Source organism: Dryas octopetala, chromosome 1 (genome assembly GCF_963921425.1).
Source record: "Dryas octopetala chromosome 1, drDryOcto1.1, whole genome shotgun sequence".
Classification (NCBI taxonomy): Eukaryota; Viridiplantae; Streptophyta; class Magnoliopsida; order Rosales; family Rosaceae; genus Dryas; species Dryas octopetala.
In genome coordinates, this window is record NC_141366.1 from 33,158,294 (window position 1) to 33,302,472 (window position 144,179).

General features: G+C 36.8%; 6 protein-coding genes, 1 long non-coding RNA gene and 3 pseudogenes across 14 annotated transcripts in view; 8 read left to right on the forward strand and 2 right to left on the reverse strand.

Annotated features, from left to right (window-relative positions):
* The first annotated feature begins 1,712 nt into the window (after positions 1–1,712).
* On the forward strand, positions 1,713–11,159 carry GTB1 (global transcription factor group B1). The gene is made up of 17 exons (XM_086239942.1): positions 1,713–1,975; positions 2,112–2,207; positions 2,679–2,808; positions 3,050–3,122; positions 3,257–3,404; positions 3,500–3,632; positions 3,741–3,987; positions 4,069–4,254; positions 4,340–4,465; positions 4,559–4,945; positions 5,041–5,151; positions 5,256–6,035; positions 6,595–6,736; positions 6,812–7,977; positions 8,583–8,792; positions 9,378–9,873; positions 10,349–11,159. Exons 1-17 carry the CDS (start codon positions 1,945–1,947, stop codon positions 10,855–10,857), a joined length of 4,971 nt encoding a protein of 1,656 aa, XP_086096068.1. The 5' UTR covers positions 1,713–1,944; the 3' UTR covers positions 10,858–11,159.
* Positions 11,160–15,799: 4,640 nt separating this feature from the next.
* On the forward strand, positions 15,800–18,378 carry LOC147299922 (nascent polypeptide-associated complex subunit alpha-like protein 1; annotated as a pseudogene).
* A 1,664-nt stretch (positions 18,379–20,042) lies between these two features.
* LOC147299923 (uncharacterized) lies at positions 20,043–21,669 on the forward strand. 2 transcript variants are annotated; one of them, XR_015119980.1, is made up of 4 exons: positions 20,043–20,383; positions 20,565–20,690; positions 20,832–21,048; positions 21,174–21,669. It is a non-coding gene; the product is annotated as an uncharacterized LOC147299923 (long non-coding RNA). The 2 variants fall into 2 exon arrangements; XR_015119979.1 differs by lacking the exon at positions 20,043–20,383 and having other exon boundaries at positions 20,417–20,690.
* Positions 21,670–23,881: 2,212 nt separating this feature from the next.
* Positions 23,882–46,540, forward strand: LOC147299924 (WW domain-containing protein). 4 transcript variants are annotated; one of them, XM_086256785.1, is made up of 14 exons: positions 23,882–23,964; positions 24,356–25,246; positions 25,368–25,402; positions 25,492–25,570; positions 25,677–25,755; positions 30,407–30,490; positions 30,622–30,779; positions 31,781–31,837; positions 33,295–33,454; positions 35,966–36,215; positions 44,585–44,698; positions 45,366–45,491; positions 45,588–45,639; positions 45,940–46,540. In XM_086256785.1, exons 2-14 carry the CDS (start codon positions 24,458–24,460, stop codon positions 46,090–46,092), a joined length of 2,136 nt encoding a protein of 711 aa, XP_086112911.1. In that variant the 5' UTR covers positions 23,882–23,964; positions 24,356–24,457; the 3' UTR covers positions 46,093–46,540. The 4 variants fall into 4 exon arrangements, 3 of the variants coding, with proteins under 3 accessions (XP_086112911.1, XP_086112927.1, XP_086112920.1); XM_086256801.1 differs by having other exon boundaries at positions 23,887–23,964; positions 24,362–25,246; XM_086256794.1 differs by having other exon boundaries at positions 23,906–24,040.
* A 10,993-nt stretch (positions 46,541–57,533) lies between these two features.
* SIP2;1 (small and basic intrinsic protein 2;1) lies at positions 57,534–60,499 on the reverse strand. The gene is made up of 3 exons (XM_086228827.1): positions 60,113–60,499; positions 58,071–58,331; positions 57,534–57,976 (listed from the first exon to the last, which is right to left on the reverse strand). Exons 1-3 carry the CDS (start codon positions 60,395–60,397, stop codon positions 57,812–57,814), a joined length of 711 nt encoding a protein of 236 aa, XP_086084953.1. The 5' UTR covers positions 60,398–60,499; the 3' UTR covers positions 57,534–57,811.
* A 17,021-nt stretch (positions 60,500–77,520) lies between these two features.
* On the forward strand, positions 77,521–79,007 carry LOC147299926 (uncharacterized; annotated as a pseudogene).
* Positions 79,008–81,308: 2,301 nt separating this feature from the next.
* Positions 81,309–88,267, reverse strand: LOC147299927 (putative protein S-acyltransferase 1). The gene is made up of 5 exons (XM_086254114.1): positions 88,142–88,267; positions 87,575–87,754; positions 87,173–87,478; positions 85,715–85,936; positions 81,309–81,782 (listed from the first exon to the last, which is right to left on the reverse strand). The coding sequence occupies exons 1-5, from the start codon at positions 88,265–88,267 to the stop codon at positions 81,309–81,311; spliced, it is 1,308 nt and encodes a 435-aa protein (XP_086110240.1).
* Positions 88,268–96,990: 8,723 nt separating this feature from the next.
* On the forward strand, positions 96,991–105,209 carry LOC147299928 (histone-lysine N-methyltransferase, H3 lysine-9 specific SUVH1-like). Of its 3 annotated transcripts, XM_086229326.1 has the most exons (5): positions 96,991–97,186; positions 97,992–100,528; positions 104,187–104,279; positions 104,431–104,785; positions 104,876–105,208. In XM_086229326.1, exon 2 carries the CDS (start codon positions 98,252–98,254, stop codon positions 100,475–100,477), a length of 2,226 nt encoding a protein of 741 aa, XP_086085452.1. In that variant the 5' UTR covers positions 96,991–97,186; positions 97,992–98,251; the 3' UTR covers positions 100,478–100,528; positions 104,187–104,279; positions 104,431–104,785; positions 104,876–105,208. The 3 variants fall into 3 exon arrangements, with proteins under 3 accessions (XP_086085452.1, XP_086085451.1, XP_086085450.1); XM_086229325.1 differs by having other exon boundaries at positions 104,431–105,209; XM_086229324.1 differs by lacking the exons at positions 104,431–104,785; positions 104,876–105,208 and having other exon boundaries at positions 104,187–104,412.
* An 18,516-nt stretch (positions 105,210–123,725) lies between these two features.
* LOC147299929 (ubiquitin-like modifier-activating enzyme 5) lies at positions 123,726–127,271 on the forward strand (annotated as a pseudogene). Its single transcript, XR_015119901.1, has 9 exons — positions 123,726–124,105; positions 124,282–124,496; positions 124,748–124,837; positions 125,049–125,201; positions 125,290–125,320; positions 125,765–125,850; positions 125,968–126,042; positions 126,392–126,466; positions 127,236–127,271. The product of XR_015119901.1 is annotated as a ubiquitin-like modifier-activating enzyme 5 (transcript).
* A 5,265-nt stretch (positions 127,272–132,536) lies between these two features.
* Positions 132,537–144,179, forward strand: part of ASD1 (alpha-L-arabinofuranosidase 1) — a 13,844-nt gene continuing 2,201 nt past the window's right edge. Inside the window, exons 1-16 of the mRNA XM_086236070.1 lie at positions 132,537–132,734; positions 133,301–133,500; positions 133,885–133,939; positions 136,732–136,943; positions 137,217–137,338; positions 137,443–137,596; positions 138,277–138,346; positions 139,596–139,741; positions 139,841–139,886; positions 139,980–140,032; positions 140,352–140,496; positions 141,629–141,747; positions 141,880–141,951; positions 142,036–142,139; positions 143,453–143,509; positions 143,616–143,814. Coding sequence (XP_086092196.1) covers positions 133,333–133,500; positions 133,885–133,939; positions 136,732–136,943; positions 137,217–137,338; positions 137,443–137,596; positions 138,277–138,346; positions 139,596–139,741; positions 139,841–139,886; positions 139,980–140,032; positions 140,352–140,496; positions 141,629–141,747; positions 141,880–141,951; positions 142,036–142,139; positions 143,453–143,509; positions 143,616–143,814 — 1,722 coding nt within the window. The 5' untranslated portion in view covers positions 132,537–132,734; positions 133,301–133,332. The remainder of the gene's footprint in view (positions 132,735–133,300; positions 133,501–133,884; positions 133,940–136,731; positions 136,944–137,216; positions 137,339–137,442; positions 137,597–138,276; positions 138,347–139,595; positions 139,742–139,840; positions 139,887–139,979; positions 140,033–140,351; positions 140,497–141,628; positions 141,748–141,879; positions 141,952–142,035; positions 142,140–143,452; positions 143,510–143,615; positions 143,815–144,179) is intronic.

A 144,179-nucleotide genomic window follows, 5' to 3' on the forward strand; every position in this document is an offset into this window, starting at 1 on the left:
GAGGTCGAGCCAAACACGTCGAGGCAATTGCAATCATCTCCTTAGTCGGACCCTGTAGGCGCCATTTAATTTTTGTAAAAATTCCTTGTACTAGGATAGCAGCTCTGATAACCACTCTACAAATTTTAAGTTGGGTTTCTGTGAGATTGTTGGGTCTGAGACCCTATTTGGTTGTGGTAGAGGTGGTTGCGGTATAGAAGTGCTTTTAACAGGTATTGAAATTTCTGGGTTAGTCCATTTTCAGGGGAGGTTCTGCCGAATTTTCGGTAGGATTTTCCTTGAATTTGGATTCCCGCAGGACCTCTTCGGGTTTCAGGGTGAAATCCGGGGGCGGTCCTATCAACATATGTCACTCTAACATAATATCACTATGGTTCTGAACAACAGTCACAGCTTAGATTTCCAGAAATTCAAACTTACATATGTCACTCTAACATAAAATCACTATGATTCTGAACAACAGTCACAGCTTAGATTTCCAGAAATTCAAACTTACATATGTCACTCTAACATAAAATCACTATGGTTCTGAACAACAGTCACAGCTTAGATTTCCAGAAATTCAAACTTACATATGTCACTCTAACATAAAATCACTATGGTTCTGAACAACAGTCACAGCTTAGATTTCCAGAAATTCAAACTTACATATGTCACTCTAACATAAAATCACTATGGTTCTGAACAACAGGTTCTGAACAACATCACAGCTTAGATTTCCAGAGATTCAAACTTAAAATAGACTACTAACTAATAAACAACCAAAATCATGTAAATAAATTACAAATTAAAAAAAAAACTTAGAGACGAACCATATTTTGGATCCAAATTATACATGAAAAACTAATTTACCAAAATAATGAAACAGAACTTCCAAAGTTTTTCAAACCCAAACTCACAACTATATTTTGGACTCAGATTCTTCATATTTTTGGGTATTTCTTTCTTGAATCCAAATGTAATAGCGTTAGAGTTTAGATTCAGAAACTCTAACTTCAAACATGAAAACTAAATAAATCAAAATAAAAAATAAAGAAATTCACCTCAGGTAGCTTCGTGTTGACTCAGGCGTGATGAATCAATAGCTTCGTTGAAAGAAATGTATGAAAGAATGAGCGACGAAAGTGAAGAACAATCTAGAGATTGAGTCGTGCGTGAGTGTTACTGAAAGTTCTAGAGTGAAAAGAGTTTTTGAGTGAGTGAAGTTTTGGCGTGTGTGTGACTGAGTAAAAGATGTGTGGGTTATGAGATTCTGTGGGCCTATCTATATTGGATTTTAGTGTATTATTGGGTTATGAGATTTTGTGGGCCCATCTGTATTGGATTTTAGTGTATTAATCAAAATGAAACAAACGTAATTTTTAATAGGGCAAATTCGTAAATAACATGAAAATTGAATGTATTTATGTATTCAAACTCTTTGAAAAGTCAACTGGTACCTAAATCAAAATCTAATTATATTTTGGTAGTTAAACTAAAACTTTATTAAACTTTAGTAGTTATAATGAAAGGACCTAAATATTTTATTAATTTAAATAATTTGCAATTTTTTGTTTTGATGATTGCTGAACCGGTAGGCAGTTTAATTCTATTTACTCTTAATTTTATTTTTTGCCACGTCATCCGATGTACCGGTACATCGATGCACAGAATTCCATTCCTTAAGTTTTTGATCTATATTTTCATTAAAAATTACTCGCACACAATAAAGAAGAAGATTTTGGGGAGGGAGGGCCTGACTGAGGTGAGGAGCAGCGAGCCACCATTGTGTTTAAACTTATCATCTCTCTACCATCGTGCACACGCACGATTACGGGACAAAAATATTTCGTTGTTGGTGCTGAGAATCCTTAGAAAGCTGTGAGACACTCACACTCACACTACGCTCGCAAAAAGCCCAGTCTTCTCCTCCTCCTTCGTTTCTCTCTTTCGGCAACACAAACCATGGGCAAAGCTGTCGTCTCTGACGAAGAAGGTAACCCAACTAGTTTTCGATTTCTGCTTCCTTTTTTTGTTCGCATAAAACAGACTATACCCTAACCCTAACCCTAACCCTAACCTTAACCCTAACGCCCTTGTTATTATGTGTGTTTTCCGTACAATCTGTTCAGATGATGTCGAGCTCGACGAGGACGAGAGGGAACCCCTTCACGGTGACGCTGTTGACGACCAGGATGGCGGCGACGATGATGAGGACGAGGAAGACGGTACCACCTTCTATTTTTTCATCTATTTCTTAAAATGCATCAACTTTTCTGGGGTTCAATTTTTGAGTTTTATGTTGTAGAATTTCTGGGTCTGGGTTAGGGTTTCGTTGCACGAACTAGGGCTTTCTTTGCATGCAAAAATTGGATTCAGATTTCTTTAAGGACTTTTGGGGAGGAAATGGGTTCTGTATGGATGCCAAGAAATGTGTAGGAATTGGCCATCTAGATTCTTCGTGACCATTTAATTTTCCAACGTACCGACTAATGTTTCTCCCTTCCTTTTTTTTTTTTTTTTTTTTTTTTTTTTTTTTTTTTTTTTTCTATCTATCTATTTTACTTCTGTCTATTATGTTAAGCATCATGTATCGGAAATTGGGAAATTTTCTTGACGTGTTTGTTTGTGTCTTTATTTCAATGCAATGCTTGATTTTTATTTTATTTTGTTTTCCTTGTTTGTTATTGATTTTGCAGAAGGGCCGGATGAATATGAAAAGGATGATTTTATAGTAGATGATGTTGATGAAGAAGAGGAGCCAGAGGAAGAAGAAGAGAGAGCAGACAGTGATGAGGAGAGGCAGAAGAAGAAGAAAAGAAAGAAAAAGTGAACGCTCTAGACCCTGAGCTGTTATCTTTCTAAAATTTGCAAAGCTTTTGATGATGAAATTCCATTTCTTTGGTTTGAGGCTTGTTTTCTTCTTCTCCCTTTTAGATGAAGACATTTGAATGCAATGTCAATGAAAATCTTCATCATCTTCTTCTTTTTCTCTTTAAAAACTTGTAGCAATTAAACAGAGGGTTAGTTCATTCTTTTTATAATTTTTTTCCTGTCTCTAATTTTCTAGAGAGGAGTATGTTCTTGATGAAGATGACTACGAGCTCCTAGAGGACAATAATGTAATTGCCCCCCGCAGGAAGGTTGTGAACATCATCCATATCTTTTTATAGTTTCTGTTGAGTTTGAAGTTTGATGCATTTATTCTTTCTAAATGTGCATAGTTCATGATTTAGATGTTTTTCTCTTCTTTCCTTTTTTGTCCAAACCTTTTCAGGGGAAATTTAAGCGGCTGAAAAAAGCTCAGAGGCATGCTGGAGGGGATCCCGGTGGATTATCTGATGAGGAGGAGTTTATTGGTACTGGTAAAAGTGGAAGAACTGCAGAGGAGAAGCTTAAGCGCTCCTTATTTGGTGATGATGAAGGTATATTTATCTATACATGTGGAAAACTTGACTTGTAGAATAACCAGAGTAGGATTTGGTTTATTCTTGATTGATCATACACTGTAACACTATAGGTCCTCCACTTGAGGACATTGCTGAAGAGGAGGAACCAGCAGAAGCGGAAGATGATGGAGAAGTTGGTGAAGAGGATGAAATGGCAGACTTTATAGTTGATGAAGAATTTGACGAGACTGGAGCTCCTGTGAGGTATTTCTTCAGTGTGCGCATGCCCTGCCTGTGTCTGTTTATGTTTTGAACTGAATTTCTTCATATTTGAATAATCAACTCATTGTGTTTTGTTAATTCCTTGTCTAGACAGAGGAAGCTTAAGAAAAAAAAATCTAGGCAGGCACCAGGAGTATCGTCATCTGCTTTGCAGGAAGCCCATGAAATATTTGGTGATGTTGATGAATTACTGCAGCTCCGTAAGCAGGGTTTGGATTCTGGTGAATGGAGGGAAAGGAGGCTTGAAGATGAATTTGAACCAATTGTTCTTTCTGAAAAGTATATGACAGAGAAGGATGACCAGATTCGGGAGCTTGATGTTCCGGAAAGAATGCAGGTCCTTTGTCTTGCCCTTGATAATACACTATAATAGTAGATTTTATGTGACATTAACTTTATTTGTTCTTTTATTTTGTAGATATATGAAGAAAGCACAGGTTCTCCTCCTTTGGATGGGATTAGTATAGATGATGAGAGTACCTGGATATATAATCAACTTACAAGTGGTACAGTACCTTTGTTTGGCAAGACAGGCTTGGTGAACTCTATAAGCAGGGATGACATCATCAGATTTTTGGACTTGCACCATGTGCAGAAGTTGGACGTTAGTAATTTTATTAATTTGGTGTAATTCTTTTAGTTTATCTGATATTTATTTTATTGTTCTGTCATTTTCTCCTTGTTTTCAGATTCCCTTTATTGCTATGTATCGGAAAGAGGAGTGCCTAAGCTTATTGAAAGATCCTGAGCACCTTGAATTGGATGATGAAAATCAGGATAAAAATGAGAAAACATCTGTGCTAAAGTGGCACAAGGTACCTGTCATGAGACTCTCATATATGTTAAGCTGACATAAGATTAAAGAATGAACAAACAATATGTTGAAATTACTTACCTTTTTTTCATAGGTACTTTGGGCCATCCAGGACCTGGACAAAAAATGGCTGCTGCTTCAGAAGCGAAAAAGCGCCTTACAATCTTACTACAATAAACGATTTGAGGAAGAATCTCGCCGTATATATGATGAGACAAGACTCACTTTAAATCAGCAGCTTTTTGAATCAATTATGAAGTCGCTCAAGGCTGCAGAATCAGAGAGGGAGGTTGATGATGTTGACACCAAGTTTAACTTGCATTTCCCTTCGGGTGAGGTAGGTGTGGATGAGGGACAATATAAGAGGCCCAAAAGGAAATCACTTTATAGTATCTGCAGTAAGGCTGGCCTGTGGGAGGTTGCAAGCAAGTTTGGTTACAGCTCTGAGCAGTTTGGACTGCAATTATCTCTAGAAAAAATGGTAAAGTTTGATTTATCTTGCACTTTCAGTTTCTTTTCTTCTTCTTTTTATGGGAAAACCAGAGACATGAGGTTCACACTTTAATTTAATTATAGAGAATGGATGAGCTGGAGGATGCTAAGGAGACACCGGAGGAGATGGCTTCAAACTTTACATGTGCAATGTTTGAGACACCTCAAGCTGTGCTCAAAGGAGCTAGGCATATGGTATGCATAGATAGTTTTGTATTTCATATTAATGTTTGTTCTATCATGCTTTGTCATAAAATCTGGTTGTAAGTTGTCTGAGATTCTTTTATGGCTTATTCCAGGCGGCTGTTGAGATAAGTTGTGAGCCATGTGTCAGGAAGTATGTCCGAAGCAACTACTTGGATATTGTTGAGGTATCAACAAGCCCAACACCTGATGGACATGTTGCAATAGATGCTTTTCATCAGTTCGCAGGGGTGAAGTGGTTGCAAAAAAAGCCATTGAATAGATTTGAGGATGCACAATGGCTGCTTATCCAGAAAGCTGAAGAGGAGAAGCTTCTTCAAGTTACTATTAAGCTGCCAGAAGACAGACTAAATAAGTTGATAAGCGACTTTAATGAGTACTATCTTAGTGATGGTGTTAGTAAATCCGCACAACTTTGGAATGAGCAGCGGAAGTTGATATTGCAGGATGCCCTTTTTAATTTTCTTCTACCTTCAATGGAGAAAGAAGCAAGATCCTTGTTGACCAGTAGATCAAAAAATTGGTTGCTTATGGAATATGGAACGGTTTTGTGGAACAAAATCTCCGTAGGACCATATCAACGAAAGGAAAATGATACTAGCTCAGATGATGAAGCTGCTCCCAGGGTCATGGCTTGTTGTTGGGGCCCTGGGAAGCCAGCAACCACTTTTGTGATGTTAGATTCATCTGGTGAAGTGCTAGATGTACTTTACACAGGATCCCTCACTTTACGTTCCCATAATGTTAATGATCAGCAACGCAAGAAAAATGATCAAGAACGTGTTTTGAAGTTCATGACTGATCATCAACCACATGTTGCTGTCCTAGGAGCTGTTAATTTATCTTGTACTCGCCTGAAAGAAGATATTTATGAGGTGAGTCTTACAATAGTCATCGAGATGGTTATTGGGTTCTTAGTTTTGCAATTATTTTATTGAGATGTAGTGTCATATAGTGTAGCTTTCTATTCTTATAGAGTTTTTTTTTTTTTTTTTTTGTAATTTCCTTTTTTGGGTATTGGGGGAGGTGGGAAGCGGTGTAAATGATCAAACAGTTTTGGAAACATGAGCTTAAACCTAATAATCCCTCAGTGCCTTGTTCATATTAGCAGTTAATAATCCAAAGGGAAGTCTTGTCCGTGGTCTTTGTAGATATTATTTCTTTTATTTTTAAAAAATAAAAGTTATGTTTCCTATAATCTACTAAAACATTATCTTCCCATAGGAAGAAATAGTTTATTAGCTGATATACTAATAATGTCTTAGTGCAAATAGTCTGATGAAATGAGCTGATGGGTTTTCTTATGTCATTTTTCATTTTTATCTCATTCTGTATGCATCTTCTTTTAGTGTGTATGGAGTGCATGCATCTCCTATTTCAAAAATCCATCTTTGGTACACTGATGCTTATTTATTTGACTCTTGCCATTATCAGATTATTTTTAAGATGGTGGAGGAAAATCCTAGAGATGTTGGGCATGATATGGATGGCCTAAGCATTGTTTATGGCGATGAATCTTTGGCTCGCCTATATGAAAATTCTCGGATTTCATCTGATCAGCTACCTGCGCAATCAGGTATAATTGTTTCCAACTCTCAAGTCTTGAGTTCATGAAGATGTCTGGTAGTTAATTTTGAAATTTTTGTGTTAGGCATTGTCAAGCGGGCTGTGGCTCTTGGGCGTTATCTTCAAAATCCATTGGCCATGGTTGCCACACTTTGTGGACCAGGACGAGAGATCTTGTCCTGGAAACTCAATCCTTTAGAGAACTTTCTCACCCCAGATGAGAAGTATGCAATGGCTGAACAGGTCATGGTAGATGTTACAAACCAGGTAGGCCTTGACATAAATTTGGCTATCAGCCATGAATGGTTATTTTCACCTTTGCAATTCATTTCTGGGCTTGGACCTAGAAAGGCAGCATCTTTGCAGAGGTCGTTGGTAAGATCTGGTGCAATATTTACTCGAAAGGACTTTGTGACAGCACATGGGCTTGGTAAAAAGGTGTTTGTGAATGCAGTTGGTTTCTTGCGTGTTCGGCGGAGTGGGTTGGCTGCTAGCAGCAGCCAATTTATTGATCTGTTGGATGATACAAGAATTCATCCAGAGTCCTATGTTCTTGCACAAGAATTGGCCAAAGATGTTTATGATGTGGACGGTGGAAATGATGACGAGGATGCTATGGAGATGGCTATAGAGCATGTTAGGGATCGACCTAGTTATCTAAAAAACCTTGATGTTGAAGCATATGCTAAAAGCAAAAAGCGTGAGAATAAGATACAAACGTTTTCTGATATAAGGAGAGAATTAATACAGGGTTTTCAGGATTGGCGTAAACAATATGAAGAACCAAGTCAGGATGAAGAGTTCTATATGATTTCAGGTGAAACTGAGGATACCCTTGCTGAAGGAAGAATTGTGCAGGCAACAGTTCGCAGGGTGCAAGCTCAAAGGGCAATTTGTGCTCTTGAATCTGGATTGACTGGTATGCTAATGAAAGAAGACTATTCGGATGATTGGAGGGATATTACTGAGTTATCTGACAGACTGCATGAGGGTGACATTCTCACCTGCAAGATCAAATCTATTGTAAAGAATAGGTATCAGGTGTTCCTAGTTTGTAGAGAGAATGAGATGAGAAACAACCGACATCAGAACATTCGGAACCTTGATAGCTATTACCATGAAGACCGAAGAAGTTTACAGACTGAGCAAGAAAAAGCTCGTAAAGAGAAGGAACTCGCAAAGAAGCATTTCAAGCCAAGAATGATTGTTCATCCTCGCTTCCAGAATATAACTGCAGATGAAGCAATGGAGGTATGTGTCAATAATGTTGTTAGTGATAACTGATGTTTCAGTTTATATGTTAGGTTGATTTGAATTATGAAATTTGTTGTTGGTAATCAGTCTTATTAATTGACACAAATTCATGTTATATTAAATTTTTGTATGTGCTTGTGTGTTATTGACTTATTGTATGCCTCACCATGTAAGCCTGTGGGAGTTAAAAGGAGGTTTGACCAAATTTTTACAGCACTGAATTCAATGCAAGTTATTGAGTATGTGATTAAATTGGTCTTCCATATAAAAAAACAAAGAACAGAAAAGAAAAACGAAGATTCTACTAAGACTGTGTTCTGTTTGGTTTTCTTACACATCTTCTACCATTAATGCTCCTGGAATTAAATTTTTATTTTTATTTTTATGCAGAATTGTTGGAGAAATTGTAAGTTTTTATTTTTATTTTTTTAATTATGAACTTTTGAAGTTTAAAATTAGTTTGAATCTGAATCTGAAGATCTTTATATTATATGGATCTTAACAGTACATTCAGTGCTTGAATTTTGTACATTTATTGACACACATATTATTCCGAAACCACGTTTCTTACGAAATGGTGTGTCATCTGTTATGTTTTACAGTTCTTGTCTGATAAGGATCCCGGGGAAAGTATTATTCGTCCTAGTTCTCGTGGGCCTTCATATTTAACCTTAACTCTCAAAGTTTATGATGGAGTTTATGCTCACAAAGACATAGTTGAAGGTGGTAAGGAACACAAGGACATCACAAGCTTACTCCGTATTGGGAAGACCCTGAAAATTGGGGAGGACACTTTTGAGGATTTGGATGAGGTAAGAATTTTATAAAGAATGTGTTCTCAGTGAGTTGGACTTTATTAGTTGTCTCTTTTTTTCTGTCAATTTATAGCTATTGAAGGCTAATTTCTCTTAATTCTAAATTTGTTTGACTTTTAACCAATGATCTTGGCCTATATACAATTTCATGATGCTTGAATCATGGATGGTTAAAATCAATGTCAAGCAAATGGTATCAAGTTCTCTATTTTGGATAAGAAAGTACAGGTTTAGTGGTAAAGGCTCTCTCTCTCTCTCTCTCTCTCTCTCTCTCTCTCTTGCCAGAGTTATAGTATCACTCATTGTTCTTTGGCCAGAAGATGTTTCGCGATGGATTATATTGTATTTTTTGTTGAACTTGTGCAAAAGAAGTTTAGATATTTTTCAAGTGCGGATTCTTAGAAGTAGGCATTGAATTTCTGTCTCTTTGGTTGCGGAGAAAAATATTTACATATGCTTCTTGTATTTAGATATAAAAAGGTGGCAGCTCTTGTCTTTGTTCCTCTTGATGTCAAGGGATTGAAATGTGATGGCACACTACTGAACTGAGTACTATGTGGCTGTTGATAACTTAAAATGCAGGTCATGGATCGTTATGTTGATCCCTTAGTGGCTCACTTGAAGACAATGCTAAATTATCGCAAGTTCAAGAGGGGCACAAAAGCAGAGGTTGACGAAGTTCTGAAGAGTGAGAAATTGGAGTACCCTATGAGGATAGTTTATTGCTTTGGTATATCACATGAACATCCAGGCACGTTCATTCTGACTTATATACGGAGTACAAATCCTCACCATGAGTATGTTGGTCTATATCCGAAGGGATTCAAGTTCAGGAAAAGGATGTTTGAGGACATTGATCGGCTTGTAGCATATTTTCAGCGGCATATTGATGACCCTCAGCATGAGTCAGCGCCATCAATTAGATCGGTCGCTGCCATGGTGCCAATGCGGAGCCCTGCAACTGGAGGTTCATCAGGGGCATCTGTGGGCAGTGGCTGGGGTGGTTCCACCAACGAGGGTGGTTGGAGAGGCCAGTCTTTTGACAGGGATCGGTCATCTACACCTAGTTCACGAACAGGTAAAATGAAACGTGGATTCGCGACTTATATGTTTGATGAACACCAACATTTGCATTGTTGCATGAGGGTAACTGTTTGTCTTTTCGTGCAACCGAAATGAATTGCAAACTAGGAATTACTTTATTTAGTTGGCCCTACTCATGGAATTTGGATTGCCCGTTACTGAAATTTTTTTCTGCACAATGTGGGATGGCCAGCTGGATGGAATGATCTTTCCTCTTTTCCTTTTGTGCTCATGTACTTAGTTTTAGGCCAGCAGGTTTGGTTTTAATTTGGTTACTGTTGTGCTTCCTTCTATGTAACTTTGATGTCTTCATTGGTTTAAATCTGTTGTATTGCTTTCCTTGATGTTAGTGCAGATAGGCATTCATGTTGGTCCTGCAAATACCTGCCCTCAATGTCATCAAACCCATAGTACTCCTTGCTTCCTTTGTCAAGACTTCGTGACTTGCTTTTTCATGTTTCATTTTACAGGCCGAAATGATTACAGAAATGGTAGCAGTCGCGATGGACATCCAAGTGGCCTACCTAGACCATATGGTGGGCGGGGCCGTGGTCGAGGAAGAGGAAATAGCACCAGCAATGAAAGGCAGGATTCTGGTTATGATGCTCCTACGTGGGGTTCAGATACCAAGGATGGGGATGATGGTTTGGGCAATTTTCCAGGTGCCAAGGCTCAAAACTCACCTGGCAGGGAAGCTTTCCCTGGTGGTTGGGGTGCTGGTGGAAGTGGCACTGGAGGCAGCAGTTGGGGTGGCGGAGCTGGTTCCAATGACAATGATGGCTGGGGCCAAGGAGGTGGTGGTGGCGCAGGAGGATGGGGTGGGGCTGGTGCTGATAATGGGACGTCAGGGTGGGGTTCTGACCCAAAAAAAAAGGGTTCTGATAATGGGTCTTCGGGATGGGGTTCTGAACCCAAAAGAAGTTCACAGTCCCAAGCTGGAAACAGATGGTCTGAGAACGGCAGCAGCGGTGGTTGGTGAAGAGGCATAACTCTGTCTTGTTCCACCTTTAACAGTCTTGCAACTACTACCCTGTGATGGATGGTTCGGAGGTTGCTGCTGCTATATATGGTTCGTGAAGACACTTGACTCTCATCTGACTTTTTTGACCTTGAAAGACTAGTCTACCTAGTTATGCGAACTGTATTTAGGAATTTGTGACGTGGCAAACAATTGTAACGGCATATACCTCTACTCTTGCCTTGTACGTATCTTTAGATTATTACAAGCACAATGAATTATTCCCTCTATATTATTACAAGCACTATGAAATATTCTCTCTAGATTATTACAAGGGTGGGTTTGGATCGATAACCGAACCGAAACCTCTAAACCGTAGACCGAACCGAACCCCTCCGGTAAGCTTCCATGACAATCGAGACCGAGACCGGCAAGTTGGTAAATCGATGTCTGGTCAACCGAAGAATCCGGTCGGCTCGGCTGGGTCATGGGTCTAGATCGAACACATGTTGGGCCATGTTTTGGGCCACATTTTGGGCCATTTTGGGTCTTGACTTCATTCACTAATTTAGTATAATATATTAATATTATAGTTTAAGATATTTTTAATTAGTTTATGTATATATGTATATATATATATTAAAAAACATATAAATTAAAATTATAGGGGTTTATAAATTTATATATGTTTTATATAAATTATAGAAATGTATTATATAAAATTATAAATTATTTATTAGAAATGTATTAGAAATGTATAAAAATGAATTATGTAAATGATTTGTTAAGTATATTTGGTTCTGTTCGGTTTACCGACGATTTAAGGATATGGGAACCGGGACCGAGTCCGAACCTCCCGGTTCGGTAGTCAAACCGAACTTTCGGTACGGTTTTGTTTCGGTACGATTTTTTTCGGTATCGTTTGGGCCGGTTTCAGGCTCAGCCTCGGTTTTTCGGTCAACCCGACCCCACCCTAATTACAAGTCCTATGAAATATTCTCTCCCTCTCCCTCTCCCTCTCCCTCTCTGCTAATTAGTAAAGCAATAGTGACCCTAACTCTTGCTTTCTTCCTCTACCCTGTTTTTTTCTTCTGCCACATGCACCTCATTTGCACATATTTCATTTTCTTACAAACGCAATCCCTTATACCACATCCACTAGTAATAAATGTATTAGAACTCTCGTCCATTTTAGAAACAGAACTCTTGTTCATTTTAAAAAGAGGAATTTTCTCCATCTACCTTCTACTATTTTCCTTCTGTTTGAGTTAAGTGTTTGAAAAAAATCAACTGGCCAGTACCCCACGAGGTGCTAAGTTTGTAACTAGCAGCAACAGAGTCTTCAAGAACTTCAACAACAAGTAGAAGAGCTATCATGGTATCATACCATTCAAATTAAGGGGATGCTTCCTCCAGCATGAGGGAACCCTGTTGGAAGGGATTCTTTATTTACTAAGAACCTTAGTACTAAGAAAAATCAGCAATATTTTTGTTTCTCTCGTACAACGATACTTTGGCGGCCAACTGTCAATATTGTAAAATTTTTCAAATCTGTCAATTTTTTTCAATCTTTTGCCAATATTTCACACAAATATCGCATTGATATTTGCATAACCACGAACAAGGGAGCTGAGAGAGAGAGAGAGAGAGAGAGAGAGATGGAGGGTTGCATGTCTTATCCGTCGGAGGTAAGGTGACGAGATGGAGGGGTTGTCATCAGGCTAAGGAAGGAGGTGGGGGTGGTGGTGGAGGGCTGGGCCAATACTAGTAGGGATAGAAATGGGTGTCTGATTTTTTTTTTTTTTGAGAAAAAATCTAAAAACACTATAGGGGTTTTTTTTTTTAAAAAAATACAATAAAAAGCCAGTCTACCTTAATGTGGGCTGACCTATCACTAATTTTTTAGAGAAATTATTGTATGTGACCGTAACATTGTCACTTGGTGTTATCTAATCCACATGTTATAATATGGGTGAGTGACGAATTTATCCTAAGGCTCGGAAAATCTTCTGACAAACTGCCACTGACTGACATACTGACCAAAAACAAACAGAAAACAACTGAGGTGGCGGAACATCGAACCAATCGGCGTCATTGACCGACATACCGACCCTTGTTAATGGTGGTGGTGGTCGGGGAATCTTAAACCGCCGGCCAACCGATACTAACCAACCCTTTGTCTTCTTCTTCTTCTTCTTCTTCTTAAAATGAGCTCAGGCTTGGCAGTGGCGAAGCTCCGGGGAGTAGGTGCAACGGTGGTGAGTCACACAGTGGTGAGTCGTGCACGGTGGTGAATTTGAGTGGTCGGACTTGCAGAGTTGGAGTTGCAGCAGGCCGGTGACTGTGACTGGAGGTGCTAGAGTTGGAGTTGGAGTTGTAGAGAGAAGAGGGTGAAGTCTCAGCCATCGCGACTGCGCCAAAATGATATCGACTGGTACTGACCTTGTCGGTATCGATGTCGGTGGCAAAGCTGGCCATACTGCCGGTGGTCGGTGATCAGTTGAGCCATTTCGGTCCTGTTACCGAATCGCTACCACCCCTAGTTTATACATTTAGGGTTTAAGGTTTTAGATATTACTGATTGTACACATGTTATAATTCTAATATATGGATTAGTCATAGCGCTACGTAGTGTTACGCTCACACAATAATTTCTCCAAAAAAATAAGTGTTAGGCTAACTCACATTAATGAAAACACGTGCTGGGCAAGGATCCCTGTCAAGCCCTAAACGGGGGTCTTGGCAGAGGCTCTATCCCTAAGAACCCTAAAATATGATATCACGCCTTAACATCATTATTCTAAGTTTCTTAAGACGAGTTAAGCCTTTATTTGATGGAAAACGGGTTGGATCAGAGAATAAAGTATACTTCAAAATATATTTAAAATAAACCAACCCAGTAGGGTGTTTAAAGTTTTACAAAATAACCCTTAGCACAATATGACATCAGTAAAGATCATGTTTGTGAAACAAAACCCAAAACGAGATACCAACCAACTACTAGAAAGATGTTCTGAATAATTACAAACTGGAATAAAGGACATATAATAAAATGGGTAGGAGACCCAACAAAACAACATTTTAAACATGAAGAAGACCTGAGGATGCCCAGCAAAATATATGAGTGCCTCGCCTAACCAACTAGTCAAGATCGTTAACTAGAATGTGATCTGCAATCATAAGCAAGTACAAAGCAAACAACATAGGGGGTGAGCATCACATATGATCATAGCTTCTCATCGGAGGACCTTGGCTGAGTTTGAAAATAGTAAGTAAAATACTTAATAAATATAGCCAGTGATAAAACAGTTCGAAAAGATTCACCAACAATCCAATATCAAAGTTTAATCGTTGAAATCCATGAAATCTTTGATGATGAGCATGCAACTTCTTAAATCATTTATGGGATCCCAAAATATCATTACCTGATGATTGATCACTAATGACCAACTACACTTAACGCATCCACACTCGATAATGTAGCGAGAGTATATTTTATCATGGTAGTACCCCTTAAGCTACTCTCCCCAGAAGGACAAATCGACTGGCTCATCTGTACATACCCCTTCCGGAAGTTTAAGGGATCGAAACCTAAGGTCATCTTTTTTTGTGACCCTTTACTCCCAAATCCTCATTAATAACACAAAATCATCCAACATTGCATAAAAAAATGATGCAGAGTTCACAAACAACATATTTATTATCATATATACATGCACAAAATAGTCTCAAAAGTCAGGGTGTGAGAATCTCCCTACCTGGTGTCCAAGTTTAACCTTTGTGCACTTCCACAACACCAAATGTCCTTAATTAAATCCTTCTTTGGGAAAATGGAAATCCAAATCCGACAGAATACCGACTTTAGTCAAACAATAACTTCAGCAGAGCTTTGGCATGACCTTTTCTTTTGGTCTTGTCTTTCTAGAAAATTTCAGAAACTAGTCTACTAAGACTAAGTCTCTGTATTTTCGGGACTTAGGGTTTCTATTTAAAGTCTGATTTTATTTATAAGTCTGGAGGTTAACCAATTAAAATCCAACAACATAACTAGGTCAGTACGAGGGAGTCTGGAGGATCAGTCCTAGAATCCTTAAGCTGGCAGAGCAACAGCAGTCGATACTGATCTCGACATCACGTGTTTGGTTACTTTAATAAGGTTGCCTCAATCCATTATTAAATTGATTAATCGTCAAGTAACTAGTCATGCAAGCAAAGTAAATTAATCCATCTTAAACTCTATTTGCATACTTCTGAGTAAATCTATTTCCTTTTAGTTATAGCAATTCTATAATCGAATTTGATTTACATAATTAATTGATTACAATTAATCTAACTTTAATCAACTAATTATGTAATTAAATCTAATTTAGACATTATTAATTTTAATAAAACCAACTTAATTAATTAATCATACATAATTAAATCCAACTTTTAGACATGATTAATTACAACTTAACTAATTAATCATGAATAAAAACCTTAAAGATAAAATAGAGATTAAATATCTGGTTGTAAACCTTCTTAGCTTAATCTCCATAATAAAATTGCTAAAACACAAAATTAAAGCTTAATAAGTAATTAACCACAAAATAAAATAATTTAACTAAGCTCAAGAGTCTTACCCAAAGACCTTACCAAGGCAAGCAGACAATTTGGCAGAGTTTTCCTACAAATTGCCAAAATTATTTGATTGAGATGTTCTAGGTGCAAAATCCTTAAGGGTACCCAAGGAGGCAACCCAAACAAATATTTTAAACTTAAGAAACTATCAACAAGTGGTTTGTCTCAAGAAAACTTTGAAAAAATCACAAAGTTTTCAGCTGAATGTGTGAAGTGAAAAGGAGGGGGTGGTTCTCTATTTATAGGCTTGAAAAAGTGAGAAAAACTAGTGAATTTTCGATGTGGGATAGGGAAAAATCGAACCGCATCAAACGGTACCCCTCGGGTCGGGTTGTGAGAGAAAATGAAGCAGGCTGAGCGGGTACAGGCGGGTCACGCGAACGGATCTGGGGCTGGGGCGTACAACATGTCGTTCGCGAGGGACGATCTGGATTGCTGGTCATCCGCGTCGTTTGCTGGCGTGCGCTGAGGATCTCCGGTGAATGATAGGCTCCGTGCGTTGCGATGTATCGGATCGGACCAAGGGCTGGCGCATCTGGGCCGTCTGATCTAGCATGATCGACGCTCCAAATTGCGCCATGTCAGTGTTCATTTTCTTTTTAATTCCTTCTATTTTTCCATCACTCTCTCCCTTGAATTTAAGAAAAAAAAAAAGTCTGTTCCCAATATTGGTCGAACTTTATCAGGAAATTAAATGTTATAAGCATAACAGAGAATAATTGAAATCCCTATTGTATCTTGATTTTAAGGGGGGAAAGTTGGACATTAATTTATATGTTGTATAGTCAACATTATGCGTGGAAGTAAAATTATGGGTAAGTTATCTTGTCTGAATTGTCACTATTGCAGGACAAGGAGAAGATGCAAGTGGTAGATCTAAGCAGAGCAGAAGTGAAAAGAAGAGTCGCAAGGCAATGCTGAAACTTGGAATGAAGCCAATACCAGGTGTCAGCCGTGTGACTGTGAAAAGAGCAAGAATGTCGGTGTTAATTAATTTGCTGCTTTTTTTGTTTTTTCTTTTGATTTGTCATTTCGGTGTTACATGTTGTATTACAACTTCCTCATAAGACTTTTATCCATAAAATTAAGTATTAATCTTTGTCTTGCAGATTCTGTTTGTTATCTCAAAGCTAGATGTTTTTAAGAGCCCCGCATCTGACACATATGTCGAATTTGGAGAAGCAAAGATTGAAGATTTGAGCTCGCAATTGCAAACTCAGGTTGCTGATAGAATATTTGCAAGCATACAAAATCATTCCAAGTAATAAAGTGATAAGTAAGATATCGTTCCGACGGAGATTATTTAATCTACTAATTACCAAATAATTAACTTAAACTCTATTTGATCAACCGATTGTTTAACTTTAATAAACCAAATTACTAAAACTAAGCAAATAAACAAACAGACACGAAGAACGATCAAGATTATGAACATTAGAGCATCAGATTCACCTAATTAATCCTACCCAATTCCTTTAGCATATTAATCCCTAATTATTATCCATATTGACAACTGGATTTCCCTAAGTTATTTGATATCCCTTACTAAGGTTCAACCAAAAGTATTTCCGATTAACAACTCATTCTTTATTAGAGCAACAAATTTAGAAAACTAGAAACCCATTAAATTCATGGGAAAACCTTGGAGAAATTGCATGATTCATATTAGTCCTGCTACAACACTCATTCAAATCATGGTTTATATTACCAAAAGCAACACAAAATATCACTTATTAGGTCTCAATTTAGTCATCATATCAATTAAATGTTGGCCAGACATTCAAAGCATTAAGAACAGTAACATAAACTCAACATGGAATAATAAAGAGAAAATAATATAACTATTGAAATTGGATATTCATAATCAGGCTACATCCTAGCCCTAGTAAAGAAATTTAGCTATCCATAACAATAACTACAAAAACAAAGAGACTGAGTTTTGTAATAGAGTAAACTCGGACAATGATCTTGATTAAATCCAGAAAACGATGAAAACCCCTAGCTGCAATGTTGCTAAGAATTCTCTCTTCCTTCAATTGTAAGCTCCCCCCTTTAGATGATGATCTTCTCTCTTTAAATAAGAAACAAATCCTTTTCTTATTTGGTAAAGACTTTTCTTGTTGGACTTGGATTATTCTTATGATAAGTTGTCATTGATGATTTGGCATCCAAAATCCCAACAAAAAAAATATTAGACCTTAAAAAATAAACCTGGATCCCTCTAGATACTTCCCAAATACACATAACATCAATTGGGCTCCAAAAAAGAAATCTAAAAAGAATTGCTTTGCATTTTCGCACAAAATCTCCTGCCTGAACTGCCTTTACTAAAATAGCCATAACTTCTCCTAGAAAAATGCAAATCACGAACCTTAAAATTCCTCGGAAAGCTAACATCCATATCTTTCCAACGGTATAAGGCACGACATCTGGTTTGCTCCGAGGAGATACAGTTTATTCCGCAAAGTTGACTGATCTGCCCAGTAATTTCTACTCCAAAAATATCCCTTTTTGCTTTTTTTTTTTTTCCTCTTTGACATTTTAAAACTCCAAAATTCCATCGTTTTCCTTCAATTTCGTCCTTGGGTTGTATTTCCTAAATCAACTCACAAAATACATCAAACAACCAATTTCACACAAATACATTACAAAATAAAAGGTAAAAGTGGTATAATAATTATGCATTTTATAAATATATCAGTTGCAGAGCAGTTCAAGGCTCCTAATCTAAGTAATTTGACAGCACAGCATGAGCTATCAACATTAGCTTAAGACAATGAAGATGTGGATGAAACTAGTGTGGAGCCCAAGGATATAGAGTTGGTCATGACTCAAGCCGGGGTTTCAAGATCAAGGGCTGTTAAAGCACTCAAAACAGCAAATGGAGACATTGTTTCTGGTATTATGGAATTAACAAACTGAGTAAACTTTATAGCAAAATTTTACATTGGATGAGTATTTTTTTTGGCTCTCAGTTGTCTCTTTTTTCCCATTGAGAATTTGAGGTTGCAATTCTGAATATCTGTCCCTTTTTCTGTCCTTGGAACAGTATCATAACAACTCATAAAGTTGTGATGCATGGTTTGGATGTCTTTACATGGTACCACAACACATTTTCAAATATACCAGCGCTCTCTAGAACCAACTATGCGTCCCACATTGCCCCCTAGAAGTCAAAATCTTCACCTTGCTCTCTGTTTTGGTGAATCATTATAGAGAATTTTAGAGGCTAGTCCATTTTTATCTTTGTTACCCTAAAAAAGATCACGATCAAGATCAAGATTTAGTTGTGAATAAAGAGAACACTCGCGTCATTCATGTTTGATATGGGCATGTCACTACGCTGCCGAGAGGCCAAGAATAGATTTCTAAACAAAATTAGAACTTTCTCCTAAACTAACTTATGCGCCAAACAATTTTATAGTTGGGGAAGGAACAATTATTGGCTTGGGCTCTTACTTGCCTTGGAAATTAAGGACTTAACTGGTCATATGACTGTTTGTGAATTCAAAAGTATGAATGACAAATTCAAGAGTGATTGGGTTAATTGTAAGGCAATGAACTTTGATGAAGAAATTGTAATTACTTGATTATCACGAAATTGAGCAACAATAGTTGTTACTAACAATGAATCTCATAATGCTAAAACATGAAACTAGAAAGGAACAAGTTGATACTAGAGAAGAAAAGGCTGGTAGAGCTAAAACAATCATCTAAAGTTTGTCAGTTGTGTTGAAAGTCTTTTTGTTTTGCTTCCTGCATGTATTTAATTATAAGGATCCAACCCTTGTGGGTCCTAGAAATCCTTTTTCTAATTGGACTATGTCTTCTCGACTTGACTTTTCCTTCACGCTCAAGCTATCCTCTTTCCTATCTAACTTTGTGTCCTCATATGGCTAGGATTGCTTCACACTGGACTAGGCCGTGCCTTTAACATTGGGCTTATATTCGTTGCTCCACACGACTTGGGCCTTTAGTTGCCTTTCATGGCCCAATATATGCTGAATATGATACAAACTTATGACCCCCATTTATGTGAGTCTCGGTTAACTTGGTCGAGTGGTTAAGGAAATTAATACGAACGCTTTGAACCCCCCCCCCCTCCCAAAAAAAAAATCCTAGTGCGTAAACTAAATAGATCTAAAGAAGTAGGGAGGAAGAACTAGAAATTTAACACTTTTGGAGTTTTGAAATTAAAACAAAGGTATGAAATACCAAGGTTTTGGATTCTTTAGCCCCACTTGATGACCCAAACTACTATTTAACATCTTCCCACAAAGGAGAGCACCAATATCACCTGAATGCTCTCACCAAGGATTTCTCTCTCTTAAGCTCAAACAATTGCAACTTTTATGGTAGAATCTTGTCTTGCTTAGAGAAGAACAGACCCTAACACTACTAGAAAAATTGCCATTGAGCACAAATATATGTGACACCTTTTTTACATATATCGTTGATACGTGCTCTATATATATGGACATACATAATTTATGCTACCTATTTGTGTCCTTTTGTATTGGACACAAATTTTGTGCCTAAATTAATATTTAAATAATCTCTCATCACGTCACCGTCAGAAATTATTACTAAACATTTTAAAGAATCATAAATATATGTGGCCAATTGAATATTTTCACTACACTAAACCCAACATTACACTTCCCAATAAACCAGATTGATTTTTTCAATGGGCTATCACCCTTTTTCTACCTGCCTCCGTCTGTCTCTCTCCATCTCCTTCCCCTTCTCTTTCTCCCTCCCCTTCTCTCTCATTTTCCCTCTGTCTCTGTCTCTCTCCCCTTCTCTTTCTCTCCCTTACTCTTTCTTCCTCTACCTGCCTCCGTCACCGGACCACCGTGGTTCGTCGGCGACCCAATCGACCTCCAATGGTGAGAGGGGCAGCCGGTGGTGGACGGGGTTAGGGTGGGTGGGTTTGTTTATGTTTTTTTAATTTTTTTTTTCTCATTTTTCCTCTGTTTCTGTCTCCCTCCCCTTCTCTTTCTCTCCCTTTCTCTTTTATATATGTGTTATTTTTGTTTTTGGTTTAAGATTGAGGGACTTGCTAATAGGGTTTTTGTTTTTTTTGATCTCTTGTTGTTGTGGTGTAGTTTTCTTTAAGAAGTGCCCAACTGCCCACATCCTGATGAAAAGCAAAGGTTTTAATCCTCTTTCACGTTGTTGATTGCCTGGAATGGATTGTCCCCTTTCACGTCTTCAAAAAATTAGTAGAAAAGGTATAATTTCTTCTTTAATGTGAATGTCACCTGCATTTGAAATGTACTCAGTTACAATGTAAATTATATGTTGATATTTTAGGTGTTGGGTTCTTAATCCTTGAATATTCATACTACTTAAAATACATTGACCTTTTGCAGTATGATATGGAGCTAGTTTTTGTGAAGAACTCACGTGAATTTGTGCATGAGTATATGAAAAAACCAGAATATGTGGAGCTAATGCAAAGGCTTGGTGCATTAGGTGATGCCGTGATGGTAACCAAGATCAGAATAAGTTCTTTTGCTTCAATTCTGTGGCCCTTTACTTTCTCTTTGCATACAAACAGTTGATTAATTGAGACCCAATTTAATGATGGTAGTACAAAAAAATATTTCAGTATCAGTTGATTATGTATGGTTTTGTCATTCACTTAATGACATGTGTTGTGATCATGAGTTTTAGTATTGATACATTTTTCATTCTTGCTTTGTAATATCCAGGCACATTATCACAAGATGAATGGGAAGTAGCTTATTTGTATTTGTCATTTGTTGTGAGGAAGGTGAGCGCATACTCCTAGTGCAAAATGACCCATACAATCCCATTTTCGTGTTGCGGTTACCATTATTATAGTCCCTCTGTTTCCATTTCTATGTGTTGAGGAATATATCTGTGTTATTTTCTGGGAGGCCAACCTGAACGGACACAAAGTAAATGGTAGAAGAGACAAAGGGAAGATGAACATATCAAAAGAGGACATCATGTACATTAATAGTCATTAATGGAATACCAAATATGCCTCAGAGATCCATTTTTATAGCAGAAAGGAACAATGGTTTTGCAGAATGGAGAAACCTGCTTACCTAAATGGGAGAAGGAAGAGCTCAATTGCCCACATGCTCAATTGAAGGATGAGCTGAACCGGATTTGTACTTTGGCGAACAAGTTCTTGGGCAGGACCCTCTCGTCCTTGACTTGAGCGATGGCTTTTTTTTTTTTTTAATTAAAAATACTCTTTGGGCACAATTTTGTAGTTGTGCTATGTGAATGTCACATCAAGTATAACTGTAGTGTTGCAGATGGGCTGTCTCATTGTCAGAGTGTTGGCACAAACATATGCGCCTACACGTTTGGCACATAACCCTTAATTCGCCCTCTATTAGCAAAGGAAACGCCAATTGCGGAAATCGACAAATTAATTGTAGTTGCATCGTGCCCAATGTCATAAGAGCAGGTTTTTTTTTTTTTTTTTCAGTCTTAGTACCTGATTTTTGGGCCATATCGTACTTAAACTATTATTTATCTCAATTTCATTCTTAAACTTTTATTTTATCCCAAATTGATGTATAATGTGAATTTTGGTAAAAAATACTAACAAAATTTGGTCATGTGTGTTGCACATAATCTTATACTCAAGGTCAATTTGGTCTATTCACGATCCTAGGTTGACTAAAATTCCCCTAATTTTGAATTCTTATTAGAAAAAAGTCATATTATATACTAAATTGAGATGAAATAAAAGTTTAGATATGAAATTATGACAAATAATAATTTAGATATCTACTTGGGACAAGACTCAAAGTTGAGGTATCAAATTTTGAAAAAGACCCTTTTTTTTTTCTTATGCGTTTGAAGTATTGCAACTTTTCAACAATGACAATTATTTATTGTCATTGTTGAACATTTGTTATTCTTACTGTGCAACAACACAAAAAAAAGGGCAACTTATATAAATCTTTTGTCTTTTTTTTGCATAAACATGTCAAAAAACATATAACCAACAAAAAACTACCTTTATAAAGTCACATAAACCATTTTCATGTTTGTTGTTGCAAAGCCACTGTCGAGTAGTGGCAGCCGAAATTGTACAACACCAGATGTGTCTTTAGTGTGTCTTTTTTTTTTTTTGGTCATTTTGAGTGCCCTTTTTTTAAAAGGTGAGTTTATTTCTTACTGGGTGGAACTTTTTAACATTGGAAACATTATGTGAAGTTATTTATCACTAAGGTTTGTAAAATAGACTTTAAAATCAATTTATGTTAAATTTATTTTCTTAATTAGCTATTTAATTATTCTTAATTAGATTAATTAGTTCATAAATATTAATTTAATTGAGCATGATTAATTATTCACCTTCAAAATGCTTTCAAACTTATTTAGTCATACTTAATTCAATTAACCTAGACACACCTTGCTTAGTAAACAAATCAACTTAATTATATATTAAGGTCATATCAATAAAATATCCAAACAACATGATGTCTAAGGTCAGTCTGTGAGCAAACGGGCGTTGGACATTGGGCTTGAGTGTAGCAACTCAGATTTTTCATTCTATCTTGTGTTAGCACATGTTTTTCAAACTCTTTTGCAATTAGAAGCTTGAAGTTTCTTTAAAATAAATGGCGGTCCATTTGTGTTTTGTGAATTTAAATTGTAAAAAAAATTGTTTTGATGCTATAGAGAATTAATACTCATTTTTATGAGTTCGTAGGATTTTTTAGTGAATTATTTGGAGTCCTGAACTATTTTTGATGAATTTAAAAAGTTTGGAGAAATTAGAAAAATAGGAAAAAGAAAATTGATTGCTGACTGGACTGACAGCGCACACGTGGTGCGCTGCCATTCGTTCGGGCGCACTGACGAAGAGTTGAGGAAAAATTTTTCGGGGTCTCATAGGAAAAGTTGGGAAAAAAAAAAAACTTTTGCAGGGTCAGCTCATTATTATGAGAAATTATTCAATATAATCGATATATTAACACATGATATAACCAACTTATATGTTATAATATAGGTGAATATTATTAATAGTATGAAAAATACTAGGGAGACCATATTTTTGTACTAACTCTCTAATAGAGTTGGGACCCACCAATACAAGTGAGGCTCACCTCTATTAGAGAAACTAAATGGTACAAAGAAATGGTTTCCCTAGCACTATCCTAATAGTATACCTTACAAATATAAATATGTCGTTTAACAATCTCCTTACACATAAATTAATTACAACACGTGACGATCTATCGGTTATATTTAATAATTTTATTATTATTATAGGGTGTTAATGTAGAATATAGAAGCCGGCTTTATCTTTCGGTATCGAATCCTATTCCGTATTGCTCGGCCCAAAGGAAAAAGATGAAGGCAGGCCCACAAGTGTTCACTGACCCTCATAGTCGACTCTTGTGCACATGTCTAGTTCCTCCAAAATCAAAATATGAAAGTACTGAATAGGGCTCTCCAAAATCGACCAACTGCTGCTCTCCGCTCTCTGCTGTCCTGTAATACAAGAAGGTGAATTTCCTCCTCCTCCCATCGTCTTCATCCCTACTTCTAGTCCTTGGAAGACTATATCTTTACCTAATACCTGGTAGGAAATTGCTCTGTAACTTGCCTTTGAAAGAATCTCTCTTTCTCTGGCTCTCTCATGATTGCCAAATTGATGTAAACTACTTAAATTTTTTTTTTTTTTTTTTAAATCGAGAAGTTTTTGCATGATTTCTCAACATACTGCCAAATGTAAGCTCAAATAGGCCTGAGATTTTGATTTGGATTAGTCACTGAATAATAACACAGAAATAACAAAGTTCCCTCTGAGTAAACAAATACCTGTGCTTTTAGTCATGTCATATGTGTGTAAACGTGTTTGTAGATGTGTACTAAAGTAGTAAACGTTTTGGTGCAGGTGCAGCAGGCTGGGGCTTCTGAAAATCACATGGTCTATTAACTTACCTGGGTTTTTATTAGGACTTTAGGAGTACTCATTCTGGCTAAATAATTGAAAAATATGGACGGTTCCCAAGATCAGCCACTCCCTCCCGGTGTTCAGTCTTTGCCGAAATATTCATCAAATCCAGCTCAACCCTTACCATGCCCTCCCCAGCGTTCTGAGAACACGGTGAGACCTCACCATCATTTTAGCTCTTCTGGAAGCTACCCGTCTTCTATTCTCCCTACAAAATCAACCTTTAATACTACTGCTCAATGCTTCTACCCACATATGAGTTCAATACCCCAGTATAATTTCGCTCCCACTGCTCCCCAGTCTTCCTATCAAACATTTACACCACAGGGTCCTGGTTCAGTTAATCTGGCTGGACCTGAAAACCATTTTGAATATTATGCTTCTCACTTGCATGCAGAAAGTGTTCAATCTGGTGCTCACCACAACTTTCCTACCTCATATGAGCAGAATACTTTGGTCTGCAATCATCCAAACCGGTCAGGAGAAGCTCACTCTTCTCGACAATTCAGTGCTCCACAGAATGACTCATCAAATATGCTCAACAATGCTGCTGTCCTGATTGAGCAGCAGTCACACAAACAAAATGCAGAGAGTGAAGGAATCCCCCGGATGAAGGATACCACTCAAGAAACTAACTGTATTGATGCAAAAGATCAGAGAAACAGTGACGCCACTTCAATTATTCATAACAATTCTGATATTGATCTTGTCAATAAAAAGTACAACATCACGCATGGTGCTCTCCATGCATCTATGAGAAACTCCAGACTACATTTTGAAAATGCTAGTGAAATTGAAGCTGCTGCGCAAAATGTGGTGTTGCATGAACAAGTGCGTATGCTTTTTTTTAGTTTCTATTATTTATTTTATCTTTTTATGTGAAGGGCTTATTTATGTTTTTCATGTCATTATTTGAACTTATGTGATTATTTATGGTTTGTCTGCGTTATAGGAAGTATCTACCCAAAATATCTTTCGTAGCCAAAGGTTTGTATATATTTGTTTTTACTAAAATCTTCTCTTTTTCTGATGGATTTGTAAATATTGAGTTTGATGTTTTTTTTTTATAATCTTAGAGAAGCAAGAGGTGTGGGTGGGTCTCCTAAGGATGATTTAGACATCTTCTCAGAACGCCTTGATCCGTACGCTCTAAAGGTGTGTAATTTGAAACTGTTTTAATTTTCTCTTGTTGCAGCATCAACTTTATAGGTAGGCCCACTGTGTATCATCTCCTATTCTGAAATTATAAGTACTGCTACAGGAGCATCTACTGAAGATGACCACGGAACATCGTGCTCAAATGGCTTTAAAACGTGGGAAGTCTACCCCTGCTGAAGAAGGTTGGTAGCAAGTTCCTTCTTTAGGTTGACATGCACTATTATTTCTCTTCTCAACTGTTATACCTTTTTTCAAAACCTTGGAAGTTTGTCCCCCATTAAAAGGTTTATGGTTCCTTCTTTCTCATTTACTGTTGTGTTTTTCTCTTCATTTGCTTTTGTGGCCAACTCTCTTGAACCTATGTTCTTGTTAAATTTTTTTTGTTATTATAATAAAAAAAGAGGATTTTGTAAAGAGGAACAAGTGGCCTCTTAACAAAAAGAGAGAAAACTAAGACATAAGTACAACTAAATGTTATATACTTGAAACTCCTTTGAAGGAAAATGAAAAAGAAAGTAAGGCACGGGCAGTGGCGGGTTTGTTTCAAATGTCACAGGAGATTTTCCCTTCTTTTTTCAAGTAAAGAGCATATCTCCATCATGATTTATTAGCTTCCCATAAGGAGTAGTGCTCATCTGAAAATGATGTTTCTGAAAGATGCCTATGATTTGAAGCTTCTTTTTATAATAAAGTAGGATTCAAATCATCCTATTTTGCCTTAAGCAGTATTGGTCATCTGAAAATGATGTCTCTAGAAGATGCCAATGATTTGAAGTTGGCGTAATCTGAATAACATCTTCCATCAAAGTTTAATGTGAGAAAATCTGGATGGGAAATCCAAAACAAGGATACTTTTTTGGCTGGAATAAGGAAAATCCTTTGGAATCTTCAATATTTAGTACAACCTTTTGTTGGAGATATCCTCATTATTATTTTTTTTTTCCAAAAGCTTGTAGTTGAAAATTGAAAGTTATTATTTGTAGAAAGAAGCTTGGGAGAAAGAAAAAAGGAGTTGGATTTAGCAGAAGAATGAAATAGTTTTAAGTTGGGAGAGGGAGAAGAGAGAGGGCTAAGGTAAGATTGAGATTTGAGGAGTTAGTCTTCAGAGAAGAAATCATGTGGAGGCAAAAAGGCAAGGTTGAGTGGGCAAAGGGAGAAAATCACACAAAAATGTTCCATAAGTTGGGTAGTTGGAGGAGGAAGAGAAATCTGATTGAGAAATTAGAGACAAGAGAAGGGTTCATTATGGAGGATGACAGATTAGTTGAGATGGAAATAATTAGTTTTTTATTTTTAAAATTTATTAGCAATATGTACTCTAGCGAAGGGATCTTAAGACCAAAAATTGAGCGCTTACATTGGAGCCTGAGGTTGGAGTCGGGTGGTTGGGTAGACCTTTGTAGAAGAATAATTGATGAGAGCAATTTTTTATTGGTAAAGATAAATCACCTGGTTCATATGGTTTTACTTTGGCAATGTTTCAGAAATTTCGGGATATTTGAAGAGTAATTCGAGGAATTTCAAAAAATGTGGTGGTAATCACAAACCACTGAGACTTGTATTTTCTTATCCCAAGAAGATGAGTTGCAGTAAGAGGTGGGGATTTCAGGCCAATTAGTCTGGCTTCAGGTTTGTACAAGATTATCTCAAAGCTATACCCTTAGATTCAGGGAGGTGTTAGGTGATACAATTTCAGCTTCACAAGGGGCTTGATAAGGAATAATATGTGGAAATGATTCTGTGTATAAATTGGGCTTTTTGATTACTGTAAATTGTTGGTAGATAAAGAACAATAGAAATTCTAGGGAAGCAAGGAAAGGATAGGAACTACTAGCATCACACCAATGGGACTCTAGGCATCACACCTATGGTTAGGATGCATCACATTATCCTAGAGAGAAGAATGAGCTTGCTGGAAATTTTTTTAAGTTTATTCATGTCTCAAAAGAAAGGTTCACAAGCATTATACATAATTCTACTAGGCTGGCTACTAAATGTAATTCATGACTTCCGGTCATATAATGAACCCATACAAAACATTGGACCAATATTACGCCTAACATCATGTATAGCACAAATATGCTTACTGAAAGCTTCTGCGTTAGTACTAGGACATGCCTTGATCGGCAAAGGAACCAAATCATTTGGCTTGCGGGGAAGTAAGCAAGTTACTATCTCGAAGGGGTTATAATCAGTGGACTGATCTATGGAGCTGTTATATGCAAATTAAGCAGTTGGAAGAATCTGGTCCAAAATTTTGTTATGATCGTCAACTAGGCCACCCGAACTTCGATTATTAATCTATGTTTGACCATCAGTTTGTGGATGGAAAGAAGAAGAAACCTCCAGCTTTGTACTCAGAAACTTTCATAGGGTGCGCCAGAAGTACCTCATGAATTTCACATCACGGTTGGAAACAATTGTTCTAGGAAAACCATGAAGTTTAACAACTCCCTTCAAGAAGAGTTTAACAATGTGGAACATCTGAAGTCTTTGAATAAGGAATAATTATAAAGTAGATCATTTTTAAGAAATGATCCACCACAACAAAAATAGAATCATGAGCTTGAATCGTTCTTGGCGACCCAAAGACGAAATCCATGCCCAAGTCTTGCCATGGCTAATGAGGCAGATGAAGTGGCATGTATAAACCTGTATTTTGTTCCTTTCGAAATTTGGAAAGTTGATATGGTGAAATAATCTTTGCCACATCTCGTTTCAGGCCTAGGCCAATAAAAGCGATCCTCAATTATGGAAATTGACTTGTCTCTTCCAAAATGACCGGCTGCTCCTCCAATGTGCAATTCCCAAATCACTTTCTCGTGCAAAGACCTAAACAAGGTTTGGTATCTTTGAACAGATAACTATTGTGAAAATAGAAATCGGGATTTTTGTCTTGCTGTCCGGTCCAATATTTTCAAAGGTGAGGCAGCGGCAGAATGCCTCAGGTGTCCCTGTACCTATGGGCGATCCAAAAAGGTGTAATCCTAATTGCAGAGGGATAAGCCTCGTGTCCTAAAGGCGCAAAAAATGCATGTCAATTGCAGAAGTGTACACCCCTTGAAGCTTTGTTTGTTTTTATTTTTTATTTTTTTTATAATATACCCTAGACAGCTGCTACAGTTGTTGGTGGGAGTGAGCTTGCCAGAGAGGTTCGATTTCAGAATATGGAGATTGGAAGCTTCAGGTTATTTTTCTTGTTTTAAATTTCTTTTTGAAAATAAAGCCTTTCCCAGTTTTGCTCCTGCTGGGTTTATTTGAAAAGCAAAGGTTTCTCCCAAGATTAAGGTTTTAGCCTGGATTGCTTTGCACGGAAAGCTAAACACTTGTGATTTGCTGCAAAAAAGAAGGCCAAACGCATGTCTCTCTCCTCAATGGTTGGGTGGTGTTCTGATTCATTGTCCAGTATCTTCAAGGCTATTGTTGATATTGTTTAAGGAGGCGACCTACGTTGGGAAGGTAGTTATGGCTGTTTTTTGCTGCTCAATGAAAGGCTCTGAGGTTTTGCAGGTGGAAAGAAAGCAAAAATACTTTGGATTTTCAGTGCTTTAGACTGTAATTTCGTGGGAAAGAGACAAAAGAATTTTTTGAAGATTACAAAGGATTGAGGGTGGAGGAACTGTGGGGAAAGTTCGGTACTGCTCAGCTCTTTGGGCTTCTGTATCACGGGAATTTAAAGATGTTTTCTGGTCTGATATATTATTAGGTTGGAAGGTAGCTGCTACTGTCTTTACTTTGTAGTTTCAGTGGTGGGTGTCTTATCCACTACTTTGTATTGTTTTTGTTGTGAATAAAAGTATGTTTCCTTTAAAAAAATAGAAAAAAAAATCTCCTAGACAAAGTAGCGCTGTTTTGTAAGTTACTGTAGAAACTTAAAAAGCCGAACCTAGGGGCACTGTTTTGCTGGGATCTTCATATTTTTTAAAACAAAAAAGTGCCCAACTACTCTTTTACCTGATAAGTGATATCCCACCTGGTAGAAGTCAAAAAAACCCTAAGGGTTAAATACAAAAATGGTCCATGAACTTTACAGTGCATCTCAATTTGGTCTACTAACTATAAAAAGTGTCAATTTGGTTCATGAACTTTTCAAGTTGTACCAAAGCAGTACAAACGTTAACTTCCATCGAAAAATTTAACGGAAACTGATCATGTGCACAACAAGTAACCACATTTTTAGGGGCATTTCAGTCTGTTCATTACATTTTTATGTGACTAATTCCGTTAATTTTCGGATGGAAGTTAACGTTTGTACTACTTTGGTATAGCTTGGAAACTTCGTGGACCAAATTGACATTTTGTATAGTTAGTAGACCAAATTAAGAATCAGTGTAAAATTCATGGACCATTGTTATATTTAACCCAAACCCTAAAATGTTCCACTTCTCTTTCAAGAGCCTCTAACTCTAACACCCGCAATCGATGCCTCTAACCCAAATTCCATAGCTGAGATCTTCACTCTTGAATGGCTCTAAGGTGTTGACATTAGTTTTAACTTGTAGGGTGCATTCCTGAGCTTCTCTTTCTTATTGCACACATGTAAATTATCCAGATCATTTTTTGCCAAGTAAGCTCATAATTGTTTGACAAAATGGCTTTGTGTGATTCGAAACTACAAGAATACAATTGCTTAAGGAACGAGTGAAAATGTACTGCCAAGTGAAATATGGGCTCAAATGAGATAAACCTAATTTTGTAGGTGTTTTAGCTGTTTCTGTGGATCACCCTTTGAAGTTCATTTCCAGATTTGATATGTCAATAACATAACAAAATAGCTAAGCTTGCATTCTGGATTGATCTGAATAATGCTTCCATCTACTGCTTTCATACTAGGTAACATAGAAATTGGGAATGGCTATGGTGTTCCAGGAGGAGGTGCGTATTATGGTGCTCCAAGGCCTAATATTACTACACCTAGTAAGACTAATCAGCAACACTCAGACTATTTTTATTATTGTTGTTGTTTTTATTATTGTTATATTATTATTATTATTTTTCTCTTGATTGTACATTGTAGAAATTGAGCATTTCTTACATACGATGCCTAGGAAATTTGGGAGTTGGAAATAATGAGATGGGTCGGAAGAACTTTGAGCCTGATAAAGAGTTTGAACAGAAACCTCCAGCTAAAGAATTGCCCGAGTATCTTAAGCAGAAGTTGAGAGATAGAGGTATTCTTAAAGATGACTCAAAAAAAGGCGATCTTGTAAGTTGTTACCGTGAAAATCATTTCCCTTTATCAAGCCTTCTACCGCCACATTTTTGAATGTGTTTTACATTGTTTTGAGAGACAAAAGAATTGGTCCTAATAATATACTCTTCAATATTGTTGTGCAAGTTCAAATGGAGTTTCTGAAAATGCCTTTCTCTTTGTAGTTGATGTGATATTCAAGTTCTATTTATTTATAGGTTGTGCAAGCATGTGTTGAGTCAAATATTGGCTGTGTACTAGGTCGATCTGAGTTAGAAAAACAATTACAGAGAGTCCCATTGTTGAATAGTTTTTTTGGGGTCTTCCACTGTTCCTATGAATGTATCCCCCGAATGTGACAAATATATTCGAGTCAACTTGGTACCACTATGTGGGTCGGGCGAATTACAACACAACAAGTTTGGCCTTAGCGAGGATGCGAGGGATACAAGGGGGGAAATTTTGATACCCTAGTTCTATTTATGTGCATTCCGCAAGTTTTTGTTAACTCTCACTGTACTTGTGTATTAGGTTGATCTGGGATATAAAAGCAATTATAGGGAGCCCCATTTTGACTTTTTTTTTGGGGGTATTATTTCGATATGGAGACTGCATTCCCTAGGTCATGATAGGCGATCTTGTTATAGTTTATTTCTTCCATCTCCTTTTTGGCTTTCATGGATGATTTAAATTTGAGGCCTCAATTTCTCTTATATGTATATTGCTGCTTCTCTTATAAGCCTCCTTTGTACAGGAAGATTTTGTCCCCTTTTGGTTTTCTTAAATAAAATTGTGCCTCCTTTTTGTTTTCTTCATGAAAATTACTCTTACTTATTAAAAAGAAAAGTGGTGTTTGAGTTTTAATATATCTTTAACTTATTAAAATTTTTGCAACTTTTAGATCTGATTGCTTTTTTGCACTACTCAACTTCTGACATTGAATTTCTTCTGTATGTGAGTCACAGCCTATCTCTTTTATTGGTTACTTTAACTAACCTTTTAACTTTAAATTTCAGAAGTTGAAAAGTAGTTCAGCTCAACAGATGGAATATGGGAAATTGCCTCCTGGATGGGTGCGTATCAGTTACGAGATATATATTTTCTAATTTCATTTTTTATTAGGTATATTTTACGCCAACCTTGCTGTATAGAATTGTTGTGCAAAGTGCCAAAGACCATATCATGGGAATTTAACTGGGTGATTTAGAAATTAGTTTTGGACCATAAATCATATAATTGATTGTTCTGAGGTTGAACTGGATTAATCTAATCAAGCCTGGAATAGGGATTTGGGACAACTTATTGCAAGCTAAATTAAAAGCATGTACAGGATTTGAGACCCTAGGTCCCACTTCCGAGTTCCAGGCTCTGAGTTATGTGGTTTGTCATTGGGGTCTAAGTTTTGAGGTTTGGGGTCAGGGTCCTGAGCATGGTCCGAGGGTTTTGGGTCTTGTGCTTGGGGTCCAAGGCTTAGGGCCCGTGTTTTGTGTTTGGGTTCAAAACTGAGGTTTAAGTATAGGCTTTGGTGCTTTTGGTCTAGGTCTAGGATCTAGTGTTTGGCTTGGGGTTCCATTGCTTGGGAAGACTTGGGGTCCATGTCTGGGGTTTGGGTTCTGTCCAATCCAATCCAATCCTATGGTATATCAAACACATGACAACATTATTTACCTAATTCAGATTTTTAGTCTAATTGCTCCAAACACAACAATGTTCTGAAATTATCCTCTCCAATCTAGTACAATTGAATCTTGGGTAATAGTCCAGTTTAAGCATGTACACCAAATGAGGCCTTAGGAAAGAAGACTTGTCTAATATACCTTCACTATTGGCAATTAATTTGATAATTGTTTAAAGAACCAAGGATGATATAGTCGTTACACACTATCCCACTACTTTAGTTAACTTCCAATCCTTTTTCCTTTTCTTACTTTGTATTTCACTCTCTCAACCAAACCACTATCCTCCATAGCTGCTTTAGCATATGAATATTGTACCACTTCAGTCTACCGTTGTAGCACACTTATGTGCAGCCGTGTGTTGAGAGGGAGTTGGTATGGGATGGAATACACCGTGCACACTTCATTCTCATCCCTAATTCCCACTTGGTTGCACACGTTGTCTTGGTTATGTCATAAAGAGCTGGAACATTGAAACTTCCGTTAAAATTAAAGATGATGTAAATATACTGTTATTTTAAATTGCACAATAATTATACGATATAATGGATTTTTCAGGAGGGTTGGCATTGATTTGTTTTGACAAAAAAAAAAAAAAGACTTGTTCCTATGACTCTATGAGTCATCCCTGAAGACTTTAAGTATGTGATTCAAGTAAAAAAAAAAAAAAACGATAATCTCATTGTTCTTAGCTAAAAGTTGCGAATATGCAGACGTACAATGTGATTAATACATACGTAAATAGGCCATACTTATGCTTTCACAAGTAGTAAAGTTGTTATCTTTGCAAAATTTCTTGTTGTGGGTTTCTTTCATGCACCTATTAGCCTATAACTTCCTGAATTGCTACGTAGGTGGAGGCAAAAGACCCTTCCAGTGGTGCTTTGTATTACTATAATGAAACCACAAGGAGGAGTCAATGGGAAAAGCCTGGGGAAACATCTTCTATCACACCACTTCCATCACCTTTACCACTTCCAGAAGATTGGGTCGAGGCTTTAGATGAAACAACAGGTATGCCAAAAATATTATATGCATGTTGTGAGCAATGTAACCAAACATCCCTAGGGGTTTTGCAAAGTCATAGACATCTCCTATGACTGTAAATGACACTTGAGTCATGGTAATTGCACTTGGCTCTCTTATTTAAACTTTCTACTTAACTATGCTGTGAATGACTGGTCGATGAAAACAGAAGTACTAAAACTTTAATGAACGATGAAAAATTAAATAGCCTAAAATGAGAGAGAGAGAGAGAGAGAGAGAGAGAGAGAGAGAGAGAGAGAGAGAGAGAGAGAGAGAGAGAGAGATCCATGCCACTCTATTACTTAAGACCTAGAACAACCCTCCCTCAAGAGCATCAAGAGCCGCAATGGATACTGATTTGGTTGCCAATTGAAGAACAAGAAGGCCAAGCATACCGCGCAAGTTCGACAATATCCATCTCAAACTTGCGCGGTATGCTTGGCCTTCTTGTTCAATGGATGTGTCTATCGGTTTCTTGGACGGAAGACTGAGAGTAAGTTCAATGGATGTGTCTAAAGCTTTCCATGAGCAATGTGAACAAGTGATGTAGGATGGGGGTTGGGCAGCAAGGTTTAGATAAATTAGAGGAAACAAAAACACATAAAACTTGAATTAAACGGAAACAAAAGACAACTGGAATCACTCCAGGGGCTTCACACCCAGTCTTGGCTTCACACCAAAAATACTCATATTGCACTAAATCTAACTCAGAAAATGTTATAACTTAATAATCTGTCCTCCAAGAGGTACAAAGGGGGTTTTATTTAGACTTCAACCTGACGGAATTAGGAAAGCAAACCTATTCTAGGATAGAAATCCTAATCCAACTAGAAACAGGAAAAAAAAAAAAAAACATAAAGTCAATCCCAATAAAAATAGGAAATCAAACCAAATCCTTCTTAAAATAGGAAAACTAAAAACAACACATGACAAACAATTCAGAAAACTAATCCAACCACAAAGATAGAGTTGAATTAGATGATCTTTTCTTCCATCTTCTTCATTGGTAAACTTTAAATGGTTTGTCAACGATGTCCGCATCAACAAGGCCCCTCTCTTCCTTCTCAGATTGATTCGATTCATGAACATAAAAGGGGATACGATTGATGTGGTTGTGGGGAGTATGGCAGATGACATCTAGATTAATTCAATTTTTGAATGGCAAGGCCCCTTCTCTTCCTTCATCTGCAAGATTGCTAGTATATCTCTCTCTAGAATCTGAAGGAGATCATACAGTAAAGGTGGTATGAAAAAGTGACAAACACAATTGAGTTATGTGCCATTGTGGGCCATAGTCTGCAGACAGAACCCGAGTGGTCAAGCTGGCTTTTGGCGTTTCGGGTATCGGTGAAAGGCAAGATGGGTTTGAGCTGGACTAGCGAGATTGCTTGATTCGGAGATGGGAGTATGGATTCAAGCGTGTGAACAAGGCCTCTCTCTCTTCCTTCTTAGATTGATTTGATTCATGAACATAGAAGGGAATAGGATTGATGTGGTTGTGGGGACTATGGCAGACGACATCCAGATTAATTCAATTTATGAATGGCAGGGCCCCTCTCTCCCTTTCTTCGACTGCGAGATTGCTAGTATATCTCTCTCTCTAGAATCCGAAGGAGATCACAGAGTAAAGATGTTGTGCTTATATTTTAGGGTATGAATGTAACTGACCAATGAGCATGAGTATTGCTATCAAATGAGTAATCCAATGGGATTGAAGATGACTGACCTGTCCAATTCTTAGGGATGTAGTGCAGATGGTGGCCTCCATTTCAAGACAGATGGAGAGAAAATGACTCCTACATTTTTTTTTTCATTTTTTTTATCTTTATTTTATATTCTTAGGGTTAAATGGTGTAGATATTTTTGTTTTTGTTTTTAATTTTTAAAAGGTAAATGATATCTTACCCTTTGATCGTTAAGTTGTGATATCTTTTATTAAAAAGAGGGGATGTGCGAGTGAATAAATGAAACTAGTGGGGTCTGGTTGTAAATAAGTCAAACCTGAGGATGTCCGCTTGAAATTGAACCTTCTTTTCTTTACTAAGGAGGAGGGGTACACTAATTTAGACAGTAAGCTACGGTTAAGGTCTTTGTTAGACCATTGCCCGATACATTAACTGGGGTCCTGTTCCATTCAGGTTTGATAATATGTGGTTTACGTTGTAGCTTTTTTAAGGACAATTTCAAATTGTGGTGGGAGGAGAGTTAAGTTTAAGTATTTAAAAATTGTAAGGGGTAATCAAAATTTGAAGGTATTGAATAAGGAGATTCCTGGTGATGTAAGAATTATTAAATTTGAAATGTTAATTGGATCAAGTAAAATGACATTTTGTTGGGGAAAGGGAGTGGAAGCAAAACATAACCAGATTACATGTGGTTCTCAATAAGACAAAATTTTGTTGATAACTCATTGTTTGCAATCTCTCTCTCTCTCTCTCTCTCTTCATTGTTTATTGTTTCTCTTTTTCAATCTTGAAACCTTCCTATTGTCATGCACAGGTCACAAGTATTACTACAATACAAAGACGCATGTATCACAATGGAAGCACCCAGACTCATCACAGCAAGTTGCAACTCAACATTCTGACAACATGGTTTCTAGAAATCCGGCTAATGTTTATGGGGATGACCAATCGTCTGAGCTACAAGGAGAAAACGATCAATCATCCAAACTAAAGAGATGCATGGCTTGTGGTGGATGGGGAGTTGGCCTTGTTCAGATGTGGGGTTACTGCAATCATTGCACAAGGTAGGATGACCTCACCATCTTTTGACTTCAGTTGGTTACTTCACCATATAATTTGTGATTAGAATGTGTTCCATTTTTGAATATTTAATTTAATGTTTTTGTGTTCATAAGTGCTCAATCATGAGTGCCAAAAGACCATTGTGGGATCTTTTAATACAACCATTTCCCTTTGATTATTTCATTTAGAAATTGAACAATTACTGGGTCTAGACAGAAATTGTTCGGCAGTTTATCAGCTGTGTTGGGGGTATTATAAAAGGGGATATGATGAGTGCTTATGAGGAAATTTATAGTAATGGGGTGATTAATGCATTAATGAATTGAAACTTATATCTGCCTTATTTCAATAAAAATGGATGCAGTTGGAGTAGGGATTTTAGACCAATTAGTCTGGTGACAAATTTGTCTAAAATTATTGCAAAGGTGTTGTCGTAAAGATTGAGGGAGGTAATGGGAGACTGATATTACATGCAGTTTTAATTGCATATGAGGTTGCGGAAGAAGTGGAAGTAGTGCAAAAAGAGGAAAAGGGAGTTGCGTTCAAGATTGATTTTGAGAAAGCCTACGATCATGTGGACTTGGATTTTTTGGATATGGTACTGGAACAAAAAGGTTCAGGGCTGTTTGGAAAAATTGGACAAGGGTGTGGAAAAGTAATTTGGGGTAAATTTCTGTTATATTTGTTCCTTCTCCAATTTGGAGGATTATATAGATGTATAATATACACAAATAAGGAAAGTCTAAAAAGTCAATCCTAATTGCAACCTTAAGGGTCTAGAAAGTCTAATGATGTTTCATAGAGATTGAGGGAGGTACTGGGGGATTCAACCTCAAGGGGAGCTTGTAAAAGGGAGGGCAGATATTAGATGCATTTTTAATTGCAAATGAGGTTGTGGAGGAAATGCAAAAGGAGGAAAAGAAAGGAATTGTATATCAAGATTGATTTTGAGAAAGCCTACGGTCATGTGAAGTGGGATTTTTTGGATTTGGTACTGTAACCAAAAAGGGTTTGGGGCTGTTTGGATAAGGGTGTAGAAAAGTATTTCGGGGTAACATTCTGTTACATTTTGTTCTTCTCCAATTTGGGGATTATATATATACACAATATACACAAATAAGGAAAGTCTAGAAAGTCAATCCTAATAACTAAGGGAATCATTGACCCCTAATTACAACAGGAAGCACATCCATGTGAGGACTCTAGAATATTCTAAACTAATGAACTATTCCAACACTCCCCCTCAAGTTGGCGTAAAGATGTCTTGAATGCCCAACTTGTCAAGAAAAGAATAGAAAACTCTGCTAGAAACCGCCTTTATCAAGTTATCAACCAGCTGATCCTCACTTTTTAAATGGAATACAAATTTGTCCTCTCTGAGGTTTCTCCTTGAGTAAATGTTTGTCTAGTTCAACATGTTTCATACAATCATGTAAACTAGATTATTAGCAGTAGCGATGGCTGTTTCATTGTCATAATAGAGTTTTTCCGGCTCGTAGAACTGAAACCTGGTTTTCTCATCAAAACTCTCGACCACAACAATTCACTAACTCACTGTCCCACGACTGTGAACTTTGTCTCACCACTTGACTTAGCCACAACGGATTGTTTTATATTACGCCATGTGACTAGGCTCCACCTACAAAGGTACAATATTTAGAAGTTGATCTCCAATCTATTATAGATCCTGCCCAATCTTCATGAGTATAATCTCCAATCTCTAGGCGTCCATGATTGGAGAACATTAACCCCTTACCTGCAGCAGATTCAGGTACCTTAGGATCCGGTCTACAGCTGTGATATGAATTTTACTAGGTGCATGCATGAATTGACTTACCACATTTGCAACAAAAGCTATGTCAAGCCGTGTATGAGACAAGTATATCAACTTCCCAACAAGCTTCTTATGTCTCTCCTTTATCTATGAAACTTGAATAGCATTCTACCTCAACTTGTGGTCTTGTTTAATGGGTCTATGAACAGGTTTGCAATCCAACATTCCAGTTTTAGTTAGTATCCTTGACTTATATTTGTGTTGAGAAAAAAGATACTTCCTTTGACCTTGCAACCTATTTACCCAAAACTAATTCACTCAGATTCATCTTAAATTACCTTGCCAAATAGTTTTCGAGATTCAAAATTTCCTCACTGCCATTGCCTGTTTCAATGTTCTAAAAATCGCTAGGCGGTAGGAGGGCTGGGCTAGCGCCTAGGAGCCTCGGCGGGCGCCTAGGCGGTTTTTTTATTAGTACTAGTATTAGCCTAGGGGGGCCTTACTAGCTTCATACAAGAGAGAAATTGTTACTTGCTCAGAGAATTGTTACTTGTTGAGATGGGTATTCAGAGAAATTGTTACTTGTTGAGATGAGTATTCCGAGAAATTGTTACTTGTTATTAGTACTTTGTGCTTAAAAATAATTAAAAAACGCCTAGGTGTTAATCAGGGCGGCTGGCCAAGGCCTAGCGTCTAGGCGGCTACCTAGAGAGATTTTTAGAACACTGCCTAAACCACCTTGTCATCAACATACACAATCAAAGTTGTGACTATTTAAGGAACAATGTCTGATAAGATTGACACTCAACCATCCATATCTGGAAAGGAGTAGCGAATTTCCATTTCACCTGTCTATACCACACTAGCCACAATCCTCTGGAGGTTTAGGGGAAGGTCAACTATACGTGACCCTTCACCCTCAAGTCATCAATCAATCACAGATATTGCACACAAGCCAAATATCTCAACCAGTATATCAAAAACCACATATGACATGTCAACCAAAAACATATGTAGATTTCACATGCAATCAGATATACATACTCATACACACACAAAAACCACTAACTACGGTAGCGAAGATCCCTTGCTTGGTGTCCAAGCCTTGCCTGTATCCCCAAGTGAAATCAAATAATAGCTCACCGCTTTCACACTTTCATAGGTAACTGGAATCCCTAGTCTGATATTAATCCAAGTTTCACAACATATTTTCAAAACTGACCTTTAATTCAACCTACTTAACTTCTTAGGTTGGAGTCTAACTAGCCTTGATCCCTAAGTTAATCTACTTATTTTATTTCTCAAGTAATACTTGAAAAAGAAACTACTTTTCTAGGCTCAGTCCAACGTAAATAAGCCTAGCAATTAATCCAACATTTTCTAGTCAAATCCGATTTTATTAAATACTGATACGAAAGCCTCTAATTAACCTCAAAATAATGAATATGAATACATAATTAAATAATCCAACTTATATCCTCAAATCAGTTTAATTAGTTAACCAACTTATATTCCTCAGCCTAATAATAAATCTCCAAACTAATAAGGAAGGTTGGAGAGCTTACTTTGAGGTTATGTGGTTGGCATAAGGACTTCCGTTTGGAGACTTGAGGACTTGTCTGAACTGTGGATCTGATGGGATGGTGATGGTGCTTTGAGGACAAATTGAAGAATTTCTTGTAAACCAGGTAGGGGGTCTTCACTACGTTGTTTAGTGGTTCTCTGTGTATATATGAGTATGTATATATGTGAAATATGTTTATGTTTTTGGTTGTCATGCCTTGTGTGGTTTTGAGGTTAGAGGCTTCTAGCTTCTGGGGTGTTCTCATGCAAATCATTCTCAATGCAATTAAAGGATAACTCCTCTTTCTCTTTTTAGTCTGTCTCATGTAACCTGGAAAGCCAAAGTACCACCTAAGGTATGTGTAGTGAATTAACACCCTTCTAGTGACCTTTTTCTTTGATGTATTCTATAAATAGACAATTAGCAAACACACAATAACAGCAACAATAAAGCAATAAAGAACACCAAGATTTGTTCTCGAGGTTCGGCGAACTTTGCCTACGTCCTCGTGTGACCCTTAAAGAATCACAACTGCACTATGTATATAATAAGATTACAAGAACTTATTGAAACCCTAGACTACCCAACTCGCAGCCGCTCTCTTCTCTCTTGCACAAATAGCTCTTTTGTGTTTTTCCCTCTTGAAAAACCCCTCCCTTGAAGTCACTTACCCTTGAGTCTCTAACCCGAGTCCCCCTTTGAGTTTCTTCCCTAGAAGACTCTAGCTATTCTTAATTTCTATGAGACTTGCAGCAACCTATTTATAGAGTATAGGCTTACCACTTACAATATGGATTCCAAAACCTAATAAAATTAGGTAATCTACCTATTAGCTAATTATATTCCCTTGTACACAAGGAAAACCCTTTAGAACTCCTTCCCACACTAGGAAAGTCTTACGCAAGTCCTATTTGTCTTCCAAAATCGTACCCCACTAGGAAACCCAAAATCTGCTCCAAAACTTGACTCTCTGACTTCGGGTGACCCGTCAACCATTCCTAGAAACTCCGACGAGTCAAAATCACAACAATCTCCACCTTGGCGAGTCGGAACCAAAGCCATGAATGTTGTACCTTCGAGATATTCTCCAGTCTTGAAGTAACCTCGAACAATCCTCCAAGAACCCCTTCACCTTGACAATAAACTTATTGCCTCAATGCACCTTAAGTGAGAAGGTGCTCCACCTCAATCAACTAACTTTGAAGATTGAGTAAGCTCAACCCGAGCTTGTACCTTCGAATCTTAATTGCAGCCTCAAGATTCTCTTTTCCTTTTGTTCCATAAACCCATTCATAGCCAATGTTCTCCTTGGATTGAGGAACTAACTTCCAACCAAATTTCCTTTGTAGAGACAACTTAGCACACCTCTGACGTTCCCATTCCTTGCTCTCACAAGCCCCCTTGAATGTAGCCGGATTTCCCTTACTAACATCTTAGTAACCTCTGTCTTTTTTTCACCAAAACTTGTGAGTTAGCTTGATGGTACTTTTGGGCTTGGACTGCCGTGTGCTCCTTTGCTCCACCTGTTCTTGAACCTTTGTTGATTGTTGTTGCTGCCCAAACTCTTCAACCCTTGTGTTATGTCCCACCAGCTCGGAATTGTCCTTCCCTTGAACTGGAATTTCTTTCATAACCACTTTGGTTGCCTTTATGGTTGCATCTTCCTTAACAACAATCAAACCTTCCTCATCTTTCTTGACTTCCCTTGCTGCATCCTTGAAGTCAATCTTTGATGAATAACTAACCAAGCAACAATCATGGCTTGTTGCTTCTTCTTCCTTTGTCATAGAACCTATTTGATGAGACTCTTTCTTTATGAGATGATGTCATTGCTCTCCCTTGTCACAATGCTCCTTGAGCGCAACATCCAAGCTCTCTTTGGTAGACGCAGCTGCTCCACCTATCATTGTAACCCCCGAAAGCTTGTAGAGATTATTAGATTGCACAAGCCCTCTCATAATCACACTTGATCCTTTTGAGACTTGGAGCTTCCCTGCTCTAGACTTGAATGCATACCCATTCCTCTCTAGACTTCCAAGAGAGATAAGATTTATCTTTAATGTAGGAACATATCACACATTCTTAAGCAACCTAACAATTCCATCTTGCATCTTCACCTTGATCGTGCCTATGCCATGAACCTTGCACGTAGAGTTATCTCCTAACAAAACTTTGCCCTCATTAGATTTCTCATATGTATGAAACCACTCCTTGTTTGCACACGTCTGAAAACTGCATCCGGAGTAAAATTACCCGAAGATACCACCAAAAGCTCCCCATCGTCGACCACGACGTTACTTGAGTTTTCAGCCCTTTTTTTCTTCTTCTCCAGCCATATCTGGCAATCCCTTTTCCAGTGGTCTAGTGAACCACACTCGAAGCAACCACCTTCTTCATCGGAATCATTGGACTTCCCCTTTTTGCTAGATCTGCCCCTCCTTTCCTTCCCTTGGCTCTTCTCCTTGCCCTTAGCATAAAGGCCTTGTGATGACTGAGTGCCTTCGGTCAAATCATCCAACTTTGCATATGACTGAAGCGCTTGCACCACGTCATCAAGCTTAAGAGTCTCCTTTCCAAATATGAAAGTTGTTCGTCAGTGCTTGAAAGAAGATGGCAGGGATCTCAGCAAGATGATAGCCTTATCATCATCCTTGTAAACTTCTTCGACCTTGTCGAGATTAGCTATGCAATTATGAAATTTGCATATATAATCCGCTACATCTCCACCTTTTAGTCGAAGTCCGAAGAGTTCATCCTTTAAGAAGAGTTTATTGGACACCATCTTGCCCGTATAAACACTCTAACTTGTCCCATGCTTCTTTTGCTGTCATTGCCTCTGTGATGTGAGATCTCACGGATCTTGTGATGTGGATCTCTATTGAACTCTTGGCCTTCTTGAGAACCTTGTTCCATGTTCCTTTTGACGTGGTTGTCGGCTTCTCACCAAGAAGTGCATTATCCAAATCCTACTGCACCAGCACATTCTTCATCATCCGTTGCCAATCTGTAAAATCATCCTTGCCATCATATGGCTTCAAAGTAGGCCTTATATCCCCTAAGTCCATGCTTCAACTTCCTCTAGACATCGCAGAAACGTTTTAAGCCTAACCTAGCTCTGATACCAATTGTAGTGAATTAACACCCTTTTCGTGACCTTTTTCTTTGATATATTCTATGATTAGACAATTAGCAAACACACACAATAACAACAACAATAAAGCAGTAAAGAACACCAAGATTTGTTCTCGAGGTTCGGCGAACTTTGCCTACGCCCTTAGAGAATCACAGTTGCACTATGTATAGAATAAGATTACAAGAACTTATTGAAACCCTAGACTACCCAACTCGCAGCCGCTCTCTTCTCTCTTGCACAAATAGCTCTTTTGTGTTTTTCCCTCTTGAAAAACCCCTCCCTTGAAGTCACTTACCCTTGAGTCTCTAACCCGACTCTCCCTTTGAGTTTCTTCCCTAGAAGTCTCTAGCTATTCTTAATTTCTATGAGACTTGCAGCAGCCTATTTATAGAGCATAGGCTTACCACTTACAATATAGATTCCTAAACCTAATAAAATTAGGTAATCTACCTATTAGCTAATTCTATTCCCTTGTACACAAGGAAAACCCTTTAGAACTTCTTCCCACACTAGGAAAGTCTTGCGCAAGTCCTATTTGTCTTCCAAAATCGTACCCCACTAGGAAACCCAAAATCTGCCCCAAAACTGGACTCTTTGACTTCGGGCGACCGGTCAGCCATTCCTAGAAACTCCGACGAGTCAAAATCACAACAGTATGGGTGTTAGCTTGGTAATGGCTCACGGGAGGTTGAATACTAGTGATATGGTTCAGTGTAGATGACGTTTTTGTGCCTTTATCCAGATTGGACCATCAGCTTCTTCATTGTTCATTTGTATCCTATGGCTCCTCCTTTGGGACAATTTGTGGAAGAAAGTTTGGTTTTGCGCATATATGGCCTTCGGTCTCTCCGGAGTTTAAGGACTATTCTTTCTCTGTCATTATGTCTGATTGTAGGGCTGTGTCTTTTTATTGTGGATTCTGATTTTTGTTATGTACTTTCTCTGGTGGTGTTATAGCATAGAGATTGTTAGGTAGAATTTGCAGGCCAGTGGACATCTTGTCTTCTGTTTAGTGAAATTATGTTTCTTGTTAGGTAGAATTTCGTTTAGTGAAATTATGTTTCTTTTCGAAAAAATTGTGGAGATAGGGTCTTTGATTTAATTACAAGCAGCAGTGCAACCATGGATCTGGTTAGACTGGTTTCACTATATGGGATATCTAATGGAGAAAATGTTTTCGATAACTGTAGCTGCCTGATATACAAGAAAAGGGATCTAGTGGATTGGGTGGATTTTGTTCTGAAGATTATGGTATTGTTCAGACAGTAGGGTAGAAAGGACTTATGGGCAGAATTAGCAGTTTTCTGCTATATTATTTATTACTATTCAAAATTCCAGTTGGAGTTGGTAAAAGATTTGAGAGTTTCATGATAGATCTTTTGTGGGAAGGTGATGGAGGAAGGAAAGAAGGAGCATCTAATTAGTTGTGAGGTGGTGTCATTGTTCAATCTACGGTGTTATGATTTGCAATAAGCTGTAAATGGGAATAGTTGCAAATGCAAAAATGCTTTCAGGTCTTTATTTGCAGGCTTTTCCTGTTTGAGGAACACTGTAGGGAACAGCATATTCGGATTTCAATTGATTTTGTTATAAGCAATCATGTTCCTTCTGGAAATTGATATAGACATCCAGGTTAATTGTGTAAGATGTAGACCTCAAAAGATCACTATTTATGCTATTAGGGTAACCACCAGAGAATTAGAATTTGGTATAAATTTTGGACAATATTTGACTTTGATCGACAAAAAAATTCAAAGCAACCTTGTTGCAGATACATTTCTCTCTGTTATTTTATTTTTTCCCTAATTGTGGTTCTTGGTGCCTACGAATCTGTATCCACTGATTTGCTTTCAAAAATTTAATTTAAATTGGTCTTAATGGAATACTTTATCACTTGCAGAGTTCTTAATCTTCCACAAAGCCAGTATGTGATGACTAGTTTGAATAACAATCATCAGACCCGAAATCCTGGAGATACAAAAGTAGATTCTGACAGAAAGGCCCCCACGCAGAGGTACAACTCTTTAATGGAGCTAGTTTTTTTTAAATAACTGGCATTCCTTTCAACTACAAAGTTATAAGCGTCTTTTGAACCTGAAATGCTGTTAATCTGTCTTGAACTGGCATTATGTTTCTCCACCATTGACCATAATATATTTCCTTTTCATTGCTCTGAAATTAAAACTTAATTTTGTGTGGTTAAAGGATTGAAAAGTACTTGACCAAAAAAGAATAAAAGAACAAGTTACAGCGCTGTCTTTGGAGTCTAATTCTTCCTTGGGAGGAAAATGAAATAATGACACTGTTCTGAATTGTCTCTTCCAATTTCATCATAGTTCCATAGGTCCTTTGTTTCGATTCTCGAACAAGGAGTGATAGCCCACTATGCTACTTATTACCCAATTAAGATGGAGCCTCTAAAAGTCTTGTTTTCTTGTAGATGTTTGATGTTTCATGACCATAATAATGAACCCAGAGCTGCACCTGGGAACATTTTCCTTTTTTCCTTTATTACTTGGATGATTAATCAGAAAAGATTGGGGAAACTGAGAATGTGATTTCCTCTGAAGTCTGAAGAAAGATGGATGTGCATTAGGAGCAATGATCTTAGAACTACTAGAGTGAAACAACAAAGATAGGGGGTGGAAGTGGTGTTTGATTTGTTTCAATTTTGATTTCAGGTCCAATCAGAAACCTCCAATGGGAAAAGGGAATAGAAGGGATAGTAGAAAACGTGCTTGCTCTGAGGATGATGAATTGGATCCTATGGACCCCAGTTCTTATTCAGATGCTCCCCGTGGTGGCTGGTTTGTTCTACAAACTTTATTAAGCATTCTAGTATGATACTTTATATTGTTTTCTCCTTTTAATAATTGTAATTTCTTCCTGGTGCTGATTTGCAGGGTCGTAGGCCTCAAAGGAGTGCAGCCACGAGCTGCTGATACCACTGCCACAGTAAACTAATTACTTTTTTCTCAATGAATTTGGGATATTATCTGTAGTACAAGTGCATGTTTTGGTTTGGGTATTTCACAAGTTTTGCAACATGGTGCATATTTTGGTTTGTTGGCATCTCCTCATACATGCCTGTCTCCCAATGGACATTCAGGCTCCCACTGCATACACAGTGATACACATAAAAATGCCAGTCATATGTTGGTTTTACGATTTGAAATTAACTGTATTGATTTGTACTAGTTAGAGACATTTCCATGCTTTTATGTAAGGTGCTTTTATGTTTCTGGTATATTTCAGGGTCCTCTCTTCCAACAGCGTCCTTACCCATCACCAGGTGCTGTCTTGAGAAAGAATGCCGAAATTGCTTCACAAACCAAGAAATCAAGTTCGCATTTTGCACCTATATCCAAAAGAGGGGACGGGAGTGATGGGCTTGGTGATGCTGACTGAGAATCAGATCAATTTTTGTCTCATTGGGGTTGGAATGCCGCTCAATTGCAAGCTTGGATAAAGTTCGACGAAGAGTTTTGTTTGTTTTTTCTTTTCTCTTCATTGAGCTGTACCTTGTAGGGTTTCACATGCAATTCAAAGGGCTTGCATGTAATTTATAGTGGTAGTGCTAGATCATTACCTTTTTGGCCTGAGATTCTTTTCCTAATACATAATGAAGCATTATTATGTCTTCATGCTATTGAATTAGTAATTTATGTTGAGAGTGTAGTCTTGACTTACAATATATAATGCGTGGATCTCTTCATCTATTATTTTAGTTGGTTTTGAGTTGGATGCACATACCTCTACATGAGATATTAACATGTCAGGCCGTATTGAGAGTGGGAAATGTAAAACCTTACAATGAATAATATGATAATGGAGGTAATTTCCGCACCCCACAAAACTCCTCCAGCTCTCCATTATTTTTTATGTTTTTTTATATCTTTTTGCTAGTTATCTTTCCAAATTTGCTCTTTATATGTTTTAACTCTTCTTATTTACTCCACAAAACTAATCTCTCAACACCGAGACCTTCTCACTAACTAAGCTCAAAACTAGAGGTGGGCACCCCAACCCATCCAACTTGCACATATGGGTTGAAATTGATTAGAAATGGGTCAATTACGCGTTGGGTTGTGGCCTGCTTGTATGTAACTGACCCTCCCGATTATAATTAAATAATGTATATTTATAATTTTAATTATTATTATTTGTGTAATAATAACCCATTAACATCAAACTAACCATACTTAGGGGTGGGCATTTATTACCGAAATACCGAAACTGAACCCGTACCATACCGTACCGTGTCAATGTTATACCGAAAAACAATACCGATTATATACCGTACCGATACCGTACCGTACCGAGTCTAAATCGGTATGGTATAGGTATGAAACTTTCAATACCGTGAAATACCGTACCGTACCGATATATTTTTAATTTAATTATTTAATATTTTTTTAATTAAGTGTTGCCATATCAGTGGCTATTTGGGCAAGTCTATAGACTATAATAGAAAGCATTATCATGCTTTCTATACTTGGGTCTGAGTTGCTGTTATGTTTTACTGTTTTACTCTTCATTTTGTCATTGTTGTAGTTTCTTTGGCATTGATATATATATATATATATATATATATATAGAATGGTGTGTGATTTATGATCAGTTGCTTTCTTTTCTAATTCTGTGTTTACACTGGTTGATGATGAATTGGGTTAGAATTATATATGTGCTTAGTTAGTCATTTGATGGTTAATTAAGGATCAATACCATCGGTCATAGTTCACAACATAAATGAAAGGAACGTACAAGTGGGGTTTTGTTTTATCTTTTGGTTGGGAAAAAGTATTTCTTTTTGGTTGTTAAATATTGTTTTTTGACAAAAAAAAAAGAAGTTTAAAATGTTGGTATATACCGAAACCATACCGAACCATACCGAATTCATAAAACATTGGTATGGTATGGTACAAGTTTTAAAAATGTTCATACCGTACCGATACCGTACCGAATAAAAATTTCGGTATGGTATCGGTATGGGGCTCATACCGTACCGTGCCCACCCCTAACCATACTAGGGCTGGGTCGGAATGTTGATAAACTGCAACCACCACCGACACAACCGAAATCGTAAAAATGTCGGCCGACGCTTGATTGATGAGTCTATGTCGGTTGGCCAACCAATCCGACGGTGCCGGTAGGCGGTGGCGGCATTAAAAGTTTGAATCATCAGTTTGCCGACACCGACCGACACCTTCTTCTTCTTCTTCCTTTGCAAATTCTTCTTCTTCTGGTAGATGAATTTGCAGGCAAAGGTGGCAGCAATCTTGGGTTGCTGGTGTGACGGAAGAAATGGAGTTTTGGAAGAAATGGAGTTCCAGCGTTCGGTTACTGACCACACTGACCGAAAATTACCACTTTAAAGTCATTGGTAACCGACCATGCGGTAGCGGCGACGATTGGGAAGTTGGCCATTCCGTCGGTGGGAGTTCGGTGGTTGGTTGTGGCCCCTCGGTTCGGTTACTAACACCGACCCAGCCCTAAACCATACTATGAGTTTATCATAGCACTAGGACACCGCCGACGACTCTACGCCATCCTCCTCCTTCGAACCTTCTCTTCATCTCCTTATCTTTATCTTCTTATCTTTATCTCCTCCTCGTCCCTCTAGAACATCTCCTATTTAGTTGTTCACTTGTTTTTAGCCAAAGTTGGCTGGAAGCGAAACTTTGGTCCGTTTGTGTGTAAGTGCGAGGCGTGCCACCGTCAAGACAAGTTTTGACTTGATCATAATGAAATTGTGATTAGATTGAGTTATTGCACCTAAAATGATTCTATCAAACAATTGTGCGACCAAGCTAGGAACTACTCTCGACTCTTTTCAAGCCTCAGGGACAAGGCTCTTAACGAACAATCAAGAATTATGGATCGAATTGAAAGCAAGTGCAAAATTGTAGGAAAGTAAAGTGCATAAATTAATGGAATTAAAGAACAAGAACTAAAGTAAAGGAACTTGAAAGTAAAGTGCGGAAAATATAAAGTTAACTTGTATTCAAATTGAATTGAAAAGCAAGAACAAAAAGTAGAGTACTTGAAAGTAAACGGACAAGAAAACTAAATTGATACTAAGACCTTGCAAAGGCTTAGTAGAGCGAAAACTAGAACTAAGATTATGGAAAAATAAGATAGGTAGACATGGTGTCTGAGTGTTTGTGTGATGTTAAGCTTCTGAGTGTGTGTCATTCTTCTTTCTTGAATGCATCTATTTATAGGGGTTAGGATACATGAAATTCCATAGTTAGAACACTAAACAAGCATAGAGGGGGGGGGGGGGGGATAGGCTTTATCAAAAATTTACCCAATTTTAATTTTACTAAGTTGATTAATTAAACAACGAATTAAAAACTATATGAAATAATCAACAAAACAAAGCAATCACAAAGAACACAGAGATTTGTTGACGTAGAAAACCCTCCACTGGGTGAAAACCGCAAAACCTAGTCGAGATAAACAATCCACTATGATAACCTGAAAAGATACATCCAGTGACTCGATTCAAATCCTAACTAGACTCCTTCTAAAAAGTAAACTGACCTCATGCTACCTGTAACTCTTCGATCACAAGAATTGTAGGGAGACCTTCTTGCCAACGCCCTGAAGACAAGAGCTCACGAACCCGACTTCAACCTTGACGCTCGAGTTCAACTAATGATGTAGGATGGATGAATGAAGTCGATAGCTTGAATAGATTGACAAGAAACAATCTATTCAAACTATCTATGCTTATGCACGATGAACTATCCTATATGATCAAGTGTTTATGCACTAAAAATGTTCATATAATAAATTTCACACAAAATCCTAGAATGCACAATATCTCAAAACTGTATAATATATGTATGAGTCATTTAGACTTATGATGGAATAAGTTATTTATAAAAATCAAACCCTTAATAACTTAGGAAATAAGTCATAAACCATATAGGAAAGGATTAGAATAAACCTCGAAAAACTAGGATTAAAAACCTTAGAAAACATTTAAAAACGTGTGGGATCGATTCTATGCGAATCTGGAAAATTTCGCACGGTTGGATCGATCTTTATTATTCATAGGATTGATCCTACAAGAACAAAGCTACTGGAGAATTGATCCTCACTATTCATAGGATTGATCCTCTGGGACAAAAAATTTTCATAAGATTTTTAACTCGTGTAGGATCGATCCTCCTCGACCAAAACACCTTTTAACACATTTTCAAACATCATTTTCAATCCCGAAAACATTTAAATGTATATGAATATAACTCTAACCACCTAGAATGCATGCAAGGTCTCTAAGTCATATTACCTCAAACCTAAGAGGAATTGAACATCGATATATACTTACCTTTTTAGAATCGCATCGGATTTGTGACTTGAGAATCAACCTTTTCTTCAATCCAACAATCATGACCAAACTTTGACTTACTTAACAAACCTAAGCTAATACTTACAACTTGATGGTTTTTGTCTTAAGGAAATTGCCAATTACAAAGTTTACACTTACAATACAATCCTAGGCAATGGGCCATTACTTGGCCCAAAATTTCCTTCAGATTCCTAGTCTGGATGGGATTCAAACTCTCTTGAATTCCTGATTCGACCAGATTCTTGGTTGATTATTCCTTGTTAACCACGTGATCTTGGGCATGGAAGACTGATCAGAATCCTTTCCAAACTTGGACTCTTGACTTACATACCTGGCTTCTTGATTCACTCGGGATATTTAGTCTTCAAGACTTTTTGAATTCTTCACTTAATAAGACTTGAATCGATCTTGTATTTAATTTCTAAATTTCCCTCCAAGTAAAGGCCTCAACTCAAATTTGGATCACAATTCTTAGGCGAAATCCTAGCTCGAGTGAGACTTGGTGCCGAATTGAAAACCTTGTGTCACTTGGGCTGAGCTATTGTTGGCTAAAGAAATTACATCAAGAAACTTTGGGGTCGATCGGAATTGATAGACTTTGAACTTAATTAATAAAATCAGACCCAAAGCTTGGAGAATATTATGGCCCATTTCTTAATTAAAAATAAAAGGGAATGACCCTACCTCAAATTAGGCCGGAATTACTTCTTTCATTTTCCTTGTACAAGAATAACCATGATTACATAATAATAAAATAGCTTGGTCCCTTTTATCCTTGATTGAGCTGATTTCATCATTTAAAGATATAAAATCCAGTCTCAAGTTAGACCTGAATTATTTCACTCACTTATAATTAGCAACGCGGCCTCAACAATTAAATTGGGCCGACTCCCTCTACTTTGATAACTATTCTGATCGACAAGTCGATGCAAATCTATTCAAGCAAAGTTGATCGGAGGAGTTTAAATCAATCTTATCGAAATTACAAAGTCAATCGAAATAAATCCAATGAGGTCGGCCGATAATACCTCAAATAAAATTGACCGGAATAAAGTCGATTGATTTCATTGTTAGCAAAGTTGATCGTAATTATTTGACGTCGATTGAAGTAATTTCGATCGGAATGAATCTTTTACCAAGTCGGTTGAAATGAAGTCATGCAACATTACTCTTCATCAAGTCGATAAGAATAAATTTTAACCAAGTCGATCGACTCCCTTTTGAGCAAAATCGATCGAAATAAATTTTAACCAAGTCGATTGACTCCTTTTTTAGCAAAGTCGATTGAAATATATTTTAATTCAATCGACATAATTAGGTTGCTCACTAAGCGTATCCAACCTCTTTTTAAATTTCGATTGAACTTCGACTAACTTTCCCTTTAAATTTGCCTATTAGGGCGAGCCTGCTTACTCAAATAGCCCCAATTTAGGCCAACACCAATGTATGATTAGCCCAGCCTTATTACTTCAAATCCGATCGACCCCAATTAGTCAATCACTCTAAGTGAGCCCCCTTGCCTTATTAGTTCAAATTAGGCCAGCACCAAATTCGGTCGGCATATATCTTACAAGAATTGATCGACTCCATTTATCACAATTAGAACAAAGCCAAAAACATACCAATCCAGCAAAAAAATACCAATCCGGCCAAAAATTTAACCCAAGTACGAAAACTCAAAATCCGACCGCCTTTTAATAAGATAGCATTCCGGCCTAAAAAATTTGGTCGACACCATTTAGGCATAGTTGGCCAATCAAAATAAGAAAACGTTGGTCCAACAAAATTGATCGGGTTAATTTAGTTGGGTGACACTAATTCAACATTCAAAAATCACAACCCGGCCACCCTCATTTAAGCAAAGTTGACCAGACTCATTTGTGCAAATTCGGTCAAATTTATTACAACAAAGCTAATTGACTCCATTCAAGCAAAAGTTGGTCGAGCTCATTTAAGAAAAGTTGGCTGACTTTTACTTGAAATCAGCTGACTTCTATACCCGCCAAGCATTTGATTTTTGACCAGAGGCAAGGCCATTGCATCTTTCCGGACAATCAAATGGTTATCTGGCCTATGTTGATCCTTTTATTTCCATTGCGATCGATTTTTCTGCCGATGTCAAAATATGGGCCAAACATCAGTATGCATCATTGCCTTTAAGATTTGTGCCTTCGTTGTCAAGATCTGAGTATTCGGTGTTTAGATTTGTGACGCCGCCTTCAAGATCTGTGCCGCCATTGTCAAGATCAGAGTCATCGGTGATTAGATTTACTTCGCCGTCTTCAAGATATGCATCTTCTCATTTGGAACCGTCTAACCCGACAACTGCCTGACGAAACCAACAAATCGACTAACGCTCGAACCAATCCGACCAATGGTGGTGCGGTCAGTGGTGGGTTGGATGATGAGAAAATTGAATCTTTTGGGGCGGCTGGCGAGTAAGATTGAAAAAGCCATTGAGTCAAGAATTAGGAGATAACTAGATTGGAAAAGTCATGGAGTAAACCCGAAGAGAATGAACAAAAAAAAAGTTACAGTAAGGGAAGATTAGAGACTAATGAGAAAGAATTAGCTCCTAATTTGAACTAAGAAAAAATTACAACTACAACTTCCTTAACACATCACCTTCTCCATTTTCAATTTTCTCTTAGGCCTCTTCCTTGTTTTGTTTTTTTGTCACAGCCAGGAAAGCACAGCCAAAAAAAGCCCAAATACAAAACAGTAGTCCACATTACCAGAGGCCCAACTCAGAAAGAGAGGGGTAGGCAGAGCTAACAAACAAAGAAGAAGAAAAAAATTAACCCTAATCTGAGAGGAAAGAGGAGCAGCCGCAACCACGAACAAAACGCTGCACCCACCCACGGAGGGTCGTTGCGAGGTGAGCCACGTTGACACATGCACTCCAGAAACCAAACTAGTAACCAAATTCGAAGAGAAACCCTGAGACAACACAAAGATCCCATTCGAGCAACAATGGAGGGTCGTTGCGAGGTGAGCCACGTTGACACATGCACTCCAGAAACCAAACTAGTAACCAAATTCGAAGAGAAACCCTGAGACAACACAAAGATCCCATTCGAGCAACAATGGAAAAAACCCAAATAACAAACTTAACCTTCCAAAATGTAAACAACAGCCCCTGGAAGATGGAACAAACACACAGAGAGGTTAGTGTTAGGGGTGACAGGGGTGAACCGCTCGACACCCACAGAGACGGCACATGGCCAGTTAGGCAGGAGGAAAGTAAGTTCAAATTTAGGGTTTTAGGAGTGGTCCCAAGTAGGATGAAAGAGACATGGATTATGGAAGGGGAGTATGGAAGAGGAGAAAGGGAAATGAAGGTGGAGGTATGGAGATCTAGAGTTTCAAAAAGAGGGTTTCAAGAGAAAGGATTAGGAGATAAAAGAGAAAAGGGAAAGGAAAAATAGCTCCTATATATGGAAGGGATATGAACTCCCATTGAAGGGAGAGAAGCTGAGACGTGGCTCAGGGAAGGAGCACCCATTTCGGGTGGAAAAAATTGAGGAAATAGAGAAGGAGCAGGAGGGAGCGTGGCTGAGCTGCACCACTCTCCCTCCTAGAAACTTGCTGGTGTGTGAAAGAGAGAGAACAAAGCGTTTTTAAATGGGTTATTGAATGGGACAAGAGAGTGTCTGGCCTCTTCCTTGTTTAACCCATTTAAAACACCCCATCTACGGCCTTCCTCACCATCCCTGTGAGAGTGAGAGTCAAACCAATATATTGATATCAATATAGCTACACTGGGCCAGAAAGAGTGAGACTAATAGATCTTGAGTTCAATAGCTTGTGCACATATATCACTAGCATAAGAGTTATACCAATAGTAAGTGGGCCCAGCCCACTAGAAGAAACAAGAATTCCAAAAGAAAAGAAAATTGAAAACCAAAGAAAACATCACAAGGGGGCTGCGGCAAGAAGAGGAGAATAATGAGACCTCACACAAGCAGGTGGACTCACGGCTAGGGTGAGCTAGGGCTTGCGGCAAAGGGTTCCCTCTCTCTCTTGGTTGTCACGCCACTCCCTCTCTCTCTCTAACTTTCGGCCTCTCTCTCTCTCTTTCTGAAAATCTGAATGAATGATGAGATTCTTGAATTATGAGAGAATATGATGTATTTATAGAGGTGAGGGAGAAATCCTTGTGAGGCAAGGTATAGGAGTGTGCGGCAAGGCTTAGGTTTTCTCATCCTTGGGCTATGCAACATAGCTTGGCTCATTGGGCTTAAGTGACTTGTGCATAGGCCCTTAGGGTTTCACTTACACATGTGCATGGGCTGCATGTATGGATTTGGCACATTGGGTTTCTTGGACTGCTAGGGTTGGCCCATGGATTACAAGCTTGCGCACGCATGCATGACTGCCACCTCTTGACTTTGACATTCACATTGGCCCATGACCCATTTGATTTCATGACATGTCATAGTTGACCCTTGACCATTGACTTTGACTTCCAATTTCGCCCCTCATTTCCCCTTGGATTCGAATTCATTTCTTCACCACATTTGATTCCATAAATGTTCAATACCTTCTAGAAACTTCTGGAACCTTGATTTGATTGAGTTCATTTTGACCAACCTTTCCTAGTCCCACTAGGATTCCTTGTCCATTTTGACTTCTCATAATGACCATATTGCCCCTAGTGTCTCCTAATCTCATTAGGACTCATTTCCCTAATAGGCTTAGGTTTCCTAATTCAACCAGGAATTCCCACTCCAATTAAGATTTTTCATTTCTGCCTTGACAATGATGGTTTTGGGCTTGATGTTTCCTCGTGTGACTAGGAATCCTCATTTGACTAGGATTTCTGCTTTTTTCCTATTTTGACTAGGAATTGACCTTTTTTCCTAATTTGACCACGAATCCCAAAACGGCTCCATTTGCCTATTTATGCTTCATTTGACCTAAAAACACAAAAAACAAGACAACAAACACAAAATATTGAATTCTAACACTCTGGGTTAGGGAATTAGTATCATAAAGTGATGCAAAAAGCATACTCATCAATGCAAGTTACACTCAGTCAAAAGCATATTACCTTCTTTTCACAAGAACAAATATATGGCAAGTCTTTTATCACTTTTTTAATTTATGTTTATGATATCCTCATAATAGGAAATGATACCACTGCCATTGTGAACCTCAAGCACATTCTCAACACCTGTTTTCGACTCAAGGATCTTGGTGACTTAAAATACTTCTTGGGAATAGAAGTGTCACGGTCCAAAAAGGGTGTTTTATTTCACAGAGGAAGTATACATTGGACATACTCAAAGATATGGGTCAATTGGGTTGTCGGCCAGCTGCTTTTCCTATGGCGCAGAATTTGAAACTCTCATTTGATGTAAGAGATTAATTTATTGCATGATTCGTCTAGATATAGAAGACTAGTAGGACGTCTTATCTATCTAACAATCACAAGACCTGATATTATGTATTCTATGCATATACTTAGCAGGTTCATGCAAGAGCCAAGAAAGCCTCATCTAGATGCAACCTTGCGGATCTTGCAATATTTGAAAAGTACTCCAGGTCAAGGTCTTTTGTTTTCATCACAGAAATCCCTGACGTTGAAGGCATATTATGACTTTGATTGGGCTGGTTGCCCAATAACTCGAAGATCAACTACAGGGTACTGTGTGTTTCTTGGTGACTCTTTGATTTCATGGACAACAAAAAGACACAGAACAATTTCTTTGTCATCTGCGGAGGCAGAATATTGTGCAATGGCAGCAACTTGTTGTGAACTTTCGTGGTTGCGATATTTGTTTCGAGATTTACAAATTACAGATTTTAGTTCAGCAACTTTGTGTTGTGATAATCAAGTTGCATTACACATTGCAGTAAATCCTGTTTTTCATGAGCATAGAAGACATATTGAGATCGACTGTCACTTTTTTAGAGACAAAATTCAAGATGGTTCTGTAACCACTAGATTTGTACCTTCATCGCATCAAGTGGCAGATGTCTTCACAAAGGCACTAGGAAAAGAAGTTTTTTCATCTATGTTAAGCAAGTTGGGCGTTCTTAATATTCACTCTCCAACTTGAGGGGGAGTGTTAGGAAGTCAACTAAACCAAAGAAAGTCTTGCCTCAATCACATAATTGTAAATCAATTTCCTTTTATGTATAGCTTGATTGTAGGATCTGGTTTGATTCTTTTGTCTGTGTATATTGCTGTAAGGAACACTAAGAGAAAACTCTTTTGAAAATCCACTCCCCGTCCTACAATCAATTAAAACGAAATTGAGAATAACTTTATGGAATACAATTTCATTTTCCCTCTCCAGATTTATTAAGATTTGCTCGAAAATTTCATGTTCTTCACTTATTAGCTTGCCTTCATCTATATACTTTTCAAGATTTACATACTCACTTCCTCTTGGACAATCCTTCGGCTCACTATGGCTCTTTTGCTGCCCACAACTCAGTTCTATTCTATCTGCATGCAACCCTTCATCAAGGTTTCCCACGACTCCTTGTCCCTCCTCTTGCTCTTCATCACCCTCTCCAACACTTAGTACAGAAGTTGCCTTAGATTGATCCTGCCTGGTCTTTTTTCTTGTTGTTATGTTAAGGGACTCCAGTTGGGCCCCAAATTCGTTTGGGTCCAAGTGTTTAAACCTATTTTCTTTAACTAAAGCACCATATATAAAAGACCTTGGGGATATATGTTCCTTTATTGGATGTAATTAGTGTAGGTCGAACCCCAAGGTCTTTATTGGAAAATATGGTGATACAGGTTTTGAGCAAGAGAGGTCTTTTTGCTCTTGAGAGAGGTCGAACTCTAACATAGAAGATAGAACCAACCTTCTTTTCCAATAATGATGAGGAACTCTCGAAGGAAACCTGTATCATTCTCCTGACTTTTAATCTCACCTCAAACAGATTATCCATGTTGAAGCGATGTTGTACTTCCAATCTTCTAATTTATGAAATTTATTGTTTTTATCAAACCAAACATGTAGAAAGAAAAATTAATGAAATGAAAGAACATTTTTTAATTTTAGTATAAAAATAAACTTATTTAAACATATTAAATATTAGTACCGTTTAAAAAATCTCATTAAAATATGAGATAATTAGGCTTACATTTTAAAAAAAAAACAGTTTTTAAATAGAAACTGGGGGTGATTTAAAATTTATAAGAAAATTTTTTAAATTCATAATAATTTATAAGAAAATCATTTTAATTTATAATAAAGTCCTTTTAATTTATAAGAAAATATTTTTAATTTATAATAAAATCATTCCCCGATTTGAAGGGTATTTCCCCCTATTTGAAGGGTATTTCCCCTCTTAGAGTGTAGAGTGAGCTTTATAGAGATTTTATGTTAGGTTTTAACTCCGAGATTTTGAACAGACCGTTAAACAAGAAAAATAAAAAGACTTGATTAAAAACCCTAAATCACTACCAGTTTTAGTTTAAGAAACACTCATAAAATGGACTATACTCTAAGTCTCCCTTAAAATATTCACAATGGTATACTTTTTGAAATAATTAAATTTATACATTTTAACATTTAACATTTCATAGGCTAAATTCTTTAAACTGGCCAATCTTTTTTTTTCAAATGTGAAGTCTAATCTCAGCCATCCATACAATCTATAGGTTGAGAGAGAGAGTAGGGTCAACAGGAACTACAAATTCAAGGTCCCAATTGATGTCATATACAGTAGACCTTCTCATATGCTAACAGGTTAGAACTTGGATAATTCATTTGACATATGGGATACAAATGCAGTGTTTCTTCATTCTGATTTAGATTTCTTGTCTACCTTGTCCTCCTTTAGTGGATGAACTAGCAACCCAAATGTCCATACTGCCAGTAGAGTCGCCTCTATTGGGGCAAGCCAGTAAACAAGTACATGCTCCTTGGTTATATGGTCCCCACGAGCATAAGCCCATCCCATCACCTACACAAGACAATAAGGTTATCTTACTCTTAGCAGCTAAAAAAACAAAGAAATTTATAGATTTCTAGTCATCAATCTGTGTGTAGGTACTTACAGAGGCTGGGTTCATACATCCACCAGTCAGGTCAGAGCCAAGAATATGAAGAGTCAACTTAGAAACACTTGAGATCCAAGTCTTCATGAAGAAACTCCCTGGGATTTTTCTGGAAAGGCCAAGTGAGATAGTAACAATTGCAAAGGTCAGAAATCCTTCTGTAAGCGCACCTTGATGGATGTCAACATTCAAACGTGGCCCAAGACCTATTTCAGGAAAGATCTCAATTATGAGCCTAACCCCAGCAATAGAGCCAATAACCTGTAGAGATAAAAGAAGATAAATGACACATGGCAGAAATTAAGTGGTTGTCACCGTAAAATTTGGAACAGCTAAATCTTTTCAAGTGCCTCCCAAGACTGATAATATCAAAGCAACTGAAAGGCCTATAGTTTTCAGCAAAGTTATTCTTCACTTAACCCAACATATCTGTTGAAAAAACTGGGGGAAAAAAAGAAAACAGCCTTATCATGATTCATAGGCCACATGCAGTACGTAACATTTTAGTCCAACTGGTATATTCAGTCAAAGCTAACACCAAGAGTGCATGAAATCTAACCATAGAACATGAGTCCAGGAATCTAGCACGTATTTGTCTGTGGCAGAGCTAATTGCGGTGGTTCAAAATCACCACAACAGATCTTGACAGCAGTGTCTCTGCAGAAGAGAAGAGTGGCTATCATGGCTAGGAGAATACCGTGGTCGTGTCTTTCAAGGACCCCCGAAAGTATGAGACTTTGAGAGCTTCAAAGAAGCTTAAAAAAATCACAAGAGAAATCCTAATTGGTGTAGGTATCCTTCAAAATATGATCCTCTGACCAAAGGGATCACGTGTTCTAAACCCATGAGAGAGTCATGATAGGATTCAACATACTTGTCTGCACACTGTATCCTCACATTAGTGGGTTGACATATTTATTTGGGGTGGTTGGTACCTAGCACGGACCACATGGAATTCTGAACGAATGCGTTGCCTTGAGGATGATTCTCTCTTGGGCTTCTAAATCCTTGTTGTCTTTCAAGGAAGAGTCGCCTCAATGCCTACTAATGAGTCATTAAGTTAATGCCTAATAATCAACCTAAATCAACCTCAAGTCCTATTAGTGTCACCCGCGGATAGTTAGCTCCAAGAACTTAGTATGAAAACCTTCAAAGTTAAGGGATTCACATCAGGATCACATAACATTAAACTTGAGGAGAGGAAATGAGGACACCCTATATTTTCTAACATAAAAAGGACTAGTAAAAAGTACTAGAAAAAACTAATTTCCAATTTACTTTGGATTAATTGGTATAGAACTCCATCCAAAATAGATGTTTACTCCAATTAAGCTCAGGTCAAGTCTTATCTTCTAAGCCATGTCTTGAATGATGAGCTTTAGTTTTCATGCATAACTGCTGCACTCTCACCCTTATTATGCATACTTTTCCTCCAGTTGGATCGAACAGCCTAATTATGATTTCTAAATAATAATCATCTAAATTATAAACATTCTACAGATGTGAATGCATTGAGGTTTTGCAAGTTGTTTCCACTTTCCACAATCAACCGCAAAGCCACATAACTCAGTATTCCCACACGGGAAAAGAGAAACTCTTCAATTAATAAATTTGTTTGAAGATGTGTAATTTCTGTTCTATTAAATCAGTCAATGAGAATACAAACAACAACTAATTTTTTTTTGATCTGGTACAAACAAAAACTAAAAGAAAGCCAATATTTTCTCTAAAGAAAAGTATGCAATTCAAAAAAATGGGTATATAATACAAATTCAAACAAGATTTTGAGCCTGTAGCACGGAAACTCGGAAACCAAAATATGATACAAAACCATTCAAACCCAATTCAGATTTCAACTACCCAAATGAAAAAATAAAAATAAAAATATAATAAAAAAACAAACTCAAAAAATAGAAAAGTATTGGAAAATTAGATTTAAAACTGTTTAGAACCAATGAGATTCAGCAAGTCAAAATGTAAAAGTCAACCCTGCATTAACAAAGATTAAACCCAAGATTCCAGCATTCTGAAAAGTGGTTTACCTGAGCAGGGATTCTGGCAGCAACAGTGAAAAGGAAACGGCTCAAATTGCCAGTGATTGCATCCGAGAAAACGGTGAGAGGATTGTAAGCGCCACCATTGGTAATCTTAGCCAAGAATGCAAAGAAAAACATGCTTATAATTGAAAGAGAGGACTTGATAATCTCAAAACTGGGTTCATGACTCGACCCAACAATCTTGTACACAAAGATCTTAATTAGGACCCCTGACAATACCCACATGAATGAGATTATAAAATCTGATGCAAGCAAAGCGATTCTGCCCATTTTGCACGCACAGAAATTAACAACATAGATTGCTACTGCTACCTGATAACAAGGAAAGCCTTTGGAGAGAACAGAGATGTGATTGGTTTTTAATTTTTAATTGTTTTTTCTTTTAATCCGAGGAGATGTTTGATTGGTTTATTTTACTTTATTATATTGTTATGTGGGACGCGTGACAATGATATTTTTGAAAGGGAAAATTTTTCATTCAGGACACGTACTTTGGGGTCAATCTTAGTTTAGGACACCAGTTTGGGTTTGTGCTAGTTTAGGACACATATTTAGGATTTGTATTAATGTGGGACAATCCGTCACCTCCGTCAAGAATTCCGTTAAAAATAGACATGTGCCATGCACATGACCTATTTTCAAGGGACAAAATGGACAATTCACCATAATATATTAAAATAATTAAAAATAAAACTAAAACAAAAAAGAAAGAAGAACAAGATGGCAGCGCACCCCTTCTCCACCCAGCCCCAACTCACCTCCGGTGGCCATACTTGCCGGCAGTGACCCCACCATCCCCCCTCTCTATCCCACTCTCTCTCTCCCTCCATTTCTCTATTCCTCTCTTTGTCTCTTTTTCTCTGCAGATCGCACCCTCCTTTTTCTCTCTCTATTTCTCTGCACATCGCCCCAACCACCTCTAGCGGTGGCCTTACCCACCGGCGACGACCCACCCTCCCCCTCTCTCTCTTTCTCTCTTCATCTCCGCACCTCTCTTCATTATGTTCTTCTCAAACCTCTCCACCTTCCTATCAGCCAAACGCCTCGATGTTGTCTGCAAAAACCCAATACACATATACATCCCAATTTCAGATCTACCAAAACCCTTTCCATCAATTTAAACTAAATAGTTCACCATCTTCATATTATTACAGATCTGAATCAAAGCATACGCCTTTAGACAAAACCCAAATTACTTGATCTAAAATTACAGATCTGATTAATGAGATTGAGAAACAATCAAACACGAGTTGGGGCTGGGTGGAGAAGGGGTGCGCAGATGGAACAGAGGGAGAGGAGAGAGAGAGAGAGAGAGAGAGAGAGAGAGAGAGAGAGAAGTGAGGAGACGGCCGGGAAGGTGGTCGGCGTCAGGTGGCTGGGCCATGTGCGCTTGCAGGGGGCGCGAAGGAGAGAGAGAACAGAGGAGAGAGAGAGCGGCGGGCTGGCAAAGGGGACTGGTCTGGGGGGGTTGGCGCCGGCGAGAACAGCTCGCCGATGATCTTGGGTTGTCGGGGAAAGTGGCCGGAGGGGCTGGACTTGGGTGGAGCTGGGTGTGTGCAGGGAGTGCTGCCCGAGAGAGAGAGAAGTGAGAATAAGAGAGAGAGAGAGAGAGAGAGAGAAGAGAGGGTGGGTCGTCGCCGGCAGTAAAGCCACCGCCGGAGGTGGTTGGGGCTGAGTGAAAACGGGGGGGGGGGGGTGAGATCTGCATCTCCCTCTTCAATCCTTTTTTTTCTGTATTTTTTGTGTTTATAGTTTTAAACTTTTTTAATATATTTTTAGTTTTAATCTTGTTTATTTTTAATTATTTTAATATATTATGGTGAATTGTCCATTTTGTCCCTTGAAAATAGGTCATGTGCATGGCACATGTCTATTTTTAACGGAATTCTTGACAGAAGTGACGGATTGTCCCACATTAATACAAATCCTAAATATGTGTCCTAAACTAGCACAAACCCAAACTGGTGTCCTAAACTAAGATTGACCCCAAACTAGGTGTCCTGTTTGAAAATTTTTCCCTTTTTGAAAGCCTAATGTCGGGGACCAGAACGAACTTTCGTTCCATCTTTCGTTGCGTGATTGCGTCAGATTGTAGGTTCTTTCTCTTGAATAGAAAATTGTATAAAAGAAAAGAGTTAAATTACCTGTAGCTCCAGAAATTGTAATAAGTTTAAGTCATAATCCAGTCAGCATGGACTTTAAGCTAGAGGACATTCACTTTATGGGTCTTTACTTGTCTCCTACGTGTTTTTAGATGAGTGTTGCTATTTACACTTTTTTTTTTTTTTTTTTCACACTTCCACTAACTTATTTTGTGAAATTACTTAATTGACATTAAAAAAAATTACCTTAAAAAACAACTCACATAATTTCAAAAAAAAAAAAAAAAAAAAAAAAAAAAAAAAAAAAAAAAAACTCTCCTTACACACCCTAAACCACAACTATACACCCCACCCTCAACCTCACCTCCAACCACAACCAAAACACACCCCACCCGTGACCCCACCTCCATCCCAAAATTGCCGACACCCACCTCCCGCCTTCATCGCCGCTCATGCATCCTCCCTCCACCATAGCCATTGGAAGTTGGATGCCTTAACCTAAAATTTTTGGATTTGAATGTAAATCTAATGCTTTCTTATCTAATTTCAATTAGTTAATCAATCCTAATACCTTTTTCGTCTATTTGCGATGATTTGGAGTGAGATTTTTTAGAGTGCAAGAGTGAATTTTCTGGTTATTCATTTTTGGATTCGCAGGTCGTTCGGCACTAGTCTGCTGAACATTTCGGTTTTGTTCGGTAGTAAGCTGTCGAACTTTTCATTGTAGCTTACTACTGAACGAAACCAAAATGTTCGGTAGACCAATGCCAAACGACCTGCGAAACCCTATAACTCAAACCCGAAATTTCAATCTTGAAACCCAAAAAACCCGCACTCCAAATTATCTCAAACAAAATAAAATAGGTCTTGGGATGGATTAACCAATTTAAATTTGATAAAAAAAACCTAGATTTGCATATGAATCAAAATAATTTAGCTTAAGGAATAACTATGGGTTGACAACAATGGCTATGGTGTTGTAGTAAGGTGGTGAGACCACCAACGGCGGATTGACGGTAGTGAGTTGATGGCGACTTCGACGATTGAGTTAACGGCGGTGGTGACGGCCCCGATGATGATGTTGGTATATAGGGATGTGTTATTGGCTAGGATTGGGTAGGCGTGAGGTTGGGGGTGGGGGTGTGTATTGTCTGAAAGGGTTGAGTGGGTGTGTATTGTTTGAATAGATTGGGTGTAACGACCTGACCCAAATTTTCATTAGAAATTTAAATTTTTATTTGACTATGGTTTTGAGAGGTTTTTAAAAGATGTTGAATTGTATTTGAAAGATTTTGAGATTTATTTGGAAAATAAAAAGGGTTTGGATTTAAAAATTTTTTATATTTTATTTTTGTTTTAATTTGGGGCTTGACCCAAATTTGACTTTTGAAATAAATGAGTTTTCGATTTTGACTTTGGGTCCATTGGATAGGTTTCGAACCCACGAGTTCATAGACACATAGCACGCATCATTTCAAGTTACGGTTTGAAAGATACAGACATGTGAAGTGAGGGGCAATTTTGTAAATTTATAAAAGTGGGTTTTAAATACCCAAAATCAGAAAAATTTTCTGATTTTTCTCTCTCTCTCTAGAATTTTCTAGTGACTTCTCTCTCTCCCTTTTATCTCTCTCTCTCCCGCACTCTTTCTCTCTCGGTGTTTTCTCTTCCCCGCACCCCTCCCCTGCGCGCACCAACCAGCCACCACCATTCACTATCGCCGGCCACCCCTGCCGGCCTCTGCCCCGGCGAGCACCCCCAGGCGCAGACCAGCCCCGCTTCGCCAGCCAGCCACCACTTCGACGAGGGCCACAACACACAGCCCGCAACCCACCTCTGCACGCACCTGCCCCAGCCACCCAGCCACGGTCACTTTTTCGGCAACCTAAGGCTCCGGCGAGCCTCCCCCGACGCCGATCAGCTCAGCCCGGCCCTCCTCCAGCCAGCCCAGCCGCGCGCACAGAAAACCTAGAAAACCAGCAGTTTGGCTCGCCTTTGTCTCGTTGGATTTTGACCAATTTCCAGCGCCAATCACCTCCATTTTAGGTGAGTTTTATTCCTCTTCTATTGGGCTTTCACTTCCTTTCGTTTTGTAGTGTAAAAAAACCTTGGATTTAGAAACTTGAAATTTTGGATTATAGAGCCATTTCGGATTTCCTTTGGGTTTCGGATTCAGGGTCATTATTGGTGTTGGTTTTGGACAAATTTCATCCCTAGGAACCCCAATCGATGTTTAGAATTGAAAAGTATAAGTAGATTTTAGGAAATAGGGTATTTTGGCTAAATTTGGTTTTGGAGCCGCCACTTTGGGCGGCAATTGCAGTGGTCTCAAACACCCACTGTCATCTCTTGAATGCAGGATCATTTAGAGCTAGGGGTGGGCGCGGTGCGGTTCGACTCACTTTTCCCTCGGAACCGTGCACCGCGCCAGACATGAATAGACGGTGAGGTTCGGTGCTGAAAATCGTGAAAAAAATAAAAAACCGAACCAAACCAAACCATCTTGAATGCGGTGCGGTGCGGTTCTCACCACGGTTCTAGGCCTAATGGGGCCTCACACTTGTTTTTTTAAGCCTAAACCCAATTATTTAATGATGCAAACCCATCCTAATTAACAAGTTTTGGCAACAAGAAAACAAATTTACAAGTTAAGAACCTGCTTAAAACAAAGTTACTAACTTACTAGTTACTACAAGTTATAAACCTGCTTCAAAATCAAACAAATAAAGTGACTACAAGTCTACAACTTAGTAACTTACAAACCAACCAAACAAAATAACAAAGTTAACCAATTAAGTTATATAAAGAATATAGAATATAAAGAATATACTAATTTTATTATATAGGGTAATGGGTATAACTAAAATTATATACTAAAACATTATTAATTTATTATTATATTATATATCTAGAAAATAGGTCATAGGGTTATATAAAATATATTTTAGGGTCTAAACCCTAAAATATAGCTAGGTTAATATTAATTTTAATATTTTATTAGGGTTTAGGGTTTAGGGTCTAAAATGTATAAAAATGTGTACAAAAAGTGTATAAAAAGTATATAAAAATGGTATAAATATATATATAAAAAATATATAAAATGGTGTATATGACAATATGTGTATAAAAATATAAAAAAATATATTTTTTGCAAGTATGCAGTGCGGTTCGGTTCGGTGCGGTTAAATAAGGTGTAGAACCGGAACCGGAACCGGAAAGAAGCGGTGCGATTCGGTTTTTTTGGCGGTGTTGACTTTTTTTGATCAACGCGGTTTTTTTGCGGTTCGGCCGGTTTTGGCGGTCCGCGGTTAAAATGCCCACCCCTATTTAGAGCCATTGTTGAGTTGGTTGTTGATCTTGGGTAGGTTGGAAGTGATTAGAGAAACCGAAAAGTGTTTCGGACCATAATTGGAGACTAATTTTACGGTTTTGTTGTGTATTTTATAGGCGAGACGACCGTGGTTCGCGACGATCCAGCGGAGGATCGACCTTAGATTTTCTCACTGTGAGTGGACTCTTATTTCTTTAAATGATTTATGAAATTCGTTATCTATTTTTGATATGTAAAATTTTAGTTGAGAAATTGAAGTTTAAAATAGACTTTTGGTTTTTCCTAGAGTTTATGGAAATATCACCAATTAATTTATATTTAACGTTTTGAAGTTGATTTTGGGATTTGATTAATGGTATAAAATTTTGGATTACAAATGCTACCGCAAATAAATTTCTTCTTGTTGGATGTTGAAACTAGTTTCTTATTTTTACACGTATGGGTTATTTCATATTTTAGTATATGGACGGAAGATTTGATTTGTTTTATGTCTTTGAATGTGATTTATTGAGGACTGTTTTACTAGTTGTGTTTATGCATTTGTTATGAGGATTTAAAGTTTTGGAAATGTTATAAAAATGTTCTTTATTGGTGGAAAAAGACATTATGTTTGGTTATGGGAAAAATAGTTTTAAATCGCCTTTCAGTACCCACCAGGTTATCAGATTGAATAGGTCTTTGGGACCCATTGCAGCACACACATAGGCTTTGGGCCGTGTGTCGTGATGCTTGACCCTTTGGGGGTTGGCTCTGCGTGCACGTAAGACAGAAATTATGGCTCTGCATGCGTATGACAGATTCTCGGCTCTGCGCATGTATGACAGATTATATGGGTAACTGATTGGTATGTGTTTTCAATTGTTAAGTATTTTAAGTGAGGAGTTTATGACAGCAAAGGTTTTAAGTAAGATGGTTTCAGTTGAACAGTTTTATTGATTTTTAATATGTTGAGAATTTGGATTTTCAAAGTTTGATTTTCAGCTTCAGATTTTATTATTTTACTGGGAAATGGTTTTAAAAACTGGGGGATTTCAAAGGACATTCTAAGGTTTTAGAGTTAAACGTGTGAAAAAGGGTTTTTCTGAAAAGATATTTAATCTTCGATTTTCATCTCCATTTAATTGTCCACTCACTGAGCCTATCTCACTGTTTTCTTGTTTTGTCTTAAATTGTCCCCCCAGGTAGTAGCGTTGGTGGAGGTCGAGCCAAACACGACGAGGCATAGCATCCATTTTCCATTCCCGGATCTTGTAGGTATCACTTCCATTTTGTGGAAGTTCCTTTCCTTGAATTGTAAAAATTTCGGTAATAGGAGTAGTGGCTCTGATGACCATATTTAAATTATAAGGTTATTTTATATTGTTGGGTCTGAGACCCTTTTTGGTTGTGGTAGAGGTGGTTGTTGTTTAGAATTGCTTTTAACAGGTTTAGAAATTTCTGGGTTAGTCCATTTTCAGGGGAGGTTCTGCCGAATTTTCGGTAGGATTTTCCTTGATTTTGGATTCCCGCAGGACCTCTCCGAGTTTCAAGGTGGAATCCGGGGGCGGTCCTGTCATTGGGTGAGATGTGTAAGAGAAATTTGGTAAGATGAATGAAATTGGGGGTATTTTGGTAATGAGAGAGGTGTGTTAAAGAAAAATTTTACATTTTAAAAAATAATAGGAAGTGTGGAGGAGAAAAGTGTGTGCAAAACAAAAAAAATGTATGCAAATAGCAGCTCTCTTTTAGATTTGTTTGGTTATTTTCCGTTTTGCCCTTTTCTGTTTAGTCATAGCATAAGCAATGGTGGATGTCATTTGGTATTTGTACCAAAAAATAACGCTTAGGTTATTTTGGCCTAAAAATATTTGTGGCTAATGCATTTTGTGGCCAAGACAGTATTGTTGGCCCATTTCTCCTTGTTTGTGGCCAAGAATAATTTGTAGCCAACTCATTTCGTGGCCAATGAGGGGTTTTAACTCACTTTTTTTTTTTTTTTGTAATTCAAAGCCTAATGTTCGCCCGGGACCAAACTTAAGATCACTAGCTTGCAAGTAAGGCCCACAACCCTAGTATGTTTTTTAGGCCAACAACATGACTACAAATGGATAAGCTCATTCCAAGCATAGGGCAAATAGATGTTTTCATGGCCCATTTATGTGGCCAACTTCAAGAAACAAGTCTAAGATTACGTAGGGACCAAGTCGTCAAGCAATGAGTTCAACTTTAGAAGGATTTCTATCTTCATTAATGATGAGATTTGATCCATCATTAACTAGCGTGTGAATACGCTTTTGAGTATATTAGGTGCAACCGTGATGTATTCACTAGCGTCGCCATGGACATTCTTACTACTAGGGATCGGATGTAGGCCGACTAGTAGCGGTACTACGATACAGGCTAGGTGTAACACCCCAAATTTTAATGATTTTGGCTCATTTACTACTTTACTCATTTACTATTTAATCTCATTTGTTATTTATCCTTACAAAAATTCGACGGAAATTAGTATCAAAATACCGAAATTTTGAATGAAACTTTACCATATGTTTATTTAACATATTATCTACTATATTGATAAAAAAAAACATTGAAGAAACCAAATTCTATGGTAGGTTTCATGTGATATGTGATGAATATAATGCGCGCTGGAGGCAAATACTGTCAAAAAAATGCTTCACTAATTAATAATTACTTCAATAACACCTCAATTTTATTTTTACTACAATATTGCCACATGAATTACAAAAGTAATCAATACCACATAGAGTTTCTAAAACGTTCAAAATTTTCGCTGTCTTCAGTATCATCATGTCCAGAGTAGGTGTAATGCGAAGAATAATCACCTCAAGATATTTCTCCAGTATAATTTTGCATGTAATTGCCAACATGCTAACCATATGGATCAGGAACCTATTGTTGAATTTGCCCATAAGCATACTCATTTGAAGAGTTTGTCTCTTGTTGTGCCAATGAGTTACTATTAGATTCAACCGAGTAAGGCAGATGTGATGGGTAGAATATTGGAGGGTTTTGTCCATAATTGAAATTGTCACTTTCTACCCCCATAGAGCCAAAAGTGGTGGATAATGAATCTTCTTCTTCTTGTGTCAAACTCTCGTGACCAACGTACTATAGCCTTTTCCTATGGCACCAATTCTTGGTCCGGCACGCCTACTCCCATGATCTTCATCTTGTGTTGCATGTGTGTAGTTTGCTTCGATAGAAAATGGGCTCATATACTCTTGAGAATGTCCAGTGCAATCTTTATTTCCACTACCACCACCACCACCACCACCACCACTATCTCTACCACTACCACTACCTCTACCTCCACTGTTGGTAGGAGTGCCCGATCTTGTGTCAGAGTTGCCTGATCGAGAAGGATTAGTGGGAACTGGCTCATTACGATGTGTCGACCTTGGTTACATAAGTTCATCAAAACTTTCAGTAGAGCTTATCTCCTCATTTAGAACTCTGTCCACATTGATACCTTCATGGCGTGCTTGAGCTACAATATCAGGATCTGGATTGCTTGCATCATCATCTAAATGCAGGGGCCTAATCCACTGATAAAGCTGGTTTCCTTCACATCATCATCCCCTATAGCAGCATCATATATATCCAGCGGATCATATTCATCGACGCAATCCTCCTCTGTTTTCTTGTCTCGAAGTGCAAGCCTTATGTTATAGTAGCAATACATCATCTTTTCTAACCTACTATATGAGAGCCTGTTTCGTTGTTTGGTGTGTATGAGTGCGAAAGTGCTCCAGTTTTTTTCACAAGCTGATGATGACGCCATTTGTAATAAAACTTTGATGGCTAATTTTCTCACAGTAAGCGCATCACTCCCATACATGACCCACCATTTACCTGAAATGAAAAATTTGTTTGTGTAAGTGTAACTATAAAAATAAATAATTAAGTTAATCTAACTTATACAAGTACGATGTATACTCGCTAGGAGACATTCGTGATCTAGCGGCCTTTGCAGCTCGCTCTCCGAACATTTTCCGGGCATCTTTAAAATATGTTAACTAGATACAAATACAATACAAATTATACAATATCAATCAAATATATAATTTAAGACAATCAAATTCTATAAAGTATTAATATTTTTCGTAAGGATTCTTATGGGCCTTATGACAAATTATTTTTACCTCATTTCCAAATTGGCCAACTTCTGGTGAATAAGGATCTAATTTGGAGAATAAGTTGTGCACAACCCGAATAAGTTCATCATCATCTCCAACGCCAGATCTATATTGATAGCGAGGATTCAAATAATAGGCTGCAATCATGCATCAAGTAAATATATAAATACATAATTAGTAATTTAGTACATTAATTGAAAGCTAAATCAATTAAAAAAATTGCGGAACCAAAATAACAAATAAATTATTGGGTTACCTGCTGTATGCAAATCGTGTTGTAACATTTTAAATCATTGATCGTTGATGATTTTTATCCCACCGTGCACCCTGTTTTTTTTCTAGCTCTTCCTTCACGACACACATCAACTCATAAATTGATCACATTGTAGGATACACTTCTGTATCGACAATACGTAAAACTACGTAGACAGGTTCAAACATACCGCACACCTTATGCACCTGTTGCCAAAAAGAGTGATCAAGAACTATATTTTCAACCATGATGCCTGCATCTGAACACCAGAAATTGCTACGACCCCAATCTTCACTGGTGAACAATTGCTTCAACCCCATCATCTTACCATACAAACTCTCCAGTGTAATATAGTTTGTAGCAAATCGGGTGGCACCAGGACGAACAATATTTCCCTTCGTGATCTCTCGCATCTTTGCCAACAACCAGTTATGGTTGTAAATATAATTCGTGATCATTCTGATTTTTTTAATCACATTAGCAACCTGCTCTTTCTTCCTCATCTCTTTAAACATTAGATCAATGCAATGTGCTACACACGATGTTCAGTACACATTGTATTTGTTCATTAACTTCTTACCTGCTTTGACAAATGTAGAACCATTGTCAGTCACAACTTGAACAACATTCTCCTCTCCAACCTCCGTGATTACATCCTTCAGTAGCCCATAAATATATTTATGATCCTTTATGCAATCTGAAGAATCAACCAACTTAAGGAATACCGACTTCCCTTTTGAGTAGGCCATGAAGTTTATGATAGATAGTTTGGTTGGACCTGTCCAACCATCACACATGATTGTGCAACCATAAGTTGCCCAATCGGTCTTCAATTTGTTAACATGCTCTTACATTTCTTGAAACTCCTGGTCCAAAAATCTGGTGCGTATCTGAGAAGGTGTTGGAAGTTCCACTCCTATTCCTGCCTGTTGACATCCTATCACCAAATTTTTGAAATGATGAGATACTGCTTTTGAAGGAGAAACATTTTCATATATGAAGAACTTGTTGATCAAGCATTGTATTCCATCTTTGATTGACCCTCCGGAAAAGAGATTTTTAACACTCTTTTGGCGTGCTTGAGCTGCCTTGTACAAGTTTGGTGCTACTGAAGGTGTTGGTCGTGATTCCCACATGTTTGATCCTCTTTGCATATGTGCACCACTACTAGACCCAGAACCTTGTCCCCTATGTGGGACTTTATGTAAGTGTTCCCTCTGCCATTCTGCTGCTCTAGAGGCTCGAAGTGCAGCTCGAAATTCTCTTCGCTCTTGAGGCTCTATATCATCATTATGATCCTCATCATCATCATCCTCAACATCATCACTCAGCTCAATCTGACCTTGTCCTCGAAGCTCTTCCCTAAGCTCTTCCATCCTTTGCATTTTTTTTGCTCTTTTGGTGTTGTTTGTGTTGCATCCCTGCAATGATGAATTGTTTCACTTCTGGTGAGACACTATTGCATCGTTGCACATTGTTTCCAGGATCCAAACCACTAAGATGGTATTTCAGTCGTGTCACTCCAGCACCCTTTATTACAAGGCCACAATATTTGCATATTGAACCTTGTTTGCTACCCGGTAGTGGATCGGCATGATCCCAAGCTGGATCACGTGATCTCCCTCCACTGACCATTGAATCCTAAATTCCTAATAACAAAAAGACATACACAGTAACACAATAACAATAACAATTAACAAGAGAGTTAAATTCCATATTAATATCATATTAGTATATCACTAAGAAATTAATATCATATTAGTTATTAACTTATTACTAATTAGTAATTTCATATCATATTGATATTACTAATTGGCAATTCCATATTACTAATTTGTAATTTCATATCATGTCACCAATTCCATTTCCATATTACTAATTTCATATTAATTTATTTATTTATTACCAACTCCATATTAATTTCACTAATTCTAAATTACCAATTCGGCAATTTCATACATGATACATATTAGATATTATTAACAAATCATACAAATTCCGTATTAATTATTAACAAATCATACCAATTCCAATTCCAATTCCATATCATATCACCAATTTCAACTTCCATATCAATATTTATATATCATACAAATTACACAAATCATACCAATCAAAATCAACCTAAAATTATACAATCAATTCCAAAATTATACGATTAAAGATTCAAAATTAACCCAAAATCATACAAATTATACAAATCAAAATCAACCCAAAATCATACAATTAATTCCAAATCTATATAAATCAACCCAAGATCAATATAATTTACATGTAAACCCAAAATATGATATTGATCTTAAATAATAGGTGATGATAATTTATCTTGATGCTAAAAAATTTTAACTGTAAATCCATTACTTACAAACTGATTTCAGGGGTTAAGAGAGAGAGGTCGGAGTGGCTTTGAGGTGGTCGGAGTTGGTGAGAAGACAGAGAAATCAGAGAATAGAAATAGAGAACGCCGGTGAGAAGAGAGAGAAAGATGAGTCCAGTCCAGTCCAGGCGTCCAACAAGCCATGGAGAAGACAGAGGAGAGAGAGCGGCGCTGCAGATCGAGTTTAAGATCGAGAGAGGCGTGCAACTGTGCAGGTGAGAATGTGAGGGTTAGCTGGGTAAGTGAACGAAATTTTGACAAAATTGTTCTCAAATTCAAAAAAAATTTGTCTGTTAGGGTGTTCGAAATTTAGAATATTTCTCGAAATATTCCGAAATTTGGTCGAATGTGTGTTAAAATTTCAGAACCCCTAAAAATAGAATTTAAACCCTTAGTCACGCCTTTTAAGTCGAGTGGGCCGAGCAAAAGATCTAGTGGTTTGGTGATGCTCACTCCTACACAGATTTCTATACAGGGACAAGATCATAGTGATTATTGAGGTGCTTTCAAATGAGACCCCGCCTATACTTTGACGACTATTGAATTTTCGAGCTCCAATAGTTCCCTTATGAGCGAGTGAGTGTCACAACGAGTAGTTTGTCTTTTCTTATTACTTTGTCAGGACTTGCTTATTGGCTCATTAATTTTTTGTTGTATGCCACACACACAAGAATTTATATTGCAAGACTAGTTCAGGGGTGTGATGGGTCAACCCCAGTTGGTTTTGACTGATTAATTGAACACCTTTGACTTTGGTTGACCAATGTGTCTAGATCCTGTAATTTGATACTTGATTAATTAATAATCAACTCGGGCCTAATTTTTAATAAAAGGAATAGAAACATACAACTCGAAGGGCTTACCTGTTTAGTGAACGCTCTGCTAGATAACTTTGCCTACCCGTCTTTTGAGGGTAGATTAGTAAACTATCAGGCTTGTGCTTTTCAATCGGTGTGAGGTTGAGGCGCCAGAGGTGGCGATCAAACTTCTATCGGTTGGGGAGTACGCCGGCTACTACTAGCTCAAGACCCGAAATTAGGGCGTGACAGTTTATTCTCTCCACCTCCATCTAGCGTTAACAAATTAGAAGGAGTACATTTGTGTGTCTTGAAGAATTATCCAACTGGTGGACAAGACTTAGGTGTTGTTACCCTCAAAAATCATGGCGAGATTGCCGAGAATTCTGATAAGAACAGTGCAGTCTTTTGAATGTAAATGCGGGTGTGCCACTGCTTTAGGCCGAGAGCCATTTGCAGAATTGATTTGTGTTTGATGTTTTGCGCCGGACCTATCTAACTTCTTCTCAAACAACTGTATGGCAAGTAAGGAACAAAAACTCGCCGAGGTTCTTCCTTCCTTGATCCTCAAGGACTTTAATCATAGGTTTTGGTGACTGTGTTCTCGAACTCATAGGTGAGAATGATTGTATTTTGAGTAATTGGATGAACATAAAAGTAATGGACTTTTATGAAAAATTTAGGAATAACTTGATTATCACGAAAACGAGTCACAATTGTGGTTCTAACAGCAAATCTCATGATCAAAAAATATGAAAATCAAATAGTAAAACCCTAAACAAGATCGATACTAAGGAAAATAAACCATAGCAGAGCTAAAAAACAAAAACAAGAGCCTAAGAGCTTGAGAAATCAAGATGCTTGAGATCTTGAGAATTCTGAAGTTGTGTTGAAATTTGTGTGTTGAATGTGTTGAGAGAGAGATTTCTTCATGCTTGGTGCATCTTATATAGTGATCACCTCCCTATCTTTCAGGAAATCCTTCTTCCATTCGAACTAGGACTCCCTGTTTTTCTTTTCTTCATGCCAAAGTCATCTTACTACTTTCCTAATTTAAAACTCCTAGTCCACCAAGGATAACTCAGCGAAACTGGCTAGGAAGCTTCTGGATCTGTCAGCTCCTCTTGGACTTGAGCTTGATATGTTGGGTTTTTGACTTATACAAAACATGGGCCTAGCCATGATCTTGGCCCAAAATCAAAATATGGTGTAAACAAGTGTATACATTGATCAGAGACGCTGGCAAGCAATGTATAATCCAATTATTATTTTTTATTGGGTGTATAATCCAATTATTGTTCTTGTTATTTATGTATCATGTATAATCCAATTGTTGTTCTTGTTATTTATGTATCATGTATCAATTTGATAAACAATCTTATAAATTTTTAAAAACAAGTGTATTGTGTTTATATGATCATTTTTCACATAAGAATGAGTCCACGTTTAATGAACAAACTTAGAAAATAAATTTGATGAGTGTAATAATAGTCCATTTAGATTGATTATGGTATTATTTCGAAGATTATTAATTAACTATTTTTATCCTGATGACTGTTGAAACAAGTCATAAACGGGATTTGTTTATGCGTTTGGTAATGTAGTGAAGCAAATTTAAGCATATGTTATGAAAAATCTACTTTCTTTGATTAGGCCAAGGAAAACCTAATATTTCATGGGTAATGAATATATATCATTTATTCTACTTATTTATTTATCATTATATATAAAACAAACAGGCCTACTAAATTAAATACCAAAAAATGCCAGTGCTTAACTAAAATTTCAACATCAACAAATTTTATTAGTAAAGAATTAAATGGTAAAATAATCAGCATATTAAAGAAAATGACACATACACTGAGAACTTCTCCCTATTCTTTGGACGCTACTCCACAACTTAACTATTTATCCATTTAATTATTATTTATCTTTTTTTTAATCAAAATTATCTATTTAGTTATACGTCCAACTACCTATGCATTCCATATTAAAATAAATAAATAAATTGTTGCAAAATAGAAATGGACTTTGGACGGAGAGTCTTTTTTTTTCTTATAATGGGTTTAAAAAGTGAATAGTCGACTCTTCACCGAATAATGACCTTCCTCTATGTTTGGCATGACACAAAAAATTCATATCCTTTGTTTGGTAATGTAATTGGATTTCGATATAAATTCATAAATTAGCATATAATAGGACATGAGACTTGGAGTGAAAGAAAAGTAGGAGCAAAGTAAGCTGTAATTTTATTTTTTTTTTATGTCGTTGATATATGCATCTATTATACAGTGAAAAATATGTGAAGGTGGTAGCTAGCTTAGCTTGCAACATAATATAGATTGAATGATTTACCTTATGGATGAGAGTGTTGGTATAGTCCCATATCATCTAGTTACCTTTGGAATATGTGAGTAGGCATTTGTACACCCTTCATTGCCTGCCGGTTTCCAAGGATAAGTTTTACTCATTTGTTTAATATGGTATGAGAGTAGGTGTACCACATCAATAAGTGGTTTGTATCTCTAGCCCTACATGGAGGGGGAATGCCAACTGACTCCAATTCTAGCATTGAGGGGGAGTGTTAGCATAGTTCTATATCGTCTGGGTACCTTTGGAATATATAATATAGGAGAAGAATCCATGACATTATATTTTTTACACAAGTTTTGACACAACTTTTCAGTGGGGCCCATTCTATATAGAATTTTAACCATGGACGGATCCACATTGTGGGCTAGGAGGGCTAAAGGCCACCCTATGTTTTTTTTTTTTTTAAATACACCTACGTATGTTTCCTTTGTCCCCACACCCCACTCCCGTGTCCTCTCTATTTGCTTTGACAAAAAAAAAAACAAATGTTCGGTGGTCTCTACCTCCTTGTCTCACGCAGCCGCTCAGTGGCCACTCTTCATGGTAAGTGGTCCTCACTCCTCTACTCCTCTCTATCTCTCTCTCTCTTGCTCACGGATCTCTCTCTCTCTCTCTCTCTCTCTCTCTCTCTCTCTAGCTCTCTCAAGTAATACTAATATATATCTATTTAATCTCTTATATTTTATTCCCTTAGCCATTTAGGATTTAAGAATTTAAGAATTTAGGGATTTAGCCATTTACGGATTCAATTTTTATGCAATAGTTGTGGTATTTCTATTTTACTCTTAAATGTTTGTAAAATTAAATGAGAATTAATATTTGATTATTCAAATTGTTCATAAACTCAAGGAAAACTCGTGTAATTTGTTGATGTGAGATCGCTTTTAAGCTTAATCTCAATTATTGAAAGTGCAAGTTTGGAAACCAAGTAAACTCTAAATTTCAATATTAAATTCTAGTTGCATATTGCTAGAAAAATAGGTTACTATTGTGTGATTTTGTTTTGTAGAATATCCTTACATGTCATGTTTATAATATATTACCAATAGGTTCTAATTTATAATGTCAGATCATCCACAAATTCCGAAGTGAAGAAAAAATATTCTTTCTTATTTTAAGAAGAGAAGCGACCCTTCTTCATCTGCACCAATTTGTGATTTTGAGTCTCAAAGTGAAGGAGTTGAGACTCAAAAAGTCAAGTTGGATACAAATATTGAGATTACTACTAGTTCTCTTGAACGTGATCCAGGATTACGTCAAGCAATATGGAAGTATCCTATTAATGAACATGATAATGTTCGAATAGCCTATATGCACTTAGGACCATGGCAACCGAAATTAAAAGAATACCTTTCCACTTTTGATGGGCGACAAATGCGTCGATTTCAAGCTTCTTGGTATTCTCAGTGGTCTTGGCTTGAGTATTCAATTAATAGTGACAAGGCATTTTGTTTTCCTTGCTTCATTTTTTATACTAATCCACATTCTCATCTAACATTTATTATGGAGGGGTATCAAAATTGGAAGAGGGTACGTTAACGATGGGAGTAGATGTGGTGTCCTTAAGCATATATATAGGGGCTGTAGACTCAACTCATAATAGAAATATGCAAAAATGAGATCTCTTGAGAAACCCCTCCGCACATATTGATTTACAAATGAATAGAGAATCATTGCAACAAGTGGAGCGAAACCGGTTGCGACTTAGGACCACAATAGAGGCTTGTAGACATCTAACAAATCAAGCATGTGCTTTTAGAGGTGATGATGAATCTAGTAGCTCATCCAATCGAGGCAACTTCATTGAACTTGTTAAAATGTTTGCAAAATTGAATACTAATATTGCAAATGTTGTCTTAGAGAATGCTCCTCAAAATGTCATGTATATTGCACTCGAAATTCAAAAGAAAATCTTACATATTATCACTAACAATGTGAGTAAGAAGATTCGTGATGAAATTGGGGATAAACCATATTGTATTCTTGTAGATGAATTGGTTGATGTATCTAGTAAGGAACAAATGGCTATTATTTTAAGGTTTGTTGATGGTGATGGCCTTATTCAAGAACGATTTTTTGCCATTATGAGTGTTCCCAACACTACATCCATAATTCTTAAAAAAGAGATATCCAAGGTTCTTACTAGTTACAATCTTCAAGTGCAAAATATGATTGGCCAAGGATATGATGGTGCTAGCAATATATGTGGGGCATGGAACGGGTTACAAGCATTATTTATTCAAGATTGTCCATATGCTTATTATGTGCATTGTTTTGCTCATATATTGTCTTCAACTAGCTTTAAATCCTACAGCTAAAGGTGTGCGTGATGTTTGAGATTTTTATTCTATGCTAAATTCCATTGTAAATTTTGTTGATTCTTTTACCAAGCGTCATTGTGAATTACGTGTTATTCAGCAAGATGAAATTCAAGATTTGTTAGATGCTGGGAAGCTTAAGACAAGTATAGGGAAAAATCAAATGTGTGCTTTTTCACGAGTCGGGGCTACTCGTTGGGGGTCTCATTTTCGTTATAGTAGAAGCTTAATTGAGTTATTTGCTTCAACTAATACAATGCTTCAAAGAATGTTTATAAGTGGAATCAACAAAGATATACGTGGAGAAGCCAATTGTCTTCTTAATAGGATGACCTATTTTGGTTTTGTGTTTAACTTGCTTTTGTTGAATAAGGTTATGGAAATCACTAATTTTCTTTCTCAAGCATTGCAGAACAAATCTCAAGACATTATAAATGCTTTGAATTTTGTTTCAACAATAAAAGTATTTCTCCAAGAGTTAAGAGAAAATGGATGGGATACATTTTTGAAAAGTGTGGAATCATTTTGTGAACTACATGACATGGTTATGCCTGATTTGGGTGCTCATTATAGGGTAGGTACATGTCGTTCTTGCCAACAAATTAATTCTATAACAGTTTAGCACTATTATCGTGTAAATGTATTTTATGTTTTATAGACTTTCCGTTGGTGGAGTTAGATACTAGATTTACACCCTTTATAGTGGAACTTCTTACTCTTAGTTTATCATTGGATCCTCGGGATAATTTCAGATCATTTAATACTGATCATATATATGATCTTGCTACGAAGTTCTACCCTCAAGATTTCACTTCAGCTGAGTTACTTGGTTTAAGAATGGAATGTGCATTTTATGAGATAGACATGTGGTCTGATCCCAAATTCCATAATACATCTTCTGTTTATGATTTATATCTGCAATTAGTTGAAACAGGAAAGTTTGCATACTTCCCCATGATTTATAGATTGATTTATTTAGTGTTGACTCTTCATGTTTCTACTGTAACAACGGAACGAGCATTTCATCTTTGAAGATTATAAAAACTCGACTTCGAAACAAGATAGATGATGAGTTTCTTGATGATTGTATGATTCTTAACATTGAAAAAGAACTTTATGATATTATAAATACAGATTCAATAATTAAGGATTTCTATGTTGTAAAGAAGCGCATAGTTCAATTTTCATAAACTTATCTTTTATTTACATTGCATGTTTCATTATTTACTTATTGTGGTATTTTTTATTTCTCGTCTATGTTTTTGTATAGATATACATTTTGAGGGATAAGACTCACTATGTTCCCCCCATGACTAGGTGTATCTTTTATGTTTATTAATAAAATTTCCTCATACCGTCGAGATTTTTTTTTAGTCCCCCTCAATTCTAATTCCTAGATCCGTCCCTTTCAAAGATCCGAATCGTCTATTTTTTAGGTTTCTATTAAAAAATCATCATTGTAAAAAATTAGGTAAATTGGAAATTATTTACTACAAAGATTAAATGGTCAACATTTCAAGTGTTTATTTTGTTAACCATTTAATCTTTGTAGGTAAATGGTTTCCGATTTACCTAATTTTTTGCAAGGATGATTTTTTAATGGAGACCTAAATAATAGACGGTTCGGATTGTTGAAATCATATATGAAATGGGTCTGATTAAAAACTTGTGTCAAAAATATGGTGTCATAGTCCACCCCCTATAATATATATAGGCATTTCGACATCCTTTTTTGGCAAGACGGTTTTTAAGAATAAATTATAATCATGTGTTTAAGAGAGGTTGGATGAAAGAGGATAGTTTTCATTGTGAAATCTACCAACCCTAGCAACATGTAACTAAAGCTTGTGTGTTGCATATATAGTCCATTTTTAATTACCATTGGCTCACACAATCTACGTACATTCACTAACCCTAAAAGAAAAAAAAAAAAAAAAAAAAGATAAAATACATGAGTTCCTAAAAACTAAAACAGTAAAATAACTAGCTCAACCCATCACACAAAAGAATGAAGGTGCTACATTGTAAATTAAGCATTTTCCAATGTATAACCTTCATTCTTTTATATGTGCCAAGCTTTTATTTATTGCTCCTGGTTGTGCCAATTCACAGCTCTTCTGGTTTTCAGTTTGAGTAATGAAGTAGGATAAATGTGCACCAGAATTAATTAATTTCTATTTCTTCATTCCAATATAAATACATCATCGACCTTCAAATTTTGCCTCGAATCTCAATAAATTAGCATTTTTAGCTCACTAATCCATCAAGTTCACTCAATCTTCCATATGGTATACATTCACTGAGAAAAGTTTTGTTCAGCAAAACCTGAGTAAGAAACATCCGTAAGATCAACCAATTATTATGCAAGAGTTGAAAATTATTAATTAATTAATTCCTCTAAAGACAAGACTACCAGAGCACCCTGCAGGGTTAACCCATATTAAGGTCAAAGTAGTCCACGCTTCATTGAATTCAATACTAGTTAAATTACATTTAACTAGCTATATACTAATTAAATTCACAGGAATTACATCCAAGTATAATAAAAATAAGGCCAAAAATAATAATTAAAATCGAATATCTTAGAATGTGTATTAAATTTAATTTTATGACTGATGTTTTAACCATGCTATGATTTGTAAGACTTGTATTCAAATTTGACAAACTTGATTGCCAACTTGTACTAGCTATGCATGTCCAATGGCAATACTTGTTTAAAGCCTTATGAATGAAAAATCCCTTCATTAACAAAGTAGAGAATATAATAATGCTATGCACGCCTTCCAAAAGACTTACAACTAACAATTACTTTCATCAGTATATGCGTCTAGCTAGATAGACAGTCAACGTAGATAAAAGCCATATGCATGCATGTATGTTGAATGCTACAGGCGTGGTCATGTTCCTATCTCTACATTTCTGCAAGTTTCCATATCGATCTGATCACCCTGTATTGTGTTTAAAGACTACACTGGTGTCTAGAAATCAGTCATAGTGATACTTGAGCCAGGAACCAATATGGCATGCATGCACTGAGAAAAGTGTACGTCGCATTGGACCAAGCTGTCTTCTTCAAATGGTTCAAAATTTACACTAGCGGTCTCAGAATTTAAAACTTTGTTATCCATGTTGCTCCCGCACCATCATAATTATAATTGGGAAAATCAGACTTCATTAACAAGTCTCAAAATCCCAATTTCATATTTAAGTTGGAATCGTTTAGGGAAACAGAGATCTGATATACAATTATTTTAAAATTCAAGATTATTATATAAAATGGAAACATCACAAAAAAAAAAAAAAAAAAAGTGTTAGCATTCATGCAAGATTAAAGGTCATTGATACACGAAAATAAACTTTCCCATCAAGTCCAACATGATAACTTTGTAATCATCAGAAATTTTATCAGCTACTATCTCTAGAAAGTATAAGAGACTGAGAGAAACATTACCTTTCTCTGAAAACCAAGTAGTGATGTAGTCCAATTAAAACTACTGAGTCCTCTTATCATTAATAGACTTATCTCCAGCGTTGGAACTACCCTGTGAATAACTTTGTTCTTGACCAATAGGGTAGACAAATGGTTTAAATGCAGATCCTTCCGGTACCTTCCTTTTTAAATTATCATCAAAGCCACTTTTATCAAAATTCTTTTTCTTCATGTTATCATCAATGCCACTGTAGTCCAATTTCTGCAAAATATTTGGAACTATCATATTACCATCCTTCCCAAACTTATTTCCCACTTCTATGTCAAATTTCTCTTTGGAGCCAATGAAGCCTCTGTTACTCTCTGTAGTGAAGGATCTCATTGATGTATCAACATCTCTTGGAACCCAAGCTCGGAAATTGACCATAGAAGGTGGAATTCTTGTGCAGAAAACTTCTTTCCAGTTTCCCAGTATTCCATTAGTGTATGGGTTTTCATTCTTATCATAGCGGTAACGAAAATTCTCATAAGTTGTCTGTTAAAAAGCAGTGGTCAGGATATGAAAATTTTTAATCCAGGATACATGGAACACCAGGTAGAAAATTCAAATTACAGTCATTATAGAGAATGTAATCAAACTAAGTTATCTTGTGGTCATGTTAAAAAAAAAAATGCACATTGAACTACAAGTCTAAGACTATACATATAAAACACACACAAAAAAATAGTAGGCAGTGTCAAGTTTTTTTGGTTTACCGCTGTTCCCAGGAACTTAAGTTTCGGGGGTGGAAGGGTAGATGAAGAAACATATATGTACACCTCACACTGCACAATAATAAATAGATAACTGGGGGACTGGAGAACGATAAAAAACTCTCAGAACTAAAGCTATGATACCATGATAGACTACTGCTGTACCCCAAAAACTTGGTGGTCTGTAGTGAATTAACACCCTTCCCTGAGATCTTTTTCTTCCCCGTGACCTTTTTCTTAGATAAGTTCTTGGATTAGACAATTAGCAAACACACACAATAACAGCAACAATAAAGCAATAAAGATCACCAAGATTTGTTCGAGGTTCGGCGAACTTTGCCTAAGATTACAAGAACTTATTGAAACCCTAGACTAGCCAACTCGCAGCCGCTCTCTTCTCTCCTGCACAATTAGCCCTCTTATGTTTCTCTCTCTTGAAATACCCCTCCCTTGAAGTCACTCACCCTAGAGTCTCTAACCCGAGTCTCCCTTTGAGTATCTTCCCTTGAAGTCTCTAGCTATATTGTTTTATGAGACTTGTAGTTACCTATTTATAGAGCATAGGCTTACCACTTACAATATGGATTCCTAAACCTAATAGAATTAGGTAATTCACCTATTAGCTAATTATATTCCCTTGTACACAAGGAAAACCCTTTAGAACTCCTTTCCACACTAGGAAAGTCTTGTGCAAGTCCTCTTTGTCTTCCAAAACCGTACCCCACTAGGAAACCCAAAATCTGCCCCAAAAAACTCGACTCCCTTCCTCACTGGTCTCGGACGACCGGTCTGCCAACCTACTCCGAAAGTTCTGTTAGCCTCTAGAGTTGGGCGACCGGTCCCTCAAAGCTTCTAGTTTCTCCAGTTTTTCCAAAAACTCCCGACGAGCCACTTTTCACAACATGGTCATGGATGGCTCTCTCTCTTGCATGGCTCTCTCCATTGCATGGCTCCCAAACTCTCTTTGATTCAACTACTAATCCAACCTACATGGCTACATCCATTGATGTTGTTGAGATCAGCTTTTGCTCTCTTGGCCTTGGCACCTTCAACCAAGTTTGGATCACCCAATTGTTGGCATGGGGTGATTGATCAATTAAGAAACCCATATTCCAATTGTTTGCCCTGAAACCTCCATTATTCACTATCCTGAATAAGGTACTGGGAAACAAAGCAGCTTTCCGTCCCACCCGCCACAGAATCTCTATCTTGATTTATTCTGATTTATGGGAACTTGCACCTATTAAACCATTTAATGGATGATTCTATTGATGTTCACTTTATGGAGGCTTACAAGAAATTTATATAGTTTATCCTATTACACATAGAAGTGAGGTGTATGCTATGAAATGAACCAATGGAGTTGGTCAGATCGACTTCCTTACAACCCGGTTTCCTTACTAGTAGCTATAATTATGGAGTCAATCACCTATCATAATTACTCTCAATCACTGAATCAATTACCAAAAAGGCACTCCTTAATTGATCAATCAACCACAGTTATGCCCACGTGAAGGATGTGAGTTCGTTCTAAATAAACATCTTTATACAGGAAAGAGTTACAATTGTTTCGAATTGCTATGATTTTTAGATACTGCAATTTTGTGTCAGTAGTTCTTATCATCTGGTATCAGAATAGAGTTTCCTGAGAGCATGATCTCTTGTCCTGCAAACAAAGAGCTGCCATGGAACAAGAATTCAAGCAGTTTACATAGCAATCTGAACACAAGTGGCAAGAACTGGTGGAGATGATTTTTGCATTGAATTCCATCTCTTAAGTAACAAGAAGCCCATGGAATCAAAGGTGAAAGGGTCACGTTCAATATTTAGTCTTCACCAATAGGTGGATGTGATATAAACACGAGTTCAAAGTGAAGGAACCAGTTCTTTACAGGAGATGAACCTTCTTGGTGGCTTTACCGAGTAGAACAATTATTTTCGAGTTTCATCGCACATTGAGCAATTAGAAAATCATGCTCCCTCCATTCCATGTAGTGGGTGAGGCCTTACAATTGTTCAAGTGGAGAAAGACGGTGGCCAAACCATCAACGTGGAGGGAATTTGTTCAAGTATCAATGGCCAGATTTCAGCCTCCTGAAGATGAAGACTCTGCAAAAGTCCTTTCCAAACTTACAAACAAGGAGCCTAAGGTGTAACAACTCAAGGCCTCCTCCAAAAGTGCTGGCTCAAGAAGACATTTGGATTCACAAGTAATCTCTCCAGCGCACAACTGCTGTGGGACTCAGGGTATCATAATTTCCCTTCCTTTAACCACCTTCTGGAGTATAAGCTCTTTTATTTCACAAAATTAATCTTCTAATCATAGAGTTGAAAGTGTTTCTCTATCCATATCGGTGGAAGGAAGACATTTTATTTGCGTAGAGAGAACCGTGAAAAGATGACTGGTGGTAATATGGGAAAACATAGGATTAAAGATCCACAAATGCCCAATTTTGAATGCCAAACCTCCATGTTTTCCTTCAAACTAACAGCATACTGGAGATTTTTATTTTTTATACCCAGAAATCCCCCGGGCAGACCTGGCTGCAAAACTAGGCCTCCCACCGAACCCTACAATCTTAGAGAGGCAAGAAACTCTAGCAAATAGCTAAATAGATATAAGGGATCAAACCTCAAACATGTGGGAGCAAACCACGGGCCTAACCACTTGAGTAAAACTAAACCCTCATTGGTAAACTGCATACAGGAGATTTAAACATGTCACAACCCAAATTTATAACTAAAATAGCATAACCATTTTTTTTGGCTCAGGAGATGACCAGTATATCAACCTTTTTAGTATCTAGGTACTATCTAGGCACTTTTAAGAATTTTGTTTTGAAGTTAATTCTTATATTTATCATTTCGTTTTGGATTCTTTAAGTTGGTCATTGTATTTTGCTTAGATCAGACTTGATTAATGAATTGACTACTTTTCTTCCTTGCTTATTCTTCCTCCTTCTCTTAAAGCTCTTCTTTTTTCCCCCTTTGCTTAATCTCTTCTACTGTTACTACTTCACTTATTTTCTTCCTAACCCCTTGTTTGGCGATTTTTGCCTCCAGTCTTTCTTCTTCCCCTATTCTATTTCCCTTCTTTCCTTCACTGTACTTTCATTATAACTCTAATGATGCTATATCACTCTGTCTAATTTCCAGTCAGACCAAGCATCATTTAAGAAACTTAGCTGCAGAGTACTCTAGGTATAGGCCTAAGGCTAAATCATGTAAATCATTTTGTATTCCATGATTGATTGTTTTAGTCAGGGTTTCTCAAGCTATGTCCAAAAAAAGCTTTTGTCATGTGTAGATATTATTATGAGAAAGAGATCAATTCAAGCCAACAATGTAGTTAAGGATTTTTAGATCAAAGATCAAAGTTTACTGCAATGGAGCAGTGGCATTAGATAGCAGAGTAAAGGAGGGATTCTATTCCTTATATATATAGACCTTCTTAAAACATTTATTTGGAAGAATCTAAATCATATTTTATGAAGTGAACTCCAATTAATGAAGCATATCATAAAAAAGAATGTATGATATTCTCTCCCCTATCACTCTTCCTCAATTTAGATGTCTGGAATACAGTCTTGGGTATACACTGTACACAAATACCAAGTAGCTCATAGATCCTCTAAGTTTATACAAAAAGAAAATCACATTATTGATAAATGATTTTAAAAAAAAAAAACTACTAAGTGGAGAAAGAAGGTCTACCTGGTTGGTGCAAATTAGATAGACATGGAAAACGGTAAGCCCACCAACAAACCAGACTGCTACAAAGCAATATACTATGAGAATAACTGATACGATATCATGTGCCATGGCCCTCCATAGACTGCCCCCTTGTCGGATAATGTTGATCCAGGAAAACACAAAGACATATATGCACAGGAAGGTTGATGAAGAAATAAACAAAATGAAAAACGGATAGTTACGCTGCAAGCAAAACAATATGAAAGAGCTTAGTTTCTTATGGAAAATAATCTAAGTATATACTTTAACATGGTTCAACCTAAGATTTGTAGGATACATGTTAATTCCATGAAGAGTTTTCCATGTCAGACGCCAAAGGACGTGGCGGGTGTTCACCTATTTCGTACACTTCTTTGGTTGCACAGAAATAATACAACTTCATTTGCTTAGAAAGAGTACAAATTATTAAGATTTGACCTTATTTTCCAAGACCACACATGGTTATTATTTTCATTATCTTTATGATAAATATGGTTCTTCTACAATTGAAGATATGCTTATAACACACATGTGGAATGCGCATGTCCTTGTGTCTGGAATTTTGGAATTTGATGTGTCGGACACTACGTGCCCGTGTTGACGCACAAAACTGATGCAGGACACTAGCAAAAAGTATGGAAAGAGAAGATAGATCCAGACTCACTCCGGCCTTTAATTGGCATCGCACCAAAGGAACTAGAAGATAGATCCGGACTCATTTGATCCCGCCTTTAATTGGCATCACACTAAAGGTGAATTGGAATCACTCCAGTAGAAAATAGAATACTCCGGCTTCACACCCTTCGGCATCTCACTAAAGGTGATTTGGAATCACTCTAAGTCAACTTGTACTTCAGGCACAACTAGATTTCTTTCACCATTAACCTATTTTCAAAGATTGCAAACTAGCCCTTTTATAGGAAACAACGGAATCCTAATTTCAGGAAATGAATGACCACATCTATTATTTCTTATAGTTTACATTTCTGACTTGCTAGTTATTTCACCTCAGCTTTCAAATTTGCGTTCAAATTCATTTAGAACTTATTAGTACTCATTTTAATTTGATATTTGTATCAGTATGTTCTATTGAATATTTCATACATTTATTACCCTTAGGAGGTTGTCCTACATCATGATGCTCCTTGATGCCGACCCATAATGCAAACTTGTCTTCCCACTCCCCAGTGTTTTCTTCACTCCTCCCTTACATCTTTAGTAACCCTGTGAAATCCTCATTGTCACATCTCTCTGATCCTCCTAATTTTTGGTTAAACCTAAATATTCATAGAGTTTTACAGAACTCATAACGTTCTTGGAAAAATTTGCAATTATAATGCATGTAATGCACTGAAGAAAAAGAATTTCTAATTTATTCTACCTCCACTTGAAAATGTAAATTGAAAGCATATAATAGTTGGCGGGGGAGGAGTAACTTACTAATCCAATACACTGACCCACCCATGGACAGTGGTGATCAAACTTCTGAACACAGTTGTTGCAGATGGAACAATGAGAAGCGCGTGCTGGACGATATAGCAAACAAGTGTCACAAAACTTCACCTTTACGGTATGGCCATTGACCATCACATCCTTTATCCGGGGTATTTTCAAAGAGGATTTGTTATTGACCCACTCCATGGATTGAGTAGACATGTCATATGCCTCATCTGATTCGGGTGGTCGTGAGTTCCTTGGAACTATACCAGGATCTCTACCAGATGTCAAGAATAAAAAAGTGAAATCCTGCATATATAAACCATGAGTCAGATTTGAAGTTTTTCATTTAGTAAACCAATTAGCTCCCACTAGGCCAAAAAGAATTTCAATTAATTTACCAACCAAAACAGTGAGGACTGTTCCCACAGTTAGTACGGGAAAGTCATAATGTGCTACATCTCCTTTCATCGTTACAAGCATTCTTATGCAAAATGTTATTGCAGGACATCCAATCAAAAAGCTAGTTAGAAACAGTGATGCAGCATCGTGACCAAAGACTAATCTTCCACCACACAAAAATTTCTGACCAGAAGAAGACAAGTTTTTCAGTGTTAGTCCATATATATGATAATCAAATGTACACAATTAAAGAGATGCTTTTGCATGCCAAAGAATCAGTCGGTGATTATATATGTTCATATTTCTTGATTAAAATGCATAACACCTTAACCCTCAATGTTGTGCAACTGTTTTGGTAGATAGATGAGGCAGTATTGAAATGAGCAACATGGATTTCATTATTTTCCAATTGATTGATTTCTAAAATTGAAGCTTCAATAAATCATGCATGTACGAGAATTTGATAGGAAACTAACAATGTCATAATTAAAGAAGATCTATCTTGGTACAATTAATAAATTGAGAAATGAATTAATTAAGAAAAAAATGATAGGTAAACAAGGCACGTACATTGTTACCCTTCCAGACTAGGTAGAGCCTTTCTGGTTTGGGGTTGGGAGGGGAGACGGGTGTGTCGTCCTGTATGCCATTGGCATTGGGAGGAGCGTCGCAGACTTGGCTCTTCTTCCTAGTCATTGTTTTTCCAAAATTGAAAAATCTCATTTTATTCGCAAATACCCGTATCCATCAGTGTTGGGTAAAAGCGAATGAAAGGAGATTCGGCGCTGTGATTGTAGAAAGGATGGTTTTCTACATCAGCAGCTGGCCTGCCTCCTCTCTGTTTTTGTTTTTGTTCTACCCTGTTTTGCCTGCCCCCGAATGATCACAATTTTCTCACCCCTCACATCAATCAATCTTGCATTCTCTCTCCAACCAACTTACTTGTTGTGTTGTCAAGGGGGGAGTCTCTGGCTTTCCAAATTCTACCGCCTTTTTCGCGCCCAAACCAAATAACACCTTTACACCCTCCATATATATAAATATTTCTACTACACGTCACGTATCCTCATGTACCGCATTGCACCAACCAACATAACTCTGTAACAAATGAAAATTCATTATTGAAAAAACCATCGTAGGAGAGTAGGAGTAGGAGTCAGTGTAGGACCCCTGGAAACTCATTTCTATCCTCTGCTCATGCATTTCATCGAGCATATCTTCTGCCATTTTTGTCGTTTTTCTTAAACTCTAGCACCAAAATCTCATTTAAAGAAAACAAGAGAGAAGACAATGCCATGTTGAATCTGTTAGAAATTTTAGTGATTTAAAATTAATATTTTATTTTATTTTATATTTATATCTTTATTCATTTTGGGGGTTTATTTATGTTTTTATTTAATTGACACTTTTATTATATTATTAATTGTATTTTGGTGCTTTCATGCTTTAATATGTTTTATTAATTAAATGTATGACCGTTATGTGATAATGATGGGAGAGAAATTTTCCTACAACAGAAATATGATTGATTTGGTATTCCAATCCAATAATATGATGACACTTATGCTTCTATAATTCATCACATAATGATTTCTCTAATTTCAAAACATAATTTCTCCAATTTCAAAACATAATTTATTTCTTATGATGCCAAGTTAGCTCATATCCCTGTTATAGGTAATTTTTTCTCTAATGATAATGATTAAAAGGTTATATATATAAGGTGAGTTTGGATGTATGACAATGGAGGAATGCAATCCATAAAATTGTAGAATATGATATACTTGTTTGGTATATGTTAACTCTAATGCATGATAAATTAAATTATTTTAATTTAATTAATATTTAATTTTTTATGTGAAATTAATTAATCAAATATATTGAGCAAAACGATGTTTATATATCCTATGTTTATTAAAAATCTTAAAACATATTTTTCTCTGCACATAGGATAATTAGTTCTAACAAGAATGATGACACATGTGGGAGGTACAAAGTGCTGAATGCTCTTTGCAATGAACTTGCGACAACTAATTATATATTAAGACTTGGAAAATCTTAAAGTAGGAGTTGTAGGCACTATCAATCTCTAATTGGAGAATGATGAATCTCAACCGTTAGAGTGTTTGAGTTTAAATTGATGTGCTAGTGCATGAAAGTGCATTGATGGATCATGAAACGTATAGGGGGAAAGGGATTGTGTTGAACCTGAAAACAATGCCTACGCCACTGAAGTTGTTGTGCATGTATGTACAAAATGTGTTGAATGAGGTTCAGACAATCAACTTTGTAATAGAGGCGGATGTTTTTGGGGCAGCTCGTAAAACCCACCTTCTGTGTGAAGATATTGTCCAATTTGGTGACATGGTTGAAATATTAGCCACCTGCATTGTGATTTACATACTTACGAAATATTTTTTTAGGCACTTGTACAATGTGGTAAAGAGGTCAAAAATGCTAAGTATGGTTGGTTTTGTTGACCCTGTGCGAACTAGTGCGATAGGGTGTGGAAATGTAACTGAAAGATCAAGGTACTTGGCAGATAGGTTAGCTGGATCTCGTAATGATAAGATTTTTTTGGTCCCTTACAATTCCGGGTAAGTTAATCATTTTTGTGGTCAATGTAAATACTGCTTTCCAGCCATGTAGGGTATTTAATGAGAATTATAAATGTGTAGAAATCATTGAATGCTGACTGTTATTAATCCGGACAAGGAAATTGTCTATTTCATGGACCCAATGAGAAAATGTCTGATCGGTGATGAATGGAAAACTGTGGTGGACAAGTAAGTTGATTAGACATCTCATTAGTTTATAAGTTCATTTACATATATCAAAAAGTCTTAAAATCATTTGGTTTTTCCTGCGATAGTGGGATTATAATCTTCAATGCTCAAGGTGTAACACCCCAAATATTTTGATTTTGGTTTAGGTGGTGTTACCAAGTTGATTTTAGTGTAAGAACTAATGTTTATATTTTATTGCAAACACAAACTTGGATTTATTGCACACACTTAGGTTAATGGAACATATTACTTCCTTTTATACACTTGTTATAATTTTATTTATGTGTTACACTTATTTTGGATTGCCATGTTTGATTAAATAAGAATGTATGCACAAATTGTTTTGTGAAAACAAATAAATGGCTTAAGTGCTTATTTTATTCTTCTCGGATCAAATATGCATAACACTTGTGCATGCGTGTGATTTTATACTTAAGTTAGGTTTAGAATGTCATTAGTTGATCAAGGGAACACCAAAAGACCAACAAAGTTTGACTTAGAAACCCTAACATTGACCGGCCTACACAAACTAAGACCAAATTAAACCCTAGGTTACTTGTTCAATTGAAGAATAAGATGAACCCTAGGTAAGGTGTAATGATGTTCTTGGTTTATAAGAGGTTGAGTATTTTGCAGCCAAAATTAAAAAGAAAAAATCTGTTGTTAGATTTTATTTAAGTGAATTAAAGCAACCAATGAACTTAGATTGTTTAATGGGCTGTAAGCCTATTCCATTAGGCTAATCATTCACTAAACCAGGCCTCAATGGGATTGGCCAGCCAATTAAAAAGGCCTCTTGGGTGAAACAAAGTCTGACAAGCTAGCTTAGAGACCATTTACCACGCAAAGAAGGAAAACTGAAGAGTTGTGACTTTTCAGTTTTCCCTCCAACGTACGGCCATAACCTCCACTTTATAAAACCAAACCACATTCAGACAAATCCTTCCCACCATCAATTCAGTTGCAACGAGAAAGAAAGAGAAAGAGAGAAAGAAAGAAAGAAATAAATAAATAAAGAGAGACAGAGAAATGGAAGAACTTGAAGGAGTTCAAGAACAACCAAAAGTTCAAGAGGAAAAGGAAAGGAAGTGCAACCCCACTGCCTTCGAAAGGAATTCTGGTAAGAGACCTCTCAACCAATCTCTCTAGCTCTTTATTTTTAATTCTTAAGATTAGAAAGATGTTGGAATGACTTAGTTAAGTTGCATTTCAAAAATCAGTAGGCTGCCATGTTTTTAAATTATGTTTGGCTGATTTTAAACCTACTGATCCCACTGCCATGTTTCTAATGTCTGCAATGAATCTTTGAGTGTTTGACAAAATTGTTTTAAAGGGAGATACTAGACATCCTAATCTTCCTTTAGAAACAAAAACCATCCAAATCCAACTTGTTATGGATTTAGAATGGATTTTACAAGTTAATGCATTTTCTGCATGTTTTCAAAGAGAGAAACCTTAGGTTTTTATGCACGAATTTTGATACACCTGAAATTTTGATTTAAAATTATTAAATGTGATTTCAAACCTTTTCCAATTGGTCTCACTCTATTTGGTTCAGTATACACAAATAGAGTGGTTCACAATATGAAGGAGGTAAATAAGCCCAATTTTTAAACATTATTTTGATATGAAAGGACTGTTTACATATCAAAGTATAAATTTAATGCACCTACTGTGTATGTGAGGTAATGAAATTCAATGAGCAAAACCTCCAAACAAGTTAATTTTGGAAAGTATGCTTTACTTCTAAGTAATGGACTTTCTAAATACCATACTGAATTTCTTGACCATTATCTTGTGCATTAAACAAAAGTGAATTATAATATTTGATAATTGCGGTGGTGTCTTAAGTGTAGGCACTGCATGAGGCTCAAAAAGAGCGAACCAGCAAGAGAAAGTACCATCATAGGCTATCACGAAGGGGATATATTGGATTGGAGGAGGAATTGGTAAGCATTTACCTATTTGAAGTTCATACGCATAGAATTAGTAAACAAGCACGTGAGCAGATGATGTGTTGAATTTTCTATTGGACTAACCTATTATTTAATTGTATGGACAACGGAAAAAAAAAAAAAAGTAGCAGAGAATGACCTTGACCGTTATGTGCTGTGGAAGAAAGCATGTGAAGATTCAAATGGCAACTTGGATGGGGAAGTTGCTTTGGTGGCCAAAGTCATAGTAAGTACAACGATGAATGGTATTTGTGTCAATTTGAGCTTAAATTGGATAGGAACGTGATATCATGAGTCATTGGCAGGATGAGCTGTTGGAAAAGAAGAAGCACAGAGACTTGAAAGTGGATGGTGCAAACGATGTTCTAACCATGGCTCTAGAGACTCCTGAGCATGCAAGTAGGGTTAGAGCTATGGGGAGGAACGTCAACCCTTCAACTTACTTCAACCTCCCTAAAAAACTGAGGGAAGCTATTTCACGGGATGAGGTGGTGATAATGCTGCAAAAGAAACGTCAAGAGCTGCTGGAAAGGATTATTCTATTAGAGAAACAGAATAATGGGAATGCACCAATTACTCCAAAGCAAAAGTTGGCATCTGACAAAGCAAGCTGCCACAATCCGGAAAAGCAAGCTGCGGACGTTGTGGTTGAACAGGTAGAAGAAGTTATGGAGGTGGATGAGAATGCTGAAAAGGTAATGTCCTTGAGTCTTTCTTTAGTTGTATTTGTTGGTTGTAGAAAAAAAAACTTACTGTAAGGCCTAAAAAAAAAAAAATCTCTAAACCCTAGAAAACATACCCATACGAATTTGGCAACAAGAAAAAAAGTACCTTGTACCCATATGAATTTTCACCTCTACCTTGTACCTATATGAATTTTGAAACAGAAAAAAAAGTACTTATATTCTCATTCACCTTGTTTGTCGACTTTATGTTAGGTTTTATCTTAATATGCAGCCTCCATAAGCCATTCTATACCCTAAATCCTAAATCCTAATTAAAATCTAAACTCTAATGTACCTTCACACAACCAGATTAAAATGCAAACAAGAGCCACCACCACATACAAATAAAAATACCTTAAGTCACCCAAATTTAAAAAGAAAATAAATAGGATTATGGTATAAAATTATAGAGATAATTTTGCTGATTAACGATACTTATCCCAATAAAATTCTTTCCTTAGATAACTATTCCCAATAAAATTCGCATTTACAATATTATAAGAGACAAATAAGGAAATAAATACATAATTTAAATAAAAAAATATAAAATGATGACATGTAGTTATAATATCTAATTTAAGGTCCATTTATTTTAACTACTAAATTTCAATAACTTTTTAGTTTAGGTACTAAAATTAAATAGCATTTTAGATTAGGTACTAGTTGAAAAGTCAAACAAAATAATAAAGTAAAAGATATTAGAATTTACAACTATTACATCACATGTCACTACAATAAAAAAATAAAAAAATAATTATATTACAAATATTACATTAATTTATACTATATTGTATTAAAAAAAAAAAATCAATTCAGTCACAACTTAATTGTGACTGTCTTGGTAAATTGAAAAAGAGAACTCACACACTACTATACTATGTATTATTTTGAGTAAAAATATTGTTTTGACCTCTATTTATACTATATTGTAGTATAATTTCTCTATAAAAAATTCAATTAAGTCACAACTTAACTGTGATTGTCTCACAACTTAGATGTGACTGTCGTTCAGTCACAACTAAATTTGAAGTTGTGAGTGTCGTATAGTCACAACTAAATGTGAAGTTGAGACTACATTAGCAAATTTTCAAGATAATATAAAAGCCTCAAGGGCAATTTTGTCAAAATCTTATAAATTTTAACTAACATCCATCATATGTGGGCCAAAGACAAAATTGTCAAATGAAAAAGGCTCAAATCAAAGGGGCCAATATATTTGTGACCTAATCTAAAAAACTACATTTAAATTTAGTAGTTCAATTGAAATATTATATGGTCTTCATGCTATACCAAAAAATTATTGGGATTTGGTATTTAATCCTAACTTTCTATCTAATTTATTGATATATATATATTTTTATTTGGGGGAGGGGAAATTGAACTTGGGTGCAGAGTGGGCAATTCCACGTACCTTCCAATTGGGTTACCCAACAACTGCATAAGGAAAAAAGTAAATGCAGTGCAATCAAAATTATTTCCATTCACATGTTTGGTTTGTGCAGCAATAGAAAATAAAAATTGTTAACTTTTTCCAATTGTACTCTGTTTTGTTGTAAATAATAAATAAAAAGAATGTGAACTGTTTGCTTGGATAAAGTTGGTATTTTTAAATTTTGAAATGGTATAATAGTCATGAAAAAATGCAATTAATACCAAGGAGCTGAGTTAAATTTTGTTTTTCAGGGCCATGAAAATTTTAACACATGTTCATCCATTTTTCGTCAAATTTCGTCAAAATTTCGAGGCATCTTCACGGCATCTTTTGGTGAATTTGAGCGAAATTTCGATCAAATTCACAAACCCAGTCATCTCACCCAAGGGAGAGAAGAGATCGTCCATTTTCCCCTAAAGGTTCTAAAAGAAAAGGGGAAGGAAAGGTGTCCTTATTGACTGGGGAAGAAAGGGGCGAGAAGAGATTCGAAAGAGAAGAAATCGGGGGAGAGAAGAGATTGGGGAGGGAAAAGAGGAAGAGAAGGAGATCGGGGAAGGAGAAAGGAGGAACAGATCTGGGAGGGAGAAGGAGGAGAGAGAAGAGATCAGGGAGGGAGGGAGTGAGGGCGTACTGGGAGAGAGAAAGAGAGGGTGAGAAGAACTGAGAGGAATACTGGAGAGTGGGGAGTCACGGGAAACGGAAGGAAAGAAAAAAAAAAGAAAAAAAAAAGAAAAAAAGAGAGGAAGTGTACTGGAAAGCCTACAACTCCCAGTGATTAGATTAGACTTCTTGGTTGGCTGGGCTCTCGGGCTCAATCATGTCATGTGTTGATCACACTAATTTCATGTCCCTTTGATCCCACCCCCACCAGCCACATTATATATGTCAGTTTCTATGCCACAAGGCCCACAATGAATTTCAATTTATTTTTTATTATTTATTTCTTACATAATATTTCTTTTGAAAAACATGATTTGAACATCATGAGCATAGAAAAGTATCTTTGGAGTGTATAATTTGGGGTTTGGGCAATTGGAAATTTGAAAAAAAAAAAAAAGTTTGGGGTTTCATTTAGTTGTTTTTAAAGCTTAATTAATACATTTCTATATAAAAAATAATTAAAAATACCTTATAGGACCTAAACCCTAATATCCTAATATCGTATATCATATCCTAAACAATATAGAGTTATATAGGGTTTAATGTATAGATTATAGAGTATAAAGAACATTTAGGTATATAGAGTATATAGGGTTAGTATTAAGATTTAATATATAAATTATAGAGTACAAATAATAATACTAATTTCATTTATTCATTATACTAATTTTATTTAACAGTATTTGCCTCCAGCGCGCATTATATTCATCTTATATCACATGAAACCTACTATTAATTTAGTTTCTTTAATGTTTTTTTATCAACATAGTAGATAATATGCTAAATAAACATATGATAAAATTTCATTCAAAATTTCCGTATTTTGATATTAATTTATGTCGTTTCTGTCTAATTTTTGTTGAAATTTAAAAATTTTTGAAATTTTCATTGAAATTTCTGCGAAATCTGAAATTTTACTCCTTGATTAATACAAAACCCAAGCTTAGAGAATATATTTATTTTCCCTTTTTTGGGGCATTAAATTTTCAAAAGTAAGAAAAAGATTTCCCATACTTGAACTTACCAAATATAAGAATAGAATTATATTCTCATTATCAAGGTTCCAAAACTTCAACCAAATGGGTGCCAAGTTTTTTCAGGGCCAGTTTGGTATTGCTGTGTGAAAAAAAAAGCTGTGAAGTAAAACAGTTGTGAAGTAAAGTCAGCTGTAAAGTAAAACAGTTGAGTGTTTGATAAACTATGTTTACAAAAGTGTTGTGACTGCAAAAAACAGTATCAAAGTGTTTGGTAAATGTTAATGTAAAAGTGCTGTGACTGTGTATAATTACTAAAATGAACATGATGCTAAAAGTGTCTTTCACTTATTTGTTTGGTAAAACTAAAATGATTTTTTTACTTATTTTTTAAATTTGTGGCTACAAATTTTTATTAGCATTAATTTTTTTTAAAACAACATTATTAAATAAGTATGCCTATTATTTTTTTAAGTATATTATAATTTTAATCGTACAAATAAAATATCATAATTAATTATCATAATATAAAATATAACTAACAATGGACATATTTTTTAATTTAAAATAAATAAATAAAAATTATAGGAAATTAATAAGGGTATTATGAGTAAAATAAAATATAATATTTATTGTTGTTGTGATTCACTGCAGCTTTCAAAAGCACCTCGAAACCTGCTTTCTGTTTTTGCTGTAGAGAGTTGAGAATTGTGGGGAAAAACAATTTTTTATTTTTTTACCAAACACCAAAACTGTTGTAAGTGATTGGAAATTGTCATCCACACCAGCTTTTGGGTCCAGCACTGCCATCCCAAACGGGGCCACAGTCTCACAGCCAGTTGATTTTCTCTCCAAAGTCCAAGTCCAACAAGTCTCCTACCATTAACCAAGTGGAAGTGTGAGAGACTGAGAGAGTAGAGTGCCTCCAGAACATATCAAGAACTGAAGTACTCTGTTTTTTGGTTAATAAAGAAAGAAAACAAAAAAAAGCAAGGAATTACGCGTAAGAAGTCCAGCTCAATCTGGAAAGAGTTGTGTCAGCAAAGAAAATCTAGAAAGAGTTGTGCAAAAAGAAAAACAAAGGTATACCGATCCTCCTTTGAAGCTGCTTCTTCTTCTTCCTTTTTTTTTTTTTTTTTTTTTGCAATCTATTTTTTTTGTCTTATAAGTCATAGCAGATCTTGGTCTATTTAACAGATCTTGTTAGAAGATTCCTACTAGGATAGGATTATCATTTAAGCAGTTTGTCGTTTCAGATCTGTTAAAAATAGCATCTTCACCATTTCATTTTCAAAAGGATTCCTCTTTCTCTTATGATGGGTTCTCTCTTATTTCATTCCATTACTTGTCATTGTGTATTAAGGTAAATTTCTCACTTGGTTTTACATAAACTCTCGTACGTTCTGTTTGGTTTCTTAAAAAATGATGAAAATTAAATAACTTTAGCTTAATGTCATGTTTCATGTGGTTTTTGGTTTCAAATAAGTGAAATTCTCACTTCAGCATAGCTGAAATAATGAGCTAGCCCTGCTGCCTTTGTGGATTCCCTTCCGGATTTCATTTTAATTATTTTACACCTTATTTGAAGATAATTTCTCACTTTTGGGAAATCACTCTTAACTTTTTCTTGGTTGCTGTGAAAACTGGACAATTAAAGAACTTTAGTTGAATGTTGAGTTTGCTGTGGCTCTGGGTTCGGATAAGCTAAATCCTTATGTCAACTTAGCTTCAATTGAGTTAATTGTTAAATTACTATATTTTCCAGCAACAAATAGTTTAATAAGCTAGTCATTGGATTTACCAGTTTTCCCTCCGAAAGTTTAATGATTTTAGTGCGATTTTTAGTTTTTATGGTCTGTCTAATTTATTAACAACTTGCATGTTGCAGGAAATTATTCTGTACCCCAACTTTATCCTTTCCCGCACTCTGCAAAGATCTGCACTTATTTTGTAATGTACTCTGCTGTAGAAATGATTACACTGTCACTCTGTGACAAGATGATGTTGCCTCTGCTGTACTAATAGAGGTAGTCTTTCTTATCAGATTTGGCTAATTTGCAGTTGTTATATAGACAAGAAGAAGAGGAATGTTTCGAGATTGATATTGGGGTAGTAGAAAAATCTGTTTCTGTTGCCTCAAAGTATTTAATGGAACAAAGTTTAGGTCAAGACTCTATTCCTGGTTTTGGGTCATTTGATAAGTCTAGGGTTTTGGATGTAAGGCCTTTGAGGCGTCTTGTTCCCGTCTTCCCATCAGCTTCTAATAATTCTTCATTTTCAACTCCCCAAGGTGCTGCTCCTTTTGTCTGTGCTTCTCCCTCTGGTCCTTTCCCACCCGGGGTTGCCCCATTTTTCCCCTTTTTCATTTCGGCGGAGTCTCAAAGGCCAACAGAACAAAATCTACAAACACCAAGTGGTGTACCCAACCAGAATATCCCTTTTGTCTTCAACAACCCAATATCAAATGCAGTCCCAATAAATTCATTTAGGACACCTCCACCCTCAACCACTGGGGTAACCCCGAACCAGTATACAGGCACTTCAAATGGAGATACAGGCACTTCAAATGGAGATACTACACCATCAAGAAGGATTACTAGAAGTCGTGCTCAGCCACAATCCCAAAGTGGGGTTGCAGAAGAAGATGGTTTTAGCATGAGTGTTACTGATGCTGAAAATACAAGGAAGGTGGGGAGGCCAAAGGGTAAGTCCCAGTCCCAGAAGAGGACTAGGGGTGGCCAGGATATTAACGTTGCCTTGCCTGATGTTGACGTTGATGCAATTGTTGATAATATTCTCACCTCATATACGAGTACATTCCGACAAACTGATGGTGACAGGGAATCAGTTGGATGTGCACTCATGTTTTATGATTTGCTTCGAAGAAGGATTACACAAATTGAAGAGATTAAGGAAGGAATACCAGGAGCTTCAAGAACTGGACGCCCCGATCTAAGGGCAGGAACACTCTTGATGAATAAGGGAATCAGGACAAATCCCAAGAAGAGGATTGGTGCAGTGCCTGGGGTTGAAGTTGGGGATATTTTCTTTTTCCGAATGGAATTGTGCTTGGTTGGATTACATGCTCCAACCATGGGTGGGATTGATTATATGGGAGTCAAGAACAGTACAGAGGAAGAGCCTTTAGCACTGAGCATTGTTTCTTCCGGAGGATATGAGGATTATATGGAGGGTGGGAATGTGTTGATATACAGTGGCCAAGGTGGTAATGCTAGCAATGATAATAGGAAAGATAAAGAAATGAAAGATCAGAAGCTTGAAAGGGGTAATCTCGCTTTGGAGAAAAGTTTGCATCGGGCTAATGATGTGAGAGTAATTCGGGGGTTAAAGGATGTGTCTAATCCAACTGGGAAGGTATATGTCTATGATGGTCTATATAAAATCCACGAATCATGGGTGGATAAAGGGAAGAGTGGCTGCAATGTATTTAAGTATAGATTGGTAAGATTACCTGGCCAGCGTGAAGCATTTACAATATGGAAATCAATTGAACAATGGAAAGAAGCAATTACTACAAGGGTTGGACTTATATTGCCCGATCTTACTTCAGGGGCTGAGAATTTACCTGTTTCTCTGGTAAATGATGTTGATGGTGAGAAAGGCCCTGCACACTTCTCGTTTATTTCTAGTCTCAAGTATTCAAAACCAGTGAATCTTACAGAACCTTCTGCTGGGTGCATTTGTATTGGTGGATGTCTTCCTGGCAATTCCAACTGCCCTTGCATTAAGAAAAATGGAGGTTATCTCCCATATACTGCAAATGGGCTTCTTGTGAACCAAAAATCCTTGTTGCATGAATGTGGTCCTTCCTGTCAGTGCCCTCCTAACTGTCGGAATCGAGTGTCTCAAGGTGGCCTGAAAATTCGTTTGGAGGTGTTTAAAACTAAGGATAAAGGTTGGGGTCTGAGGTCCTGGGATCCCATCCGTGCTGGTGCTTTCTTATGTGAATATGCAGGAGAAGCTCTTAATATTTCTGGGGTAGAAGAGCTTGGGGGTGATTATGAAGACGATTACATGTTTGATGCTACCCGTAGTTGTCAGCCACTGGGAGTTCTGCCTGGTGATTCTAATGAGACTCCAAAGATGCCATTTCCTTTAATTATAAGTGCAAATACTGCTGGAAATGTTGCTCGCTTTATGAATCACAGCTGTTCCCCCAATGTATATTGGCAGCCAGTTTTACGTGAAAATAAAAATGAGTCTGACCTCCATATTGCATTTTATGCGGTTGGACACATTCCTCCTATGACAGAGTTGACATATGATTATGGGACGGTCCCTCATGAGAAAGCATACCAGAGGAAGAAAATATGCCTTTGTGGGTCAATAAAGTGCAGAAGTTTCTTTTACTAATGGGTTTATCTGATGAAAATGAACCTTGATATATTGTGCATCTAGTAAAAGGTTAGAGGTCTTCAATTTTCTGATTGAGATTATTGCTTGCTGTGATACCTTATCTGATCATCTTGTTTTCATGTTAATCATATAAATGTTTCTTAAATTAACTGCACTTTAAAAGAATAAATCCCTTATCTAATCATCTTGTTTTCTTGTTTAATCATATAAATGTTTCTTAAATTAACTGGGCTTTAAAAGAATAAATCCCTATCTGATCATCTTGTTTTCTTGTTTAATCTTATAAATGGTTCTTAAATTAACTAGACTATAAAATAATGAATCTGTTCTGTAATATAGCATGTATTACAGTGCTTATATATTTTTTTCTGAAAAGTAGTTTATGTTCAGTACTCAGCAGTGGTTCTACGGTTTAACATGTGATGTATTATCATGAAACTTGTGATTTTTCCTGGATGCTTCACTTGTTTGAAGGTGTAATATCATAGAAGAAAAAGGGTCCTACATTTTTTTGAACACTCAATTTGAAGTTTTGGACCCTCTTCCCATCTCAGTTAAATCTTTGGAATTTAAAGATGTGATCCGCAAGAAGAAATGTCACTTGAAAAATATATTTACTAGTCATTGTCAGGACACAAAATAAAGGTGTAATTGCATTACAAGAAACCTGCACAGTCGAAGCTAAAATTAATCAGCCTTGCCATGAATTCCTACCAATTGATTAAAAATCACTAACTGGATGAAATATAGTTCTATGAATCTATTGTAATATGTGAAAATCCACGGCCAAATTATGATTTTGGTACCTGTAATTTGGGTAAAGTTTCACCAAGGTACCTATAGTTTCAATTGTCTCAAATTTGGTATTGTAGTTTACTAATTGTTTCAATTGTGGTCGAATTGCTTAATTTCGTCAATTTTCTTTACCTAAAAAGTCTAATTTACTCCCTCACGTGCCTCTTATGTGCCCCTCACATGTTCATTACATCGAAAAATTGCACTTGTTGGGGTAAATTGGACTTTTTAGGTTGAAAAATTTGACGAAACTAAGCAGTTGAAACAATTAGTAAACTATAGATTGAAACTACAGGTACCTTAGTGGAACTTGGCCTAAACTATAGGTACTAAAACCATAATTTAGCCAAAACCATAGTACCATCCTATATGTTCCACAGTGTAATCACCAATGCATCACACACTTTAAAAGGCGACATTCCAACTCCATCTCTATCGTTGATTTACATTCATGCCACTTTCAGGCCAGAAATTATTGTGTTTGTTGTTAAACCTGTATTTTAATAGTTCAATGACATAGCCTTCTCTCCATCAAAATCTTGAACAAGCTGTCTGCACTCATTGCACATTGCATGGTGAGACCAAAGCTTAACAACTATCAGATGCAGAAAAGTAAAAACTAGGTCAAAACCCATGTAGCATTGATTTATTTATGAGTCTGACTAACAATTTTGGAGGAAATGTGTTTGAGTGGGACTAAATTAGTCCAGGTATCCTTGTGATTCGTCACTAGGCATTCCTCTAACGGGATGCCATTTTGGATTGTCACCCTTCATGCCCTTAAAGTTCAAAGCTGAATCATTTATCAATGTCAATTGATTAATCCATTTTTGCTTCCAAATTAAAGACAAGTCAAGAGTGAATGATGGTCCTGGTTGCATTTAATTTCATTTGTGTTTGATCAGATCTGCAGATGTAATATTTAATGTCAACGAGGGATCAAGATGGGTGGGATATGATGAAGGGTGGGTGGGTTCGAGTTTGACTTGGATGATAATTTTTAGTTCTAGAGAGGGGGGGAGGGGGGGGGGGGGTCGAGTTTGACTTGGATGATTTAATAGGAAGATAAGGATTATGATTCCGTGGTAGTTATTTATGGCTGATCATGCTATCCATGAATTTCAGAGAACAATTTATACTTTCTGTTTGGAACTTTGAATCGGGACTTTGTATTCTTAGTATCAGATTTATACTTATTGCTTTAGACATATGATATTTTGCTCTATTTTCTTTTGAAGTTTTATTTTGTTTTTCTTCACTTTTGGTACCTGAGCTTTAACTTGTGTCTCAATTTAGTACCTGAATTCTATTTTGCCCCAATTTGATACCTAATTTCTTTTTATTATTTTTTTGTCTAACAATTACATAATTGAATTTTCGTTAGAATGGTTAACAGAAGGCACAACTTCTCATGGACAATTTTGTCACTTCATGGAAAGAGAACAAAAATACCAAAACTAACTGTTAAAAGCTATATTTATTACCTTCTATATATATCTTTAAAAGCCAAAAGAAAAAAAAACAATCAGAAGCTTTAAAATATTTTAAGAAAATTATGTTGGCTGCATCACCCACCCCCAACATCATCAAGGTAGCTTCAAGTCTTTGGAAGCTCCAGAGACGGAGAAGGTGAAGATGATGAAGGTAGCTACCTACTTTGTGTTCTGGAAATCTGCGGATGAAGTTCTGCATCACAATGAAAAGAAAAAAACACTTGAAAGGGAAATGGAAATGGAAATTAAGAGGGTTAGAGACGAGTTACTGCTGCACTGTTTTTTCTTGTTTCCTTATTTGTGAATTTGTGATTTTGTCTGAGCACTGCTCTCTTGAACACTATCATTGTTCAGGAATAATTTAACTTAATATTCACTGAATAGCTAAGAAAAAACCCACTACACACTGTCTGTCCCCTATATCTTTCCTATTTTTCTCTTCCCTTCTTTCTTTTCCTTTTACTTCTCTCCTATAGGGCAACCTGAGTTTGTGTAATCCATCACCAATGTTAATTGAGGCAACCCAACATTGAAGCATAGGTGAGCTCATGGTTATTACATATTCTAATCAACTGACGAGTTCAATGCTGTTTTGGTTCTTCTCTCTTGCACTCTTTCTCTCACATCCTCCACTCCCTCACTTGACGATTGGAACGAGTGTTTGGAAACCTTAGATCTGGTGACTTGCGAGGTAGCTGGTCACTTTGGTGGTCCAGTGGGGAGATGAGATGTGAGAGAGAGAGAGAGAGAGAGAGAGAGAGAGAGAGAGAGAGAGAGAGAGAGAGAGAGAGAGAGAGAGAAAATAACTCCATGTCTGTGCTTGTCAAAGGAAGAAAGAAAATAAGAAAAGAGAAGAGAAGGAAAAGAAAGAAAAGAAGGGAGAAATAGGAAAGGTAGAGAGAGGGGAAGGGGAAGGGGAAGGGGAAGGGGAGGGGAGTGCTACGATGCAGTGTGGTTGGGTGACACAGCCTTTTCTTTTTTTGAGCTTTTTATTTTTAAATGTTTTTAATCCTTAACGATTTAAAAGAAAAGTTTAGTTATTTTTAAAGGTCAATTTGGTATTTTGCTGTCTCTGGAAGTAACAAAATTGACCCTGAGAAGTTGTGCCTTTTGTTAACTATTCTAGCAGAAATTCAATTTCATACTTATTAGACAAAAGAAATTTATTTGGGTAATAAATTGAGAAAATTAAAGTTTAGGTGCTAAAACTGAGACATGAGCTAAAGTTCAGGAACATTATACTAAATGTGAAAAGAAAAAAAAAAAACACTTTAATTTTTTAATGTCCAAATTGTCTACAGTATATCTTTATCACGTATAAACAATTTTATTCCATAATTTTTTTTTTTTCATATGAAAATCTAGCTTGCTGATTCAAATTAAGTTCTTACCTTTTCATATTACCCGTCCTTTTGCAGTTGGTATGTTGCTGACAGCGAGAGAGAACTAATGTAGTAGTATGTCTGTCTTTGTGCTGTATTCATTACCTTGGAAGGCATCTGGTTTCACAGGTATTCAGGAACATCATAGTTTCCCTTTTGACTTCAGCTAATTAATGTATGAAGTTTGTCAATGTACTAATGTATGAAGCTGTAACATAAATTGTACTAGGAGATTTCTTATGGATTAGTTTAGTTTCTTCTATGTGCCTTTCTTTTCTAGGGAAAAGTTGGTTTCCATTTTAGGCAAATGCACTCCCCAGCTTTGAAGGACTTACGAGGCCTTCAATTTGTGGGTATATGGCACATAATATACGGTAAGTCTTCACTCTCCTTCAAGCAAACTGCAGTAGCCATTGCATTGGTCAAAAAGGAAAAATATATAAAGAACTATATAGGCTTTGTCGCACGGCTGGAATTGGAATGAAATATGGTTTAACAATGTACCGGACAGGATGAGAGTTGGTATTATCTTGTGGTGTAGTGTTTAACTAAGAAGTTGGATAATCAAGAGAAAGTTGCACCAATACCATTTGTTGGACCCAAAAACCTCCGAAGAAGAATTATTTGGCCGATAGGTAATGTTGACTTGGGAATCGAACTTTGGATCTTGAATGGGCTTGCGCTCGTTGTTTGTTGCCTGATCTTGATTTGTTTTCGAACGGCAGGTGTGGTACTTGCAAAAACTCTGACGCTCAAGTCAATGTTCGTTTTAGTTATTGTCTGTTCAGGATTCGTAGATTGCATACCTTTCTCGATGATGCGCAAGTAACTCCTTCCACGCATCTTCCATCCCAATGTTTATGCTGAGTTACTTGCATCTCACGCCTATGTTCACATTTCATTCAGAGTTAATTGCATCTCACGCCTATGTTCACATTTCATTCAATCACACGGTCAAACAACACTCTAGGATGGGCTTTACTTCAAACCCAAACTTAAATGGACTTTCACTAACTAGTTCAGCCCAATATGAATTCGTTTAATTATTGGTTCACAAACATGGGCCGTGGAATATTTTCCCCCACACTATTCAAACCATCAGGGTTGCAATTTACTGCCCAAACTATATTTTGTTATACAATTTGACATGTCAATTTTCATTTATTTTTTCGTTAGATATGAATCCAAGTCGGCTAGTAGGACCACTTATTGTGGAGTGGGCTGGGAGGGGGTGAATGGGGGGTGGGTGGTGGGTGGTTAGAATTGGTTTTTATTATTTGTGTTTTTTTAAAGGAGCACTCAATTCATTTTTTGTTTTGTTTTGTTTTTTTTTTAATTTCCGGCATAGTGTCCATGTCAACAAAACTACTCTTCAAAAATATCATGTGAGCGGCACATTAGCTTATTAGCTTTAGGAGTGGGCACAGTTCGGTTTGGCCCAGTTTTCTCCCGAAATCGTGTGCTGCATCGGACATGGCTCACTGGGTCGGTCTAGTTCTGAACATTGAAAAAAATGGAAGAAAACCAAACTTATAGGGTTCCAGTCCGATTCGGTTTTCAAGTGAGCTCGCGAGGGAGGCAACTAGACAAAAAGGCTTGCGACTGAGTTTCACGACTGGCCGACTGGGTTTCTGATCTAGGCTTGACTTGGGGAGGCGGAGACTAAAGGGAGAGAGGGGAGGAGGAGGAGCCCGACCTCGTCGCCTGCCGTCGTCGGAGGGTGGCAGATCGAAGAGAGAGCCATAGAGGTGATCTGGGAAGAAGGAAAGAGGAGAGCGAAGATATCTTGGGGAGAGAAGGAGAGGAGGGAGAGGAGGAAGTGAGGGAGAGTTTGGCACCGACGTCACGTTGGACTGAGGAGAGTTGGTCGCGGGAGGGAGGAAAGAGAACATGGGGACTGGGAGAGAGAGAAAGTGAGCAATGAGAGGGAAGAAAGAGTCACGGGGGAAAAGGAAGGAAAAAAAAAAAAGGTTTATGGTTTAAGGTTGATTGGGGTTTGGGGCTTTGGGCAATTGGAAAAAAAAAAAAAAAAAAGGATTTAGTTTGGTTTTGACCTTTTGGGGTTTCGTTTGGCCCTTTGGCTTTGGGGTTTCATTTAGTTGTGTTTTAAACTCTAATACATTTCTATATAAAAAATAATAATTAAAAATACCTTAAAAGGCCAAAACCCTAATATTTTATACCATATCCTAAACCTTATACCATAAATTTTAAATCCTATACCTTATAATTAGAATTGTATGCTTAGGTTTTAAGTTTTAACTTTTAATTATAGTGTATAGGATATTTAATAAAGTTTAGGGTTTAGAGTATAGAGCATAAGGCATATACCATATACAGTATATACTATACCCTAGAACTATAATAATTTTAGTATATAAAGTATAAAGATTATACTAATTTTATTATATAGGGTATAACTAAAATTATATGCTAAAACATTATTATATATATAGAGTATAGGCCATAGGGTTATATAAAATGGTCTAAAATATAGCTAGGTTAATATCAATTTTATTATCTAAAATGTGTATTTTTTTTTTTGGCCACTTTATCTAAAATGTGTATAAATGTGTAAAATGTGTATAAAAAGTGTACAAAAAAGTGTATAAAAATGGTATAAAAATGTGTATAAATATATATTTTTAAATTGTTCGGTCCAGTTTGGTTAAAGGAGGTGTGAAATTGGAATCGGAATCAGTTGGTTCGGTTTTGTTTTTTTCGGTGTTGAGTTTTTTTGGTCAACATGGTTTTTTCCGATTGTTTACCGGTCAAGTCCTATAGGTTTTTCCGGTGCACGGTTTAAATGCCCACCCCTAATTAGGTTACTTACGAACATGTGGATGGAATTTGATGTGGGTGTCAAATTGTATAATGGAGCATAGCATGGGTGGTACATTCTACAATTTTTTTGTTTGGGTGATAAATTGTTGTATAATCTCAATAGTTTGGGTGGTATGGACGTAATTTTCTCGTGTGATATTGGAATGAACTATAACTATTTGCTAATGACCATTTGGTCTAATAGATGGTACCCAATCTCGATTTGTTGGAGTAGGTTATAAGTTCAAAACTCATGAGCTAGTTGATTAATAATAAAAAAAACTATAACTACCTTAAAAATATATTAATTATCAAACATTCTTATATAATTTCAAGGTCTAAAATAATCAATATAATAATGGATAACCCTCAATTTTTAATACGATTAATTCCCAACTACCAACTTCAATAATTGGGAGGGGTGCTAGTGGAGGATTATGTTCATCCAAATAATTGGGTGTCCACATATTTCAAGTCATGACAATTTGATTCTCCCAATAAATGGACAGTCTAGGACAAAGATAAGCTGTCAATAACGTAGAGAAGGTAGGATGGGCAGTTGGTCAGATTTAGTATGGATCGTACATGGACGATAGTTGGAGTCGACGACTCTCCTAGGGTTCCCTCATCTGGGATCCTTGAGGAAGAGGATCAAGTTGGCCTTTGCGAACAGCTTGATGCACTATCTCCCTTCAACCATTTAATCGAAATGCGGCAAAAGGAAGAAAAATCCATGGACCGACCCCATCACAACACACTAGTAATCCCACCAACATACACAAGGCAGCCTGAAAGGCCAAGAAAGGTGAGGAAGAAAGAACCTAGTGAGAGTACTAATAAGCAAAATCTTAGGGAAAATGGGGTGATAATGAAATGTGGCCATTGTGGAAAGAAAGGACACAATACAAGGACCTGCCATAGGCATATACCCCTAATAGTCCCTGGCAAGAAGGGAAAGCCAAAAAAATATGCGCAACAATCTGGAGAAACTAATGAGGCAGCACCACCCCCACCATCAAGCTCTACCTTTGCCCCAACTATTGTTAGAACAAGCAAAAGGAAGGGGAAGAAGAAGATGAGATTTGAAGTGACTCAGGTATTAACCTCATTCTTGTTGTTTAACTTCAAACAATATTTCATTAGTACTTCAACTTCTCATAATAGTCTTACATTAGTAAATTTCCAAACATGTACAATCATTCTTTTTATTTAACTTCAATCTCACCTTGCTTCAAGCTTCTTTTTTTCTTTTTTCTTTTTTTAAGGCAAGCAAGCCAGTCCTTAGTGGCCTCATCCCTTCCAAACATGGGCTTTGCCACAATTACAACCCAAAAGTTTAGGAGAAATGCTAACACACAGGTAACAGTCCATACGTAATTTTAGACATTATCCAAAGCTTCTCATAGTCCATTAATGATGATGAACTATATTTCATTGTATGTAGGCAAGCCAATCTAAGTCATCATCCTATTTAGGCCTATTTTTGCATTTTCTTAAATGGGCCATCTATTCAGATGGGCCTAAGCAATAAAGTGACCGCCTGATGAAACAAGGTAAAATGGGCCACGCGCACAAGACAAAGCCCAGATCAAGGAGTCGTACAAAACATTACAGGCCGAGCCCATCAACAACATAAGCGGATCAAGGCTGGAAGACCATTCCCACTTGAACAAGGAACCGAAGAATCCCCAAAAGATCAAGGGTCATAAATTTTCCAAATTCTTGCCAGTTACAACCTCTTGAGAGATCATGATTCTTGGGATCCAAGGCACCCGTTAGGGTTTGATTACTATAAATAGAGACCTCGAGACCTCCCAAAAAACAACTTTAACCCCCAGAAAAATCCAGAGAAATTGAGAGCATCAAGCATCCCAGCTTTCAATTATCATAGGTTGATACTATGTTCCTTTTAGTTCTTTTCAATTTTTAGGCAAGTTCTTGAGAAAATCTTATGGTTTCTCTCAAGGGTTTAGAATTAAAACATTTGTGTTCTTAAGTTTTTATTGATATTAGTATGAGTATGTTTATTTGATTCACATTTTTTTAGTTTAGGTTTTGCTTTCTTGTTCTTTACTTTCTGCATTATAAGTAGGTTTATTGCTTTCTTAGAATAGATTAGTGGTACATTATGCGGTTTATTGTTCATAATCATATTATTATAATTAATTCTGAAGATTGCTTATGTTTTGATTTCATTTTTACTGTTCGTTGTTATTTACTTGATTTTAATTTTGCAACTATCACTTGCACTTTCACATTCACTTACCGTATCACCATCACCCCAGCCCCGGTCACACTAACCTATAAGTTTTTGCAGCCAAGGCAACAGAACCTTAGAGATCGAGAGGTGTTCCTTCCTCGATCACGGTCGCCTGAATGAAAGTTAGTTTCAACGCGAATCATCATATTGTACACTTGGCCTATGGCCGCATACTGGCACGCCTAATGCATATCAGAAGGACGTGGTTTCCTTGGTCCACGGCCTAGTCCACACGTGGCCGTAAAGATTTTGAGGCAAATACACCCTCAACTAGTGGGGGCATGTCTTAAGGGTTTACAAGCCATAGAGCTAATTTTTTGGAAATAGACTAAGAGTTTTGAAGAAGGATAGCTTGGTTATTGGAAAGCCTATCACTAGTATTGCGGGGTGTTATTTTTTTTATTTTTTTTTATTTTTTGAGTTTGTGCTTTTATATATGTTGTAGCTGGAACCTTGACTATGATAGATTTTTTTGGATTTTTTTGAAAGGTGATGTAATCCATAGTTCTTGATATAGTAAATTTGGCATATATTTTAGTACTCTAAAATTCTAATTCCAATTTCACATTCCTATTGAATCAGACTTCGAATCAACACCTCCTCCAACTAACAGAAACAAAAATATCATAATGATGAATCGTGAAGCAACTAGCACAATAGAAGAAATCACAAGCTCCAAGTTTTTGCAAATCAAATATCTCAAATAAGAGAAAATGCAATTTATTTCCCCTAATATTTTAAAATTATGAAACTTAAAAAAATCTTACAATTAGCACTTACCCCATAGTTTTCAAAACTCAAAAACCTTCTACTTAGGTTCGCATCAGTCCACACAGTCTTCAATTGACATCTCCTACCAGAAAGACAAATCGAGCCATTCATTACAGCAATTAGCCACTTAAGTCAAATTTCATTAGCAGAAACAAAGTAGGAGAGCAATTTAGGGGAAATTGGCGTGTTTTTACAAACTGTTTAACAAAGGGAGGGAAGGGGTGGGGATATGTTAGGGTAGGACTCCATGTCATTTGCCAATAAACCTCAACTTGCCCCTACCGGTGAACACCTGAGTCATCAAAAAAATCCACGTAAGCTACTTCCAGCGTGGCACTTAACAGTATTTTGAACGACAAATTTGACGGATGGTGTGATTTGTATGTTTTCCGTTATATGTATGCATTTGAAATATTTTATTGTTTATGGACCAACTTGAAATAAATCCTATAATTGATGGACACATTTATATTTGAGCCACCCCCACTATTTCAAATTTCTTCTCTCCTACATCTAATCATTCCTTGATTTTATGTTGGTTTTTATCTTTTTCAGACATAAAATTTACATCTTGTCCCTATCACAAATAGAAAATGTGTTTTAATCTCAGAGTAAAATTTCAAAATTTCGCCGAAAATTTCGTTTTTTGAGTTATGGAAATTTAAACACGAAACCATCCATTTTTTGTCTCAAGATTTTGGAAATTTCGATTGGAATTTTGAGATCAACTTATATTGATCTCGGGCAATGTTTCGGGAAATTTCAGAGAAAATTTCAACTTTTTAAATTGGTTTACCCATTTTTGTAACATGTTTTCTCTCTCCCTAGCGATTTCTCTCTGCCCCCCCTCCTTGGCGCGTGATCGGTGCACCATCTTCGGCCAAATCTCGGCAGCCCAAGACCACCGGCATGACCCCCAACCGCTGACCATCCTCCCCCAAGCCATCTCAAAGCCGACCATTCTCCCCCTGCACGTAGATTTGCTCGGGAACACCAATTATGCCGCCGGCTTGTCTCGCCGATTCCGGCCACCTTCGGACTCCGATCACCAAAATTTTTGGTGGGTTTTCCTTTCCTCACCATGGGCTTTCATTCCCCTAATGTTTGGTTTTCCAATTTGGAGAATTTGTGAAATTGAAATTTTAGGGTTTGAATATTGAAATTGAAATTTGTGAATTTGAAATTCTTGTATGGAATTAATTTATGGAATATGGATAAATCATAGAGTATGAATTATGGAGTTATATGACCTTTTCGGAAACATGAGATCAATATGTAAATCAACTTATATCTGGTTATAGACAATTTATAAATAGAGTATGGATAAATCATAGAGTATGTATTGAGTTATTTATAAATTAATTTGAAAAATTCTTGATATAGACAAATTATACAAATTAAAGGAAATTTAGTATGTCACTATGAACAATTAAACATCATTTGTTATTAATTATGTATGTAACAGTATGTCTTTGCAAATTATGCAAATTATAGAATATGGACAAATTATGCAAATTATGCAAATTCTACCTTTTTAATATTAATCTAAATTATGTTATACAAAATATATAAGTAGCCCATGAAATATTAAACAATTATACAATTATACAGTTATTGTGTATGTCTTTTTGTTATTAGGGAAAATTATTTTAGAGAAGTATCAAGAGAGTGATTATGCTTCGCAGTACATCTTCTCTACACATGAGGATACTGAAGACAGTGAACATGTTGAATCTCATAGAAGCTCTATGTGGTACTGATTACTTATGTAATTCATGATGCAATATTGTAGTATAAATAAAATTGAGGTGTTTGTTCAATAAAATTTATGTAATTATTAATTAGTGAACCATTTTTATTTAACAGTATTTGCCTCCAGTACACATTATATTCATCTTATATCATATGTATGCTACTATATAATTTGGTTTCTTCAATGTTTTTTATTAATATAGTATATAATATGTTAAATAAACATACGTTAAAGTTTCATTCAAAATTTCCATATTTTGATAGCAATTTCCATCGTTTTTGTCGAAATCAAAATTGCCTTGAAATTCTCAAAACCCAAAATTAAACTCACTGATTTTAATTCACTATTTCACCTAGAGATGTACGCCTTGCTCCACACAGATTCTTCATCCACACGCCACTTGTCACTACCTATTGCCGTGTTTCACATGCTCACATGCTGACATAAATCCAGTTGCATGGAGACTTTTTTTTTTATTTTTTGCCATTGAATAGAGACACTTTAATTATGCAAAAAGAGGCAACTTTTGGATGCAAGGGGGTTTTGAATCCCTGCACCACGTATTCCTCCTTCAAGGAAATGCAACTGACCCACTGCACCACATCTCCCATTTATTTTGATAGGTATATATTAAATTTAAAGGGTTAATTACAATTATATATCTCAAGTATACCTTTATTTTCAACTTGGTACCTTATGTTCAAAAAGTTTATTAAGTTACATCAACTTTAATATTGTGTTAATTGAGTACCACAAGTACTTTGACCGTTAGGAGTGCCGTTATCCGCCTACATGGTGCTGACGTGGCACACACGGACCTCACCACTAAACGTTGATTTGGCTTTTAAAATTACCACATGGACCAAAATAATAAAAAAATCAATAAAATCAATAAAACCATTAAAAATAATATAAAATAGAAAACAAAATAAGTGAATTAAAAAATAAAGAAGAAAAAAGAAAAAAAGCTAGCAACCCTGCAGCCCCCAAACCCTCCTCACTCCTCCCTCCTCATGCCTCGCTTCGGCAACCTAACCCACCCACCTCCCTCCCTTTCCCCAGTGGTAACTTCCTCCACCGCGTTAGCAACCCACCTCATCTCCCTTTCTTTCACTTTTCCTTCTCTCTCTCTCTCTCTCTCTCTCACACACACATCACTTGTCGAAGAGCGAGAGACTCTGCTGTGGCCACCACCATTTCAATATCTTATCCGTCCCTCTCACGAATCTCATTGTTGTAACACAAAATCTCAAATTCCAAGTATCTAAACTCTAAAAACAACGGTCCTGCAAACACAAGAAAAACCTTCAGAGGGTAAGGGAACAACGGTATGGTGCCGGCTAAAGGCTCTCCGACGGTCAAGTCAATAAACAAAATCGCTATAAACTCAAAGCTTAGAGCTCAAGAATTACATACATTTGATTGATCTTATGAGAGCGTATATATAGAGGATGGGTTAATCCTCATGGCCTTAGGACTAAAAGGTTGATAAAATTGTAGTCACTGAGAAGCAAGGAATAAAATTTCGTTTTTTAGAGGTAGAGAAATTTTAACAAGTGTTCGTCTAGATTTCGGCGAAATTTTTGAAATTTGTCGAAATTTCACTTACCGCTTCTCTCTATGTCTTCTCCTTCTTTGTCCAAAGTCCAAACCTAGCAACACTGTAAAAAATAGTTCAAACCCAGCCAAAATAAAACAAGCAAAATTGTAAAAAATAGTTCAAAAACAACCAAAATAAACCCAGCCAACAGGGAGGGAGGGAAGGAGAAGAGATCGGGACAGATTCTCCACCATACCTTCCCAACTCAACAGAAGGTCTCCTTTTGGCACTTCAATCTCTTTTTGGCATCCTTTTGTCAAAGCTTCTTGCGCATGAGTCCTCTAAATACTCACCTCTTATCTTAGACCTTTTCTTCTTCTTTTTGTTCTTCTTTGCTTTCTGGCGTTCTTCTTCTTCCTTCTCTTGTCTGATCCGCACGACTAGGCTGGGAAAGAGAAATGAGAGGGAAGAAGAGAGAGTCCCAGGAAAAGGAAGGAAAGAAAAAGAAAAAAAAAGGAAGAAAAGATAAAGAAAAGAAAGGAAATGAAAGAAAAAAAGAAAAAGAAAAAAAGAAAAGAAAAAGTTGGTAATCTTTGACCAATACTTCAAATGGCCAAAGGCCCAAAGTTGGTGGGTACGTGTTGATCCACTAGAGGTGATGGCCAAAATTGGTGGGTGTTGATCTTTGGTAGTATGGCCATTACATAGGTTATGGCCATATTTGGTCAACATAAAAGTATATAGTAACATGAACGAATAGTAATATTCCTTATCTTTTCATTTAAAGATTAGAAAAAGTTATAATCCAACTTTTAAAAATGGTATTATATTTTTAAATCGAACAATTGTTAAGAAAAGAAAAAAAAAAAAAAGGTTAAGGGTTGATTGCAATTTGAGGCCTTTGGGGAATTGGAAAGAAAAAAAAAGAGTTTGGGGTTTCGTTTGGCCCTTTTTAAACTCTAAACTCTAATATATTTCTATATAAAAAATCATTAAAAATACCCTAAAGGGCCTAAACCCTAATATCTTATAATATATCATGAACAATATAGAGTATAGATTATATAGTATATAGAGTTTAGTATATAGATTACATAATATAAAGAGTATTAGAGTATATAGAGTATATATGATTTAATGTATAGATTATAGAGTATAAAGAATATACTAATTTTATTTAACAGTATTTACTTTCAGCGCGCATTATAGTCATCTTATATAACATGAAACCTACTATATACTTAGGTTTCTTCAATTATTTTTTATCAATGTAGTAAATAATATGTTAAATAAACATATTGTAAAGTTTATTCAAAATTTATGTATTTTAATAGCAATTTCTGTCTAATTTTTGTCGAAATTTAAAATTTATTGAAATTTCCATCGAAATTTCTGCGAAATCAGAAATTTTACTCCTTGCCGAGAAATATACTCTTTGTGAGAGTGAACTCATATGCTTGATTTGTGTATGAGTTGGAATCCTAGTGAGATATGAATTTCCTAGGCCCCTAGTGTTTTACATTCTTGGGGTAGGTCTTCTTGTGCACGGTTTTGGGCGGACTTGCACCTATTTTTCTTCATTTTGGGTGGCTACCCATTTTGTATATTCCTTACGGTCCCTTAAGTACGTTTCTTGCTTGGTCTTTCAAGTTATTTTAAGCGGATAGAACTTGCTTTGATAGGAGTTATGGTGTCCCTAGCTAAGTCCTTACAGTTGTAAAACCATAGTCCCACAATTGCCCCACATCTCATGAAATCGGTTAAAATGATATGTGATTTTATGGGACCCATAGAAACTTGATGCTTCCAAAACACACTTCATAAGGGACGGTTCCTTTTTATGACTTGTTCGGACCTCAATTTTTTTTTAGCTCCATCTCTTAAGATTTTATCCCATCTTTTAGTTTAAGTTTCAAGTTCCAACATCACCTCATCTAACTCACTTCAAATTTTAAACTTCTCTTATCTCTTTGTTCCTATAAAATTTTTAAACCTCATCTAACTCACTTCAAACTTCAAATTTTAAACTTCCCTTATCTCTTTTTTTAGCTCTATTTCTTAAGATTTTATCCCATCTTTTAGTTTAAGTTTCAAATTCCAACATCACCTCATCTAACTCACTTCAAACTTCAAATTTTAAACTTCCCTTATCTCTTTCTTCCCATAAAAATTTCATCCAAGTGAAAACATCCAAACACTTTTACCTTTAGTTCTCAAGAAACCAACTATTTTCTTCTATCTTCACTTGAAAATACAAACACCAAAAACACAAGGGTCAGACTTTTATGTACCTGCGCCACCGCTAGCAGCCAGCGTCGATGTCATCGCGACGCCATCCACGAGCAGCGCCACCTGCCACTCGTAATGCTACTTGCTGCTCGCGCCCACCGGCCACCGGCCCTCTTCTCACATTTTCTTGGGTTTTTTGCTTCATTTTCCATTTTTCATCATTGGTGAAGGAAATGATTTCTCCCAGGTTCAAAGACGTCGCAACATTGAAGAAGTTTCTCACAAAATACTACCCTATTGGCCTCAAGATGTCACCTTCTATACAAGGTCCGTTACTTAATTGGAAGGTCCTTCGCTTGACATTTTTATTGTAATAGGACTGTACTAGTTGTTTATAGGCCGCAATCCTTATGAGCGCTTACTCCCTCCGCTCATCTAATAGGTCCAGGTTTGTTTGAAGCTCTATTTCATTTTATTGCAGAGCTTTTTCCTCTATGCGGAGGGTCGGTATCCCCACTTGGACTGGTACGATTGCTTCCGCTCCAGATGCTAAGGAGAAATAAGTCTCTCATATGGGCCTTCACTCGATGGTCTTATATGCCTATAGGACCCCGGGTAGTTCGTCAGACCACTTTCTTTGGTGCTTTCTAACATCTTCTTCAATGGGTCTAAAATAGTTTTATTGGAGGCCTCTACTTGACCGTTTCCTCGAGGGTATCGGTTGAGATCAAATTTTTAATGTTCAAGGACTTACAGAAATCGGTGACCTCGAAGCTTGTAAATTAGAGGCTGTTATCCGATACCAAATTTTAGGGGACCCCGAACCTGCAAATGTTCCTCCATATAAACCTTTTCACCTCCTTATAAGAATCTTCGTTGCACTGTAGCTTTTGGCAAGGGTCCGACGATGTTTAATCCCATTGAATGAAGGGCCAGAGCGACCATAGCGTAATTAGGTCCTATGCAGATTGATTTGGGCTAGTAACGAATCTTAACACTTGTCGCACTTTTGGATGAATTTCTTTGCATCATGGTGCATTTTTGGCCAATAGTATCATTCACTTAGAACTTTTTTGTGCTAAGGACCTGCCCCAGGCATGATTTCCACAGCTACCTCTATAAATTTTTACAAAACGTAGTGTACTTGATCTAGGTGAAGGCAGAGAAGGTGAATATGATCAGCGGTAAAGCTTGCCATTGTGTTTCACATACCGCGATGTTATGTTTTGAGGTGTAACTTACTAGTTAAAGCCCAGTTTCTTATGTAATTGAGGATTGGATCCATCCAACTGGGCGCCAGAGTTATAGGCAGGCATGAGACCTCTTCTCTATAGACACTTGGTTTCTTATAAGTACTCAATGAGTATGTTCCGTCGAAGTTGGTAATCTAGGGATGACCCAAATTTGCTAAAGTGTTTGCGTGAGTATTTTGATTTCAGGGGACCCATTGGAGTGTTTACTCTTGGAAATTTTAAAGGAGGTCTTTAGCCTTGATGAGGTAAAGAGTCATGGTTGGATGAACCCTTGCATATTCACTTAAAATTTGGTTTACAATTATTTGGAAATCACAAAAGAAATTTAATTTACGGACTAGTAATTGAGATGCTAGTCTTAAGCCAGACAATAAAGCCTCGTACTCGGCCTCGTTGTTGCTTTTTAGGAATCTTAGTATTAAGGCTTGTTCTATTATGTATCTATCTGGAGTACGTAGGATCAATCTGACTGTTGCTCCTCTGCTGTTGAAAGACCCATCCATGTAAAATTTCCATGTGTGAGAATCTAAAGGATCTTGTCCCGAATTTAGAAAGACTGGATCCAACTTTTCAGTTTCAGGGGGAGTGCATTCAGCGATGAAATAAGCTAAGACTTGAGCTTTGATGGCGGTTCATGGTTGGTACACTATGTCATATTGTTCTAACTCAATTGCCCACTTTTTTACACTTGAAGACATGTCCGGTCATTGCAAAATGGTTCTTATGGGATAGTCGGTCCGCACCAAAATTTTAAAATCTTGGAAGTATAGCCTTAACTTTCTTGCAAAGCTTACCAATGCGAAGATTAGTTTTTCCATCTTTGGGTACCAAGTTTCTTGGTCGTGGAGAGCTTTTGATGTGTAGTACGTATAACAGATGTTGTGTCCCCAGCTCTTCTTGGACTAGAGCCGAACTAACCGCCGAATCGGATACCCCAAGTACAAATATAAATATTCCCCTGCGATGGGCTTGGACAATAAAGGTGTGGAGCTTAGGTATTTCTTTAAGACCTGAAAAGCCGCTTCACATTCTTCATTCCATATTTTGTCCCCAGTCTTTTTCAATGCTTGAAAAAAAGGACGGTACTTATCCATTGACTTTGAAAGGAACCTATTTAGTGTCGCGGCAGGGGCCATCAAACTTTGAATCTCTTGAATGGTCTGGGGGACCGCATGTCCATAATTGGTCTTATTTGATCTGGGTTAGCCTCGATACCTCGCTATGTCATTAAGTACCCCAAAAATTTGCCGCAAAAATGTAGCATACTTGATTTGAGTGAAGGCAAACAAGGTGAATATGATCGATGGTAAAGTTTGCCTTTGTGTTCCATATACCGCGATGCTTTGAGGTGTAGCTTACTAGCTTCCGCGCGATCTTGAGGTAAAGCGTCGTTCCTTATGTAATCGAGGATCAGATTCATCCAACTGAGTGCCGGAGTTATAGGCAGGCATGAGACTTATTCTCTATGGACACTTGGTTCCTTTAAGTACTCAATGAGTATGGTCTGTCGAAGTTGGTAATCTAGGGAGGAACCCAAATTTGCCAAAGTGTTTGCATGAACATTTTGATTTCGGGGGACCCATTGGAGTGTATTCTCTTGGAGTAGTTCATTTCCCCATTCTTTGTGGGTTCAGCAAGAACTTATTTTGCAGGGTTGATGGTGGTTGGCACTTAATGCCTCACTCATTACTTGCATCTCTTTCCTCAAAGCCTATAAGGCCGTGTGAGTTTAGTCCTCCATGTACACAGCACAGAGCAATTTGGTACTCATTGATTTGCTGATGAAGCGCCACTTGGATGTTATCATTCGTGGTGTAGACCTCCGCATGGTTGAGTCCTTCACCAACTTGTTGAATCACAGGGTCAACAGTTGTTGACGTCATGGGATGCCCATTTGTAGTAGCACCATAGTCATCACTTCCGCCATAGGTCCTGGAAATAGTGAGCTTGAAAAATCAAATAGCAAAATCATGAAACAAGAAGTTCTTAGCTTTGCTCTCAATGAAAGCACCAATTTTTGTAACATAAAATCTCTAAGTAGCTAAATTCTTAAAACGATGGTCCTGCAAACACAACAAAAACCTATGGAGGGTAAAGGGCCGAACACGAGTGTGGCACCGGCCAAAAGCTCTCCGAAGGTCAAGTTAGTAAACAAGATTGCTATAAACTCAAAGTAGTAGGCTTAGAGCTCAAGAATTACATATCTTTGAATATTGATCTTATGAGAGTTTATACATAAAAGATGAGTTAATCCTCATGGTCTTAGAACTAAAAGTTTGATAAACTTGTTGTCACTAGGAAGTATACTCCTTATGAGAGTGAACTCCTATGCTTGAATCCTTAAAGATTCAAACTATTTGATTTATGTGGGAGTTGGAATCCTAGTAAGATATGGATTTCCTAGGTTCATAGTGTTTTACATTATTGGGAGAGGTCCTCTTGTGTGCAGGGTTGGGCGGACTCGCGCCCATTATCCTTCATTTTGGGTGGCTACCCATGTTAATTGTATATTCCTTACGGTCCCTCAAGTACATTTCTCGCTCGGTCCTTCAAGTTGCTTTAGGCAGATGTAGTTTGCTTTGATAGTAGTTATGATTCTATGTTATATTTTTCAAGGTCCTCCCATTTTTGCACAAATTGGGGGTCTTATGCCTTTTGTCTTTTCTTCATAGACTTTGCACTTAAAATAAAGAGTAGGTCCCTTAGTTATTTTATAGGTTACGTACCTTGTTTATCATAGGTCCTTACAATTGTAAAACCATGGCCCCACACTCATCGATCTCATCATCTTCATCTCCCATTGAAAATTTGTCATAGTCAAATATCTTAAAGTCATGGTTGCTATATATTTCCATTGGCTCAACATGAAATTGTTCAAAATCAATTTTTAGCTTGTTGTAATACGAAATCTCCAAGTAACTAAACTTAGAAAACAATGGTCCTGTAAACACAAGAAAAACCTTCGAAGGTAAGGTGAAACTAGTGTGGTGTCGGCCAAAGGCTCTTCGACGGTCAAGTCAATAAACAAGATTGCTATTAATTCAAAGCAATTGGCTCAAAGCTTATGAATTACATACCTTTGAATGATATTATAAAAGTCTATTTATAGATGGTGAATCAATCCCCATTGCCTTAAGATTGTAAGCTTGTTAGATTTGTAATCACCCGGAAGTATACTCCTTTTAAGAGTGAACTCCTATATTTGGATCCTTATTTGGGAAGGATTCAAGCCACATTGATCTATATAGAAGTTGGTATCCTAGTAGAACATGAAATTCTTAAGTCCCATTAATCCTGGGTGGTATGAAAATACCTCCATGGGTTCAAGTTTGAATGCATTAACGTGCTTTGATAGATCTCGGGGCTTGGATGGATCCACGGGTTGGATGCATTCCTAATTTTGAATGCATCCGACCCCACTTGGTGAGCGTGCGTGTAGTTACTCTTCATTCTATATTTAATGGATCCTCCAGTTTATGGTGTTTTATACCCTCGATGTTATTGGCGATAGTGCCTTGTCTATAGGTCCCTTTAGATTTACATAAGCATGAATCATCTCATTTGGGTTAAGGGTCCCTTTTCAATTTAATGTCAAAGGGCCCTATGCTTTTTCTTATTTTCTCCGGACCTATTTCGAAGAGGAGTAATAGGTCCAATCCAAAATACAATCATGGTCCCACATAGCTTCCAACCAAGCAATTAGCTCAAAACTCAATCTAAGAACCTATTTTTCCACTTAATCGTCGTTGCGTCGTTGAAGATTTTGCCACCGTTTTGGACTTTCGAAGGGTCGAAGATCGAAAGGTCTTCTAGATATGCATATCCAAGTCGATCTTCGACCCTTCGAAAGTCCAAAACTTTGGCAAAATCTTCAACGTGTTATTAGAAAGAGTTGTTAGACTAATGAAGGAATTTGTTGTAACACGAAATTTCTAAGTAGCTTGAGTCCAGAAATTACTTATCTTTGTGTGATCTTATGAAAGTCTATTTATAAGGGATGATTTAATCCTTATGGCGTAAGTTCGTTAGACTTGTAATCACCGGGAAGTATAATCCATATTGGATTGAACTCCTATACTTGAATCCTTGTTTGGAGAGGATTCAAGCCATGTAATTCGTATGAGAGTTGGTTTCCTAGTAGAACATGAAGTTCGTAGGTCTTATTAGTCATAGGTGGTATGGAAATACTTTCATGAGTTTGCACTTGGATGCCTCCATGAGTTTTGGGTGCATACCCGGATGTATCCACGAGCTCGGATAGGTCCCTAGGCACGGATGGATCCATGGGTTCGAATGTATCCCTGTGTTCGGATGCATCCGACCCCCTAAGTGAGTGTGAAGGTAGTTACCGTTTCCTCTATATTTAATGGATCCTTCAACTCGTGGTGATCTATACTTCCGGTCCCTTTGCATGCATGTTGTTGGAGAACGTCCATAACCTGTAGGTCTCTCAAAACATCGGTCGTATTCTTCTAACATCATGGGTCCTATATTTTCATGCCTTTTCCAATGTGTAACATCTCGATCCTAGGGCCCAAAAATATACTGAAACTTTGTCCTTTAAACCTCTTTTCAAAGAATGAGCCATGCACTTAATATAATAAATAAATACGTTAAATAAATCAAAGTGTGAGCCCAAAACATTTATGTAAAATTCACTGTATAAAATCAGTTAAATCAAATTAAAATAGGTCTCACTGCCTCGTCTTCTCCTCACTGCCTCCTCAGCATGCTTAACCTGCAAAACACCAATAACCACACTGCACCATAACCATGGTACACCGGGTCATTCCAACAAATAACCCAGTAAGCTCACTAGAGCTCGTATGAGTGAACTAACAAAATAATTATCCTCAATAAAATCCTCAACTTCCATGCATAATAATAATTTACAACAATATCCATAAATATTTAATCACGCAATAAATCATCACCAATCATCCAATCATCCAAGCATCAAAATAAATCATAAATCCTCGTATTCAAATCAAATCCCGTCAATATATAATAATCATCATTCTGGCAAATCAATTGCCTAAACGTCAACTATTAACCTCAATCTCAAATCATTCCCGTCTTAAATAATAACCTCAATGCATAATCATCCTTAATTCCATCCTCAAGATTCAAGCCTACACTTTACCAAGTCCTAGCCAAAAACCAAATCCTAGCAAACATAAGCACACAAAGCAACAAAACAAACCATCTAATTTTACTCACGTCGCTCTTTGAAATCCCTATAATCTCACTCTTTGGAATCCCCCAGCTTTAAAACCTTTTCACAAATCCATTTCCGAAAATCATCTCAAATGAACCTCGATATACTGAAAAAGCAATGAAACTTCCAAGCGAAGAAATAACCAACCTGAACTGAAATTATCTTTATAACTGATGTCTCAAAACACTTGTACTTAAAACTCACACCATACTTGTTCCCATAGTATAGACACTGTCCTGGCCACAATCCCACGCACGGGCAGGCTCAAATCCTGGCCACAATCTCGTACGGAGGGTCGCTCCGAACGAGCAGGCTCGTATCCTGGCCACAATCTCGTACGGAGGGGTCTCTCCGCATGAGCAGGCTCAAATGATCAGTACATGCACTAACACAGCTGTCGTTAAATACTCTTAAGTCTCTACTCGTTTTTGAGATAAAAGGTTAAACATTTTTCCATTCTTTTCAAAACTCTCCTTAACAATCCAACTCATCCAAAAGGTTGCTCTTCCTCAAATCACAACGTTCTCGAAACTAACTCATAACTTTCATTGTTTTACCGAATACTAATGCCCCTTGTAATTTCTTTTCAGATTCACCTCTACATATGCATCACCATCAACGCTTGCTGTCATAAAATTTATTCCTTGAACATTTATTCTCCACACTCAAAACCATTCGACATAGAAAGTCAGCCTCTTAATTATCACTCAAAGTTTACTCTGAGCTATGCCGAATCCCTTCCGAAACTGATTCTTGCTCATGACTCCTCACTTGTTTACCACTCAAATCATACCAAATACTTCCTCCAAAAGTAACTTGATTATTCTATAAGATAATTACCTAATCATTTTTCATTAATCCTCGACAATAAGTATTCCTTCCCTAATCTAGCAATTATTCTCGGGCAACCCTAAAATTCCTAAATAATTTCCTAGCCTCAAATCCTCATGATCCAAATCCTACACTTAGTCTTCCTACCATAAGATGACAAACACACAAAAAACAGACAATTCATTAACGGTACTCTACATTAAAAATCGATAAATTTCACTCACAGTTTGACCGCGTGAAAAGACCGAAGTGCCTTTCACGGCGCCATTACTCGGATGTCAAATCCGGCAGCATAACGGCATTAGGGATAAGATTTCTCGAGCTCGTGTACCTGTTAAGACCAGACAACCAAATCAAATACACACAGAATTCACAATGGCCGTTTAAACGACCGACACGGGTGGCTGCCACCACACGCGGTGGCTGCCCGACTTAGAATAGTACCCAAAACACACAGAAACTCACCCACGGGCTTCGGATGACTGGCCAGACACTACAAGAATATTGTCAATAGATATCACCCATTTTATATCAGATTTGAATATGACTGATATTATAAAACTTATAATATCAGATAATTTTTTAGCTGATTTCTAAACTCTATTAGATATCACATGGTTTTTTTCAACTGATATATAATATTTTCATTTTTCTAAGAACTTATAAAGACATCAGTATAAATTGTTAACTGATATCTTAAAACAATACTTATAATTTTTTATCCTAACACTGATATGTAATGTATTTTTTCTGACTTAAATTTTTTTGTCCTACTCCCGAGTCCCAACACTTAGACATATACAGATATACTAAAAATTAAAAACCTAGGTCTAGCCCCAATTTGGCCAAACTCCAAGACCCTTCACTCTCGATCTACCTCACCCAAATAGGCAAAAACCTAAAACAGAAACACTCACGCTCTTGCGCTGCCCTCTCTCTGTCTCCCTCAGTCGCCTCTCTCGTCGTCGACTCTCAGCCTCCATCGATTACTAAAATCAACCCAGACCCTCACTCTCGATCTACCTCACCCAAAAATCGCACTCTCTCAGACTCTCACTCTCTATTCTCTCAAAAAGCCAGAAACCCAGAGGTCCATCGTCATCTCGCCCCTCTGTCTCGCCGTCATCTCGCCCTCCTCAATCCAGAGGTCCACCGTCGCTGCCACCTCGCCGCTTTGAACCTGTCGACTTGGTTGCGACTTCTTTGTAGTCGCATCGCACCCCGGCATCTCTCTGGCCGTCGCAGTTGCTTCGCACCCCAGCCTCTCTCCACTCCAGGTCTCTGGTCGTCGCCGTTGTTTAAGCATTAATTTATTTTTCTCTTATCTGGGTATGTTCTTTAATTTTTTTTTTTTTGGGCTTTGAATTTTTTTTAATTGTTCTGAGATGGGTACCTGTTAAATTATTGATTTTGGGTGATTTGAATTATGAAAATGGGATGGAATTTGGTGTAGATGAATGCATGGAGGGACAGGAGTGCGGCTTGGCCCGTGGCCAACCCTGTTGTGACTTGTGCTTCAGTTACTGATGCTGGTTTCGAAACAGGTGTGGGAAGTGTAGCAGGTGCGATGAGATGCTAATGAGATGTGGTATTGGCCGCCTTTTATTGTATGATTATGACAAAGTAGAGTTAGCTAACATGAATAGGTTATTTTTTCGTCCAGAGCAGGTATTCATCCTTATTATTCTCTTTTGTGTTTTTTTTTCTTTTTGGAAATTTCTCTTTACTGGTATATATTGTCTCAGTCAGGTCATTATATGCTTCATAAGTAAGGTGCTGTTGCATTTAAGATTGTACCAAAGGCCTTCTTGACTGCCTTTGTTTTGTTACTTTAATTCTTCAAATTTTTCCAAGAGACCAAAGATAATTTTATTTTCTAAGAATTTCAGGTTATATGATTTATAAAGTTTCATTTTAAGGTGATGTGGTTTTGTTTTCAAAGTGGTATGACAAAGACAGATGCTGCTATACAGACCCTTTCAGACATAAATCCGGATGTTGTGCTTGAGGTAAGCATTTCTCAGGATTTTCCCTATCTTACCTCATCACAAATGTAAGAGTGCATTCCATCTTTCATTTTCCTTCCAGATTTTCTAGGCATAGATGCTTGATTGTATGCTAATGCCACTAGTATGGACCTTTGAATATATGATAGTTCAATCGTACTGGCCATATTTTTTAAGCAAATTCCCCATCCTTACCAGTTTATTTTGTGTCTAGAGTTATACACTGAATATCACAATAGTGCAAGGTTTTGAAACCTTTATGTCAAGTTTGAAAAATAAATCGTTTCACCCAAATAAAGAAGGTAGTGGAGTGGACCTTGTCTTAAGCTGTGTTGATAATTATGAAGCAAGGATGGTTGTTAATCAGGTACTAGGTTATTCTTATGTTATCTATTTGTTTCTTCTGCCTCCAAGAAAATAATTGCAAATAGAGGTTTTTGCTAACTGTTATACAGGCTTGCAATGAACTGAATTAGACATGGAGGAGTCTGGTAAGCAAAGTTGTTCCTATATATGTATTACCTTAAGTGCAAATTGTGTAATATTAAGAGACCTATATCGAGTGAGCTGCATTAAGATGCGCTGTGAGTGAGATCTAATAAGGACCTAAATTAAGGATAGACATTTTAGCTGTTTAATCAGATATAAACAGTTAAGATGCACAGTGGTGAGATTTCATCTTTTCAGCCGTATATATATGGTTATGTCTGTGTTTATTTATCTATGTGGGTCCATACGTTTAGATGAATAGTCAAGCATACAATGATTTGTTAGACATGCAAACTTTCTTTTGCATGATTTGCTTTTCATTTTTAATCATAGTGGAAAATCATTGTGGTATCCAATCAATTTTGATTGCCTAGTGAATATTTATATAACATAGGAATGTAAAGTCAAGGAAATTCACATGAAGAACATAAAAATTGGCAGGTGTGTCTGAGGATGCTGTTTCAGGTCATATTCAGTTGCTGATTCCTGGTGAAACTGCATGTTTTGCATGTGCACCACCTTGGTATGCTTTCTTTACCATTTATATAAATTTTGATGATGTTGGAGGATTCTCAATATAGGAACACGAAACATGAAGAATTGATGATTGATCTTTTTTTTTTTTCCTTATATCTCTTTCTTAGGTTGTAGCATTTGGAGTAGATGAACTCACTCTTAAGTGTGAAGGGGTTTGTGCTGCATCTTTACCTACCACTATGGTAAAAGTTCTTCTCTTCCAATTCCTTGGTGGCTCTCCTTATTGGGGAGTTCAATTATTGAAACTTGCTAGTGTTTGTTTTCAATGCTAGTTTGCTTAAAATCCATAGCGTGACCACATAAATCTTGATGTTGCTACTTATTATTTGGAAGAAAAAGAAAACAAAAATCTTGACATTGTCATTTTGAATTCAACTGAAGATGACACTTGGCTTAGTTACTCTGTAGTCTGTAGTATACAGGCAGTGTAGACAATCTATAATTGGTTGATTGATATGTCAATTTATTATGTGGCATGGACAATACTGCAACTGTTATTCTTATAGCAATTAATTTGATATGATTTTTTAGGGAGTGGTTGCTGGGCTTCTAGTCCAAAATACACTCAAATACTTGCTGAACTTCGGAAATGTCTCCCCATACTTGGTAAGTCGTATGTTGAATTCTCTCTCTCTCTCTCTCTCTCTCTCTCTCTCTCTCTCTCTCTCTCGCTCTTTCCCCTACATTGACCAAATAGCAATTTTCTTAGAAGCACACAGATGCATGAAGTAGAGAAATGGGAGGGGAGTTAGGCAGCAACTCATTTTGTAGTGTTGTGTAGTTCCATTCAACCACTGTGTGCCAGTGATTAGTGACCTAGTAATTCAAATTATATTGCTAAGCTATATAGTTATAGAATCGTTAGGCTATATATACCTGCCTAGTCTATGACCATGAATTACTACCCTCGTAATTATATTATATAGTTTATCGGGCTTGGCTTGCCAGAAAAGACCAATCTATGTACAATTGTACCATAGCCCCCCAGTTATTGATAGAAACTCTGTTCAGTTGTTTAATTAGTGGACACTTTCCTTTTTCCTGAAAATCATTTCTTCCTTTCATGCATTTTCTCACTTAACTCTTGAAATGAAAAGAGGCTTTGTAACAGCAATAATGAAAGGAAGTAGATGAGGACCAAGTGCTAATGAAAGGAAGTAGATGAGGACCAAGTGCTAGTGAAAGGAAGTAGATGAAAAGAGACTCCTGAAAATCATTTCTTCCTTTCATTTCTTCCTTTCATGCATTTCCTGAAAATCATTTCTTCCTTTCATACCTTCCAATATACTTTAACCTATCAGTATACTTTCCAAGTTTTATCAATGAATTTGTGATTAAATTTAAGAATTAATATATGTTCTTTTGATGTTTTCAGTGGTCCAATATGAAGACCAAGTGAAGCTGATACACACAAGATCAAATAGATGAGGTGCAGGTGGAATGGGGAGATTTTCTGAACTATTATCTTTAGACCGACAAGTTAATTGGTAGGTGGTGTACGTTTTGCCTTTTTTGTGGATAGAAGAAAGCTGTCGTGCATGCTCATTTTTTGCAAAGCATGGAAGAAGATTGAAGATTTGGTGCTTTTAAATAGAATACATGCTGCCATGAATATTTTGTAAAGGATGGCAGAATTGAAGTTAGAACTAGCTAGCTAGACATAGTGCTGATTTCCAAATTAATTAGCTTAGATGCTGCCATGCTATTTTGTACATGTGGGCAGCGTTTGGTACATTAATTACAACTTGTTTTGGTTTTGTAAAGGTCTTAACAAATAGGTTTAGGCAATATTGCCTTAGTTATTAGGCTAGTGGTATGTTTAGATCTCTACAAAACAAAACATATATAGTTATCTTATTGGATATTTGTAGGCAGCTTTGAATATTGTTATGGTGATTATTGAAATATATGGAATGAGAATGGAAGATTTTATGGCTGCACAAATTTCTGACCAAATTTATGTACAGGCGCAAATTTATATATTGATATCTTTTTTTAGGTGAAAAAAAAAACTGATATAGCAAGCTATATTCCAATTATCTTTTGTGAAACAGATATACTAAACGATATCAGTTTTTGACTAAAAACTAATATTTTATAACGTTTTGATATCGAATTCTTTTTTAGACCTGATATATAAACAATGTTTAGATATCAGGGTCTATTCCATGTCTGATATTAATATGGATATTATATATCAGATTCTACCATAGACCTGATATTAATACCATAGTTTTATATCATATTTTATCTCAAACCTGATATTGATTCCGGGTTATATGTCAGTATTAGTTCAAATATGATATCTATTGACCAGAACTATTGATACTTGGATTTTATAAATATTAGAAATAATATCAAATTAGATATCTATTTTGTATTTAAGACATCAGGTTGAAAAAAAAAAAAAATATGTAAACAATGTTTACATATCAGTTAAAAACTGATATCTAAAATGTTCACATTAGATATCACGACGCGCAATATCAGACGACTACCCTATTAGATATCAGTCCACGACTGATATGTATTGACAATTTTGTAGTAGTGAGAGGCCAAAAGTCAACAATCCCAACCATCGGCACGACCAAACGCGGCGAGACCCGCGGTGGTCAACCTGCGCGAATTTCAAAACTCAAAATTAACGAACACGAATTACACAGGCACGAAGGAGACGTCGAGAGGATCAACTTTTATACCTGAGTCGACGGCCAAAACTGGCCGGAAATGGCCGAAATTGGCGGCGGAAGCCGGCGGCTAACTTGGCTTCCCGAGCTCATTGCTCCGTCGTGGAGCCTCGTATGAACGAACGGAGACCATAGCTAGACTCACCATGACCAGGGGAACAAAGCCCAGTAGATCCGGCCATCCAATTTCTGCCGGGATAGTGAAATCGCGGTGGTGCAGCCGCAACCCTTGTGGCGTCGTGGAGCGTCACCGTCGTGAAAGAAGGGCATGGGAAGACTCCCCGTGGCCTGGGGAAGAGAACCCAGGTGGTTCGGCGCCGCGATTTGGCCGGAAAATGCGAGATCGCCGACGAGGGCCTCTCTCGGTTTTCGCGTCGATTTGTCGCGATGGTGGCTCAGCTGGGTGATCGGCGGCCAGGGGGAGGAAGAGGGGAGGACGGCGACCACGTCTGGGCTTCGACCTCCGGCAGCCGTCGCCGGACGCGCCAGTGATGGCGGCGGCTGCACTGTGCAGTGCGAGAGAGAGGAACCGTGCGGGGGGAGAGAGAGAGAGACCGAAAATGAGGAGAGAGAGAGGAAATCTGACTTTTGGGTATTTAAAATCCACTTTCATAAAAATTACAAGTTTGCCACTCGCTTCAAAAGCCCGTATCTTTCAAATCGTAGCTCCGATTGACGCGTGTCGCGTGTCTACGAACTCGTGGACTCGAGACCTTTCCAACGTGCCCAAAGTCAAAGATGAAAGTCCATTAGTTTTAAAAGTCAACTTTGGGTCGGGTCGTTACACAATGGACCCATGAGAATGGATAGGTCCCCTCCTTTCCTTATGAGAATGGATAGGTCACATGCTAGAATAAACCATGGTCCTATGCTAGAATATTTCATGGTCTCACAGAATTGATAGTCTGAGTTGATCAAAAGGTCATTTAGATATGATATCCAAGTTTGGGGCCTATGAAGAATTAGCTAAAGAACCAAATATTAGGGCTGTTTTGCTTGAGGATTCGAACCCCAAATCAGAGGCCAACATACCCTTGAAGTTGTTCATGGCATTTTAGATTTCTGACTCTTTTACTTTGGTTGTCTTATTGATTTTTGGGTTAATAAAAGTTAAGGGAGGGTGATATATGTTGAAGAAGAGGTAGAGGGGTCTTTGGGATATAAGAAATGAAAGAAAGATCAAGTGGGGGAGGTTTGGGAGGAGAGTGTGATCTCACAATATAGGTTCCACTAACGTATCACCTTATACGGTCCAGACCACCCGAGTATACACTAAAGAAGCGCTCTAGCAGTTATGCCCAATTTTTTCAACAAGTACATTTTTATTAGTTTTTGAAATGTAACTACAATACATTTTATTTTTTTGAGAAGAAACGACAATACATTATTTAAGTGCATTACACTCCATAGAAATAACTTAGTGCGTAACAAAGGTCCAAAAATGAAAAATTATTGTATGTCGTAACACCATATGATGGTGTTACCTAATCCACGTGTTATAAATGAGTGAACAACGAATTTATAAATTTAGAGTTTAAGGTTTTAAATATTAATAAATATACATATTTTATAATTCAAATAAATTACTTGCACTACCCATGTAATATGTGGGACCATAGAATATTCTAGCATAGGACCATGATCTATTCTAGCATGAGACCTATCCATTTTCATGGAAAAATCATGGGTCCTAGATATCCATTCTCATGGAAAAAGGAAGAGACCTATCCATTCTCATGGAAGAATAAGGGGACTTATCCATTATCATGGGTCCATTGGAAAATGCATGGAAATATAGGACTCATAGTGTTAGAAGAATATGACCTATGTTTTGAGAAACCTTAAGTTATATGGTCATGAATAAACTTTACATGAGACCTATTTCACTAAATTGGAATGGGTTCGGAGAAAATAAGAGAAAGACATTAGGCCCCTAGAAATTACATGAAGGTGAGGGTGCCTTGATTTAGATGATAGGACCTATGCTCTTATAAATCTAAGAGATAATTAGGTTTAGGTCCTTTAGAAAAATAGGTTTTAGATGGAGATCAAAGGTGTTTTAAAATTTATAAGAAAATCTTTTTAATTCACAATAATTTATAAGAAAATCTTTTTAATTCATAATAAAGTACTTTCTCAATTTGAAGGGTATTTACCTCTATTTGAAGGGTATTTCTCCTCCTAGAGTGTAGAGTGAGTTTTATAAAGGCTGCATGTTAGGTTTTAACTCCGAGATTTTGGGCGGAAACCAAAATCTTGGAGTTAAAACCTAACATGAAGCTGTCAAAGAAGAAAAATAAAAGAACTTAATTAAAAATCATAAATCACTACCGGTCTTAGTCTAAGAAAGACTCATAAAATGGACTGGACTCTAAGTCTTTCTAAATCTAATGGGACCTATACACAAGATTCTATCACCTATAACATTAGGGGTATGAAACACCATAAATTGAAGAACCCATTGGACACAGAGTAAAGGAAACAACCCCCACACTCACTTAGGAGGGTCGGATGCTTCTAAGCACATAGATACATCATAGCCTACGGATCTATCTGAGCCTATGGATCCCTCCGAGCTCGTGGATGGGTTCGGATTTCTATCCAATCTCACGGATGCATTCAATTGAGAACTCACAGAGGTATTACCACACCACCCACGGTTCAAGGGACCTAAGAACTTCATGTTCTACTAGGATACTAACTCCCATATGAATCAAAACGGCTTGAATCCTTCACAAATGAAGATTCAAGTATAGGAGTTCACTCCTAAATGGAGTATACTTCCTGGTGATTACAAGTCTAACCAACTTACAATCTTAAGGCCATAGGGATTAAATCATCCCTTATATATAGACTCTCATAAGATCATTCAAAGGTAAGTAATTCCAAAGCTCTAAGTCAATGCTCTGAGTTGATAATTGATCTTGTTTTCTAACTTAACCGTCGGAGAGCCTTTGGCCGGCACCACATCGGTGCCCCCTTACCTTCGAAGGTTTTCTATGTTTTCAGGACCGAAGATTTTTGGACTCAAGCGATTTGGGGATTTCGTGTTACAACATAATATTACCGTTATACACAATAATTTCTTTTTGAAATGTATTAACTTTTTGAGCAAATTACATTTTAGTATTTTAATTATACCTTGTTTTTCAACTTAGTACCTCAATTTTTAAAAGTTGCATTATCATACATCAATTTTCATTTTGTATCAATTTCATACTTCTGTTACATTTTTTTTTATTAAAAATGTCGTTATCTATTAACGTGGCATACGCGGACCCTACCTCTAGGCATTGACATGGCTTCCAATAATAGCCACATCTAGTTTTAAAAGATTTTATTTGATTTTTTAATTACTTTTTAAAAGATTTTGTTTGAATTTTTAATTAATTTATTTCCTTTTTAAATGTTTTATTGGTTTTTTTATTATTTTTCATCCATGTGGCTAATTTTAGAAGCCACATTAATGCTTAGCAGTGGGTCTGCATATGCCATGTCACTGCCATGTCAATAGATAAAGACATTTTTAACGAAAAATGTAAGTGAGGTATGAAATTGAGGTATGATAATGTAACGTTTTAAATTGAGATAATAAATTAAAAAATGAGATATAATTAAAGTACTAAAATGTAATTTGCTCTATCTTTTTTATTTGTTTATTTCCCTTCTCATTTTGGAGTTCAAGACAAATATATAGTGTGAGCCGTGTGACATTAACAAAAATCAAGCCAGCACAACATCGACTACCGATGGAATTATTCTCATTTTCCATTTCCAATGGCTAAGTAAACAAAGAATGAAAATGAGAATGATGTTAATAAACACTCTCATTCCTGTTCCCAATAGGTAAACATACCCACAAGGATTAGAGTAGAGCGTGTAGTGCAGTGAAGCCAAGATGTCAGATGTGAGGGTGGGGTCCACAAAGTTTTCTTAAACAGAGTGAAATGTTTGCTTCTAATCCACAACCGGATGACGTGAAAGCAAGGCAAAGCCAATAATGGACGACCATCTCTTGTATATAATAGACCGAGTCAACCCAGCCAGCCACACCCACACCACTTCACACCTCATCCCAACTAACTCACTCTTTGAGCTCTTTGTTGTTGTCTCTTGGAATTATCGAAGAGATTTGCTTCTGGTTGGAGTTGCGGAAAAGAAATTAAGGACGATAATATTTATTTCAGGTAATTTCTTTGTTTAGTTTTGGAACCCAATTGTTATAATTAATCGATGAGAACTTAATATTTGAGCATTGTTGGAATCTATGCTGCTATTTCTGGGTGTTCTGTTGTTCTCTTTCGAATTGGTCTTTTGTCATTCTCAAATTCAATGCTTGAATGCTTGAAGCTCTCCTTGGTTTGGTTACCTCTGTAGTTGCTTAACTGATCTTAATTATCTCTCTCCCTCCCTCCCTCCCTCCCTCCCTCCTTTGTATTAATCGAGAACAATATGTCAGACTCACGAATTTGCAGTTTTTACTCTCTTCCCTCTCTCTCACCTATTAGTTTGAGTGTTCATTGGAATCATTGTTTTTGTTTTTGTTTTTTTGTTTTTTTTTTTTTCTGAACAGAACAGAACAGCTGTAACACTTTAACAGTCATCCTATAGTGACCAAAAGGTGATGGCCACTAAGTTTTGATGGGGTTTCTGTATTTAGCCAGAACTGAATACCTGGATTTGCATCTTCCTTTTCTGTTTAATTGATCAGAATATAACTGAATCATCATCTCCATTATTGATGCTTTATTAGGCTGTCGCAATATTGGGTGTGGTCAGTGAGCAATGGGATCTTGCAAGACCCCTCACCTTGTTCTTCCGCTATATGTCTTGGCTTTCTTTGTCTTTCAATGTTTTGCTTTTGGAGTTGATACAAACCAGACAGCAGAGCTGCTTGTGGATGCTTCATTGGCACGCCCAATGTCTGAAACACTGTTTGGAATTTTCTTTGAGGTTAGTTTCTTGGCTTGTGCAATACTGATGTTTGGTTTCAGTTCCCACTGGTTTCTGCTTTTATTTATTTATTTTTATTTGTCCAACTGGTTCCTGTTACTTCTATAACATATAACGTGTTAGCTTTTACTGTAACTTTTATTTGCTTTTAACCTTTTCTTTTCTACATTTTTGTATGGATATATCCTGGTTTGTTGGGCAACTATGAAACATCTTATTGCTTAAATTTTGTGGAACATGCCTGCAAACACAGTGACTATTTCAATTAAGTTTGTTCAGAATTATCAGCCTTCATTATGTTATTATAACTAATGTTGTGGTTTCTGTTTACATCCTTTTGATTGTGGATTGTATGCATTCTCTGAAGTGCTTTTTTTACTGCAGGAGATTAATCATGCTGGTGCTGGTGGACTGTGGGCTGAGCTTGTAAGCAACAGAGGTTACTTCCAAATTCTCTGAATTCTAGCTACACAAAATGTGAAACATGCATTTATGTGTGTGTGTGTGTGAATGTTATCTTGTCATCTGGCATATTATGCATATATATATATGTGTGTGTGTGTGTGAAAATGTTCTCTTGTCAGACAATCTGGCATATCATGAAGTGGAGTCATGTCAGAATGTGCACTACTTATTTCACAGTCTAGAAAAATAACATGCCAGTCTTGCCAAATATCTGGCAAGAGAACTTTACACTATATATATATATATAGGGAGCTTCTAACCGGGATCTCTCTTTTTAAGAATATAAATGGATCGCGTGGGCACCCATCTCCCACATGTGATCCCTCTTATTTAATTGTAAAACATAGGAGTTTTAAATGTTCCCTATTCTGTAATCTCTATCTTTGTTTCAAAAAAATCTGTTTCCTATATAGAAAAAATATATTTGCGCAATTAGAGATGGACTACGGTGCACTTCAATCAGATTGCACACAGAAATTTTAAGATACATGTCTCTGTGAGAACCAGTGAATTAATTGTTTTGAATTTCTTTCTGTTGTGTCATTAGATTTTCAGAGTTTCTTTTCAAATCTGGTATAGTTAGTATGAATCTTACTGGTTGACACCATTTTTCCTATTCTTAGTTTTGGGGAGTGGAGGGGTTATATGGTAACTTCCTGTGTGGAAAAAGAGGAGAAAATATAATAGATTAGAATCATAAAATTTAAAGTGGTTCAGCAGAAATATAGGCTGCCTATGTCCACGAAGAAAAAGAGAAGAGCTTTCATTCATGTGAAATCAGGAGAAAACACTCCTGATATATACAGGAGGTACAAAGCCCTATCAGCCAACTACCAAAATTAAAAGCACCATACAATCACCCAAAGACTTTTCACATTCCAAGATATCAAATAAATGCAGGAAGACAAAGAGTTGTGAACAATTTTTCAACACTCCCCCTCAAGCTGAGCAAAGATGTCAATGGAGCCAAGCTTGGCTAGAATCTCTCAAAATTGGTTTAAGGGTAATCCTATGGTGAATATATTCAAACAAACGAAGTTTGGATTATACCAGCCTGAACTTTCTCTCGAACAAAGTGACAATCTACCTCAATGTGTTTTGTTCTTTCATGGAACACATGATTAGATGCAATGTGTATAGCAGCTTCATTGTCGCACATCATCTTCATGGGCCGAGAGGAGTTGAATCCCAAATCTTATAGAAGAGCTTTGATACAAATTAATTCACTGGTTGTAGAAGCCATTGCTCTCTACTCTGCTTCAGCACTAGAACGAGCCACAACATTTGTAATTTAATGTGATAACGAGGAAGTATTTTAAAGCACCCAAATCTTTAATGGCAAATTTTTATGAAGAAGAAACTTATACAGCTTGATTTCTTCCATGCTATTCCCTGTGATAACGATGTCATCAACATAAATTAGGACATCAGTTGTTCCTGATGAATCTCTTTTAACAAATAAGGAAGAATCAGCGGCGCTTTGAAATCTCGAATCCAATAGAACAGAGCTTAGTTTTGAATACCACGCTCTGGGAGATTGTTTAAGACCACAAACAGCCTTAGTCAATTTGCAGACCATACCTTCTTGTGATTCTTGAGGATCCTCCAAATCTTCATGTAAGAAAGCGTTCTTTACATCCATTTGAAACAAAGGCCAATTATTATTGACTGCAATGGATAAAAGAACTTGATTGTGTTCATATTTACACATACTGATTTTTGTTTGAGGCTTTAAAATTTTCAATAACATCTTTATTAGTCGTCATATGATCTGTAGCTCTAGTCTCAACAACCCATAAATTTAATTTTGAAGCAACAGATGCCAAACCACTTAAAGAAGCATGAAGACTACCTGGTTCATATGCAGAAGAAGTAGCATCAGATGAATTCTCACTTTTGGAAATTTGTGAAGAAGTTGGGTGAGTTGCCCAATTAGAGCAGAAGGACTTGGAGTTGGTTGATTAGTTGAAACTTCAGTTGTAACTTAACTGGCTGCCTTTTCAGAAGAAAACTTGTTTTTTCCAGGCTTTGGCTTTAAATGTGGATGAAGAATCCAGCACCTTTTTTTAATATGTCTGGATTAACCACAATGATCACAGGTCACGATCCTTCTTCGTCCCTCGAATGACTTTCCTTCTCCCTTCTTTTTGTCAACTACAAATGCTCGAGATTCTGAGCTCCCTGTCTAAACTTTTGTTTCAGTGTTGTGACCCAATTAAAGCACAAAGCCCTATCAGCCAACTACCACAATTAAAAGCACCACATAATCTCCAAGATATCAAATAAATGCAGGAAGATGTAGAGTTGTGAACAGTTTTTTAACATCCTGAAACATTTTATTTTTTGAATAACTCTTCATTAAGGTTCTTAGAATTTTATGGATGCGAAAGCTTTGTATTTGAGTTAATAAAAGTGGTACTGCTTGTGCAAGTGTGTTTTTAGTACAAAATGAGAAAAATTATCCTTTTTGTATGACATTGTTTAAATCTTTTCCCAGCTCACTTTCTGCATTGAATACACACTACCAGATCCCCTCTTCAGCTCTTCTTTTTTTCTTCGATTTGTTTCCTTGTGTTCTTGTCAGTTTTATGTTTGACAAGGGGTGACCTTGGATTAATCTGTACAGGCTCACAAAGATGTCTTCAAAATGTATAAAATGCAGAATGTAATTTATAGCTAAATATCAAATATTACAATTAGCTACCAATCTCATTATATTTGACTGGGATGTATTAGAGCTGGGTTCTCAATAAATTTTCCCTACAGGTTTCGAAGCTGGGGGCCCTAACACTCCTTCCAACATTGATCCTTGGTCTATAATTGGGAATGAGTCATCTTTGATTGTGTCAACAGACCGCTCATCATGCTTTGACCGCAATAAGGTTGCACTGAGAATGGATGTGCTATGTGACAGCCAAGGTGCCAATAGCTGCCCTGTTGGGGGTGTTGGAATTTATAACCCTGGGTTCTGGGGCATGGTACGAGCTTTTCAACACCTTATATATATGGGTTCAGTTTTGAAAATAGGTCTTTCTTTCCTGATTCTGTGCTTTTGTTCTGCCATTTTACAAGTTGAAGTCAAAATCCCATGTCCATTGAGTGGGATATTTTTTGGTCAATAATTCCTAACTTTTACAACTTACATATATGCATGCATGCATGCACAGACACTTATTTAATTGCTTATGTATCTGCTACATTGTTCTTTCTGACTCTTTGGTTCTGGTCTTTAAAACTTATGTTTTGTTCAGAATATTGAAAAAGGGAAGACCTACAGTGTAGTTCTCTATGTTCGTTCATCTGGACCAATCAATGTATCTGTATCATTGACGGGCTCAGATGGGTTGCAGAAACTTGCTGCTGCTAATATTATGTGAGCATCCAGAGTTCTGCTGATATTTTGTAATCACAGTTCCTTTTTAAAACAATTGTATTCTACATTTAAGAGTCTGAGAGTAATTTTCATTGCTTTTGCAGAGCTTCTGGCTCAGAAGTTTCAAACTGGACAAAATTTGAGGTTCTGTTGGAAGCCAAAGGAACAAATCCTAATTCAAGACTGCAATTTACAACAACCAGAAAAGGGGTTATATGGCTTGATCAAGTGTCAGCCATGCCCTTGGACACGTACAAGGTACCTTTTTTCTCTCCAAATTCATTCATTTTTATCAGATGAGATTTTGTAATTTTTTTTTTATTTTTTTTATTTTTATTTTTTATGAGAAACATGATTCCATTAGAAGAGAATAGAGAAGAACAAAAGAAATACAGTGGACAAGATGCTCACCAACTTAACAGATCCTAGATAAGAAACTCTAGGATATTATACAGACCAAACACTACAGACAACAATAGCATAGTAAAACAGCCCTTGAAAACTCATAAGCTCTATACCCTAGTACAATAGCAATAATGAAGCCCTAACACACAACAGCCTCCCAATTCGACAAAATTGTATGAAACGAGTAGTCCCTGAATGCTGGAGTGATTGACGCCCATAATGAAGCCCAATAACGAACTCTCTACCACAGATTATCCACCTCTTCTGTTTTTTTAACTGAATTTAACATAGGAAGTGGAATGTTTTGGAATTTTTTTTTAAAAAAAAATTGGTTTAAATTTGGTCATATCTGAAGTTGATCTGATGCAACTAAGCTTATGCTCATGCATTTAAGAATTTTCCAGCTTTTGACTTGTAACTCCTAAGGAGCTTATTAATATGCTTTAGTAAATGTGTACCTTATTTATCTTCAAAAAAATAAAATGCATACCTTATATATCTTTTCTCCTTATGAAACTATTATTTTGGTCCAGGGACATGGATTTCGGAAAGACCTTGTTCAAATGTTGGAAGATTTAAAACCTCAATTTATCAGATTTCCAGGTAAATGTAGACTTATTTGTCTTCAGACTAGACAGTTTCTAAACTTGACCTTTTCACAGATAATTCTCACTTGAAAATATGGAAGATGATACTTGGAAGCAGGGGTGGAGCCACCCTTAGCATAAGGGGCATGTGCCCCCTCACATTTTTTTTCTTCTTTCAATTTATATCTACATATGTAATTTTTGAAGCAAAACACAATTTTTTGTTGATATTTTGAGTTTTATCTCTCTTAAAAGTTTCATATTGTTCTCTTTATAATGTATATTTATATATATTTCCACTTCTCCTCTTTTACATATATTTAAACTTTAAGAGCTAAATAGTTCTTTATGAGATAAAAATTGAGTTGCTTTTTGTAAGGTACGTCTAAGTCCAGGTCATTCATTCTATATTTTCAACAAATAAAAACTGATTTGATTTACTCAAATATATCCAATAAGTTTTTGTTAGTAGATAAATGATCAACTCATAACTTATATAGTTGAAATGTGGTTTAGTAGAAACTTTCCAAGATTTGAAGAGATTAATGATCTTACAAAAAAAAAAATGAAGAAAATTGTTGAGACAAAAATGAACATGCTATATCTCATAGTTGTCTTACTTGCGAAATTAGTTCTAATCATACTAAGGGTGAATTTTTTTCTATATATATTTATATATTTGTGTAAATGTATATATATATATATATATATATATATTTCAATGCTGAATTTTTTGTGTATATATTTTTAAATGCTGGATTTTTATATTGCCTAAGGTGCCACCCAAAGTATGTTTCTGGCTCCACCACTGTCCATCTTATGGTTCATTGTCTTGTATATTTACCTGTGGTTACATGATCCGTAACCACACTTATCCATTATATCAACTGAACGTCATAAGGTATATGCTTTATTTTTTCAAGCCTCCTGCAGAAATACACACTTCCCAGAAACTTTGCAAGCAAAATGTGCTAGATCTTAATAGAAAAGAATATCTTGTTTCTTTAGAAAGGCCCAAATCTTTATAAGACAAGCATAAAAAGGATGCTTGCCCTTCGCCTTCTGTCAAATTTTTCTGCAGATATGAACTACATCCACTGTTTTCTTTGAACTTCTTTTCATTTTTGTTTATTGATATTATATAGTATTGAAATTTTGCTGTAAATAGATAATTTATGTTCTAGTATGGTCAGCACTGCAGAACTAGTCTTATGTTTCCTCAGAATTCAAACTAATACAGTATGCTTTTATTTATGTTGCATTAGGTGGCTGTTTTGTTGAAGGTGAATGGTTAAGAAATGCATTCCGTTGGAAAGAAACAATTGGACCCTGGGAAGAGAGACCTGGACACTTCGGTGATGTTTGGATGTATTGGACTGACGATGGACTTGGTTATTTTGAGTTTCTCCAAGTGGGTATCTTGTTCAATTCGGTTTCTCAGGAATGGTTGGACTTCTTAGTCATATTCTGATTAGGTATATTACAACTTTTTAGAATTTTTTTTTTGCAGCTAGCAGAGGACCTTGGTGCATTACCAATATGGGTCTTCAATAATGGTACTTTGATTTTCCTTAATGCTTTGCTTTTCATTCTTCATAATTTCTTTTGTAGACAAATCTTTGTCATTTTTGACTGTTTCAATTTCATAGGAATCAGTCACAATGATCAAGTTGATACTTCCAGTGTCTTACCATTTGTACAGGTATGCCTGCCAGTCTATTTGGTACTAAATTGATATAACATTAATTATTTTATAGTCTGAATTATATTAATGCAATAGACACATTTAATCCGATGGCACATAACTTTTATGCGCTTTGGTGTAACAAACTTCAGATGTTGAAAATATGAGTTTAGGAGAACAAAGTTTAGTTTTTCATTATTATTTTTTTATATTTTTACTTGACTGCATTGTTCTTCAAGTCAAACTTCATTTCGTGGAGATGCTTGTTAGTGAACTGTTTATGCTAATAGATCTCAAATTTATGGGTTGCCTTGCAACCACATTTTCTTGTTTACAGGAAGCTCTTGATGGTATTGAGTTTGCTAGAGGTAACCCTGATTCTACATGGGGTTCTCTTCGTGCTGCAATGGGGCACCCAGAACCCTTTGACTTGAGATATGTTGCTATTGGGAATGAAGATTGTGGAAAAAAGAACTACCGAGGTTTGGATATTTTGTAGATCATTCTTTTTGTTTCCTAATGTATTATTTAAGGAGATAGAACAGATTGATCTTCACATAGAAAAAAATGACCATCTGCATGCATAGCTTAATTGGTGCATACAAAATCTCCTTAAAATTTAGTGCACTTTTCAACTTCATATACATAATTTAGTGCCAAAATAATAATAACCAAATGATTTCAAATTTGCTTTTACTTCAGGAGATTAACTCTGATTAAGATCTGTGTTTTTGTATACTATAGCTTCACACTCTTCTACCACAACCCTTTCTCTTAAGAAACTTGTGATTATTGATTCTTTGTGCACCAAATGATTATCTGTATCTACTTCATTGTCTTCTATGCCTTGAAAATTACATTTACAGGACCTATAAAAATTTCTCAGTATTGCAAAGTCTTGTTTTTGATACAATAATGGTATCATATTATAAGGTAAGTAAACTAGTGAAGGGAAGGAAATGCCCAAAAATTCAGATTCTTGGAAATCCTTCTCTTCCAATCTATATGACGTTTTTCCTCTCCACTTCCCCATCTCCCATAAGAGAGAGTTCTAAAAGGATGATTTCCACACTGATTTATAGTACATCAATGTTACGAGCATTCAGTCAATTGTATTCAGCCGTAGTTGCAGAATCTGTTATTTCCTCCAAACATATATGTCCACTGTTGTAAAATTCTTAATTGCAAAACAAAAATTGAAGGATTGCTCTTACTTCGGAGTTGAGACATGTTATAGTTGGAACATCCAACCCAAATCCGATTGTCAATGTGTGAAGAGAACTTGGATTTCTTATAGTACAATGCAAGGCTTTACAATATATACCTAATGCAAGATTTTTATATTCTCACCTCGTGTGTTTAGACGAAGCCAATTATGTGAATCAGTTATATTGGGTGATGTGGAGCATGTGTGATCAAATTTGGGACTAACACGTGAACTAATTACCTGGCTTTGATACCATGTTAAAGTTGGAGCATCCAACCCAAAACTGATTGAAAATGGGTGAAGAGACCTTGGATTTTGTATAGAGTGATACAAGGGTTAGAATATCTATACCCGATGCGGGATTTTTATATTCTCAACATTACTTATATCCTCTTTTTCTTGACCAGGAAATTACCTTAAGTTCTATAGTGCTATAAAACATGCCTATCCAGACATCAAAATAATTTCAAACTGCGACGGTTCTTCTCGACAGTTGGATCATCCAGCTGATTTGTATGATTTTCATGTAAATTCCTAACACAACCACTTGTATTACATTTGCTAATGGATTTCCTTTCCCCTTTCAATGTGTGGGGCCATTGATTTGGAAACATGGAATGACATTTGCATTATGACTCTTACCCTATGATTTGTTTAGGTCTATACATCTGCCAACAACATGTTTTCTATGGCTCATCAGTTTGATCATACACCGCGTAATGGTCCCAAGGTATGTTGACATGCCTTCTAAGGATTTATAAGTTCTGTTCTGGATGATCAACTGTTGATTCTCTTAGCATTCAATATGGTCTAGGCCTTTGTTAGCGAGTATGCTGTGACTGGAAAAGATGCTGGAAAAGGAAGTTTTCTAGCAGCACTGGCTGAAGCCGGATTTCTCATTGGGCTGGAGAAAAACAGGTTTGCTGTTTGTTTTCAAGAATTAGGTTCCTGTAATATTTTCCAGAATGCGTGCAAATGTGTGATATGTAAGAAATTATTTTTCTTCAAAGTTCCAGCAGGTCAAATATGCATAATTCCTGACAAGGCCCCCTCCTCCCACCCACTGCCAAGTTTTTCTATTTTATGTAGATATATATACACATAGAAAAAGAAGTGCATATCATTTCTTGCATTTCGGCATTGTCAAAAATCCATGCGCTGTTTTGACACATTTCCTAGCGTGACCAGCTGCACATAACTTTTCTTTGCATTTGAAGCTATTCCTATCCCATAGCAATATTTACAAATCATTATTGAAGATGATAAGTGATAGTGCATGCTCCACGCATCTGGTGATAAAGAAAGGCAGTATTGATTACAGAGTTTTCAGGGGCATGGATTATTGGATAAATTTAATGTTGGAGGATCCCTAGTATAATGTAGTTTTAGAACGCTCTGGCACTTAGAAATTCTAATGTGCTTTTTTGGACAGATCAGATCTTCTAGTGTTTGAAAAACAGTTCATAACGGAAATTAGGGAGCATTGTATTATTTGAGTTCACTATAGTTTTCAGTCCCTTTTACTGGGACAAAGTTTTAATATGATTGTGTGTGTAATATCAATTAATTATGGGTTGTCTTGTTATCATATCTACTTTAGCAGTTAGTTGCACACTGAACTACAAGTATGGAGAAATCACACTGCCCAGTCATAACCTCATAGTAACCCCTTATGAAATAAGTGTGTGAAATTCAGTTGAGTGGAAAGGTATCAGACAAATGTTAATTGAGAACCCCTGAACTGTGCAAGGTGCCAAATTAGAATTTTAGGTAGACTTTTCTATGGACATTGAACAGATAACCACTGTGCTCATGTTGTATAAACAGATTTTAAGAAAAAAAATTTCCTTAGATATCTATGGCTCATTTTTATGAATCCTCCATGGTTTCAGAATGAATCATATACAACTTCTGAGACATGTCTTTCCGGAGCATGTTCAGAATCCTTGTCAAGAGAGGAAGCAAACAGTCCCATCCTCCCCAAGCATTTCGATTTGGAGTAAGAGTATGGATATTGGGTTATCCTGATCAAGGGTTGACCACACCAGGAATTATCCTAGTTATTTTTTATTGTTCCATTCCCCTTGTTTTGTTTTTTTATTTTTCTAACTGTGTATGGGGATTCTTGGGTCATTAGCTTTATACCTAGTTCTGGCAAAAACATTTTTATAGTTGTAACGATGGGCAGCTACTGAAGCCTTTCACTTTTTTTTTCTCTCTACTAAATGCAGTGACGTTGTTGAGATGGCAAGTTATGCACCACTCTTTGTGAATGCCAATGACAAGCGGTACTTTTGTCATCTCATTCTTTTTCTCTATTATATTTTTTATTTTAATAATTTTTCAAAAGTTCTGGTTGGTTATTACTGAAAGTGAAAGTTTCTTTTCTTCAAGGTGGAACCCAGATGCAATCGTCTTTAACTCTTCACAGCTGTATGGAACTCCTAGCTACTGGGTGCAGCGTTTTTTTAACGAATCAAGTGGAGCAACTATTTTCAATGCAACAATCCAAACAAATTCTTCTAGTTCACTTCTTGCCTCTGCAATTTCTTGGAAAAATTCAAAGGATGAGCAAAATTACCTAAGAATAAAGGTATTTGGTTATGCTAGTATATTATTATTTGTTAGTTTTATGCTTTGTGATGCTTAATTGAGATAGCGTTTGTCCAACCTTTTCTGGTCTAAGTTGTAATTTGTTGATATTAGATTGATATGCATTATTGGCCCATGCCCTAAAAGCTTAAGTTTTCGGGGTCTAGTGATTGTCTAATATGGTATTAAAGCTTTGGTTGCAAGACGTCTTAAGTTCGAAACCTCCAATCCCCATTCCTCACTTCTTCGTTAGCACATTTCCTGATTGCTTAAGTTTTTGGGATCCAGAGGTTTTCTAATGGTTGATGCTTTAAAGTGTTTTTTGCCATCTAATACATAGTTGGAATGCCTAAAATGGAAACAAGC

Bases quoted from the DNA above. Each gene is read 5' to 3' on its own strand.
- LOC147299924 (XM_086256785.1), top strand. From the start codon at position 24,458: ATGGACGGTTCCCAAGATCAGCCACTCCCTCCCGGTGTTCAGTCTTTG. The intron at 25,756-30,406 runs GTTGGTAGCAAG...CTTTCATACTAG, and splicing joins GTCTACCCCTGCTGAAGAAG to GTAACATAGAAATTGGGAAT. The intron at 30,780-31,780 runs GTAAGTTGTTAC...TTTAAATTTCAG, and splicing joins ACTCAAAAAAAGGCGATCTT to AAGTTGAAAAGTAGTTCAGC.
- LOC147299927 (XM_086254114.1), bottom strand. From the start codon at position 88,267: ATGACTAGGAAGAAGAGCCAAGTCTGCGACGCTCCTCCCAATGCCAAT. The intron at 87,479-87,574 runs GTTGGTAAATTA...TTATATATGCAG, and splicing joins GAACAGTCCTCACTGTTTTG to GATTTCACTTTTTTATTCTT. The intron at 81,783-85,714 runs GTAGACCTTCTT...GCTTTTTAACAG, and splicing joins ATCTAATTTGCACCAACCAG to ACAACTTATGAGAATTTTCG.
- GTB1 (XM_086239942.1), top strand. From the start codon at position 1,945: ATGGGCAAAGCTGTCGTCTCTGACGAAGAAG. The intron at 3,633-3,740 runs GTATTTCTTCAG...TTCCTTGTCTAG, and splicing joins GAGACTGGAGCTCCTGTGAG to ACAGAGGAAGCTTAAGAAAA. The intron at 6,036-6,594 runs GTGAGTCTTACA...TGCCATTATCAG, and splicing joins TGAAAGAAGATATTTATGAG to ATTATTTTTAAGATGGTGGA.
- LOC147299928 (XM_086229325.1), top strand. From the start codon at position 98,252: ATGGAACAAAGTTTAGGTCAAGACTCTATTCCTGGTTTTGGGTCATTT.